Source organism: Oncorhynchus masou, chromosome 19 (genome assembly GCF_036934945.1).
Source record: "Oncorhynchus masou masou isolate Uvic2021 chromosome 19, UVic_Omas_1.1, whole genome shotgun sequence".
Classification (NCBI taxonomy): Eukaryota; Metazoa; Chordata; class Actinopteri; order Salmoniformes; family Salmonidae; genus Oncorhynchus; species Oncorhynchus masou.
The window spans coordinates 20,872,136-21,014,303 of NC_088230.1; the positions used below are offsets into that span (position 1 = coordinate 20,872,136).

At 42.5% G+C, this 142,168-nt stretch overlaps 9 protein-coding genes and 1 pseudogene across 17 annotated transcripts; 4 read left to right on the forward strand and 6 right to left on the reverse strand.

The window, feature by feature from the left end:
* The first annotated feature begins 733 nt into the window (after positions 1-733).
* On the forward strand, positions 734-3,956 carry fam89a (family with sequence similarity 89 member A). Its single transcript, XM_064925293.1, has 2 exons — positions 734-1,165; positions 1,788-3,956. Exons 1-2 carry the CDS (start codon positions 914-916, stop codon positions 2,046-2,048), a joined length of 513 nt encoding a protein of 170 aa, XP_064781365.1. The 5' UTR covers positions 734-913; the 3' UTR covers positions 2,049-3,956.
* Positions 3,957-7,000: 3,044 nt separating this feature from the next.
* LOC135505625 (protein ARV1-like) lies at positions 7,001-14,480 on the reverse strand (annotated as a pseudogene).
* Positions 14,481-14,629: 149 nt separating this feature from the next.
* ttc13 (tetratricopeptide repeat domain 13) lies at positions 14,630-34,446 on the forward strand. 5 transcript variants are annotated; one of them, XM_064925294.1, is made up of 23 exons: positions 14,630-14,810; positions 15,503-15,597; positions 15,746-15,821; positions 15,920-15,990; positions 16,230-16,295; positions 16,558-16,650; positions 17,001-17,117; positions 17,212-17,322; positions 17,435-17,517; positions 17,664-17,805; positions 22,109-22,283; positions 22,407-22,563; positions 22,752-22,882; positions 23,141-23,273; positions 23,445-23,537; positions 23,670-23,753; positions 23,828-23,912; positions 24,169-24,278; positions 25,905-26,040; positions 32,002-32,081; positions 32,261-32,339; positions 32,450-32,529; positions 32,625-34,446. In XM_064925294.1, exons 1-23 carry the CDS (start codon positions 14,630-14,632, stop codon positions 32,737-32,739), a joined length of 2,493 nt encoding a protein of 830 aa, XP_064781366.1. In that variant the 3' UTR covers positions 32,740-34,446. The 5 variants fall into 5 exon arrangements, 3 of the variants coding, with proteins under 3 accessions (XP_064781366.1, XP_064781367.1, XP_064781369.1); XM_064925295.1 differs by having other exon boundaries at positions 14,640-14,810; positions 24,172-24,278; XM_064925297.1 differs by having other exon boundaries at positions 14,640-14,810; positions 23,843-23,912.
* Positions 34,447-42,374: 7,928 nt separating this feature from the next.
* Positions 42,375-46,000, reverse strand: LOC135505984 (C-type lectin domain family 11 member A-like). Its single transcript, XM_064925298.1, has 4 exons — positions 45,701-46,000; positions 45,312-45,408; positions 45,023-45,214; positions 42,375-44,891 (listed from the first exon to the last, which is right to left on the reverse strand). Exons 1-4 carry the CDS (start codon positions 45,809-45,811, stop codon positions 44,491-44,493), a joined length of 801 nt encoding a protein of 266 aa, XP_064781370.1. The 5' UTR covers positions 45,812-46,000; the 3' UTR covers positions 42,375-44,490.
* A 550-nt stretch (positions 46,001-46,550) lies between these two features.
* On the reverse strand, positions 46,551-49,031 carry LOC135505985 (uncharacterized protein C1orf198 homolog). The gene is made up of 4 exons (XM_064925299.1): positions 48,545-49,031; positions 48,040-48,090; positions 47,256-47,924; positions 46,551-47,072 (listed from the first exon to the last, which is right to left on the reverse strand). Exons 1-4 carry the CDS (start codon positions 48,848-48,850, stop codon positions 47,016-47,018), a joined length of 1,083 nt encoding a protein of 360 aa, XP_064781371.1. The 5' UTR covers positions 48,851-49,031; the 3' UTR covers positions 46,551-47,015.
* Positions 49,032-50,856: 1,825 nt separating this feature from the next.
* LOC135505986 (cation-independent mannose-6-phosphate receptor-like) lies at positions 50,857-87,245 on the forward strand. Of its 3 annotated transcripts, none has more exons than XM_064925300.1 (48): positions 50,857-51,099; positions 51,730-51,869; positions 54,284-54,408; positions 54,904-55,002; positions 56,043-56,175; positions 58,148-58,259; positions 58,439-58,544; positions 58,750-58,909; positions 59,136-59,328; positions 59,460-59,563; positions 59,709-59,885; positions 62,463-62,609; positions 62,861-63,007; positions 63,877-64,014; positions 64,179-64,329; positions 64,572-64,749; positions 65,049-65,164; positions 65,352-65,511; positions 65,855-66,031; positions 66,124-66,225; positions 66,353-66,454; positions 70,431-70,605; positions 71,884-72,057; positions 72,212-72,361; positions 72,919-73,094; positions 73,278-73,365; positions 73,485-73,694; positions 73,804-73,934; positions 74,043-74,146; positions 74,277-74,407; positions 74,604-74,800; positions 74,967-75,093; positions 75,352-75,483; positions 76,328-76,596; positions 77,103-77,318; positions 78,040-78,189; positions 78,325-78,483; positions 78,641-78,845; positions 79,023-79,175; positions 79,286-79,520; positions 79,695-79,831; positions 80,018-80,135; positions 80,982-81,128; positions 83,528-83,712; positions 83,993-84,179; positions 84,448-84,609; positions 84,733-84,802; positions 84,973-87,245. In XM_064925300.1, the coding sequence occupies exons 1-48, from the start codon at positions 50,960-50,962 to the stop codon at positions 85,405-85,407; spliced, it is 7,530 nt and encodes a 2,509-aa protein (XP_064781372.1). In that variant the 5' UTR covers positions 50,857-50,959; the 3' UTR covers positions 85,408-87,245. The 3 variants fall into 3 exon arrangements, with proteins under 3 accessions (XP_064781372.1, XP_064781373.1, XP_064781374.1); XM_064925301.1 differs by having other exon boundaries at positions 76,334-76,596; XM_064925302.1 differs by lacking the exons at positions 50,857-51,099; positions 51,730-51,869; positions 54,284-54,408; positions 54,904-55,002; positions 56,043-56,175 and adding an exon at positions 57,587-57,678.
* Positions 87,246-96,932: 9,687 nt separating this feature from the next.
* LOC135505988 (solute carrier family 22 member 2-like) lies at positions 96,933-102,219 on the forward strand. The gene is made up of 11 exons (XM_064925307.1): positions 96,933-97,372; positions 97,855-97,958; positions 98,048-98,202; positions 98,918-99,086; positions 99,215-99,329; positions 99,418-99,518; positions 100,787-101,001; positions 101,107-101,215; positions 101,314-101,426; positions 101,534-101,633; positions 101,739-102,219. The coding sequence occupies exons 1-11, from the start codon at positions 96,956-96,958 to the stop codon at positions 101,824-101,826; spliced, it is 1,686 nt and encodes a 561-aa protein (XP_064781379.1). The 5' UTR covers positions 96,933-96,955; the 3' UTR covers positions 101,827-102,219.
* Positions 102,220-102,404: 185 nt separating this feature from the next.
* LOC135505987 (plasminogen-like) lies at positions 102,405-127,765 on the reverse strand. Of its 3 annotated transcripts, XM_064925303.1 has the most exons (20): positions 127,608-127,765; positions 126,776-126,911; positions 126,574-126,680; positions 125,989-126,103; positions 117,478-117,617; positions 117,123-117,243; positions 116,004-116,122; positions 115,601-115,763; positions 115,322-115,446; positions 114,945-115,104; positions 114,407-114,600; positions 111,488-111,636; positions 111,267-111,360; positions 107,725-107,839; positions 107,524-107,598; positions 105,208-105,348; positions 104,990-105,096; positions 104,683-104,828; positions 103,116-103,171; positions 102,827-102,971 (listed from the first exon to the last, which is right to left on the reverse strand). In XM_064925303.1, exons 1-20 carry the CDS (start codon positions 127,654-127,656, stop codon positions 102,842-102,844), a joined length of 2,442 nt encoding a protein of 813 aa, XP_064781375.1. In that variant the 5' UTR covers positions 127,657-127,765; the 3' UTR covers positions 102,827-102,841. The 3 variants fall into 3 exon arrangements, with proteins under 3 accessions (XP_064781377.1, XP_064781375.1, XP_064781378.1); XM_064925305.1 differs by lacking the exons at positions 102,827-102,971; positions 103,116-103,171 and adding an exon at positions 102,405-102,747 and having other exon boundaries at positions 127,608-127,764; XM_064925306.1 differs by lacking the exon at positions 102,827-102,971 and having other exon boundaries at positions 103,097-103,171.
* Positions 127,766-131,516: 3,751 nt separating this feature from the next.
* On the reverse strand, positions 131,517-134,314 carry LOC135505989 (12-(S)-hydroxy-5,8,10,14-eicosatetraenoic acid receptor-like). The gene has a single exon (XM_064925308.1). It carries the CDS (start codon positions 133,941-133,943, stop codon positions 132,969-132,971), a length of 975 nt encoding a protein of 324 aa, XP_064781380.1. The 5' UTR covers positions 133,944-134,314; the 3' UTR covers positions 131,517-132,968.
* Positions 134,315-139,356: 5,042 nt separating this feature from the next.
* Positions 139,357-141,618, reverse strand: LOC135505990 (12-(S)-hydroxy-5,8,10,14-eicosatetraenoic acid receptor-like). The gene has a single exon (XM_064925309.1). The coding sequence runs from the start codon at positions 141,418-141,420 to the stop codon at positions 140,407-140,409; it is 1,014 nt and encodes a 337-aa protein (XP_064781381.1). The 5' UTR covers positions 141,421-141,618; the 3' UTR covers positions 139,357-140,406.
* Positions 141,619-142,168: the final 550 nt, after the last annotated feature.

Here is a 142,168-nt window from a genome sequence, read left to right on the forward strand (position 1 = left end):
ATACATGCATTCTTTAGTTTTTCACATTTAAAATGACGCATGTCAGTTGTTGAGACCTTGCTTTTTCAATTACATCTGCCATTTTTTAGGTCCTATATGCCTCTGTGGGTTGGGCTTCATCTCTTTGTTGAGGGTCTGTTGTTAGTGAAGAAGGACCATGGATGGAAAGCCCACCATCTGTCCTTCATACTGACACCTTTGTTCTGCAGACACATACTTGTCATGATGACCTCACCCACACTCAGTAATGCCTGTTGTGCTATTCTCAGTCAATGGTATTCATGTTGCATATGTCAAGTTTGTTTCTTTTCCAAGTGTTCCTTTATCCTAAAGAAAATAAGCTTGAGAAAATTAATTTGATAAAATGTTGAATGATGGCTATTTGGTTCATTATAACTGTCTTCATAATAAATCATTCCACTTAATGTATAGCTGTTATTTACTTCAGGAAAAAATGCCGCGTTCGTGCTCTTGTCTGAACTAGGAATTTCGGACATTTCCGACTTGCTAACTGGTTGAATGCGGCACGTGTAACGACAGCAAGCTTGTAAATCGTTGTCTTCCAGGTTTCTTAGTTCCGACTAGTACTTGAACGCGGCATACACCGCATGGATTAGATAGGACCGTCACTCGAACGAACAAAAAACACTGGTATTAGGTTATGAATATTCAACCTCCCTTTCCTGTCCGTCACTGCGGGTAACGCCCAATCAGCCTCGAACTGTGTTAAAGGGACAGGAAGTGCGAGTTAGCCAGAGCTCAAAAGGATAACATTACTGCTGTCTGGTGTCAACGACTGGTGCATGTTGTTTTGTCGGAGATGTGCTTTTCATTCCCGAATGTGGTGATTTATAACGACTAAAACTGAAAGTACTATATTTGTTTGAGTGAGAGGGGGAAAAAAAGTTTAACGATGAACGGCAAATCTGCGAATGGCACAGCGGGCGGAACACTGGCCTCCATTGAGGGGCTACCCCCACTGCCAAAGAGCCTAAGCGGCTTGCTGAATTCAAGCGGCGGGTCTTGGAGAGAGATGGAGAGGATGTATGCAAAGAAAACCATGATCCAAGACGACCTTAGCCGTGGGCGAAACAATTCCGACAATCTGCTTGCAAATAAACCGGCCAATCTTGATGCGGCTTTAGCACTCCTCCGAAAAGAAATGGTAAGAAGTGAACAATATATGATCGCAAACAGAATCGTGGGGGGTTCCTTTTTATGAGGTGAAATGAGAGTAACAGCTGTTCTGACAGAATCAAGAAATCACTTCGTTACTGTTAATTACTTCATTGTCTAATTAGTATCCTAGCTCTTATGGTCGGCGTTAACACGTAAACCAACAATTTTACAATGGCAGTTGCCAATGTATGTGTTTTAACATTTGCAACGTTAGCTAGTAACGGTGCCACAACAATGAAACATTTATACATTGTTGCTTGTAGAATTTGATAGCCTACATTTATACCATGGCAGCTCTGCCAGTTTGGTTTCATTTGAAAGCCTACACAAGCTATACTCCATTGATTTGTGTGAAGAGGATTAGGAGTATCTCTTTGAAAGTTTACAAATCAAACTTTTTCAGCCTCACTGTAGGCCTATCCTCCGTTGGGATTAATATTTGAACCCATAAAATATTCTGCTTAATTGAGAGAGAAAAAATTCTAGTTAGAGGCATGAAGCACCTCTGCCAACGTTTGTCTAATTGCTAATGGTTAGGCGTAAGTATAGTATCAAGCACCTGTTTGGGAGATCTTAAAATAATTCTGGGGTCATTTTTATCTTTCCAGGTGGGATTGCGTCAGCAGGATATGTCTTTGCTGTGTCAGCTGTGGTCCCTCCATGAGTCAATCCAAGAGTACAAAGGCAGTTGCCAGGATCTCAGCGCCGGGCATGGGATAGAGAACGGCTACTTTGACGAAGATGATGAATACTACCAGGAGACCAGCACAACACCAACTGACCAACCGGAGGGAAGTGAGGCAACCTCTCCCAAAAATGGGTCAAGCAAGGATTCCTGGCTACAAGACTCTTTTCACATCACCATTTGAGTGACCCAAGAGCTGAGCTGTTTGCTCCTAAGCTTGACTCTACACATTTGAGGCAATACGCTTTTTATAAAGAGCTGTGCCATGCATTGAGTTTTGCTGGCTTATAGTCCGTTTTCAGCAGACTTTTTTTCATATAAATATATACAGAAATTAATTATTTATTATAAATGTTTTTCCCTTATTACTATGGACATTAAAAGTTTTCTATGATTGGGTTGTATGTACTTCCAAGCTCCTTGTCATCTTCACAATGTTTACGGGTTTGAAATCCCAGACACTGGGACAGTCTTGATAAACAAAATGGATGGAATTCCTGTCCCTGCAATCAGGGGAGGAAATCAACTTTTAGATGGCATGTAGTGGCAGCTGTGACTGGTTTGTGTTGTTGCATAGGCTGGAGAAAAGTATAAAATGCTGGAAATTGCTTACTTCTGGAAGGGTTTAAAAAAACAGGGGTAAGTAAAGCATGTGCTTCTCAGAAGCCCTGTTTATGGTGTGCAGACGCCAGACTGCTTCCTTTCATAATGTGCTGTGGCGCCATACCTTTTCAGTTAATAGTTATTCAATGAGACTGGGAAGTCTGCGTTGTTGAATTAAGTACAGTTGCTTCCATAAACCTTGTTTTCAATTAACTCAATACAGGGTACCCCTTACGAAGTCAAAGTATGTTGACCCCACTAGGACATGCATTTAGTGCATGTATGGCAATGTTGACTAGTCTCCCATAGCCAACTGACCCCTATCTTGAGTTTCTATGCGCATCAACATTTAATTGCATAGACCGTATCAAAATTATTTAAGCTAGAAATGCATTCTTTAACTTTGACAATTTTGTGTGTAAACTGGTCCACGATTCATGTGCTTCTGGTACGTAAAACCAAAGAGTATATTTGATGCTCGTTTGCTGAAATGTATTTGGTTTTAGGTAAGATACTGAAAAATGCAATGCTCTTCCTGATGCATCTAGTCCGTTTACTCTCCGAACAATATATCAAGAATGTTTTGTAATACAGGTGGTTGATCTGTTAAGTATGTTTTCGTCACTGATTTAATGCAATTGAACAATATACACATCAGAGGACGATTGGAGGTCATTAACAGCATGCTTTCAAAATGGGGAGTTGAAAGAATGTTCACGGTACCTTCTATGCCTCAATGTGAGTGATCATGTACTGAATTTTCTACCTCCAGCTTCACTGTAAATGTATATTACCGCCACCAGCCGCAAATTGAAAATCTGCATTTAAACAGAATACTTCAAATCTCCATTTAGTGCCTTTTTTGGTCTCAGACCTTGGTTATTGTTGTCTGTCCCTTCAACTCACAGCACTTTTCTCAGCCTGGTCATGTCTTTTTGACAGTCTCATGGCAAACATGTTGTGCACCGCATACTGTAACTCCAGTTACTAGTTCAATTCCCACCTAAAAGGAAACTTTATGTTCACCAGTGTCAATAATCCAAATATGAAATGTACATGAGCATCCTGATTAGTTCCTTTTTCATGTGGCAATATCCAGATGGATATTGTCTTGATTTCATCCAATCAGAAAACTGTGTTCTTGTACCACAGTTCATCTCAAGTTGTTGCCTCTGAATCCAAATCTACAGACCTAAAGGAGTCAATATAGGCCTCAAGCCAAGAAAATTAAACATTGATATCAGTCAAGTGGCAAGGTTAATGTAGATTAATCTGTCATCAAAGAAATAATATATGAATTTCATCTATGAATCTGTGGAGGATTTAAAAAATATATTGTGTTCCCTCAGATACAAAATTCGGTGTATTTTGTATCCATTCCTCATGTTTGTTATTTTTCAGCGAATGACCATACTACTGTTTTTGGAAGATTGTTATTATGCTCATGTGATAGCTATACTTATGGGTTTAATAAAATGACTTGATACTCCGATTTGTGTGTTATTCCTGCATGAAACTCATTCAATGAGGCAACTGAACACAATTGTCTACTGTGTAGACAAGCTTTGGCTTTACGGGTCAGCACTCACCACTTTTATAGTGTATTGATCAACCTTAGATCATTGCACTTCCTGAGAGTGAATTTAAATAGTTTAATTTTACAGCTGCTATAGAGACATCCTTTGTGTTTTGGAGAATTGTTCACTACAACCTATGCTGTTCATTTGAAAAATGAATCTCTTATTCAAAAGAGGCATCCCTGAAGTTGCTATATAATTTATATCTAAACTCGTGAAAAAAAAGAAGTGTCTCTTTTTCAGGACCCTGTCTTTTAAAGATCATTCGTAAAAATCCAAATAACTTCACAGATCTTCATTGTAAAGGGTTTAAACACTGTTTCCCATGTATGTTCAATGAACCATAAACAATTAATGAACATGCACCTGTGGAACGGTCGTTAAGACACTAACAGCTTACAGACAGTAGGCAATTAAGGTCACAGTTATGAAAACTTAGGACACTAAAGAGGCCTTTCTGCTGAGTCTGAATAATACCAAAGAAAGATGCCCAGGGTCCCTGATCATCTGCGTGAACGTGCCTTAGGCATGTTGCAAGGATGCATGAGGACTGCAGATGTGGCCAGGGCAATAAATAGCAATGTCCGTACTATGAGATCGGGAGACAGGACGTGACATGGACAGCTGATCGTCCTCGCAGTGGCAGACCACGTGTAACAACAACTGCACAGGATCGGTACATCCGAACAACAAATGCCCGAGTTACACCAGGAATGCATAATCCCTTCATCAGTGTTCAGACTGTCCGCAATAGGCTGAGAGAGGCTGGACTGAGGGCTTGTAGGCCTGTTGTAAGGCAGGTCCTCACCAGACATCACCGGCAACAACGTCGCCTATGGGCATAAGCCCACCATTGCTGGACCAGACAGGACTGGCAAAAAGTGCTCTTCACTGACAAGTCGCGGTTCTGTCTCACCAGGGGTGATGGTCGGATTCGCGTTTATCGTCGAAGGAATGAGCGTTACACCGAGGCCTGTACTCTGGAGCGGGATCGATTTGGAGGTGGAGGGTCCGTCATGGTCTGGAGAGGGTGTGTTACAGCATCATCGGTCTGAGCTTGTTGTCATTGCAGGCAATCTCAATGCTGTGCGTTACAGGGAAGACATCCTCCTCCCTCATGTGGTACCCTTCCTGCAGGCTCATCCTGACTGCTCCATACTGCTCGTTCTGTGCGTGATTTCATGCAAGACAGGAATGTCAGTGTTCTGCCATGGCCAGCGAAGAGCCCGGATATCAATCCCATTGAGCACATCTGGAACCTGTTGGATCAGAGTGTGAGGGCTAGGGCCATTCCCCCCAGAAATGTCCGGGAACTTGCAGGTGCCTTGGTGGAAGAGTGGGGTAACATCTCACAGCAAGAACTGGTAAATCTGGTGCAGTCCATGAGGAGATGCACTGCATTACTTAATGCAGCTGTTGGCCACACCAGTTACTGACTGTTACTTTTGATTTTCACTCCCCCTTTGTTCAGGGACACATTATTCAATTTTTGTTAGTCACATGTCTGTGGAACTTGTTCAGTTTATGCCTCAGTTGTTGAATCTTGTTATATTCATTCAAATATTTACACATGTTAAGTTTGCTGAAAATAAATGCAGTTGGCAGTGAGAGGATGTTTATTTTTTTGCTGAGTTTATATGTACAGCTGAAGGTAACGTTGTTATTGTCTCATACTGAAAACTAAGAAGCAAAGCTTCTGGAATTTGCAGTTTAGGTGAAGTAGAGAGCTATTGCACAATATGGCTATGTAAGTGTTTTCTTATCAGGTCAAGGCTCTGTAGACAAGTCATGTGATCAACACTGGTGGACCCTCAGATAGTTACCCTGTTTCTGTATCTTCTCACAGACAGAGACCAACGGTCAACCATCGTTATAAAGCAATCCAGCTGGGCAGCTAAAATTAAGGCAGATCTGAATGAATCCCCTCTTCACACACTCATACTTCATACACCAGCGTGTGTCCCTTACAGTACAATATGAGCTACTTGTATTCAAAGGAGAAGTAGGAGAAATATTGACTAGCATGAAGTGCCCTTTTGGCAGTGGTGGGAAAAGTACCCAGTTTTCCTACTTGAGTAAAAGTAAAGATACCCTAATTGAAAATGACTCATGTAAAAGTGAAAGTCACCCAGTAAAATCCTACTTGAGTAAAAGTTTTAAAGTATTTGGTTTTAAATATACTTAAGTATCAAAAGTAAATGTATTTGCTCAAATATACTTAAGTATCAAAAGTAAAAGTATAAATCATTTCAAATTCCTTATATTAAGTAAACCAGACAGCACCATTTCTTATTTTTTAAAGTTACGGATAGCCAGGGTCACGCTCCAACAGTCAGACATAATTTACAAACTAAGCATTTTTGTTAAGTGAGTCCGCCAGATCAGAGGCAGTAGGGATGACCAGGGATGTTCTCCTGATAAGTGTGTGAATTAAACAATTTTCCTGTCCTGCTAAGCATTCAAAATGTATCAAGTACTTTTGGGTTTCAGGAAAATGTATGGACTAGAAAGTAGGTAATTTTCTTTAGGAATGTAGTGAAGTGAAAGTAAAAGTTGTCAAAAATATAAATAGTTAAGTACAGATACCCCCCAAAAATGACTTAAGTAGTACTTTCAAGTATTTTTACGTAAGTACTTTACACCACTGCCTTTTGGAATGCAGCCTGTAGTGAACATGCCTCTGTGCTGGGCTGGGCTGAGCACCTGTTTAAGAGATTGTGGTAGATTAACATAATCTTGAATGAAAGCAAATCCAAGGTATGTGAATTCTGCCGCTGGGGTGGGACAGTTTACAACACAAGCAATGGGCTATGTACAACTGGGCTGTGCCAACATTCACAGACCACAAACACACTGCTCACCACAAAGCTTGAGCAATTACTGGGAAATAACACCAATAAATTCCCTTGGTTCTGCTAACGCCAGAAAACTAATACAGCTCAGGAATTTTCAGATGTATCCTTGAAGTTTCTTTTTATTCAGAAATATGATGAACACAAAACTAAAAACATCAAACAATTGTTGATGAACACTTACATTACTGGCAATCAAATATGGTGTGATTAGAAGCACATATGACCTTTATTGTGTCAACAGATGTGCTGTCTGAAACCTTGGTTAACTTGTCCAGAGGGTTTTGAAAAGCTGATTGAGAGTTTACAGCCTAGCTTTGGCACAGAACAGTCAGCCCTCCTTCAGGGATCCTGTCTGACTTTTACTCTCTGAGCCCTGGACCTGGCTGGCACTATCCTCATGAGCTTACACTGAGCTCTTCTTCATCTCCTTCACGGAGATAGAGAATTACAACTGCAAATTCTCTATTCTTCATGACATCGTTTGTCCCAATGACTCAAATGTTGTTTCCCTTTAACAGCACATTTATGCACTGGTCTCAACATTCTAATATCTCTGATGTGATTCTTGTTATACTAAACTGATTATCCAGGCTCATGATCTACCACTACACCAGGTTGAATAATGCTGCACTCACTACATGCTTGCTGGAACACTTTCAGCATGTGTGCTTAAAATAAAATCAAATGTATTTATATTGCCCTTCTTACATCAGCTGATATCTCAAAGTGCTGTACAGAAACCCAGCCTAAAACCCCAAACAGCAAGCAATGCAGGTGTAGAAGCACGGTGGCTAGGAAAACCTCCCTAGAAAGGCCAAAACCTAGGAAGAAACCAGGCTATGAGGGGTGGCCAGTCCTCTTCTGGCTGTGCCGGGTGGAGATTATAACAGAACATGGCCAAGATGTTCAAATGTTCATAAATGACCAGCATGGTCAAATAATAATAATCATAGTAGTTGTCGAGGGTGCAGCAAGTCAGCACCTCAGGAGTAAATGTCAGTTGGCTTTTCAAAGCCGATAATTTAGAGTATCTCTACCGCTCCTGCTGTCTCTAGAGAGATGAAAACAGCAGGTCTGGGACAGGTAGCACGTCCGGTGAACGGGTCAGGGTTCCATAGCCACAGGCAGAACAGTTGAAACTGGAGCAGCAGCACGGCCAGGTGGACTGGGGACAGGAAGGAGTCATCATGCCAGGTAGTCCTGAGGCATGGTCCTAGGGCTCAGGTCCTCCTACAGAGAGAAAGAAAGAGAGAATTAGAGAGAGCATACTTCAATTCACACAGGACACCGGATAAGACAGGAGAAGTACTCCAAATATAACAAACTAACCCTAGCACCCCCTGCCACATAAACTACTGCAGCATAAATACTGGAGGCTGAGACAGGAGGGGTCAGGAGACACTGTGGCCCCATCCGAAGATACCCACGGACAGGGCCAAACAGGAAGGATATAACCCCACCCACTTTGCGAAAGCACATCCCCCACACCACTAGAGGGATATCTTCAACCACCAACATACCATCCTGAGACAAGGCCGAGTAAAGCCCACAAAGATCTCTGCCACGGCACAACCCAAGGGGGGGCGCCAACCCAGACAGGAAGATCACGTCAGTGACTCAACCCACTCAAGTGAAGCACCCCTCCTAGGGACGGCATGAAAGAGCACCAGTAAGCCAATGACTCAGCCCCTGTAATAGGGTTAGAGGCAGAGAATCCCAGTGGAGAAGGGGGAACCGGCCAGGCAGAGACAGCTGCCTGTCTCCAAGGCTTACTACAGGGGTTGAAACCAGTTTGATTTCACAAGCAGTGGAATGTCTTTCAAAACATGGATCTACAATTACCCGCGACCACCTGAGGCCTTTCATAACACATTCCCCCTGTTTGAAGGCACCGGGCTGGGTCAGCACGTCAGGCATTAGAGATTATTTATTTGAGATGACACATTTCCCGTAAGTGACCGCCACTGCTCTTTAGAATACACATCGCCAATTTACTTGATACATTAGCGTACAGTTTGTGTCCGAGGAACATGTGGTGTTTAATCTCTGTTCTAGCATTGTTGTTTACATTTCCATCCACTTGACATGCCTTGTTGTTTGGATAAGGTACCGATTCTCACAATTCATTCAAGATACTCCTCTTACTATTTTCTCCCCTTATTCCACGTGCTTGCAAGGCAAGCAGTCTAAAAACAATGACTATTTGTCATCCTGGACCATCCACGGACAGATGCTCAGATCCACTTGAGGTATCCTTGTAAGGATACCAAACAAAACATTTCAAAGCATAGTTCACTCAACGATGTAAAGGCTTGTTACAACTTGTGAGCACAACATGAATCCTGAACCGAGTAATGGCAGGAATGACAAAAATTAAACATTAAACATTTGATCACTGTACAAAAAGGAGAAACAAAAGATAAGACCAGTTCAAAAAATCTCTAAGGACAAAACAGTGAGTAATCAAAAATATTATTTTATTCACACCGACTTCAGGCTCTGTCTGCATACAATAATAGCATTTTCGGAGGACATTAGTGTGCTTCATACAGTTAAGAAACACAAACAAAGCAACTGGCTTTGGTCCGAAATAATATAAAGGCTCTGTGTATGCACTACTTAACCAATAAGGTCTCAAGGGACCTTAGCATATACATTGCCTTCAGAAAGTATACCCCTTGACTTCTTCCATATTTTGTTGTGTTACAGCCAGTATTTTGTTTTTCATTCATTTACACACAATACACCATAATGACAAACTGAAAACAAGTTTTTAGAAATGTTTGCTAATTTATTGAAAATGAAATACAGAAATATTTAATTTACATAAGTATGCAAACCCCTTAATCAATACTCTGCAGAAGCACAACCATTCTCAGGTCTTGTCATAGATTTTCAAGCAGATTTAAGTCAAAACTGTAACTCGGCCACTCTGGAACATTCGCTGTCTTCTTGGTAAGCTATTCCAGTATAGTTTAGGCCATCTCCCAGTGTCTGGTGGAACGCAGACAGAACCAGGTTTTCCTCAAGGATTTGCCTGTGCTTAGCTCCATTCTATTTATTTTTTATACTGAAAAACTCCCCAATCCTTAACAATTACAAGCATACCCATAATCTGATGCAGCCACCACTATGCTTGAAAATATGGAGAGTGATACACTGTAATGCGTTGTATTGGATTTTTCCCAAACATAACACTTTTTATTCAGGACAAAAAGTGAATTGCTTTGCCACATTTTTTGCAGTATTACTTTAATGCCTTGTTGCAAACAGGATGCATGTCTTGGAATATTTGTATTCTGTTCAGGCTTCCTTTTTTTCACTCTGTCAATTAAGTTAGTATTGTGGAGTAGCTACAATTTTGTTGATCCATCCTCAGCTTTCTAATATCACAGCCATTAAACCCTGTCACAATTGGATTCATGGTGAAATCCCTGAGCCTTTTTTTTCTCTCCGGCAACTGAGTTAGGAAGGACGCTTGTAGTGACTGGGTGTATTGATACACTATCAAAAGTGTAATTAATAACTTCACCATGATCAAAGGGATATTCAATGTGTGCTTATGGGTACCCATCTACCAAAAGGCGCCTTTCTTTTGGAAAACCTCTCTGGTCTTTGAGGTTGAATCTGTGCTTGAAATTCTCTGCTCGACTGAGGGACCTTATAGATAATTGTATTTGTGGGGTACAGAGATGAGGTAGTCATTCAAAAATCATGTTTAACACTATTATTGAACACAGAGTCCTGAACTTATTTAGGCTTGCCATAACAAAGTGGTTGAATACTTACAAACTCTAGATATTCAGATTTTCATTTTTGATGAATTCCACTTTGACATTATGAGGTATTATGTGTAGGTCAGTGATAAAAATATCTTAATTTAATCAATTTTAAATTCAGGCTGTAACACAAGAAAATGTGGAAAAAGTCAAGGGGTGTGAATACTTTCTGAAGGCACTGTAAAGCCACCCTCTGTGAACATGTGTGTCAAATGCTTATTAATCCACAGCTCCTATACTTAATCATATAGGCTGCATCACCAAGAGAGCATTGCTCTCTTTTACTGTACAGCTTCAATGAAATAAAGCATTCAAGGCAATACGTTTCATTACTCACTGCTCTCTCTCTCTCTCTCTCTGTCTGTCTCTCTCTCTCTCTGTCTCTCTCTCTCTCTCTCTCTCTCTCTCTCTGTCTCTCTCTCTGTCTCTCTCTCTGTCTCTCTCTCTCACTCTCTCTCTCACTCTCTCTCTCAGACCAATCTTACATCTGTTCCATATCAAAATATTTGTTGGTTATACACAGCCTGTGGGTTTTGGCATCGCACAGATTAAATAATATGTTCAACATGTCCTTTCTAAGGTGGTAGGTATTTCACAAATAGCCTCAGGAATGCCCAGTATCCTTATTAACTCCAATACCAACAGAGAGGTTTTTGTCAGTGTTTGACTATATGACTAGGCACACTCCACACAGCACTGATAGTTCCCCTCACCGCTCTCTGGTCCCGGGTATAATAGGCGCCATTGTAACAGTGTGTTCTTTAGGACCGGCCTGATACAGGTCACTGGAACGGCAGGATGTCCGGTATGCTCCATGGAAGTGTCTGAAATGCCTGGGCTATGCACGTCTCCAATAGCAGACCCACACACACAGCCAGCGGGGAGAGCCTTCTGCTGCAGTATAGAATGACTGGAGAAGTGAGGAAATGATCAGAACACAAACATGACAATATGCAGGAAAAGTACTTGTTTTGAACAACTTCACATCATGTTAATCTCCTCCTTGCTGTAGAATTGAGAAATACTGCCATCAGTACAATAAACTATGAATTCTACAGAAATCCAATATCAATCAAATGTATTCATAAAGCCCTTTTTACATCAGCAGCTGTCACAACGTGCTTAAACAGAAACCCAGCCTAAAACCCAAAGAGCAAACAATGCAGATGTAGAAGCACAGTGGCTAGGAAAAACTCCCTAGAAAGACAGGAACCTAGGAAAAAACCTTGAGAGGATCCAGGCTCTGAGGGGTGGCCAGTCCTCTTCTGGTTGTGCCCGGTGGAGAATATAGTACATGGCTATTAAAGCCAGATCGTTCTTCAAGATGTTCAAACATTCATAGATGACCAACAGGGTCAAATAATAATCATGGCGGTTATAGAGGGTGCAACAGATCAGCACCTCATGAGTAAATGTCAGTTGGCTTTCCATAGCCGAGCATTTAGAGGTTGAGACAGTATGTGAAGTAGAGAGAGTGAGAGGGGGAGAGAGAGAGGGGGGTGGGGGGTGGAAACCGCAGGTCCAGAACAAGGTAGCACAACTGTCGAAGAGGTCAGGGTTCCATAGCCGCAGGCAGAAATGCAAAAACTGGACCAGCAGCACGACAAGGGCCATTACCCTGTGTATTATGAAAAACCACAGGGGCCACACAGAGACTAGTAGTGCTTGCTTTAGGGGCCTGATCGTTGGGTGAAAAAAAACATAAAGCATAAAGGTAATGCAGTTTTAGTGAATGACTTAATCGTTTTGGACAATTTTGGGACCATTTATAACTATTTAGTAACTCTAGAGAATAACAGAATTCATGTTCGAACATGGATTTTCAAGCTAGGAGTAAGAGCTGCCATCTGCTGGTGCACATCAATGCTCCTGCTCCTAATCATTACCCTGTGAGCTGATGGTTTCTATTTTAATAAAACATGACTGATGTGAAAAGTAGATAGATATGGGGCTCGATGTGTGAAGTAGGTTATTTACTAGTATCAATAATGAGTTATGAGAACTTTTCAATCCAATTCATTCGCTGAATTAACAGGAACAGAGATGGCGCTAAATGTGACTGACTCTAATGGGAGAATTGGTACACTGGGGGAGGAGTTGGCTAATGTACCTCTGATAGCCTGAGAGTTGGACGTGAGCACAAACAGTTTGATGAGGCTGAAACAGAGCAGGGAATAGTCATGCTCCCATATGACTATAGGGATGAGCAGAATGTTGCCATAGCTGGACAGCAGGATGGCTTTCAGCATTAAGCTCAGTTCAAAGTCCTAGCCAAGCAGCATCTAAACCAGTTAAAGGAAGGACAGCACTCCGACAGAGAACGCACCCAATTCTGTAGACAAATGAACATGAAATCAGTACCAACCAGCAGAAGACTGTCATTTGTATGGAATCATTGTGAAAAGAAAGCAGAATTTGTCACTTCAACCAGACTTGGAAACATTGTTATAACATTGATATTAACATTGTCATATGCATGTTTGTTGATGAGTGCATGAGTTGTTATAGTAATAATGTGCTTTTTTCCATGAGCAATACACCAAGAGCTGCCATCCCAAGCATTCCCATTCGTTGGTGTATCTAATGATGTCTGCAGGGTTATTGTTCTGTTCAAATCCCTGCATTTGTGACCACCTCAGGTAGGACTCACACAGCAGGCAAAACACACACAGCTTCTAGTGAATCTATAGAGAAAACCATCAATAAGACATACCATCATCTCTTGTGTCTCTCTGCAGAGAAAATGAAAATGCAACGCAACGTGCATCAAGTCTCATCCATTTTTGAAAGCATGCACTGTAATCGGACTCTGGTGAATCGTTATTTGAGTGTCTTACTGTACATACGTTCAATGTAATGTTGAACAGAATGTGTGTGAAGGCTTGAGTTTAGCATGAAATGGCACCAATCAGAATAATGACTGATCATATTCAATGTAATTGTCCACAGGCCTTTGGAAGGATTCCTGAAAGAAGTAGAGACATTTACCCATTTCAGACAGAAGATGTGGTATGTTACCTGTAAAAAAATATAAGGCAATATTTATATGACCCCTGTTCGAACAGTCCCTTATTTACCACTGAATTGCAGGTATAAATCCTTTTACATATCAGTGGGTACCTGGCAAATTGGGAGGGGTGTTGTTAAACCATGGGGGCTGTTTGCAGTTCAAATTTGGGAGGTGTTAAACAATGGAAGTGTTAATGAATTTACCTGCAAAAAGCAGAGAACCGTTCACACAGACCCGACACCTGTATTTCGTTTACATGGTATATCCAGGAATCATGTCAAGGTATTTTGGTGGCTTTTATTTTCCACGTTTTTTTACCCCGTAGCCCTTTCAGATATACGAAATGGCTGTTATAAAAATGCAGGCATGGTAAATTAGTGGGATTTTGGTCTGTGTATGAAAGAGATAAAACAGGCACTCCACACCAAGCATTTCTCTAGCTTCTATGGCTAAACTAGTTAGACAGTTTACTGTTTAATCTGTTATAAGGTTAGAGACCCAACCTCTAACCAGTAATGTCAGCTAATAACTTGAATAGAAAAACAAAACCCCAGCTAACTACACCGCTGGCAGTGACAGCTCCCTTCATTTCTAGCTAGCCTAGCATCATCAGTTATGTAATATCTAAACCAGGAAATGAATATGGGCCAGCTAGTTAACTCACACATATTATTCTCTTCAATATCCCATTACTGTAACCTTTGCGAAGCTCGTGCGCGTCCTTATTGCATTCAAAACATCTAAAGAACCCATTTGCCATTCTGTTTTATGTTGGCAACTTGGCAACGATAAGCAACCAGCTTGAGGAATCTGACTTCCTGGATTTATGCATGATTGGTCGGGAAATGTAGTCGTTTGCAGTTTGGCTAGCGGTTTGGGTCGAAAGGGGGCGTAGGTACCCGGGAACTACATTACCAATGCTCCCGCGCTCCTCATCTCACATGAAACACAACATGGCACCTGCTTGCCGGGGTGTTGTTGTGGTATGCCTCTCATTTCTGTATTTATCCCGTGCTATATTTTCCACTGAACACTTCTCTACACTTACTTTCTTTAATAGCGAACTGCATAAACATGGTTGCAGCTCCCCGTCAGAGTGGGAGGAATACGCAAGTGATTGCGGTAAGTTTTGCCACGTCCTCGTAACTCGCTGTGTAAATGTAGCTAGCTAGCAAAAACTCTCTTTTTCCGCACCCGTTGACAGGAGGTTGGCTACTGTACGAGCTAGCAAGCGAGGGATATTACCCGCTCTCTCGTAGAGGTTAGGGTTTTATGGTAAAGGTCAGGGTAGAATCAGAGGCTCCTCAACTGATATTTCAAGATTTAGTAGTACTAATAATACTTCGACAAGGTCCTCAGTTCCCCTAATAATACGGTGTTGTGATGTCCTCTCCTAAATACATTTTATACACAATGTCAGCGAGTACATGCTGCGCGTCTTTCCTGCGCGTGAACGTAACCCAGAGCGCAACTCAAAGCACGCGGTTGTCTTGCTTGCACAGGTTCTTTATTGGAATGTGCAATCAATGCATTCAAATAAAATCTAATTACATTGCAACTGTGACTGAATCAAAAGATCTAGGATAATGAATGAAATATGAATGACTTTCCCACTGAATAATCGCAAAGCTTGTAGTTAAGGCGTTTATGAATCAATCAACAATAAAATATTAGTATTTGATGTGACCAGTCCCTTCTTTGCAGATCAGGTAAGAAGCCTGCAAATATTTGTGATCCTTCTCTATCCCCATAATGACCAAGTTGGCAGCAGTTGGGTTGCTGTGTTGTGTCTGATGCTGTATATTTCCCCACAGAGTCCTCCATTCTACAGTTGGACAGCCCAGACTGTGAGGAAGGAAGCAACCCGCCATGCGAGTCTGTCTTCTCTCTCAACGCAGAGAAAATCCTGGTGAAATGCACAGAATTCACTAAGATCTCAATGCTTTTGCTTTGGCATTTTTGTTTGACTGACTCATCATTGTAGTGGAATATGACTCCTTTGTTTTCACAGTGGAGACTGAATGTGTACCTAACTACAATGATCTTCTTTCAATCAGAGCCAAGCCAAATTGTTCATAGAGCAGAAAAGATTCCCGTTTGCAGTGGACAACCACAACACAAATGAGGAGCTTGGTAAGTTAATCCTTTAAGAGTTTGGCACGTGGAGTGCATGCTATACATTTCTGCTATCAATGCCCTTTTGCTTGACTCTCATTTTCTTTTCATTGCAGCTATAGGATATGTTCTTATTGGCAATGGACTCTATGATGAGGCCATTAAGCACTTCTCCTTGTTACTACAGGTTGGTTAACATTCATAGATGCATGAATTAGAACACACATCTATAGATATGTCTTGGGCTGTCTTACTTGACAGTTTGAGTAATGCATATTATTTTATTTAGTCATATACATGAATAGTAGAGAGACAGACTTAATTTACATTACCTTTTCTCTTTCTCCATGCTTTGAATATGTTGTGTGGTTTGCATTTGCAATAAAGGGCACATTTCTTATCAGTGTTTGTTGTGCTCTGGTGTAGGGGGATCCAGAGGTGGTCAGCGCCATCTATGGGAGAGGGATAGCATACGGGAAAAAGAGTCTGCAGGCAAGTGATCACATTAGCATGATACTGGAGTTCACAGAATATTGATACCAGAAGTTCTATTCAGTTAGCCAATATTTTCATTGTGACACATAAAAATCTAATCTGTGCAGCCTTTTGGTTATGAGTGCCTCCTCTGGGGACCCTACTCAGCAGTTAGCATGTGTGCGTGTAAGTGGATGTGATTGATAAAGGCTGAGTGTGGTGCTTTTTTTGTCCTAGTGTGTCCAATGGGGGTGACACTGTCTCTTTTCTTCTATGGAAGGACATCAAGAATGCAGACTTGGCGCTGTTCGAGTTAAGCCGAGTTATCACTCTGGAGCCCAACCGTCCTGAGGTGTACGAACAGCGGGCAGAGGTGAGGATAATACTAAGCCTGTTATGGGTTAACCCTCTGTTGTGTTAGACCTTGTGTTAGGGTATTGGCTTTTTGGGGGGTTCACTATCATGCTTGAATTGTATTTCTCTTTGAATGGAGCAGGTTTCTATGTCACCACATGCAAAATTGTTACAAATGATTGAGAGCGGTGGTATTCATTCAAGCAGGCATTTAAAAAACTCTTGCACAGGAGGAAACCACTGTTGTATTAACAGTGTGCCTTGACGTAGCCTAGTTACTAGACCATTGAACCCCCCGACACAAGTAAAATGATGGGAAAGTATATTAACCTCTGACTTTCAAGTTTTACTTATATAATGTGCTTGCAGATTCTTTCTCCTCTTGGAAGGATCAGTGAGGCTCTGAGTGATCTCTCCAAAGCCATCCAGCTCCAGCCCTCCGCCCGCCTCTACAGACACAGAGGAACTCTGCTCTTCATTTCTGAGGTCAGACTGGCAATGTATTAAAGTTTCTGATGAGTGTTGATATAGAGTTCAGTTCACACAGTGGGTTTTATAGGCTTTTGTTTTCTCTAAATAGGATTATGTGGCAGCTATGGAGGATTTTCAACTGTCTTTGGATCTGAAGAAAAACCAGCCCATTGCCATGCTATACAGAGGTCTAACCTTCTTCCACAGAGGAATGCTCAAGGTATAGACATTTTTGTAGAAAATCATAGTTGCTCAACTTTGAGTACTGGCAATATAACCAGTTTTTGGTTATATCCCTGCACGTTTACGATACAGTTTTGTCTCCGATCCAGGAAGCCATTGAAACATTCAAGGAGGCCCTGAAATTAAAATCTGACTTCATAGATGCGTACAAAAGTCTCGGACAGGCCTACAGGTACAGTGGGGATGCTCTATGACTTGCTTTGGTTTCAACCAATGTGCCTCAAAGTTAGGGCCCTGAGTTCTTCCTAGTCAGGAAAAACTCAGGGCCTTTGCACTCATGGGCCAGTGCAGTAATTGATCCCTTTTGTGTGTCTGTAGGGAGCTGGGGGACTTTGAGGCAGCCATGGAGAGCTTCCAGAAAGCCCTGATGCTCAACCAGAACCACATCCAGTCTCTGCAGCTGAGAGGCATGATGCTATACCACCACGGCAGCCTCCAGGAGGCCATCGGCAACTTCAAGGTAATGGCCGTGTAACTCATAGCTTCTTTCTCCTGACACAATCAGTCGACCACACATTACAAGTGATAACTCAAAATATTTTTTATGTAGTTTAGTTTAGTCATTTTGACAAAAATATCAAAGTTTTAGTCACATTATTGTAATTTGAATAATTATTTAGTCTAGTTATTGTCAAAAGGACAAAGAGAGTGGGCCATTTTAGTCACATTTTAGTTACATCACATTTTTATTGCCTCATTAACCTATAGTAAACATAAATCACTGACTTCCATGTACACAAACATAGCCTTGTCCTACCAACATATTTTTCTGCATAACATCCTATCACATGATTCTCTTTGCAACAGCCCAATTGGCAGCAGAACACATTACTCAGCAGCAGATTAAAAATCACATCTCTTGACAGGGCTCCAGATTAGCATTTTCCTCTGGATGTGACTGGTGCCCCTAACTTTTTCAGTTGACTTGGTCGCACCAATTTTTTCCTGTGGCATCACACAATGGAACAAATTATGAATCACCTTATAAAGTCATTCACAGTGCTTTAGACGGTGTAATAGACTACTGAGATGATAGGCTATTCAATAACTTAAGTTGTTTCATCTAACATGTCCAAGCAGGAAGGCATGATTCAAGATATTTTGATGTGCAACCTAATCCAATAATTGTCATCAATTGTGGGTTGACAATTAGGCATTATATTTTACTGTTAAAATAGGGCTCCACAATATTTCTGAATTTTGAGGTTCAATATAGATGAATTTGCCTACATCTTTATGTGTACTAATATCATAGGCTAATTTATTTTGGGGATAATTCACCACACGAAGTGAACTCAAAACACACTACTAGTTGTCATGTACAATGGTGTAAAGCACTTACGTAAAAATACTTGAAATTATTACTTAAGTAGTTTTTTGGGGTATCTGTACTTTATATTTTTCTCAACTTTTACTTTTACTTCACTACATTCCTAAAGAAAATATTGTACTTTTTACTCCTTACATTTTCTTGACACCCAAAAGTACTCGTTACATTTTGAATGCTTAGCAGGACAGGAATGTGTGTTATGTAGGCCACACTCTGACTGTCATCACCTTCCATATCCCCTATCTGTCTCCATGATGTCCTATTTGCCTACTGTCCCATCGGCAGCCCCTCTGTGGTGACTCCGTAGGCCTCATGCATTGATGTGGCCTTACTTTGATGGCTAATACCAGGATGGCAGTTAGCTTAGCGGATAGGAGTGTTGGGCCAATTACCGAAAGGTCGCTGGTTTGAATCCTGAGCCGACGAGGTAAAAAATCTGCCGATATGCCATTGAGCAAGGTACTTAACCTTAATTCACCTTTTTTATAAAGGCTGACCATGCCGTGACCCCACTCTCCGAGGGTGTTTTGGGGAGTTGGGATATGCAAAAAACACCAATATAGGCAACCACCAAATGAATATTATTATTAACTCTAATTGCTCCTGTAAGTTGCTCTGGATAAGAGTGTCTGTTAAATGACACATGTATACACTACCGGTCAAATTTAGAACACCAACAGATTTTTCTTTATTTTTACTATTTTCTACATTTGTAGAATAATAGTGAAAACATAAACTATGAAATAACACATGGAAACATGTAGTAACCAAAAAAAGTGTTAAACAAATTAAAATATATTTTAGATTATTCAAAGTAGCCACCCTTTGCCTTGATGACAGCTTTGCACACTCTTGGCATTCTCTCAACCAGCTTCATGAGATAGTCACCTGGAATGCATTTCAATTAACAATTGTGCCTTTTTAAAAATTAATTTGTGGAAATTCTTTCCTTGTTAATGCATTTGAGTCAATCAGTTGTGTTGTGACAAGGTAGGGGTGGTATACAGAAGATAGCCCTATTTGTAAAATAAAATAAGCAAATAAGCAAAGGAAACAACAGTCCATCATTACTTTAACTTCTCTAGGGTAGGGGGCAGCATTCGTAATTTTGGATGAAAAGCATGCCCAAATTAAACGGCCTGCTACTCGGGCCCAGGAGATATGATATGTATATTGGATAGAAAACACTCTAAAGTTTCCAAACTGTTAAAATAGTGTCTGTGAGTATAACATAACTGATTTGGCAGGTGAAAACCTGAGCAAAATCCAATCAGGCAGTAGTTTCTTTTGGTTTTGTAGTTTTCTATTCAATGCCATTACAGTATCCATTGACTTAGGACTCAAATTGCAGTTCCTATGCCTTCCACTAGATGTCAACAGTCTTTAGAAATTGTTTCAGGCTTGTATTCTGATAAATGTGGGAGTGAGACCAGTCTGAATGAGTGGACCCTACCGTGTCACAGAGCATTTTCATGCGCAATCCCGAGAGAGTGCCTTTCTTGTTTACATTTTATATTGACAACGTTATTGTCCGGTTGAAATATTATATATAATTTAGGCTAAAAGCAACCCGAGGTTTGAATATAAAGATCGTTTGATATGTTTGTATGAACTTTACGGAGACAATTTGGATTTTTTTTGTCTGCCTGTTTTGACTGCTTTTGAGCCTGTGGATTACTGAAGAAAACGTGCTAAAGAGACTTTATCGAACAAAAGGAACATTTTTGAGTAAATAAGAATCTTCTGAGTGCCACCATATGAAGATCATCAAAGGTAAGGGATTCATTTTATCTCTATTTCTGACTTGTGTAACTTCTACTTGGCTGGTTACTGTTTGTAATGATTTGTCTGCTGGGCTATGTTCTCAAATAATCTTAAGGTATGCTTTTGCCGTAAAGCATTTTTAGAATTTGACACCGTAGTTGGATTCTCAAGAAGTTCATATTTTACATAGGTTTAAAGATTTTTTTTGTTTTCTGAATTTTTATAATTAGTATTTCTGTATTTGGCGCTCTGCAATCTCACTGGATGTTGGCCAGGTGGGACGCTAGCGTCCCACATACCCTAGAGAGGTTCATTTATCTATCAGTTATTTTACCAGGTAAGTTGACTGAGAACACGTTCTCATTTGCAGCAATGACCTGGGGAATAGTTACAGGGGAGTGGAGGGGGATGAATGAGCCAATTGTAAACTGGGGATTATTCGGTGACCGTGATGGTTTGAGGGCCAGATTGGGAATTTAGCCAGGACACCAGGGTTAACACCCCTACTCTTACAATAAGTGCCATGGGCTCTTTAATGACCTCAGAGTTTCAGGACACCCGTTTAACGTCCCATCCGTAAGACGGCACCCTACACAAGGCAGTGTCCCCAATCACTGCCCTGGGGCATTGGGATATTTATTTTAGACCAGAGGAAAGCGTGCCTCCTACTGGCCCTCCAACACCACTTCCAGCAGCATCTGGTCTCCCATCCAGGAACTGACCAGGACCAACCCTGCTTAGCTTCAGAAGCAAACCAGCAGTGGTATGCTGCTGGTTCTAAGACATGAAGCCAATACGGAACATTTCAAGAACTTTGAATGTTTCTTCAAGTGCAGTCGCAAAAACCATCAAGCGCTATGATGAAACTGGCTCTCATGAGGACTGCCACAGGAAGACCCAGAGTTACCTCTGCTGCAGAGGATAAGTTCATTATAGTTACCAGCCTCAGAAATTGCAGTCCAAATAAATGCCTCACAGAGTTCAAGTAGCACACATCTCAACAACTGTTCAGAGGAAACTGTGTGAATCAGGCCTTCATGGCCAAATTACTGCAAAGACACTGCTGACCCACTGGAATTGTGATACAGTGAAATAATCTGTAAACATTTAAAAAATGACTTGTGTCATGCACAAAGTAGATGTCATAACCGACTTGCCAAAACTAGTTTGTTAACAAGAAATGTGTTTGAAAAACGAGTTTTAATGACTCCAACCCAAGTGTATGTCAACTTTCGACTTCAAGTGTGTGTGTGATGAGGCGTCACTGCAGTACCTGATTCGAATCCAGGCTGTATTACATCCGGCCGTGATTGAGAGTCCCATATGGCGGCGCACAATTGGTCCGGGTTTGGCCGGGGTAGACCATCATTGTAAATAAGGATTTGTTCTTAACTGACCTGCCTAGTTAAATAAAACACATCAGCTAACGGGACCGTGTCACGTGCTTCCCACACTACCTGTGGAAAATGTGGTTTGGTGGGGTCATGATTAATCAGTCTAGAGCTGTCACCCGCAGGCCGTTCACACAGTCATCAGCGATCTGCAGTAATATCCACTTTGAGTCAGAATTGTATGTGTGAATTTGAGGTTCCCTCCCCTTTTTGTTATTACACTATGTGCGTCATTGGATTTGATGTGCAACACTTTCATGTTGAATTGTGTTTTGCAGAGATGTCTACAGCTGGAGCCCTACAACGAGGTATGTCAGTACATGAAGGGTCTGAGCCACGTGGCTATGGGGCAGTTCTATGAAGGCATCAAGGCTCAGACGAAAGTCATGTTGAACGACCCTCTGCTGGGCCAGAAAGCAAGCTCGGAGTATCTCAAAGTGAAATACCTCAGAGGTGAGTGCAGCATTCATGACCTCTCAACTAACATTTCAACCTGAAGCTGAATGTTTTATCTTTGATCGTTTCTTGCCTCTGGAGATTGATGGTTTGAATCTCTCATGCCCCTCCCCCCCACAGAATACTCTCGCTACTTGCACTCACATCTTGACATACCTGTGGCAGAATACAATGTTGATCAGGATCTTCCAGGAAACTTCAAAAACCACTGGGCAAAAAACCTCCCTTTTCTAATAGAAGACTATGAGGAGCAGCCAGGACTGCAGCCTCATATTAAGTGAGTTCTAATTGATATAAACCTGCTTCTGACTGAACACAGTTCTATATATTCTGCCAGCATTGTGGTATAGGCTAACTGATAAGTTATAGAGTAGAATCAGTTACTGTAGTTGACATGGACCTACTGAGTGTTTGTGCTATTCAACCCATTTGTAACTGATCTTGTTTCATGCCTTGTAATTGTAGGGATGTTCTACCTCAGAACTTTGAAAGCTACAACACTGAAGTTCAGAAGCTAATTTGCACAGCTGATCACCTTGGTGCCCTTATGCAATACAATACACCAGGATTTCTTCCAAATCGCAGAATACACAGAGGTGGGTGAGTCACCTAGACACATTAGAATTCATACTAAAATCTGTTGTCCTCTTGTGTACCTTCTAGGCTGAAATCAGATGAAGTAACTCAGCCCTGAACTTGTTAAAAAACCCTATGCATACTGGTATGAAAGTTGTTGTTTTTTCTTTCTGGAATACGTCATCTCTGATCCCATCCTATGTCTTAAGTCCGGTAGCTCCATAACAGTATATTTCAAAGTTCTGAAATGTAGCATGTTCTGTGTTTCACTTCAAAAGCTATGGGTCTGGCGACCCTAGAGGTCATGCAGGCTATGCAGCGCACCTGGAGCAACTCAAAGGTGCGAGTCAATGGCAAAACCAGGCAGATGCAGTGGAGAGACATGTTCGATATAGCTGTCAAATGGAGGAGGTGAGGTTTGGGTGTGAGACTGTTTGAGAAAGTTACTATACAATAACGTTATTACAACAATGCACATCTGCAGTATCGATCAACACCCTGTCTGCAGTTACTTTATTGTCAGTCTGTGAGGTTTGATACATGTTTCATGTCAAGTCATTTTGTTGTTCTGTCCCTGTGAAGGATCGCTGATCCAGACCAGCCTGTTCTTTGGCTGGACCAGATGCCTGCCAGAAGTCTCAGCCGAGGGTTCAATAACCATATCAACCTCATCAGGTAACCTAAAGGAAAATGACATATCATCTCAAAGATAGATTTACACAGAGACTAACAGATAACAAACTGTAGAGTCAAGTTGTATTTTTAGATATCCTTTTGATAATGTGGTTTTCTGTTTTTTTGTCTCAGAGGACAGATCATCAACATAAGATACTTGGCGTATTTTGAGAAAATACTCAACTTCATCAAAGATCGAATATTGGTTTACCATGGGTGGGTCTTTTAAAGAAAAAACAGATAGCTTTCTATTGGAGAAATATCTTGGCTTACTTATGCATTGTCCTCAGGGCATACAACCCAAGAGGCCTACTGGAAGTCAGACTAGCACTGGAAAATGTGGACAAGGTGGAAGACCTTCTCCCCATAATGAAGGTAGTAATAAGGAACAACACCCAGATAAGAAAATATTGACTCCTCAAAATAGTATGATATAGTGTTTTCAGATTCTGGACCCAGGGGGCATAGCTCTGAGGCCTGATATATTCATGGACATATAGGTCCTAGGAACGACTAAGTGGGGTGTGCTAGATACGATATAATGTGCTAAAAGGTCTATTGCAAAAACATCAAAATTGAGATATCAACTTGACATGAGTTTCACAACTGTCTTTTCATTTTTATCCTGAAGCAGTTTAACAGTAAAACAAGGGATGGCTTCACAGTGAACTCCAAGGTACCTAGTCTAAAAGATCCCGGGAAAGAATATGATGGTTTCACGATCACCATAACAGGAGACAGGTCAGTTTATTTCGTTCTAATAAATTAATAACGAACTCCTCTCTTGACATTATAGTTTCCATCAGTGGTTTGCCTAAGCTTTTCCAATCGTACAGAAATTTGAGACACATTTTCTCATCACTGAACATAATTTAACGTGGATAAACATCACGGTTTATTGTGTCAACTCAGCTCAGTTGAAAGCAATTAAGTACTTCAATGCATTGTATATTTTTGTTCATTCGAATTCAGAGCTGAGGGGTTTCTGTTTGGGAACTTCTATGGATTTCACATGACTGGGAATACAGATATGCATCTGTTGGTCACAGATACCTTAAAGAAAAGGTAGGGGCATAGATCAGAAAACCAGTCAGTATCTGGTGAGACCACCATTTGCCTCATGCAGAGCGACATTTCCTTTGCATAAAGTTGATTGTGGCCTGTGGAATGTTTTCTCACTACTCTTCAATGGCTGTGTAAAGTTGCTGGATATTGTCAGGAACCAGAACACGCTATCGTGCACGTCGATCCAGAGTATCCCAAACATGCTCAATGCGTGACATGTCTGGTAAGTATGTGGACCATGGAAGAACTGGGACATTTTCAGCTTCCAGGAATTGTGTACAGATACTTGCGACATGGGGCTGTGCATTATCATGCTGAAACATGAGGTGATGGAGCGGATGAATGGCACGACAATGGGCCTCAGGACCTCGTCACAGTATTTCTGTGCATTCAAATTGCCATCGCTAAAATGCAATTGTGCTCATTGTCCGTAGCTTATGCCTGCCCATACCATAACCCCACCGCCCCCATGGGGCACTCTGTTCACATCGTTGACATCAGCAAACCCACAGTTTCATCAGTTGTCTGGGTGGCTGGCCTCAGACGATCTCGAAGGTGAAGAAGCCGGATGTGGAGGTCCTGGGCTGGCGTGGTTACATGTGCTATGCGGTTGTGAGGCCGGTTGGACGTACTGCCGAATTGTCTGAAATGACATTGGAGGCGGCTTATGGCAGAGAAATTAACATTAAATTACCTGGCAACAGCTCTGGTAGACATTCATGCAGTCAGCATGCCAATTACACGCTCCCTTAACTTGAGACATCTGTGGCATTGTGTTTTGTAACACAACTTCACATTTTAGAGTGGCCTTTTATTGTCCCCAGCGCAAGGTGCACCTGTGTAATGATCATGCCATTTAATCCACTTCTTGATTTGCCACACCTGCTATGTGGATGGATTATTTTAGCAAAGGATAAATGCTCACTAACAGGGATGTGACATTTGTGCAGAAAATTTGAGAGAAATAAGCTTTTTGTTGAATGTAAAATTTCAGGATTTTTTTATTTCAGCTCATGAAACATGGGACTGACACTTTTTTCGTGTTGCGTTTTATATTTTTGATCAGTATTGAAACAGCCAATACCCTGTTTGAACCTATTGAATTCTTTGTCATTCAGTTCGGACTTTCAAAAAAAAAAAAAACTTGAAATATGATTCAGCTTGTTATTCTACCTCTAACCCTACAGCTTTCACCAAAGTGTGCCTTGTTATCTGTCCCATGATGAATGTTGATGTATGTACAGTTAATGTCCATAGAGACCAAGGTGTTTGTTCAGACGGTGTGTATTTGTGTTACCTTAGAGTGGGGAACATGCTGTTCTCAGTGGAGACCCAGACCACAGAGGAGCGCACTCAGCAGTACCAGTCTGAGATTGAGTCCATCTACAAAGACCTGACTGCCAAAGGCAAGGCTCTAATGCTGTCCACTGAACTTGGGGTATACTCTCTCTCTTCCCCTCTCTTCTTCACTATTCCCTCTGTTTTATTTTCTATGACTGTCAGTGTTGGCTTCCAGTTGTGCGATTTTTTTAAAATGCCATCTCAACAATCTGATCCATACTGTTGCTTTCCTATCTGATGTAACGCACGTTTTTCTATTTTCTATTGGCGTGTTGATAGATTTATTCTCTACCACTGAAAATGTGGAGCAGTTTGTTTCATATGATGCTACCTAACCTGTTAAAGGGAAAAATCCACTCAAAAACATATATAAACTCAGCAACAACAAAAAAACTTCCCTTTTTCAGGACCCAGTCTTTCAAAGACAATTCGTAAAAATCCAAATAACTTCACATATCTTCATTGTAAAGGGTTTAAACACTGTTTTCCCATGCTTGTTCAATGAACCATAAACAATTAATGACCTTTCTACTGACTCTGAAAAACACCAAAGGAAAGATGCCCAGATGCCCATCTGCGTGAACGTGCCTTAGGCATTTTTTTCCACTTTTATTTAACCAGGTAGGCTAGTTGAGAACAAGTTCTCATTTACAACTGCGACCTGGCAAAGATAAAGCAAAGCAGTGCAACACAAACAACACAGAGGTACACATGGGAGAAACAAACATACAGTAGAAAAAGTTTATATACAGTGTGAAAATGAGGTAGGATAACAGATGTAAGGCAATAAATAGGCCATAGTGGCAAAATAATTGTAAATCAAATCAAATTTTATTTGTCACATACACATGGTTAGCAGATGTTAATGCGAGTGTAGCGAAATGCTTGTGCTTCCAGTTCCGACAATGCAGTAATAACCAACAATTCCAAAACTAATATCTTATACACAGTGTAAGGGGATAAAGAATATGTACATAAAGATATGAATGAGTGATGGTGCAGAGCAGCATAGGCAAAATACAGTAGATGGTATCGAGTACAGTATATACATATGAGATGAGTATGTAAACAAAGTGGCATGTAGTAGTAGATGAGAGTACAGTATATACGTATACATATGAGATGAATGTAGGGTATGTAAACATTATATTAGGTAGCATTGTTTTAAAGTGGCTAGTGATATATTTTACATCCTTTCCCATCAATTCCCATTATTAAAGTGGCTGGAGTTGAGTCAGTGTGTTGGCAGCAGCCACTCAATGTTAGTGGTTGCTGTTTAACAGTCTGATGGCCTTGAGATAGAAGCTGTTTTTCAATCTCTCGGTCCCAGCTTTGATGCACCTGTACTGACCTCGCCTTCTGGATGATAGCGGGGTGAACAGGCAGTGGCTTGGGTGGGTGTTGTCCTTGATGATCTTTATGGCCTTCCTGTAACATCGGGTGGTGTAGGTGTCCTGGAGGGCAGGTAGTTTGCCCCCGGTGATACGTTGTGCAGACCTCACTACCCTCTGGAGAGCCTTACGGTTGTGGGCGGAGCAGTTGCCGTACCAGGTGGTGATACAGCCCGCCAGGATGCTCTCGATTGTGCATCTGTAGAAGTTTGTGAGTGTTTTTGGTGACAAGCCGAATTTCTTCAGCCTCCTGAGGTTGAAGAGGCGCTGCTGCGCCTTCTTCACGATGCTGTCTGTGTGGGTGGACCAATTTAGTTTGTCTGTGATGTGTATGCCGAGGAACTTAACTTACTACCCTCTCCACTACTGTTCCATCGATGTGGATAGGGGGGTGTTCCCTCTGCTGTTTCCTGAAGTCCACAATCATCTCCTTAGTTTTGTTGACGTTGAGTGTGAGGTTATTGTCCTGACACCACACTCCGAGGGCCCTCACCTCCTCCCTGTAGGCCGTCTCGTCGTTGTTGGTAATCAAGCCTACCACTGTTGTGTCGTCCGCAAACTTGATGATTGAGTTGGAGGCGTGCGTTGCCGCGCAGTCGTGGGTGAACAGGGAGTACAGGAGAGGGCTCAGAACGCACCCTTGTGGGGCCCCAGTGTTGAGGATCAGCGGGGTGGAGATGTTGTTGCCTACCCTCACCACCTGGGGGCGGCCCGTCAGGAAGTCCAGTACCCAGTTGCACAGGGCGGGGTCGAGACCCAGGGTCTCGAGCTTGATGACGAGCTTGGAGGGTACTATGGTGTTAAATTCCGAGCTGTAGTCGATGAACAGCATTCTCACATAGGTATTCCTCTTGTCCAGATGGGTTAGGGCAGTGTGGTTGAGATTGCGTCGTCTGTGGACCTATTTGGGCGGTAAGCAAATTGGAGTGGGTCTAGGGTGTCAGGTAGGGTGGAGGTGATATGGTCCTTGACTAGTCTCTCAAAGCACTTCATGATGACGGAAGTGAGTGCTACGGGGCGGTAGTCGTTTAGCTCAGTTACCTTAGCTTTCTTGGGAACAGGAACAATGGTGGCCCTCTTGAAGCATGTGGGAACAGCAGACTGGTATAGGGATTGATTGAATATGTCCGTAAACACACCAGCCAGCTGGTCTGCGCATGCTCTGAGGGCGCGGCTGGGGATGCCGTCTGGGCCTGCAGCCTTGCGAGGGTTAACACGTTTAAATGTTTTACTCACCTCGGCTGCAGTGAAGGAGAGACCGCATGTTTCCGTTGCAGGCCGTATCAGTGGCACTGTATTGTCCTCAAAGCGGGCAAAAAAGTTATTTAGTCTGCCTGGGAGCAAGACATCCTGGTCCGTGACTGAGCTGGATTTCATCTTGTAGTCCGTGATTGACTGTAGACCCTGCCACATACCTCTTGTGTCTGAGCCGTTGAATTGAGATTCTACTTTGTCTCTATACTGACGCTTAGCTTGTTTGATAGCCTTACGGAGGGAATAGCTGCACTGTTTGTATTCGGTCATGTTACCAGTCACCTTGCTCTGATTAAAAGCAGTGGTTCGCGCTTTCAGTTTCACGCGAATGCTGCCATCAATCCACGGTTTCTGGTTAGGGAATGTTTTAATCGTTGCTATGGGAATGACATCTTCAACGCACGTTCTAATGAACTCGCACACCGAATCAGCGTATTCGTCAATGTTGTTGCCTGACGCAATACGAAACATGTCCCAGTCCACGTGATGGAAGCAGTCTTGGAGTGTGGAATCAGCTTGGTCGGACCAGCGTTGGACAGACCTCAGCGTGGGAGCTTCTTGTTTTAGTTTCTGTCTGTAGGCAGGGATCAGCAAAATGGAGTCGTGGTCAGCTTTTCCGAAAGTGGGGCGGGGCAGGGCCTTATATGCGTCGCGGAAGTTAGAATAACAGTGATCCAAGGTTTTGCCAGCCCTGGTGGTGCAATCGATATGCTGATACATTTTAGGGAGTCTTGTTTTCAGATTAGCCTTGTTAAAATCCCCAGCAACAATGAATGCAGCCTCAGGATGTATCGATTCCAGTTTGCAAAGAGTCAAATAAAGTTCGTTCAGAGCCATCGATGTGTCTGCTTGGGGGGGAATATATACGGCTGTGATTATAATCGAAGAGAATTTTCTTGGTAGATAATGCGGTCTACATTTGATTGTGAGGAATTCTAAAATCAGGTGAACAGAAGGTTTTCAGTTCCTGTATGTTTCTGTGATCACATCACGTCTCGTTAGCCATAAGGCATACACCCCCACCACTCTTCTTACCAGAAAGGTGTTTGTTTCTGTCGGCGCGATGTGTGGAGAAACCCGCTGGCTGCACCGTATCCGAGAGCGTCTCTCCAGTGAGCCATGTTTCCGTGAAGCAAAGAACGTTAGTCTCTGATGTCCCTCTGGAATGCTACCCTTGCTCGGATTTCATCAACCTTGTTGTCAAGAGACTGGACATTGGCGAGAAGAATGCTAGGAAGTGGGGCACGATGTGCCCGTCTCCGTAGTCTGACCAGAAGACCGCCTCGTTTCCCTCTTTTACGAAGTCGTTTTTTGGGGTCGCCGGCTGGGATCCATTCCGTTGTCCTGGTTGAAAGGCAGAACACAGGATCCGCTTCGCGAAAGTCATATTCTTGGTCGTACTGATGGTGAGTTGACGCTGATCTTATATTCAGTAGTTCTTCTCGACTGTATGTAATGAAACCTAAGATGACCTGGGGTACTAATGTAAGAAATAACACGTAAAAAAACAAACTGCATAGTTTCCTAGGAACGCGAAGCGAGGCGGCCATCTCTGTCGGCGCCGGAAGTCCCAGCAATTAAACGCTGGAGTGATAGATATGCAGATGATGAGTGTACAAGTAGAGATACTGGGGTGCAAAGGAGGAAAAATAGATAACAGTATGGGGATGAGGTAGTTAGACTATGTATAGGTGCAGTAATCTGTGAGCTGCTCTGACAGCTGGTGCTTAAAGCTAGTGAGGGAGATATGAGTCTCCAACTTCAGTAAGTTTTGCAGTTCCTTCCAGTTATTGGCAGCAGAGAACTGGAAGGAAAGGTGGCCGATAGGAATTGGCTTTGGGGGTGACCACTGAAATATACCCGCTGGAGCGCGTGCTATGGGTGGGTGCTGCTATGGTGACCAGTGAGCTGAGATAAGGTGGGGCTTTACCTAGTAAAGACTTATAAATGACCTGGAGCCAGTGGGTTTGGCGACGAATATGAAGCGAGGGCCAGCCAACGAGAGCATATAGGTCGCAATGGTGGGTAGTATATGGGGCTTTGGTGACAAAACGGATGGCACTGTGATAGACTGCATCCAATTTGCTGAGTAGAGTTTGGAGGCTATTTTGTAAATGACATCGCCGAAGTCAAGGATCGGTAGGATAGCCTTGTAAAAAAAGGACTATGTTAGCAAGGAGGCATGAGGACTGCAGATGTGGCCAGCACAATAAATTGCAATGTCCGTACTGTGACACGCCTAAGACAGCGCTACAGGGAGACCGGATGAACAGCTGATCGTCCTCGCAGTGGCAGACCACGTGTAACAACACCTGCACAGGATCGGTACATCCGAACATCAAAACTGCGGGACAGGTACAGGATGGCAACAACAACTGCCCGAGTTACACCAGGAATGCACAATCCCTCCATCAGTGCTCATACTGTCCGCAATAGGCTGAGAGAGGCTGGTAGGCCTGTTGTAAGGCAGGTCCTCACCAGACTTCACCGGCAATAACGTTGCCTATGGGCACAAACCCACCATTGCTGGACCAGACAGGACTGGTAAAAAGTTATCTTCACTAACGAGACGCGTTTTTGTCTCACCAGGGGAGATGGTCGGATTCGCGTTCAGCGCGAAGTAATGAGTGTTAAACCGAGGCCTGTACTCTTGACTATCCTACCGATCAATTTGGAGGTGGAGGGACTGTCGTGGTCTGGGGCGGTGTGTCACAGCATCATCGGACTGAGCTCGTTGTCATTGCAGACAATCTCAACGCTGTGCGTTACAGGGAGTCTTTCCTCACGTTAAAAGAAGTCCTCCTCCCTCATGTGGTACCCTTCCTGCAGACTCATCCTGACATGACCCTCTAGTATGACAATGCCACCAGCCGTTCTGTGAGCGATTTCCTGCAAGACAGGAATGTCAGTGTTCTGCCATAGCCAGCGAAGAGCCCGCATCTCAATCCCATTGAGCACGTCTGGGACCTGGATCGGAGGGTGGAGGCTAGGGCCTTGCAGATGCCTTGGTGGAAGAATGGGGTAACATCTCGCTTCAAGAACTGGCAAATCTGGTTCATGCACTACGGTACTTAATGCAGCTGGTTGCCACACCAGATACTGACTGTTACTTTTGATTTTGACCCCCCTGTTCAGTTTGTCTCAGTTGAATCTTATGTACATAGAGATATTTACACATGCTAAGTTTGCTGAATATAAACGCAGTTGACAGTGAGAGGATGTTTATTTTTTTTGCTGAGTTTTATTTTTTTCTTGATAAAGTCCCAAAAGGTTTGGAAGTCAGCGGTCAAGCCTTCAAGATATTGGACTTTCAAGGAGCAATGTGTCACTGGCCACATCATCATTGTGTAATGATATTACCTCTAAGTGGACCCTGTAGCATGAATTGTGGTGTTTTTGTTTCTCTCTTTTAGGATGCAGATGCAGTGTGTAATTTAATCCTCTCCCTGGTTTACTATTTCTGTAACCTTATGCCCCTCTCCAGAGGGTCCAGGTAAGTTTTGTCCAAATCATATTTTCTGCTATAACCATCAATACATGTTAAGGCATGTGTTTTAGTTGGTCTTCTCTGATTGGTGATTTAATTTTGTGAAGCGGTTTTTAGTTATGAAATCAGTCCCATTTCCCCCCCTATTTTTTTGTTTGTTGTTGTCTCTATTTCCCTTTTTTCAGTGCTGTGGCATACTCTGTTGTCATGGGAGCACTGATGGCCAGTGGAAAGGAGGTGATAGGCAGAATCCCCAAAGGGAAGGTAATAGTGGCGTTTTGCTCTACTTTACACTACTTCATTCTAATACGTTACACTTCCCAGTGGTGGTATCAATGTGCCTGGTTTAAGTATTTTTCTTGTTTTTTTTTCAGTTGGTTGATTTTGAAGCCATGACAACACACAGTCCTGACAGCTTTAGTAAAACAGCTAAAAACTGGATGAATTTAAAGAGGTGAGTAGCTCGGTGTGCCCACTGTTATCAACTTTAACCACATCATAAGTTGGCCAATTATTGTGTTGATAACCTTTTTTTTTTTTTTACCTCAGCCTACCATTGTGGTACCAGAATCTTCCATCGGTGGCAGAAACGTTCCAGACGACTAGAACCATGATAGAGGTCCTCAACACGGACTCGACATCACACTGTCCAAAGAAGTCTTAACACCACTTCTTCTGATGAGAACAAGGGCCACTTTCCCTGTCCACTCTCTGCTCATAGTCTCTCCGGCCAAGCTCAACACCCAAAGCACAACGTCTGTCTAAACATGGTTTATTGGAACTCCATGTTGTTCAGATATGTATGCAATACCAGCAAAACCCTAGTAGGGTCTAGTATGTAAAAGCTAAGAAGCATAATTGATTTGAATGGGAGGTAATCTCGATTGTGATTGGCTCTAAAATTCAAACTATCTATAAGCAGAGAAAGTGGGGGAGGAGATACTAAGATATAAACTTTCCTTCAGGGCTATTCTATTCCACTTGGGATACTTGAACATTTTAGAAAACTCAAGCAATCTTTTTATTTAGTCTTGTTGATGGTGCGATTGTGGAGAATGTCACTCTTTGGCATTGCCTTTTTCAGTAATTTATTTTAACTTGACCAATAAAGGGCATGAGGCAGGGTTGGTTTTAGGTTAGGTCAAACTTGTTTGGGGGAAAGCACACACTAGTCCTCTGGTCTTATTTTGAGACATCTGTCTTGTTGCTGTTCTCTGTTTTATATTTGTTCCTTAAAATGTTTTTAAATAATTAATAATGGTCTTACCCACACACAACATTTGAACAAATGTTCATGGATACATTAAGGGGAGTTTGTTCAACTGCTCTGAAGAACCTCTTCATGTGAGGACAATCTTTGGTGTTCAGTTTGTACGTTCCCCACTTACCCTTAAAATTAAACCTCTTCAGGATCGGACCCTTTTTTCCCCAATTTTCGCCTGAAATGACATATCCAAATCTAACTGCCTGTAACTCAGGCCCTGAAGCAGGGATATGCATATTCTTGGTACCTTTTGAAAGGAAAAACTGACGTTTTTGAAAATGTGAAATGAATGTAGGAGAATATAACACAATAGATCTGATAAAAGATAATACAAAGACTGGTTGTTTTTTTCTTTTGTATTATTTGAAATGCAAGAGAAAGGCCATCATGTATTATTCCAGCCCAGCTGCAATGTAGATTTTGGCCCCTAGATGACAGCAGTGTATGTGCAAAGTTTTAGATTGATCCAATGAACCATTGCATTTCTGTTCATTTTTGTATCAAGACTGCCAAAATGTGCCTAATTGGTTTATTAATAACTTATGTTCAAAACTGTGCACTCTCCTCAAACAATAGCATGGTATTCTTTCACTGTAATATCTACGGTAAATTGGACAGTGCAGTTCGATTAACAAGAATTTAAGCTTTCTGACAATATCAGAATGTCTATGTTCTTGTTACTTACAACCTCATGCTAATTGCATTAGCCTACGTTAGCTCAATGTCTCGCAGGGGACCCACCAATCATGAAGAAGTTTGTGAATGACAGAATAAATTATGCATTGCCTGCCTGAGTCCTTACGTAATGAGCTCCAGAGGATCAAAAGAAATAACCAACAACAATTTTCAGTTCTCTGCTTAACTTTTTCATTTTTTGGCAGAACTGTTTTATCATAATGTTTCCAAATCAATGTTAGTGCTGAATGGCTGGGAGATTTGTTTTAATCTTCTTTTTTGCACTGGGTGAATTGGCTATGTTTATTGAAGCGCTAAGGTGGATTTTTAAGCATATGTCCCAGCTTGAAGTTTAAACTTGAAGGAAAGAAATCTATGGAGATTTTAGGGAATTGGGATGTTCAATGGTCAATACAATTGGTTGACAAATGAGTTGTTTGTTTCTTGTTATTTCAATTCAACCAGGAGTGCTACTGATAGCGTTATCTAAAGTTATACCAGATCACCCACTAAGACATTATTAATTCATGAGCTTTCTTGCTACCCCTTTCAAACACACCTTGCTTGTACATTCATTCAGGTCAGCAGATGTCGCACAAGTGCTCCTAAATACTGTAAACCACCATGACTTCAGCCAAATCATGTGATGTTTCTGATAAGCCGAATAGGATATGGTTTGCTTGCTAACAGTACAGTGGCAGCTAACACTACTGTTTCTGTTTTGCTGGAGGAGGCTGACAGTTCCCAGAGATGGCTGAAGATATCAGTGAGACAGGGGATACTCTTATTTATGGCTTAACAGGCTTGTATACTATGGGAAGAAATCTACTCGAAAATGGCAAGAAAGAAGCAGCGGTTACAGTATACTACTGATTTTCTGTAGCTATCTTCTGGCGCTAGCTACTGTCACATATAACCTATGCAGTAGTGATGGGTTGTTCTTGAACGAGTCGGCTCTAAGAGCTCACATATCAGGAGAGCCTAACTATAAAAATATACAAAAAATAATTTGAATAAGCAAAAGATTCAAATGAATATAATTAACTAATTTAAAGAACAAAAAAATAAAATATGCCTAAATGCTCAAGCGCACGCGCATTCGTTCTGACTGTCTGCCTCTCCTGTTGTTCCTGTCAATCAGACACGCAGTCTCAACCAATGAACCAAAGATGCGTGAGGGAGGGCTGAGCAAACTGTGGCAAGAAAGAAGCAGTGTTTACAGTATGCTACTGATATTTCTGTAGCTATCTTGGCTAAAATAATTGCCAGGCATTTTCGATTGTGGAGGACCGAGGTTTTAGAAATAATAGCAATAGTCTAAGTCCAATGTACACAATTCCAAGCAGGAAAACACTTTCAAAATCACTTATTCCACAACTGTACGAGAGCACACAGGCTTCAGTGCGGGAAAGAGTCCAAAAAGCTTCTACAGTTTGCCTTACCACTGACAGCTGGACATCAAGGGTAACCACTTCTTACATGTCGGTTACATGTCACTGCATTGAAGATCTTTCGATGTCAAGCTGTCTTCTGGACTGCTTTGAGTTCAGTGTCATGACATACAAGTCATGACAGGGAGTGTAACGGTTTTCTTGTGGTGAAGGAGAGGCGGACCAAAATGCAGCGTGGTTTCTATTCATGGTTCTTTAATGAAGAAAACTATACATGAATAGACTAACAAAACAATAAACGTGAGAAACCTAAACAGCCCTATCTGGTGCAACCACAGAGACAGGAACAATCACCCACAAAACCCAACACCAAACAGGCTACCTAAATATGGTTCCCAATCAGAGACAATGACTAACACCTGCCTCTGATTGAGAACCATATCAGGCCAAACATAAAAGACATGTAACATAGAATGCCCACTCAGATCACGCCCTGACCAAACAAAACATAGAAACATACAAAGCAAACTATGGTCAGGTTGTGACAGTATCCGCCCCCCCAAGGTGCGGACTCCGGCCGCAAAACCAGAACCTATTGGGGAGGGTCTGGGTGAGCATCTGTCCGCGGTGGCGACTCTGGTGCTGGACGTGGCCCCCACTTCACCATAGTCTTAGTCCACCACCTTGTCCGCTTCCGTGGCTTTCTAACCATGGCGACCCTTCTCAATGACCCCACTGGACAGAGGGGCAGCTTGGGACAGAGGGCCGGAAGCTCTGGACAGAGGGGCTGACTGGCGCCTCTGGGCTGAGGGGCTGACTGGCGCCTATGGGGTGAGGGGCTGACTGGCACCTATGGGGTGAGGGGCTGACTGGCGCCTCTGGCGGCCCCTGGCTGACTGGCGGCCCCTGGCTGACTGGCGGCACTGGCGGCCTCTGGCTGACTGACGGCCCCTGGCTGACTGGCGGCACTGGCGGCTCCTTGCAGACTGGCGGCACTGGCGGCTCTTTGCAGACTGGCGGCACTGGCGGCTCCTTGCAGACTGGCGGCACTGGCGGCGCTGGGCAGACTGGCGGCACTGGCGGAGCTGGGCAGACTGGCGGCACTGGCGGCGCTGAGCAGACGGGTGGCTCAGGCCGCGCTGGACAGACTGGAGACTCTGATGGCGCTGGGCAGACTGGTAGCTCAGATGGCGCTGGGCAGACGGGAAGCTCCGGCAACGCTGGAGAGGAAGGCTCTGGCAGCGCTGGACTGAGTAGCTCTGGCACCTCTGGAATGAGGTGCTCTAGCGCCTCTGGACTGAGGGGCGGGAGCTCTTGCAGCGCCGAACAGGCGGGAGACTCCGACAGCGCTGGAGAGGAGGAAGGCTCTAGCAGCGCCGAACAGGCGGGAGATGCCGGCAGCGCTGGAGAGGAAGGCTCCAGCAGCACTGGACAGGCGGGAGCCCTTGTAGGGATGAGACGGAGAGACAGCCTGGTGCGGGGGGCTGCCAATGGAGGGCTGGTGCGTGGAGGTGGTACCGGATAGACAGGACCGTGCAGGCGCACTGGAGCTCTTGAGCACCGAGCCTGCCCAACCTTACCCGGTTGAATGCTCCCGGTCGCCCTGCCAGTGCGGCAAGGTGGAATAGCCCGCACTGGGCTATGCAGGCGAACCGAGGACACCGTGCGCAAGGCTGGTGCCATGTAAGCCGGCCCAAGGAGACGCACTGGGGACCAGATGCGTAGAGCCGGCTTCATGGCACTTGGCTCGATGCTCACTCTAGCCCGGCCGATACGCGGAGCTGGTATGTACCTCACCGGGCTATGCACCCGCACTGGGGACACAGTGCGCTCCACCGCATAACACGGTGCCTGGCCGGTCTCTCTCGCCCCCCGGTAAGCACAGGAAGTTGGCGCAGGTCTCCTACCTGGCTTCGCCACACTTCCTGTGTGCCCCCCAAGAAATTTTTGGGGCTGACTCTCGGGCTTCCATCCACGCCGCGGTGCTGCCTCCTCATACCAGCGCCTCTCCGCCTCCAGCTCTTCTTTGGGGCGGCGATATTCTCCTGGCTGTGCCCAGGGTCCTTTTCCGTCGAGGACTTCTTCCCAAGTCCAGAAGTCCTTATTTCGCTGCTCCTGCTGCTGCCCGTTACCACGCCGCTTGGTCCTCTTGTGGTGGGTGATTCTGTAACGGTTTTCTTGTGGTGAAGGACAGGCGGACCAAAATGCAGCATGGTTTCTATTCATGGTTCTTTAATGAAGAAAACTATACATGAATAGACTAACAAAACAATAAACGTGAGAAAAGCTAAACAGCCCTATCTGGTGCAAACACAGAGACAGGAACAATCACCCACAAAACCCAACACCAAACAGGCTACCTAAATATGGTTCCCAATCAGAGACAATGACTAACACCTGCCTCTGATTGAGAACCATATCAGGCCAAACATAGAAATAGACAAACTAGACATGTAACATAGAATGCCCACTCAGATCACACCCTGACCAAACAAAACATAGAAACATACAAAGCAAACTATGGTCAAGGTGTGACAGGGAGACTCTACATAGTGGCCACATCCGTTCCCTCAGAGGGTCTTCTCGAAAACGGGACCAATAATTACTGGGAGAAGAAACTGCATCAGCCCCTTGAAAGTGACGTAGCTTGCATTTCTTAATAAAAGCAAAATATGGTCAGCATTGCTGTGTGCTGCTGGTTATAACATGGCAATAAAGAAGAGAGAGAAGATGAGGGACCAGTTTAATGTTTTAAGTGGGATGCTGCAGTTTTGCACATTGTTATTTATTTTTCTTTGATATGGTGCAATATTATATTATTATGTTGTTCAGATTGTATTTGTTTTGAATGGTTACATTTATATGCACTTTGTTTATATACATTAAAAAGTTATACTTTAAATGCAAATGTTTATTTAAATACATTGTGGTTAAGGTAGAGTATGATTTTATTTAATAATTTAATTAGAATTGTTTTAGCACCAATTCAAGTCAAATTATCGCAAACTGTTTGACTTGAAAAAATACAAAACTTTTTTTTTTGAAGAGCCGTTTTGGAGCTGAAAGAGCTGGCTCTTTTTGGTGAGCTGAGCGAAAGAGCCGGAATGCCCATCACTACTATGCAGAGTGAGCCAACAATAGCAATAGACAGGGAATAGCTATGAATATTAAAATAATATTGACTATGATCTGTAATCCCGAGAGTGAATTGCATTTGCTGTAGAATACAGCAGGTTTTTCAAACTGGGACGGAGATAGCCTACCTGTCACAACTTCTGCCGAAGTCGGTTCCTCTCCTTGTTCGGGCAGTGTTCGGAGGTCGACGTCACCGGTCTTCTAGACATCGCCGATCCACCTTTCATTTTCCATTTGTTTTGTCTTGTCTTCCTGCACACCTGGTTTACATCTCCTACTAATTTACATGTGTATTTAACCCTCTGTTCCCTTCATATCTGTGTGGGGTATTGTTTATTGTCAAGGTTGGCACTCTTCCGGCTGGTTTGCGCCGGGATTTGTTATACCCGTGCTTTGTGGCAGCCGGTACTTTGTACTTTTGTTGCCTCACTTGTTTTGTGGGCATTTGTTTTTGTGAAACGGTTGCGTTCTGTATTATGATTGCCTAAGTAAAGTGCGTTGTCCATTCATCTGTCCTATCCTGCCCCTGACTTCCATGCACCAGCTACTGGCGGGTGTGTTTACGGACATATTCAATCAATCCTTATTCCAGTCTGCTGTTCCCACATGCTTCAAGAGGGCCACCATTGTTCCTGTTCCCAAGAAAACTAAGGTAACTGAGCTAAATGACTACCGCCCCGTAGCACTCACTTCCGTCATCATGAAGTGCTTTGAGAGACTAGTCAAGGACCATATCACCTCCACCCTACCTGACACCCTAGACCCACTCCAATTTGCTTACCGCCCCAATAGGTCCACAGACGACACAATCGCAAACACACTGCACACTGCCCTAAACCCATCTGAACAAGAGGAATATATGTGATAATGCTACATTTAACACCATAGTACCCTCCAAAGTGCACTCCATAGTACCCCCCCTGGGTCTCGATCCCACCCTGTGCAACTGGGTACTGGACTACCTGACGGGCCGCCCACAGGTGGTGAGGGTAGGTAACAACATCTCCACCCCGCTGATCCTCAACACTGGGGCCCCACAAGGGTGCGTTCTGAGCCCTCTTCTGTACTCCCTGTTCACCCACGACTGCATGGCCATGCACTCCTCCAACTCAATCATCAAGTTTGCGGATGACACCACAGTGGTAGGCTTGATTACCAACAACGACGAGACGGCCTACAAGGAGGAGGTGAGGGCCCTCTGAGTGTGGTGTCAGGAAAATAACCTCACACTCAACGTCAACAAAACAAAGGAGATAATTGTGGACTTCAGGAAACATCAGAGGGAGCACACCCCTATCCACATCAACAGGACAGTAGTGGAGAGGGTGGTAAGTTTTAACTTCCTCGGCGTACACATCACGGACAAACTGAATTGGTCCACCCACACAGACAGCGTTGTGAAGAAGGCGCAGCAGCGCCTCTTCAACCTCAGGAGGCTGAAGAAATTTGGCTTGTCGCCAAAAGCACTCACAAACTTCTACAGATGCACAATCGAGAGCATCCTGTCGGGCTGTATCACCGCCTGGCAAGGCAACTGCTCCGCCCACACCTGTAAGGCTCTCCAGAGGCTCGTGAGGTCTGCACAACACATCACCGGGGGCAAATTACCAGCCCTCCAGGACACCTACACCACCCGGTGTCACAGGAAGGCCATAAAGATCATCAAGGACAACAACCACCCGAGCCACTGCCTGTTCACCCTGCTATCATCCAGAAGGCAAGGTCAGTACAGGTGCATCAAAGCAGGGACGAGAGACTGAAAAACAGCTTCTATCTCAAGGCCATCAGACTGTTAAACAGCCACCACTTATATTGAGTGGCTGCTGCCAACATACCTACTCAACTCTAGCCACTTTAATAATGGAAATTGTTGGAAAAAAATGTATCACTAGCCACTTTAAACAATGCCACTTAATATAATGTTTACATACCCTACATTACTCATCTCATATGTATATGTATATACTGTACTCTATATCATCTACTGCATCTTTATGTAATACATGTATCACTAGCCACTTTAAACTATGCCACTTTGTTTACATACCCTACATTACTCATCTCATATGTATATACTGTACTCTACCATCTACTGCATCTTGCCTATGCTGTTCTGTACCATCACTCATTCATTTATCTTTATGTACATATTCTTTATCCCTTTACACTTGTGTGTATAAGGTAGTAGTTGTGGAATTGTTAGGTTAGATTACTTGTTGGTTATTACTGCATTGTCGGAACTAGAAGCACAAGCATTTTGCTACACTCGCATTAACATCTGCTAACCATGTGTATGTGACAAATAAAATATGATTTGATTTGTTCTGGGATTGATTTGCACTTTTCGCACCAAAGTAAGTTCATCTCCAGGAGACAGAACACGTCTCCTTCCTGAGCGGTATGACGGCTGCATGGTCCCATGGTGTTTATACTTGCGTACTATTGTTTGTACAGATGAACATGGTACCTTCAAACGTTTGGAAATTGCTCCCAAGGATGAACCACACTTCTTCATTTGATTTTCCTATGATGTCAAGCATAGAGGCACTGAGTTTGAAGGTAGGCCTTAAAATACATCCACACCTCCAATTGACTCAAATGATGTGAATTATCAGAAGCTTCTAAAGCAATGACATCATTTTCTCTGATTTTCCAAGCTGTTTAAAGGCACAGTGAATTTATTGTATGGAAACTTCTGACCCACTGGAATTGTGATACAGTGAATTATAAGTTAAATAATCTGTCTGTAAACAATTGTTGAAAAAATGGCTTGTGTTATGCACAAAGTAGATGTCCTAACCGACTTGCCGAAACTATAGTTTGTTAACAAGAAATTTGTGGAGTGGTTGAAAAACTAATTTTAATGACTCCAACCTAAGTGTATGTAAACTTCTGACTTCAACTGTATATCGCCACCTGCAACAGAATATAATTTGTGTGTCTCTAGAGTTAGTGCAATGACTGGAAGTCTACTGGAACATTAGCATGCTAGCTGTTCCTCTTCATCTGACTCTGGGGAAGTAGATAAAAGGCTTCATTGCAAAATCTCAAACTATCCCTTTAATATAGTGTAAATTACAAGTTTTTTTTAGGCGTGCTGTCTGTCTCAGTGATAATTTTCCGGATGGAAAACTATTTCAGTGTCAATTTGAAGGAAAACAACCAAATAGAAGGCAGTAAAGATATTGAACTATATATATGTTTTATCATAATCTTTGAGAACTAACAATCAAATAAAAGCTAGACAGTCAGCAAGGTTCCCCCACCCAAAAAAAGAAACAGGCATTCAGGGCACATGCCATTGATTTTGTTAAAATGTTTGAGCAGAGGAACACATCATTAGCCATGGATAAAATGCATAAAATTGCAGGAAATTAGCTTTAAAACTGAATAAAATCTCACCTCAATGCCAAACTATGTAAAATTCATGGAAATGTGCTTCAAAAGTGCAACATTTTCTCTCAGCTCAAGAAAAAAAAAATATTGCAGAAAATTTGCTGTACAACAGCAATATACTTTTCTAGCTAATAGACTACAGTATGTTTGAGTTTATGCTTCCTCTTCCAATGAACTATGGGAAGATCAAAATAATGAAACTGTCCACCAAATCTATTAATTTTAAAATGTTGATTACTTCCACTTGCCATTATCAATCACCTTTTCTAACCTATGATGGGGATCCCTGGGTAGCCAGTTTTCCTGGGAAAGAAAAGTTTGAAAACCCCTGGCCTACAGAACATGTTCTAAAAGTACAACAATGTGATCAGGGATTAATCATTTAGCAATAGGGGATCTAAACTCTGTAATGCATTCGCCAGGACTGTCATTTGCACAATCAGCTACATTGTTTATTTGTTATTCTGCAGGTTCCATTGAAGATTTTGTCCGAAATAAAATTACAACTTTTATTTGGATTAATGACCTCCTACTTAAGATACAGTATACATTAAATACACAAAATAATATTTCCTCTTTCTATGAAGAAAATTATTTATACAATGCCCAATTATTTTGGGATAGGTTTGTATAATCCATGTCCTCATTATAATTCAGTTTTTGATGTGATTTCAGATGGGCGCTAACTTTGTCCTGAATGAAGACGGGAAAGTGATCCTCTCTCATCCCTGCAAGAATCCAATGGACAAGCCTGAAGTAACACAGATGGTGGCTACCATCTCGTCTGGTGGCCATCCTACTAGCTTATAATGTAGTAGTGACTCGCTCCATCTGAGTGGACATGGCACTGACCCCTCATTGGAAGGGCACCTCCTTGGCTTGTGTGGATGAAGACACGGCTCAAGCTTATGACCTCATGAAGAGCAGTGTCTGAATGGAACTCACAAGCCAAGAACAATCACCATTCCTGCTGCGGGATCAGTGCTGCGCTAGTGCTATTATTCCTGACTGAATTTTATATTTTTCAATTCTAATGTTCTAACTTTTTATTAAATTAATTCAGATCTCAAGGATTTTTGAAGGTCCATTGCAGCCATTTTTATCTGAATATTAAATCATTTCTGGGTAACAATTAAGTAATTTACTGTGATTATTTTTGACCATTTTAATTGAAAACAAAATAGCTTCTTAGCAAACTGCAATTTCTCAAGCAAGAATTTAGCTAGGACTGTCTGAGAGAGGGGCCTAATTGGAGGAGCCTAATGAGAGTTGTAAATAAGAATTTGTTCTTTACTGACTTGCATGATTAAAGGTTAAATAACATTTTCATTTTTTATTTTTTAAAGAACATTGCCAGCCAGTATGGCAATGGAACATTTAGAACGAACGACTGAGTTGCGTCCATAGATACAGAACAAAAGACTGAACGACTGGGTCGCATCTCTGGCAACCGAACCAATAGAACGAACGACCAACCAGCCGCTCGAAGCTGGTGTTTTGGATGATATATTGGCACGGTTCGTCTCAGGCCTGACAACACCCGTGCCATTATCACATTATCACGGGATTTATCACTTAATTAACTTATACCACCTGGTGATGTTACAATTTCAAAGTATTATTGCAACCTCATAGTATGGAAATATAAACTGAGTGTACAAAGCATTATGCTCTTTCCATGATAGACTGACCAGGTTAATTCAGGTGAAAGCTATGATCCCTTATTGATGTCACTTGTTAAATCCACTTCAATCAGTGTAGATGAAGGGGAGGAGAAAGGTTAAAGAATGATTTTTAAGCCTTGAGACAATTGAGTTTAACTCAATATTAGGACAGTGTTCTTAACGTTTTGTACACTGTGTAAAATAAACACTGGAAATCAAGTTTTTGACTGCACTGCCCCTTTAAGGATAATCACTGACTTTATGAGTAAAACAAATCCGATCATGATACTGTGACCGAGTATTTTCAAATATTTTATTGCCCAATATTTGTCCTGGAACTATGCTGTTTACATTAACTGGGAAAAAGTACAGTAATAACATGGTATGCTTTTAATCATGATAAACTGAATAAATATTTTGATAATCCAATTTTAGATTAAATATTCGATCCAAAGTATTCCGTATTCAGCTAAAGAGATTTGCATAGCTTAGAGTGAGTAATAAATTACGTATATATTTATTTTTTCAGTGTGGACTAAGATGAGCACTGTCTGTCTGTGCAGTATGTTAGGCCATGGGTTTGATACTGTTTTCTATTTTTTAACAGTATGTTAAATGTGTTATGGATTATTATTCAACACAAGCACCATCAGCTAGTAAACTAAAATGTTCTTGAGTATTGAACAGTATGATATATAGATTACAACCCACTTCTTTGTGGATCAATGACATCCCCTATTGCTTTTTAAACAAAAAAACAAAAGATTTTACTATATAACAAGATAGACAACTACTCATGATAGATTATCTACTAGGTACATTTTTGTCAAGCTTGGCTGGATTTGTGTTTCTGAAATGTCAGATACTTGTCAAAAGTTTGAAGAAAAGGATTAGGCATCAAACTCACAGAGGTAAGACATATTCCTGTCACAATAGTTGTCCCACCAGTCCCCATCATCTGACGCCATGGCCACACAGTTCTCCCGCTTGCCTCCGTCCGGCTGGCTGGAGAGGAAGTGCTTGCGCCACTGGAAGTAGGTGACACGTGTGTTGTCCTCAAACAGGTAGAGTCCCTCAGAGCGCAGGTCATTGATGCCCAGCCACACAGGCCAGTTCCCTGGCTGAAAGAAAGCCTTGACGTAGTCTGCCAGGGCTTCCTGTTCCTTCCTGTCTCGAGGCATGGCCATCCTTCCACCCCGCTCCAGGCACTTCTGGGCTGCCCCTGCATATGTCTCGTATGTGCGGTAGACCAGATAGCACTTATACCCCACCCGTCGGCCCTTCTGACATCCTAGAAAGAGGAGGAAACATTTCACCTTTAGTTTTTCATGATTTTATAATGGTTTGTCATCCTTCCATTTTAAAACATTTGAACTATTGAGAGTAAAAAGTTCAAGGGAGGTACGCAGAGTGCAGACATACCCTCCAAGCGGCCAATCTCCTTGCGGTTTTCTTTCGTGAGGAGCGATATCTGTTGCATGGTCTCCTCTACCTCCCCGAGGGTGCCGTCCAGCCGGGACACTCTGTCCAACAGTTGGGTCACCTTCACGTCCAGGGTGTATTGGCCGACATTCAGTCTGTGGATGGCCTGATCCATTGCTGCCAGCCTGGACACTGTTTAAGAGAAAACCTCAGAGGTTATGTATGTCAATTCAGCAATAATTTGCATAGTGTGTAGTGTATAACTTTTGTTGAGTCTGTGCAGACATACAAATATAGTTGTATGTGTTGTCAAAGTCTGAGACAGGACTGGGCTCTTGCTCCTCCGTTAAGTCTTCTCTTGCCTGTTTCCTCTGAGTCTCTGGGTTCTGAAGGGAACAGTGAGGGTAAAACATTTGCAACCAATACTCCAGCTCCTCCACTGATTTCCATTATAGTGTACTGTTACACTATAGTGTACTGTTATAGTGTAACTGTTAAACTGTTACACTGTTTCCATGCAATAAGTACAACATAATGAAAATGTTATAGTACTCTATTTGAGTTTATGTGCAGCTGGAGAATTCATTCCATTCTTACTCAGCTAGCAATGTGCCACTATACCGCCTTAACTGAATTTATGTCTTAGCTCAAAATCTTCAAGCGAGTACAAGTCCTCACCTCAGTTGGTGTTGCATCGAAAGGATCTCCATCTTTGGTGCCGCTGTCCAGATCAGTCAAGCTGAGTGAACACATACACAAGACGATGACTAGGATGGCTGCTATTCCCATTTTACCCTGTAATAACTTTGGTTGTTCTCTGTATCCCTCTGTCGTGCCCCCTCTCTCTCAATCTCACTCTCTCCTGTCGTTCTGACTCCCCAACAACAGGAAATCTGCTTTTCCTATCACCTCCCACTTCCACGCTTTGTGTTAACAGTGCACTTTTAGAGGCGGACCTTTGGTGGCACACATGTTCCTATTAATACAGTCCACTTTTATAACGGTGAACATGAGGATTTGCCAGTGTAAATAAATCACAGTAGTAGAGGCAATGATTGTGGTGAGTAAATTTGCAGGGGAAAGGAGAGAGTCAATGTATCCCTATGTGCTGAAGTCATGGCAGACAGGAGGAATGCCAGTTAAAATGCCACAAAAATCATACTTTCCATTCCACAGGACTTGGACATGAGCTAGCTAGGTCTGCTAGGATGTTTGGGTGTGGCTACTGCCAGACACTGAAAGGGATGAGTGTGAGGCAAAACTGAAATTTTCATACAGATTACTGAGGATAACTGTACAACGCAAAAATAGGATGTCCAGTATCCTCCATCAGCATGTTTTTACAGTACACTTGGAGTAACATATGTCTGATGCTTTGCTGGTTTTACCTTTCCATTTTATCAGGGTCCTCTCAGACAGTTCATTCTCTATTTGTGAGATGTTCTCAATTGAACCAAGATCTCTGCTGCCACATTGTGGACTGATATTGTCACTGAATCAAAAAAATGTACAATCTCAGAACAACGACTTCATTCTCTATAATTTATTTGCTTTGAATCCAGGTTTTCAAAATCTATGAGTGCAATATAGCATACAGTAAATATAATGTATATACAAAATTCTGTAAAATAGCACTCTTGTAATGTAAAATGGTTGTAGATCTATATTGCAAGTGGTATAAATCACTTAACATGCTGGCTTTCTAAACATACCGCTTTGAGTGCTTCTCATTAGTGTACACTACAGTAATGCTTAGCACTAGTACGAGGTCAGAGTAAAAAAGGTAAAGGTAACAGTTGGAGGGTGCAGGTTCTGGCAGTGGGGAATCAAAAGCACACGTAGTGAGATATGCCATAAAAAGCCATTTAGGATAAATAGACATCGTCAGTTCAACTGTTGGCTTTCCTTAATACATGTATTAAAATGGTCATCACAATGGTCCTTCTAGTGTTGAGTTGATCCAGTCACTCAATGTTGTTACTTGAAGCCGCTGTTACCAGTTGTCAAGAAAGTCAAATCCGGTCTTCAGGACGTTACTGCTGGTATTAAACTGGTAGGAGAAGAAAAAAGAACATTCAATTAGAACAGTACAGAACACAACTTGAAGTAAATGTACTATGTAGCAACATGTAATACAGAGTAATTAGACTGTTACTACACAGGTAAATGCTGTTGCCAATTTTTCTGGATCAAAATATCTTTGATCAGTATCAAACCACAACGGGTTGTTCACCTGAGTGAAGGTGGGACTGGTGGCCAGTTGCGACTCAGACTGAGCAGCAGCCTTCTCCTCTCTCTCTCTGGCAGTGTTGCCTGAGCGGGCAGGGGAATTGGTGGGCAGCCCCGGGGATTTCTTGGCCAGCCCTGGAGTGAAGACGTCCTCCACTGTGTTGCTGACTGAGGGAAGGGTGCTCTGAGCGTGCTCCCAGCCAGCCACAGTGGGCGACACACTGATAAGAGCAGGGGTAGGAGTCATGCTCATAGGGGTCACACTTATGGCTGCTGGGGGGGACACACCGATGGGCACAGGGGGGGGAGGTGCAGGCGGCCTGGGGGATCTCTGCGAGGTCACCCGTACCGGGGGTGGGCTCTCCTCTGCCTCCATGGGGGTGGGCTCTTGACGAAGGTAGGAGGGCAGTGGCTTCTCCCCCTTCTCCAGGGACTTGATTTGGCTGGGGGTTAGGGATTGGAAGTCTGCCTGTTCACCCTCCAGCCTGGATCTCTCAGCACTGATCTTCCAGAAGGAGGAGGACTCCTCTTTCCTGCCCAGGCCGAGGCTCTCGCCATTGGACACCTTGCTCAGCTGGCTGCTCTGGGTGACATTAGTTGGCTTGGAGTTAGTGATTGAAGAGGAGATGCCCTGCACAGATTCACCTGCTGTCAGGCTGATGTCCAACTGGCTCTGTAAAGAGAGACAAGATACTGTGTTGACCAAAAATAAAATGTGTACTGTAGCTACATCAACATAAGGTAATCTTGTGAATGGTAGAATAAAACATGGGCACAGTCATACACACCTTGGTCTCCCAGGAAAATGGGGCAGAGTGCTCATCTTGCCAAGTTATGTCCTGAAATTGAACACAAACAGATGTTTTCATCAAAGTGTGATGATTAGTGACAAACCACTACTCGCTTCACATGCGGAAACACTGCCAGTCAGGTTAATGGACTATAGGACTGCACTAGATGGCTGAGTGTTTTGATAATCCAGTGAATCAATTGACAGCAAAACAAAAATAGCTAGTTTCCCAGATTTTCCAAATCAGACAGAGCATGTTATCATACAAATGCCCATCCGTATATACCATGGGGAAGACCATGTTGAAAAGTGCCATCTGACCCATCTCGATCTCTTGCATTGTTTTGTTACTGGTATGATGTTTACCAGCCCAAATCTCAGTCGTGGCTAACCAAGTTCGTGTGTTAGCCAATTTAGCTAGCTGGAATCATGCGAGAAAACGTAGATCATTCTATAGGAAATAGATATGTGGCTACCAATGCAAATCGGGTAAAAGTCCATACCTCAACACCAAAATGAACAATTTTCTGTCCGGTCTGAATGAGCAATTTAGGATAACAAATTACTTCTTCTCGGTCAACCCTATGCATAGCATATCGAGCACGAATATGTGGGTCCATCATTCCATTGTCGATGGCGCTGTCTTGTTCATTCGGTGTCATTTTCTCCCAATCGGGTCCATGTCTCTCCTTGATGTTCTCCCTTTCTTGCATTATTTTCCTGGCCATGGAGTTGATGGAGGAGAAATACTCCAACTTTTTCTGCTCCATCCTATGGGCATCGGCCCCTGCCATAGTCACAGCAGCCATTTTCCGACCAGCTGTACAGCATTCCTAAGCGTTGAAAGGGAGCGGTCATTGATGACGTACGAATGCAACGATAATGAGCGCGTTCCACTGCCTTGCTGATGCATGACAAATATTACAACACCTGAATAGGTAGCTATTTTAAGAATCAGCTAACACCATCAAATGTTATAGCAACCTTGGTACTTTCAAGATAACGGAGAACTGACCGAAAAAGAGTGTGGTCAAATTATGACGTCAGTCATCTTCAGGTCGGAAAGTTGGAGCTCAAGAAAGATGCCCGAGTTTCCAACTTGGAATTCCCAGTTGGGTGGCCGTTAAAAATATTTTTTCCCAGTCGGAGCTAGTTTTTTTTTCCCGAGTTCCCATTTGTCTTGAACAAACTAAAGTCATACGTCCGAGATTTCAGAGTTCCCAAATGATTTGAACGCGGCAACTGTCAGTCTATGACACAGTCGACGATTTAGCCGTAATCATTGGTTGATGCAACAACGTCTGAGCAGGGGAACGCGACCACTCATTTGCAGCCATATCATTAGAATGGGCTACTATAATGTTCATGAACCTTCTTATGATGGGATAAAATTCAGACATTTTCGTCAGGGAGTTGGTCAAGCACAATGATTTATATAAACCTGGATTGTTGATGCTATGTATTGGCCACCGAGAGGCTTTGAAGCCACGGACTCACCACGTAAGCACTCCCTAGTATGAGCAGTCCTCCATATGAATTAATGGAAATCTACAGTATTTAAATGTATTTAGTATTTATTTAAATGTTTCAAGGACAAAATTCCATCTATTTAAGTATTTTTGTTGTAGTGGGGACAGTAACATTAGTACTCTCAAAAAATATACTTGAAAGAAAATGTTTTTTGTATATTTCTTAATTTTAAATGGGTTTAGCTAACATAATATCATGTAAAAGTATGCATTAAGTGTCTGTAAAAGAATAAACGTGTCAAAAACGAATGTAGACATTAATAAGAGCATGTTGGCTTCAATACAGCTCCCCCTCTTAGTCATCAAGGGTTTACACACACCACTGGTCAACCATGGTTTGCCAGTGCTATGATAAGATTACCCAAAGTCCCACAGATGGCGATATTGAGTTATTTCATTATACCGTCCAAATGGAATGTATGCAGCCGACACTACACCCCTATCATCTATTAAGGCTGCAAAGCAGTCGATTTAACTCGATTTAATGGCTCACCGTTGGGGGAAAAACAGGGAAAATGCTTACCTCTTAATAAAAACAAACATTTCCACCACCATTTTCTGACAACTTCCAGATGTTGCACACCGACAGTGTTTTGGTACACCAGAAGTACATTCATATATTGCGTTGCATAAATTGGATTTATCGTATGCAAACTGTATGCTTAGATGGCTTGACAGAAATGGTAGCAGAGGTAGACGCATATCCAGATAATGTTGTATACCATTCTGCGCTAAAACACTGTTGGTGTGCTCAAGGCGTAACCCTGACTGAAGTGCGCTACAACATCAGGTAGTAGCATTAGCCACCCTAGCATGGTGGTGGAAAAATCCAAGTGAACACTCCTCCAACTCATAAGTATGACTAGGAAACTCGGGTGTGATCTCTGGACCCTGATATTTCACACATTCTGAAATCTGACATCACCTACCAGGGCGGCAGGTAGCCCATCAAAGGAAAGGTCGCCAGTGAGCAAGGCACTTAAACCTAATTAATGTTGCAGTTGATAATGGCAAACCCTGGCCATGACCACACTATCTGAGGTGTCTCTGGGAGAGTGGGCTATGCAACAAAATCGATTTCCAATAGGAGAAATATAAGCACCCACCAAATTATTATTTGTCAGGATGGTTATTGCGTTCCATTCGTGCTCCGAGGCACTTGAACGCTCCAAGTCGTTCCTCTGAAGTAGACAAGTCGTTCGACCAATCACTCCGTCTAACGTGAACGCGTTGTTCACGATGACTCATGGAAGGTCATACCACGTGACGTCTTCTATCATGTGTTCAGTTTGTCATGTGATTCACCCAGTTCCTGCTGAAGACTACCAGCGGACTTTTGCTGTATCATGTCGGACATAATGCTCTAGTTTATAATACTGGATACAAAACATGCACTCGCTTTGCAATTGTAACAAGGCTGTGCCTTGGAAAATAGTAATGTTACTTGTTTCGATCACAACGGTCCTGGTTACATTTCCCTCCGGCACAGCGGGTTCTGATGTCAGCCTCTGGTACCAAGACCTCTGCAGGTGAAGTATGGAGGCACCGCTCACTCGCGCATTCTCATGACTGTAAAGAAGAGGGTATGAAGCTTCTTCAGAAATGAGAAGAGTATTTAGCAACCAACGCAGCTTATACAGTTCATTTAGAGTGGCACAGAACAATGATATACATATGAGGATGGAAACAAGTATTGTGTCTCCATTGTCAGATGCTCCTCATCTGGCGTAGCCCCTGAACCTGGTTTTACAAGGCAGTTGTTCGGATAGAAAGGTGGTGTGTAGTCAGTTGGCTGACCACGGTCTTTATTATGAGACTCTACTTGTGAGAACATACGGCTTAAAATAGAACTGGCATCTGGAAGAGGTCGGTGGATAGACAGAAGCGTCACGAGTTGTTTGGAAAGAAAATTGTAGGCTAATGTTATGTACTAGGTTAAAATAATAGCCATATATGGTGATTGATTTCTGAGTCATGAAAACGTTGCTTTGATCATTTTTTTTTGTATTTTTTTTTTTTTACTATGTTTTCTGAGGATGCATAGATAAAACATAAACAGTGTACTGTTTAGTTATGTTAACGTTGAGCTGGTGTGAATGATTGCAAATGTATTGCAACAACTATTATGATTTTTTTTTTTCTGTCTCCTTGTCCTACAGTTACAAATGGGAGGCTATAGACCAAGATAACAAAGTAAAATATACACTGAAGCTCTGTGACTCCTCACCTCACACCGGATGTGGGGCCGGCAGTGCTGTCTGTGCCAACAACCTCACCAGTCAAAATAACCAGTCAGTGGGTGAGTATAGTTAGGGATAAGTGTTTTCCCTGACAATGTGACCTGGTCAGTACCAGGTTGGCCCTTGTAACCTAATACAAGGCTCTGGAGTTTTTCCCGGTCTGGTAACTCATGCTCAGGGAAAACTATTGGCCCTAATTCCAGCACAGGGCCCTGCCGCTGTTAGGAGGATGTGCTAAGGGTTCATTAAGTGAGGTTGGCATCTGATGATCTGGCCTGCTGATTAGGCAGAATGTTTTGCTGCTGTAGAATAGATCACTGTAGTATATGCTGCTGCCAGGACACAGTGGAAGTCAGCAATAACACCATGAGCACCCCGAAGTAAGGATGGGCCTGAAAGGATTCCAGTCAGATGCCAGTCAAGTCAATGTCCATTGATTCAGTTGATTTATTTCAGTGAGGTGTTGGTTTAATGCAGTTTCGTGAAGAGACACAATTTGTTATGAAATACAAAGTTTGCATTATGATTTGGTGAAAGGTCAATGATTAGGGTCTGTTCAATCAAAACAAAACTTAAAAGGTAGGCAAACTTTTACTGGGAGTTTATCTTATCAAACTGTTCCTCAATGATGACACATTTTCCAGTCATTAAAATCCCCCAACTGAAAAAACGGGAGCCTTATCCTCAGCTTTTGCTGTAAACAGAGGAAGCACTGATATCAAACTAATTGAATCACACTTTGTAAGTCGCTCTGGATAAGAGCGTCTGCTAAATGACTTAAATGTAAATGTAAATGTAATACTTGGCTTTGCTTCACTTTAGTGCTGACGTAGCTAAGCATTTCAAAAAAGTGGTTTTCCTTGACAAATATACGCTAGCTGTTTTGGCTATACATGTTTTGTGGTTTACCTGGACTTACTCATCATTTTTTCAGTTCAAATTAATGTGCTCAAATAAATCTACGTTGTAAGGAGGCCATGTCAGAGAACAGGGTTACTGGACTAGACTATTCCATAACATGATCATCACAACAAGTCCCTGCCTGGGACACTTGACCATGACCTTCACTCATTGCCTAATCTGTGTTTGGTTGCGCTCAGGGTGAAACAAAGTCGGGTCATGATTAAAGTCTACATGAGAGAAATGCCTGCAGCTGGTATTACACCCTGGGCTCAACTCAACAAGCTCTTGAGTGTCAGAGTAGGATAGGAAGGGGCTCTTGTGACGGACCTAATGCTGATAACGAATGACTAACCTATGTCTTTTGTGTTGGAATAATCAAAGGAGGTTAAAGGTGAACCAGAGGAGCTGCCTGTTCACATGACTGTGCCTTTACGCCATGATAAGCATGGAACAGACCATTTGCAAGCATATATTTGCTCACACAGCGTTCCTCTAAATTCAACCAGGCTGCTTGCATGCAGGCAATTGACCTTGCATAATATGCAATTGACTCTTCCAGGTCACCTCTATTGATTAGTAACTTATGTTACTGGGTCCGCAGAGTAGCAATATATCAGCTCCAGGTTCTGCTGAATAGCTTTCATTTAGGCCATATATATGTATATATATTATATGCACCATTTAGCAGATGCTTTTATCCAAAGCGACTTAGTCATGCATGCATACTGATGATATAAGAGCGATAAAGCATGGTGCATGAAAGGAATTAAAATAGGACTTGTAAGTGTGACAGTGTTCACTAACACAGCAGTGGATTCAGTCTCTGTGGTCAAAATACAGTAAAATCAACGAAAGCTAATAGCAGTGTCTGTTTAGACAGTGCTATCTGGACAAGCGATATTAAAATATAAATGCCCTACTTATCATTACATAAAGCTTTGCTGTTGGTGTTGCACCCTAAACCGTTTTGCCTCACTCTGAGAAGGTGTTTTCTGCTGTGCAAAGCAGTTAGTCCTTGCTGGATTCTGCCCCTTCAAAACACAATAACAGAAACCCCAGCCAATGTGGTTAGAGGGGAAAATACAGTGTCTTTGAGGTAATAACTGGTCAAAAAGTTTGTTCTCACTCTCTCTGGTTGAGTGTAGCTGTAACTGTAAGTATGGAGCCTGCCCAGGCGCCAGGCTGTTGGCAGACAGAGACGGGCAGTGTTGTCCAGTAGGTCATGCTCCCATGCTGTTTATCTGTCTGAACTGTACATGGCCAGACAGCTCAGCAGAAAAATGGCCTCAACTACTAACCCTTCCAGACCCTGTGGTGTAATGCTTTGACCCCACCGCTGTAGGGACTGGGAGAATTGTTGGAGGCTTCAGATTCAGTTGAAACCTGTATTAATCATCCACAAGAAACCACTGGGAAAGTTTAAGGTTTTAATTAATTGTTGAGTTTGTTTTGCAGGGAGTACATGGTTCAGCACAGCGTACTGAAACAAATTCTTAAACAATTCTATTACTTGTCTCAGCATTTGCATGTTTAGGAGGCATACTTCTCACTTTTCCACTTCTATTTCCAGGTGATCTGTCCTTAAAGAAGGTGACTGGGAGCAGCGTGATAGATTTCAACAGCACTGAGAAGTGCCCAGGCAGTAGCGATACTAATGTCCAGAGCAGCATCAGTTTCCAGTGTGGAAAAACTATGGTTAGTCACCAGTAGCACCTGTCATTACAAATGAAGTGTAGTCATGGGGAAATATACATATATTGGAAGCCTGATTATGAATTTCCTGTCAAACCACACTTGTGGGTTTTAGTTAGAGAATAATTTCATCACTAAGCATTGTTCTTTGTCAGTCTGGTGGTGTAATGAAACTGCAACCACTCTGTGGTGTTTTCTTTATTTGACCATTTGAAGTTCTATTGAGAAACATATTAACTATCATACAGTGCTCTCCTATCTGTAATTAAAAAAACAATAACAGGCCTGCTTGTTAAGTGTGACCATGTGATTGCAGGAGCTTTGCTGCTGAACAAACACAGTAATCATGCTGCCAGTCCAGTTCCTCAAGTAGTGACTTCCTTGTAGGCTGTCAAAGCCACGTCTACTGTAGCAGTTCCAAGATTGAGTAAACGATTGAGTAAACGGTCAGGTCATACAGTATGTCAACTTGAACTTTATTTGTGCTCTTACCCCCAGGGAACACCAGAGTTTGTCACTGTGGCCCAGTGTGTTCATTATTTTGAATGGAGAACATATGCAGCCTGCAAAAAGGATAAATACAAGCCCAATAAAGAGGTATGTCTGAATTGTGGTCTGCAGCTGTCAGGGCAGGATGTGTGTATGTCACCCATTTGTGATGTGTGTGCAGACGCGTGTGACTCAGTGGCAGTGTGTAAGGCATCGGTGATCCCACTGTGTGTGGGGGGAGGTGAGTATGTGATGAGCACATTCACACTGTGGAAAATCACGAATTCTCAGCAAGTCCTTTGCGGTCTCTTGTTTAAAGAAAAAAAAATGAATAGAATAAAGGAAATGTTTAATTTAAATGTAAAGTCATTCCAATATTACACTGAGTAAAGAAAACAAAACATGCCCTTTCCATGACAACCCTAATGTCAATTGGTAAATCCACTTCAAATCATTGTAGATGAAAGGGAGGACACAGGTTAAAGAAGGATCTTTAAGACTTCAGACAATTGAGACATGGATTGTGTATGTGTGCTATTTGAGTGTGAATAGACAAAATGTTTAAGTGCCTTTGAACGGGGTATGGTAGTAGGTGCAAGGGGCACCGGTTTGTGTCAAGAACTGCAACACATCTGGATTTTTCACCCTCAACGGTTTCCTGTGTGTATCAAGAATGGTCCACCACCCAAAGGACATCCAATTTGACACAACAGTGGGAAGCATTTTAGTCAACATTAGCCAGCATCCCTAGGGCGGCAGAGAGCCTAGCATTGGACCAGTAACTTAATGATCGCTGGTTCGAATCCCCGAGCCAACTAGTTGAACAATTGGTCAATGTGCCCTTGAGCAAGGCACTTAACTTTAATTGGTCCTCTAAGTTGCTCTGGATAAGAGTCTGCTAAATAACTAAATGGAAAATGGAAATGAAGGCTTTCGACACCATGTAGAGTCCATGCTCTGATGAATTGAGGCTTTTCTGAGGACAAAAGGGGGGTGCAATTCAATATTAGGAAGGTGTTCCTAATGTTTGGTATACTCAGTGTATATTGGCTTTCAGTTACAGTAGGTACCAGTCCAGAACAAACTGAAAATAGAAGACGATCAATCCTGGGATTTTGTAATTCTTTACTCTTTCACTCTGTGTCTAGGTCCCTTGCTATGTCTTTGACACAGATGGGAAAAAGCATGACCTGAACCCACTCATCAAACTCACAGATGGTTACCTGGTGGATGACTCGGATGATGAAGTTGACTTTTATATTAACATATGCAGAAGCCTAAGTGAGTTTCTTTACTGTGCTCAATTGTTTTATGATTAAGAAATTATACTGTATCAGTTCAGTGATACTGTTTACTCTTCTGTGAAAGTAGGGTAAAACAATTTCAATCATGAATCTATATTAGTGGCCTTTAGCGTGTGTGTGTGTGTATATATATATATATATATATATATATATATATATATATATATATATATTTATTTATTTATTTCACTTTCTTAAAATAAAGAATGTGTGTGTGTATATATAGACAGACAGACACAGTTGAAGTCAGAAGTTTACATACACCTTAGCCAAATACATCTAAACTCAGTTTTTCACAATTCCTGACATTTAATCCAAGTAAAAATTCCCTGTCTTAGGTCAGTTAGGACCACCACTTTATTTTAAGAATGTGAAATGTCAGAATAATAGTAGAGAGAATGATTTATTTCAGCTTTAATTTCTTTCATCACATTCCCAGTGGGTCAGAAGTTTACATACACTCAATTAGTATTTGCTAGCATTGCCTTTAAATTGTTTAACTTGGGTCAAACGTTTTGGGTAGCCTTTCACAAGCTTCCCACAATAAGTTGGGTGAATTTGGCCCATTCCTCCTGACAGAGCTGGTGTAACTGAGTCAGGTTTGGAGGCCTCCTTGCTCGCACACGCTTTTTCAGTTCTGCCCACACATTTTCTATAGGATTGAGGTCAGGGCTTTGTGATGGCCACTCCAATACCTTGACTTTGTTGTCCTTAAGCCATTTTGCCACAATTTTGGAAGTATGCTTGGGGTCATTGTCCATTTGGAAGATCCATTTGCGACCAAGCTTTAACTTCCTGACTAATGTCTGGAGATGTTGCTTCAATATATTCACGTAATTTCCTTCCCTCATGATGCCATCTATTTTGTGAAGTGCACCAGTCCCTCCTGCAGCAAAGCACCCCCCACAACATGATGCTGCCATCCCCGTGCTTCACGGTTGGGATGGTGTTCTTCGGCTTGCAAGCCTCCCCCTTTTTCCTCCAAACATAACGATGGTCATTATGGCCAAATAGTTATATTTTTGTTAGATCAGACCAGAGGACAATGTTTGTCCAAAAAGTACAATGTTTGTCCCCATGTGCGGTTGCAAACCGTAGTCTGGCTTTTTTATGGCGGTTTTGGAGCAGTGGCTCGATATAGGACTCGTTTTACTGTGGATATAGATACTTTTTTACCTATTTCCTCCAGCATCTTCACAAGGTCCTTTCCTGCTGTTCTGGGATTGACTTACACTTTTCGCACCAAAGTACGTTAATTTCTAGGAGACAGAACGCGTCGCCTTCCTGAGCGGTATGACGGCTGCATGGTCCCATGGTGTTTATACTTGCGCACTATTGTTTGTACAGATGAACGTGGTACCTTCAGGCGTTTGGAAATTGCTGCTATGGATGAACCAGACTTGTGGAGGTCCACAATTGTTTTGGCTGATTTTCTTTTGATTTTCCCATGATGTCAAACAAAGAGAGACTGCGTTTGAAGGTAGGCCTTGAAATACATCCACAGGTACACCTCCAATAGGCTAATTTACATAATTCTAGTCAATCAGAAGCTTCTAAAGCCATGACATCATTTTCTGGAATTTCCCAAGCTGTTTAAAGGCACAGTCAACTTAGTGTATGTAAACTTCTGACCCACTGAAATTGTGATACAGTGAATTAGAAGTGAAGTAATCTGTCTGTAAACAATTGTTGGGAAAATGACTTGCATCATGCACAAAGTAGATGTCCTAACCGACTTGCCAAAACTATAGTTTGTTAACAAGAAATTTGTGGAGTGGTTGAAAAACGAGTTTTAATGATTCCAACCTAAGTGTTCGTAATTGCTCAAGGGCACATCGACAAATTTTTCACCTTGTTAACTCAGGGAATCGAACCAGAAACCTTTTCGGTTACTGGCACAACACACTTAATCCCGAGGCTAATTCATCTCACCTCTGCCACCTCTACAGACCGACCGGAGAGCCCCTGCCCCGCAGGCTCGGCTGCCTGCTTGACCACCAGCAATGGCTCCTTCAGCATGGGCCTACCAACTACCCAGCTAGAGCTGATCTTCAAGGACCGGTACAGCCACGCTAAAGCCATACATAAACACAGGAAATGCTAATTGCTAACTAGCAGCCTCTGTCTCTAGTCTGCCTCAGTCTTAGTATTTGCTTAATTTTGACCTCTTGGCTATCGACCAGCTCCAGAGCTGCGTTGCCTTACTGAGCTGCTGACTTCTCTCTTTCTTACTGTGTCAGATTGAGGCTGCGATATGAGGGAGCCTCAGTCAGCCCGCCGGACTTCTGCAGTGGTCATAACCCTGCTGTCACCATCACTTTTATCTGCCCCTCACGCAGGCAGGAGGTAAGACGGAAGCCTGGGTGTCTGTCCCGTGGATCTCCTATTGGTCACACTTCATCATACTACAGAAAGTATTAATACATAGCATAGTGTATTTCATAAAATAGAGGTATGCTTCACGTGTCAACCTAAATTTAAACAACACGATCTCCCTTAGGCAGTTAGATGTCATTTTAGTCATGTGTGACCTTTGACCTTGCCATTACAGGGTAGTGACCCCAAGATGACAGCCAAGTCCAACTGCAGGTATGAGGTAGAGTGGGTGACGGAGTATGCCTGCCACAGAGACTACCTGGAGAGTCACAACTGCACCCTGACCAGCAAGCAGCACGACATCAACATAGACCTCACCCACCTCACCCTCGGCCGTGAGTCTGCCATTCCCAGAGCATGCCAGGCTTTGAGAAACATTGGGCAATGGATATTTTTTTTTTGCGTAATAAAAGGAAGTAATGCTATGAATACTCATATGACTGTCCAAATTCCCCACTGACTCGGGCTAATTTTATTCACAGTTTATGATAGTTCCTCTAACAGTGAATGACGTGTTGAAATATATCACCAATATCACTGTCACATTCTGTGTGTGTGTAGCTACAGACGACCCCTATATGGCTGAGGACAAGAGCAGCGATGGGAAGGACAACTATTTCTACTACCTGAATGTGTGTGGGGAGACCAAGGCAGGAGAGTGTGGTGACGACCAGCACTATGTGTCCACCTGCCAAGTCAAAGCAACGGGAGATGTCAAAAAGATTGCCGGGAGATACATGAATCAAACACTGAGGTTTTTAAAATATTAATAAACATCTTTTCTTGCCAGATGTCTTGTCTTCATATTTCTCCATCTCAGCTTCTCTCTCCTTCTTTTCCCCTTATTTGTAACAATTGTCCCTTTTTTATTGTTCTCTATTCCAGGTACTCTGATGGAGATCTGACTCTGATCTATCCAGATGGGAGCAGGTGTAGCTCGGGCTTTCAGCGCATGACCATCATCAACTTTGAGTGCAACAAAACAGCAGGTGAGCATAACCCATAGCATGTCCAAGGAGAAAGCAAGGACCTTTTTAATGAACAATGTTTTCTGCTATAGAGGACTCTCCCCAATGACAGGTTAGAGTATTTTCCATTACATTCCAGCTTATACCTTATTTGTGTGTTTCTCAGGAAACGGTGGCCGTGGCTCGCCTGTGTTTGCTGGTGAGACAGACTGCACCTACTACTTTGGCTGGCAGACGGCTTACGCCTGTGTCAAGGAGACGGAGGATCTACTCTGCATGGTCACAGACAACAAGACTATACACTATAAGCATTATGACCTGTCCACCTTAACACGTTTCCCTGGTAAGATGGAGTTCTGGATCATCTCCAGTTGCAGAGAGCTTGAATACTGCGTTCAGCTTCCATCCCAGTTGACGATCAGCATGTATCAATGTAAATGACCAGCCCCTTGACTTCTAGTTTTATACTTTAAGTAAAAGGGATCAGAAAGATGAGTATGAGCCCTAATACCTTTTATATGTACAAGGTTTGGCGGGTCATGTTTCGGAGGACGCATAACTCGACCATCGTCTCTCCCAAACCTGTTGGGGAGTTGCAGCAATGAGACAAGTTTGTAATTAGATCGCAATTGGATATCACAAAATTGGGGCGAAAAGGGACATAAAATGCACACACACAAAAATATATATATATATATATATATATATACACACACAGCTCAAAAAAATAAAGGGAACACTTAAACAACACAATGTAACTCCAAGTCAATCACACTTCTGTGAAATCAAACTGTCCACTTGGGAAGCAACACTGATTGACAATAAATTTCACATGCTGTTGTGCAAATGGAATAGACAACCGGTGGAAATTATAGGCATTTAGCAAGACACCCCCAATAAAGGAGTGGTTCTGCAGGTGGGGACCACAGACCACTTCTCAGTTCCTATGCTTCCTGGCTGATGTTTTGGTCACTTTTGAATGCTGGCGGTGCTTTCACTCTAGTGGTAGCATGAGATGGAGTCTACAACCCGCACACGTGGCTCAGGTAGTGCGGCTCATCCAGGATGGCACATCAATGCGAGCTGTGGCAAGACGGTTTGCTGTGTCTGTCAGCGTAGTGTCCAGAGCATGGAGGCGCTACCAGGACACAGGCCAGTACATCAGGAGACGTGGAGGAGGCCGTTGGGCAACAACCCAGCAGCATGACCGCTACCTCCGGTTGGGGGTTGTGCTTACAGCCCAACACCGTGCAGGGCGTTTGGCATTTGCCAGAGAACACCAAGATTGGCAAATTCGCCACTGGCACCCTGTGCTCTTCACAGATAAAAGCAGGTTCTCACTGAGCACATGTTTATTTTATTTTACCTTTATTTAACTAGGCAAGTCAGTTAAGAACAAATTCTTATTTTCAATGACAGCCTAGGAACAGTGGGTTAACTGCCTGTTCGGAGGCAGAACGACAGATTTGTACCTTGTCAGCTAGGGGATTTGAATTTTCAACCTTCCGGTTATTTGTCCAACGCTCTAACCACTAGGCTACCCTGCCGCCCCATGTGACAGACGTGACAGTCTGGAGACGCCGTGGAGAACATTCTGCTGCCTGCAACATCCTCCAGCATGACCGGTTTGGCGGTGGGTCAGTCATGGTGTGGGGTGGCATTTCTTTGGGGGCCCGCACAGCCCTCCATGTGCTCACCAGAGGTAGCCTGACTGCCATTAGGTACCGAGATGAGATCCTCAGACCCCTTGTGAGACCATATGCTGGTGCGGTTGGCCCTGGGTTGCTCCTAATGCAAGACAATGTTGGACCTCATGTGGTTGGAGTGTGTCAGCAGTTCCTGCAAGAGGAAGGCATTGATGCTATGGACTGGCCTGCCCGTTCCCCAGACCTGAATCCAATTGAGCACATCTGGGACATCATGTCTCGCTCCATCCACCAACGCCACGTTGCACCACAGACTGTCCAGGAGTTGGCGGATACTTTAGTCCAGGTCTGGGAGGAGATCCCTCAGGAGACCATCCGCCACCTCATCAGGAGCATGCCCAGGCTTTGTAGGGAGGTCATACAGGCACGTGGAGGCCACATACACTACTGAGCCTCATTTTGACTTGTTTTAAGGACATTGCATCAAAGTTGGATCAGCCTGTAGTGTGGTTTTCCACTTTAATTTTGAGTGTGACTCCATCATCCAGACCTCCATGGGTTGATAAATTTGATATCATTGATAATATTTGTGTGATTTTGTTGTCAGCACATTCAACTATGTAAAGAAAAAAGTATTTAATAAGATTATTTCATTCATTCAGATCTAGGATATGTTATTTTAGTGTTCCCTTTATTTTTTTGAGCAGTGTATATACTGTACACTGAGTATACAAAACATTAGGAACACCTTCCTAATATTGAGTTGCACCCCACTCTTTTGCCCTCAGAACAGCCTCAATTCATCGGAGCATGGACTCTACGAAGTGTCGAAAGCATTCCACAGGGTTGCTGGCCCATGTTGACTCCAATGTTTCCCACAGTCGTGTCAAGTTGGCTGGATGTCCTTTTGGTGGTGGACCATTCTTGAGACATATGGGAAACTGTTGAGCGTGAAAAACCCAGCAGCATTGCAGTTCTTGACACAAACCGGTGTACCTGGCACTGACCTTACCCTGTTTAAAGGATCTTAAATCTTTTGTCTTGTCCATTCACCCTCTGAATGGCACACATACACAATCCATGTCTCAAGGGTTCAAGATCCTTCTTTAACCTGTCTCCTCTTCATCTACACTGATTTGAAGTGGATTTAACAAGTGACATCAATAAGGGATCATAGTTTTCATCTTGATTCACCTGGTCAGTCCCATGGAAAGAGCATGTTTTGTATAGTCAGTGTATATGCTAAACCACATAACTTGTCTTGTGCCTTTCAGAGTCTGAGTCGGCCCAGAACTGGGAGGCTGTGGATGCCAATGCCCCCAAGTCAGACAGGATGCGCTACTACGTCAATGTGTGTCACAAAGTCCTCCAGCAGGGGGCCACCAGCACCTGCCCCGAGGACGCTGCCATCTGTGCAGTGGGTACGTCTGGAGAAGATCTGGGCTTGTTTTCATAAAGCGTCTGAGTAGTGCTGTTCTAGGATCAGGTCCCCCATGTTCATTATGATCGAAAATGCACAACTGAGTCTAGACCTACTCTGAGACGCTTTCTGAATACAGGCCCTGACTCTTATCTGTACACGGACAACATGCTGTCAAATCTGAGAGACCAAGATGGCTTATAGTTTGTAGCTTGTTTGTTGCCTTTCAAAAATGTCCATCCTCTCCTTTAGGAAAGGAAAAAGTCATCAGCTTGGGCAAATTTCTCACCTCCCCTACCAAGACTGACAGCAACGACATACAGCTGGTATACACTGAGGGAGGAGAATGCAGGAAGCACACAAAAATCAAGACCATCGTGATTCTGAAGTGCAAGCCAGGTGAGAGTGTTAGAAATAGTTAGTTGCAGAGTCCAAGGTGAACAACTGTTCACCTGAAAGTGGTGTTGCATTTTATACCAAAACGTTGTTCCTTTTTCATAATTGAACATGAGAAACGGTTTGATAATAGAATTTTTGTTACTTTCGGTACTTCTGTCAAATGTCTCACGTCGTCTACTGATTTGATAGAGGATCAAGTCTGTATCAGTGCTGCCAATGTCCCCTTTTAGCATGAGAGTACCGTGCCTGCTCCATGCCTGCTCCACTTCCTCATTGCTAGCTCTAGCCTGTCCTGAGAAACCACTGCACTCACTGGGAGCCTGGGCTGCATCATCACTTATGCTGTACAGAAGTTAAAACACTTGAATGATCCAACACGGCACATAAAATGTTGAAACGGTAAATTACTGTTTGCAAAACAATGTCCATTACAGGCTAAAATACTTTCCAATGTAGCCTAGGAAGCCAATAGTGGGTGTTAGATCTGCGATATCATCTAAGCTTGATGTGCCCAGCCAGTAATACACTTGTGGATTTTTTTTTTTACCAACATCAAATTGATTGTATAATTGATTCATTTAATATATACATTAAAAAATCCCAAATCTGTAACGATATTGAACTCAAAAGATCTGTCTGGAACAAGTGCCATTCTGTGACTATGGCTGATGTGCCGCGGTATCGTTTTCATATCGTTTTCATATCTAGCATCGTGATACTAAACCTAGTATCGAAGTCAACATTTTTGTATCGTGGCAAGACTACCTGAAAGTGGAGCTAGCTAGCATTTAGTCCTACCTTGATGTTGTCTTTAAAGTCTAGCTGTTCAACTCCTCCTGACTTTCTGTGTGTCCCCCTGTCCTACCCAGGTGACCTAGAGAGTGCCCCCATCATGCGCAGTGTGTCCAGTGACGGCTGTGTGTATGAGTTTGAGTGGTACACGGCTGCAGCCTGCGTCATGTCCAGGACAGAGGGGGACAACTGCAAGGTGGAAGACCCTCAAGCTGGTAGGTCACATGGAACCAGATGCCTACCAGAAATTTGTGTCCATGTGTCCAGAACTTTAATATTGTTTCATATGGAAGCAGGAAGACAAGGACAGGAGGTTTAGATTATGGAGATATAGCTGTTTGATGCGTTACTATAATTTTCTCTTGTCTTCTCTCTCCAGGGTTCTCATTTGATCTGTCCCCCCTGTCTAAACCTGGAGGAGGCTTCTACAACATGTCCAATGGAGATTATAACTACTTCATTAACGTCTGTGGCTCTGTCACTGCAGCCAAATGCCCTCTGAAGGCTGGGGCCTGCCAAGTGGACCAAAGGCATGTATTAACCATTTAAATCAACCCTTCTTGTCATACTTAATCCCTGTGGATATACAATAGGTGGGAGTACCCTATTACAGTAGTAGGAAAATAGGATCAAGCTTATACCTGGGGTCCGTACATGTGCTTTAGAGTTCAGAGGTTAGAGGAGGACTGAATGGACTGACTGTTTAGTCTGAAGTAATGGATGGATATACTGTAGCTTCTGTTCTTCTGTTTGGTGTGTCTGTCTGCTACAGTGGCTCTAATTCATGGAGCCTGGGGGAGTTTAACTCTCAGCTGTCCTACTATGACGGGATGATCAAGCTGTCCTACAATAACGGCTCTCAGTACAACAACATGCAGCACACCCTTCGCTCCACTATGATCTCCTTCCTCTGTGACCGAGAGGCCGGCGCTGGAAAGCCAGAGTTTCAGGTACTGACTGGGTCCTAGAGGCAAAAGTAATGCATACCTATTTAGGTGAGGTGCTGGCTAGTGGAGTGGAACAGTTAAAAAATAAAGGAGAGCCGCCCACTCTAGGAGTTCAGATGCAAAAATATTTATGTCCAACGTTTCGACAGACAAGCTGTCTTGATCAGGGTATATGTCCTGCTGACAGCTCTCATCCAATCTCTAATATGTAGTTCCTCATATGGTTCACGTATGCACTGTTTCCACCTGTAGTATTTATACCATGAACGTACCATTATTCATAACCATGTTGATCCTCACAGGTAGAAGACAAGTACACCTATAACTTCAGGTGGTATACGTCCTATGCCTGTCCAGAGAGGCCACAGGAGTGTGTGGTAACAGACCCCAACAGTCTGGACCAGTACGACCTCTCCAGGTGAGAATTCCCTGCACAAGGTTATGTTATGACTAGGGCAAAGGAGTTTTCCCAGGCCACAAAGCTTCCTTTGTCCTGGTCAGGTCATGGGGTCAAGAAAATTTATTTGTCCTAGTCCAATGAAGGCAGACAAGAAACATTTGAAGAATAATGTGTGTAACCCTCCGCTCTCTGTCCTCTCTCGCAGTCTTTCCCGGTCTAGTGGAGGGAGGAACTGGCAGGCCATGGACCTGTCTGACCCTAACAACCTGAGGAAGTACTACATCAATGTGTGTCGTCCTCTGAATGCCGTGCAGGGCTGTGACCGCCAGGCCTCTGTCTGCCAGATGAAATACGAGCCTCAGCAGGTTAGTGTAAAAGCTCCAGGATGACCTACAGGAGGAGGTTTACACACTATGATGTGTGTTAAACACTGTTTGGGTCATGGAACTTACACTTCAGTTTCCTTCTATCACCAGAGTACAGTATTTATCCAATGGCATTATCTGGAAAACAGCGCATTAAACAGCATTAAAAAGTTGAGACTTTTCTACAAATTATATTACTCTTTTTTTTTTTGTTATTGATATCAATTGAAGGTAAGACTGTTAGTATCCCTCTTCTGGTCCTGGTAGCCATCCCTGTGGGTCTGTCTTAGTACTGAACTGTAGCCCGATGCGATTCTGGTCTTTCTCTGTGTGTTGTCTTCAGGGCATTCTGTCTGAAACAGTGTCTGTCAGTAACATGGGCCTGGCTAAGAGAGGTCCAGTGATCGAGGAGAAGGACCGCTTGCTGCTGGAGTACACGGGCGGCTCCAAGTGCATCTCAGATGGACTGAAACTCCCCTACACTACACGTATCCACCTGGTCTGCTCCAGAGGGTCTGTGGTAAGTGAAATGGCATATTTATAGAGCACTGTGTCAAAAATCTGTCTAGGATTTTAAGAGTGAGATGGGCCTGTATTTATCTGTATCTACAGTCATCCGGCCCTCGTTTCCTTAGTTATGGAAACTGCACTGCCAACTTCATGTGGGAGACCTGGGCAGCTTGTGCCATCAGTACTGCTGATGACAAGAACAAGGTGAATTTTTGCGTTCCACATCAACTTGAAGCGAATGTTTATCTCTAAAGTCTTTAGATCTTCTGTTCTAGATTTGGTGAGGTGTCGTCAATGATTTGAAATGTTTCTTTGTTCTTTTCTATGGCAGACCTGCTCTGTGAGGGATCCCAACACCGGCTTTGAGTTCAATCTGCATCCTCTGTCCTCCAAGACTGGCTACAAGGCTGAGGGGAATGGAAAAACGTTTATGGTAAGACACTAAGGATGTTCACCTGTCCCTTTCAAGATGATTCGATATGTATCTAGATGCATGGGCTCAGATACGATACGTTTTAGTTTGAAACTATTCGGTTTGATTAGAAGTACATATCAATGAGATACGATTTGATGCATTTGTTATATAAACGCATTAATTTTCCATTCTAAATTCGGTCTTTGTGATGACCTCTCTCTCTGTGTGGTTGTGATGAAACTGGGCATCTATCAACCCAAAATCACCATCACCAACGAAATCATTTTTGCAGATTAAAAGGGTTTAAGCTAGTAATGTATCATTATGTATCTTTACAAATTAGCTATGGCATGGCCAATGAATATATAGCACAACTTTGGGTTTCGCCCCCGTTTCAAAATCAAATTTTCTTTTCACCGCATGGACCACGCAGTGCGTGTAGAAAAAGTGATGTCCTCGTTATGAAATTATCAACTTTACCCTGTATGTCTAAAATGGACCATGTACAGTACCAGTCAAAAGGTTGGACACGCCTACTAATTCCAGGGTTTTTCTTTATTTTTTACTATGTTCTACGTTGTTGAGTAATAGTGAAGACATAAACTATGAAATAACACATATGGAATCATGTAGTAATCACCTTTTTTTTTTAACAAATCTAAATATATTTGAGATTCTCCAAAGTAGCCACCCTTTGCCTTGATGACAGCTTTGCACACTCTTGGTATTCTCTCAACCAGCTTCATGAGGTAGTCACCTGAAATGCATTTCAACTAACAGGTGTCCCTTGTTAATTTGTGGAATTTCTTTCCTTCTTAATGCGTTTGAGCCAATCAGTTGTGTTGTGACAAGCTAGGGTTGGTATACAGAAGATAGCTCTATTTGGTAAAAGACCAAGTCCATATTATGACAAGAACAACTCAAATAAGCAAAGGGAAATGACAAAGGACAAGAAGGTCAGTCAATGCGGAACATTTCAAGAAGTTTTAAAGTTTCTTCAAGTGCAGCTGCAAAAACCATCAAGCTCTATGATGAAACTGGCTCTCGTGAGGATTGCCACAGGAATGGAAGACAGAGTTACCTCTGCTGCAGAGGATAAGTTCATTAGAGTTAACTTCACTTCAGATTGCAGCCCAAAATACTTGAGAGTTAAATTAACAGACACATCTCAACATCAACTATTCAGAGGAGTCTGTGTGAATCAGGCCTTCATGGTTGAATTGCTGTCAAGAAACCACTACTTAAGAACACCAATAAGAAGAAGAGACTTGCTTGAGCCAAGAAACACAAGCTGTCTTTTGGTCTGATGAGTCCAAATGTTTGATTTTTGTTTCCGAACGCCGTATCTTTTTGAGACGCAGAGTAAGTGAATGGATGATCTCCACATGTGTGGTTTCCACCGTGAAGCACGGAGGAGGTGGTGTAATGGTGTGGGGGTGCTTTGCTGGTGATACTGTCAGTGATTTATTTAGAATTCAAAGCACACTTAACCAGCATGGCTACCACAGCATTCTGCAGCGATACACCACCCCATCTGGTTTGCTCTTAGTGGGACTATAATTCGTTTTTCAACAGGACAATGACCCAACACACTTCCAGGCTGTGTAAGGGCTATTTGACCAAGAAAGAGAGTGATGGAGTGCTGCATCAGATGACCTGGCCTCCACAATCATTTACATTACATTTACATTTAAGTCATTTGGCAGACGCTCTTATCCAGAGCGACTTACAAATTGGTGAATTCACCTTATGACATCCAGTGGAACAGCCACTTTACAATATTGCATCTAAATCATTTAAGGGGGGGTGAGAAGGATTACTTTACCCTATCCTAGGTATTCCTTAGAGAGGTGGGGTTTCAGGTGTCTCCGGAAGGTGGTGATTGACTCCGCTGTCCTGGCGTCGTGAGGGAGTTTGTTCCACCATTGGGGGGCCAGAGCAGCGAACAGTTTTGACTGGGCTGAGCGGGAACTGTACTTCACCCAAACTCAACTCAATTGAGGTGGTTTTGGATGAGTTGGACCACAGAGTGAAGGAAAAGCAGCCACCAAGTGCTCAGCATATGTGGGAACTCCTTCAAGACAGTTGAAAAAGCATTCCAGGTGAAGCTGGTTGAGAGAATGCCAAGAGTGTGCAAAGTGGTCATCAAGGCAAAGTGTGGCAACTTTGAAGAATCTCAAATATAAAATATATATTGATTTGTTTAAAAAGAAAAGGTGGTTACTACATGATTCCATGTTATTTCATAGTTTTGATGTCTTCATTATTATTCTGCGATGTAGAAAATAGTAAAAATAAAGAAAAACACTTATAAACTTTTGACTGGAACTGTACACGTATTGTGGATCGGACCCATTTTTTTTTTGTCTAAAATGACAACCAAATCTAACTGCCTGTAGTTCAAGACCTGAAGCAAGGATATGCATATTATTGATACAATTTGAAAGGAAACACTTTGAAGTTTGTGGATATGTTAAATTACCGTAGGAGAATATAACACATTAGATCTGGTATAAGATAATATAGTTTTATTTTTGTTCCATCTTTGAAATGCAAGAGAAAAGCCACAATGTATTATTCCAGTTTAGGCACAATTTCAATTTTGGCCACTAGATGGCAGCAGTGCACATGCAACTTTTTAGATTGATCCAGTGAAACATTGCATTTCTGTTCAAAATGTTGTATCAAGTCTGCCCAAATATGCCTAATAGGTTTATTAATACATTTTCATGTTCAAAACTGTGCACTCTCTTCAATCAATAGCATGGTATTCTTTCACTGTAATAGCTACTGTAAATTGGACAGTGCAGTTAGATTAATAAGAATTTAAACTTTCTTCCCATATCAGATATGTCTATGTCCTGGGAAATGTTATTTTTACTTACAACCTTATGCTAATCACATTAGCTCAACCGTCCTGCGGGGGGACACCGATCCTGTAGAGGTTATTAAAGCAAAAATGATTGCTGATGGTGAACCCGAACAATCAAAATATAATCTAATTTAGCCTAAGCCCCGATCAGCAGGAAGCCTACAATATATAGCCAGATAAATCAATCAGCAGGTATGCCATATGTCACTCATTCCACGGAGGGCCGAGTGTCTGCGGGTTTTCACTCCTCCCTTGTATTTGATTGATTTATTAACGTCACGAATTATACACCACACCTGGTTGTCTATGGCTTAATAGAAAGAAAGAAAAAACCTGTAGACTCTTGGCCCTCCATGGAATAAGTTTGACACCCCTGAGGTAGTTGAAATAGCCAGAAGAGTCGTGTCTCCGGCACTTGCTTAGGCTACTTTAGTCTGGTAAAAACAGTTTTCAACAATGTAATTGATAACAATAACCTAGCAAATAACATTGGTTGTCACTCAACGAATAAAACCTAAAATTGCGCCATTTTACAAACATTTGAATGCTGAAGGTGACTTGCGACCTACCTCTCGTTTGTGAGTGCGTGAAACAGTGCGCAGTTTGACGAGGCTACTGATATTGCCTGTGTTGTTTGGCATGCAAATTGACTTGTATATCAATGACTGTCAACACAGTTACATGCTTAGTTCAACACTGAAGGAGAGGACATATCATTTGTCACAAAAACAGTGTATTTTCGGGATGTAGAAAGAAAGTAATATGAGCTAAAAAAAAGTGAAACACCAATTCGTAACGTTTGAACCGATTTTTTGACAGATTTGGATCGGTTTGGGGTCCGCGTCAAAGTGCCCAAGGGATCGATGTATATCCAAGCAGTTTTAGTCCTGTTTCCTTTTACCTTCTCCACGCAGTGGCAGGTTGTAGCCTCTGGCCTGCATAGCAGAAATGGCACATTCCCAGAAATGTTGACGACTGTCCATCGTCCCTGTCAAATACATGTAATAAAATCAACTAAAGTGAATCCATTTCCCAGACGAGACTTCTGTTGCAATGAAATGTACACATAGTTTGTGTAGCAGTGTTTTGGGGCACTGTGCCTGACTATATGACCCCCCCCAGGTGAATATCTGTGACGAGGTGGCAGAGTGTAGTAAGGACCAGGGGAAGCCTGTAGCTGGCTGTGAGCTGGACCATGGCCTGGTTGTTGGTCCTGTGGGAGTGGAGAGATCTCTACAGTACTCTACTGACGGCCTGCTCACACTCACATACAAAGGAGACCTGGACAGGCCTACAGGTACAGTCAATGGACCCAGCTATCTTCAATCATCACAGCTGCTCCCTTCGACATAAATGCATCACTGGCAAAAAAAAAAAAGGAACACAGTCTTATATAATAGAGTTGCACATTACAGATCTCAAGTTGGGATACACACTATGGCAATATTAGCATGGCTGCCTAAGAAATGGAATCCACATTTTTTTGCATGCTATATCCTGCATTTCTCAAACCTTTTTGACTTAGAGATTTGCCAGAAGTTTTGTGTAATTTCCCCCAGTAGTTTTGAAAGTAGCGCTCATGAGCCAAAACAGGCCAAAATGGTGTACAATTGTGTACAACGTCATTGTTCTCGAGCCTCTGTAACATGTACCCAAAGAGAGTAAAAAAACAATGTGGTGTTGAGCTCACCCTGCAACCTCAATGGAAAATACTGGGCCGACCTGAACCCTCCTCCCATTTTAATCCTTGCAACCTCATTGGACATCATTCCACCTGCCAATCAACATTGTCCATCACGTTTGGGATTGTTTGACAATTATCTTTTAAATGTATTTGTGTGGCTACAATTCCATTCCAAACACAATTGAATATTTTACATCATATTAGCGTCAAGATACATTGTTTAATTCAATTTCACATCATTGATTCGTATTTCATATTTGTAACATGTAATCTTTTGGTTCAACCTTAATGTATAATGAGCGTCATCAACAGGGGGAACATTATTAGGCGTTCGCTAATAAGCTGTAGCAAGACTATATCTATTTATAAGACTTATTTTTAAAAGAAAGATTTGTTCATAAGAGTCTGAGATCAAAGTCAATTTTCAGACCAATACGGGTTAATGTTTTTCGATAGGATATCCAGTAAGCCTCCTTTTGTAGTAGTAGGATCTCAATGTCTTCTTGTGAATTCTATGGTTTTTACTAGATTACTTGTAGTTTTTCGTCTGTAATTTTTGTAATGACTTGGTGCTGCCTATCTTGGCGCATGTAACCACTCATCCCACTTGCTTCAGAGCGCATGTTCATTACATGACAGGAACGAGCATGTAGATCTCCTGCACTAAATGAGGTTAGAATGTAAGAATTCTGTGCCTTTTCCGCTGGGAGAGGACTGTATATCGCTTATTATGCATGTATGAGCTACACATTGACGTGTTGAGTCCAAAACAAGAGGTAAAAAAAAGAAGAAGAAAATAGACATTTCAATCCCCTGGAAAATCCCTTTTTAATGAGTCAGTTCATAAACATTTGGTCTGATAACTGTCCTGATTCCTCCCTTCTCCCCCAGGCACCAGGGACACCTTCACCATTAGTTTTGTGTGTGACCAGGACGCCCACCCTGGCTCTCTGAAACTGGTCCGAGAAGAGCTCAGCTCGTCTACACACGTCACCCATGATGTCCTCTTTGAGTTCTCCACAGCCCTGGCATGCATCCCTGCCCCTGTGGACTGTCAAATCACTGGTAGGAACAACACTGTCAATGTCTTCAAAACAGTGTGGATGTCTTCAGTACGTCTCTAACAAGGCATATATCACTTTATCCACCTTAACAAACTCTGGTCATAGAAATGGGTATTTTCATTAATTGAAAGATGTTGTTTGTCCTTCCATTTTAGATTCCCATGGTAATGAGTATGACCTGAGTCATCTGAGCAGGGACAGTGAAGACAGTCCCTGGGTGGCCATCGACACGGCTGAACAGGCTAAGAAACGCAGCTTCTTCATCAACGTGTGTAAACCTCTGCCTCCTGTCCAGGGCTGCCCGGGTGAGTCACACGCCATGTTGATACGCTAGCTAATGACGAGGAATACTTCTGTGCTGTACCATCAGTTTAGCGTTACTCTTTTTTTATTTTATAAAAAAAAAAAAATATATATATATATATTCTCCCCAATTTTGTGGTATCCAATTGTTGTTAGTAATTACTATCTTGTCTCATCGCGACAACTCCCGTATGGGCTCGGGAGAGACGAGGGTTGAAAGCCATGCGTCCTCCGAAACACAACCCAACCAAGTCTCACTGCTTCTTATCACAGCGCGCTTCCAACCCGGAAGCCAGCCGCACCAATGTGTTGGAGGAAACACCCTGTACCTGGCTACCTTGGTTAGCGCGCACTGCGCCCGGCCCGCCACAGGAGTCGCTGGTGCGCGATGAGACAAGGATATCCCTACCGGCCAAACCCGGAAGACGCCAGGCCAATTGTGCGATGCAGTGCCATAGACCACTGCGCCACCCGGGAGGCCCTCAGTTTAGCATTACTCTTGACAATTTTTAGCTTTGTGTTTTAACTACTGTACATGCATCTATGTGTGCATCTGCAGTGGGCCTCTTGGGTGCATGTGGCACCATGGAGGGTAAAGGTGTGAACCTGGGCTACGTCCAGTCCAGCCCCCAGGTGGCCTCTGACGGCTCCATCAGCATCGTCTACCTCAACGGGGACCGCTGTGACACAGACCACTACTCCACACGTATCATCTTCCAGTGTGACGACAACCCTGTGAGTAAAATACACGCATCTTGTTCTCTATGGGAATGCTCTTCTATGTTATGGCCATATAGTTGGTGTACATATCAGTGGCAGGAATCTGTGAAATTTTACTTATTGATGTTACTGATCCTAATATCATATATTTTCCCTCCTAATACCTCTATTTTTCTGGGTTGGTTCCTTTACTAATAGGGTTCTCCTATATTTGACCGCCAAGACGGCTGTGAATATGTATTCATCTGGAGAACCTCCGAGGCGTGCCCTCTCACCAGCGCTCAGGGTAGGCTTGAAAGAGGAGGCTGCCATGTTCAATGTTGTGGCTCTGACTAAGACTGTTACTTCTCTCCACTAGTGTCATCATCATGCTCAAGTTAACTCTCCTCTCCCTGACTCCTGCAGGTGAAAACTGTAAAGTCAAGGACCCCAGAAGTGGCTACATATTTGACATGAGTTCCCTGTCAGGGAAGGACTACATGGTGAAGAGTGGCCAGTACCAGTACCACTTCTCTGTCTGTGGGGGGCTTCAGCGAGGGATCTGCACACACAAAGACACAGGCAGTGACCAGGTGTCAGTCTGTCAGGTGGAAGGCAGCACCCACAGAATTGCCGGTATGTAAACCTGTATAAAATATTTGGTCTTTAAGAAAGCCTTGATTTTGGTTTGTTAGTAACTGATCAAAAACCTCAGGCATGTTGATTTTGTTTTATAATGTATTAGGCATGGCCTCACAGACTCTGAGCTATGTTGGAGAACAGCTGGTACTCAACTACACTGGTGGGGAGACCTGTCATAGGATCTATCAGAGATCCACAGCGATCTACTTCTCCTGTCATCCTAAAATGAACCCTGTGAGTCTGAGCGAAGCGAAAGCGTGAACCTCTAATGCAACTTCTCTGCTTGTCCCAATGTGTGCTTGGATGTGGTAGTTACTGTGGTTGTGTTGTTTCTGCCTATAGGGGGTGCCAGAATTTATCAAGGAGACTGCAGAGTGTACCTACCTCTTTACCTGGCGAACAGCTCTCGCCTGTATCCCCGTGAAAACTACCAGCTGCTCATACCAGTATGCATAGTCATATTTTATTATATTCTGGGAGCCCTCTTCCAACCACAACCATCTTTCTCCCAGACAATGACTGATTTCCCCTTTTGTCTCCTATCTTTCTGACTACTTTTTATTCTTCCTCTCACAGAGATTCTAATGGAAACTCGTACGACCTCTCCTCTCTGGCCCTGAACTCCAGAAACTGGGTGGTGGAACCCAGCACTGGGAAGCAGGAGCGCTACTACATCAATGTTTGCAAGTCTCTGGTGCAACAGGGGGGTAAGTGCCTATCCTCAACACCAGCATCCTTTAAGTGAAGGACACTGGTGGCGCCTATATCCTTATTTATTTCCCCATTTGTGTGAACAAATATCAACATTCTCATAAAGTCTTCATTCACAGTTTGAATGTGGTGCAATTATGCTCACCTTCTGAACCATGGGAAACATATTTCTTTCCTCTCTGCGTGTTGTAGGCTCCTGGAAGTGTCCGTCCAACGCAGCGTCCTGTCTGAAGAGTGGGGAGCATTATGTGAGTCTGGGAGAGGCCGAGTCGGCCCCACAGTGGGACCAGAACATCCTTGTACTCAAATACACCAACGGAGAGATGTGTTCCGGTGGACAAAGGAATAAGAGCACCATCATACGCTTCAAATGTGACCCGGACAAAGTGGTAAGGGATTATAGAGCATGGCGTTTGCAACGCCAGGGTTGTGGGTTCGATTCTCACGGGGGACCAGTATGAAAATGAATGCACTTACTACTGTAAGTCCCTCTGGATAAGAGTGTCTGCTAAATGACTCAAATGTAACTGAGTAGACGGACTGTTTCTGCCCCAGGACTCAAGACCAACCCTGATCATGGCCATAGAGGACTGTGTCTATACCTTTGTGTGGTTCACAGCAGCCGCCTGCCCCCTCAACAGCAGCCAGCATGGCGACTGCAGAGTCACCAATCCTGTCACCGGTGAGTGCCATTCCCACGCACAGCCACTGAACTGAAAGACCGCTGCCTGTACTGGACCAAATAAAAAAATCTGAGAAAGTATTTGCAGTTAGTATGATTATCAGTGAAAAATACCATCATTCTCATAGAATATCCGTGCAGTAGTTAAGCACACGACTGCAAAGAGTTACTGAGAAACTCCTCCATGTGCTATAGTTAAAAAAAAAAATAATAATTGGACACGTGTATGTATGTACTGTGTTGCCCTCCTGAACCCAGGCCACCTCTTTGACCTGAATGGACTAAGCCAGGAGGGAGGCTACACTGTGTATGACAACCTGGACCCTAGGAAGATGTTCCGGCTCAACGTGTGTGAGGAAGTGGCCAACGCAGGTTGTGGACCAGACACAGGTAAGACCATATTCTATCTCACAAGCTCTGGGTTGGCTGGGAAAGCTCTAATACTGGTTAAAGCCACATCCCCTCAGGAATCAATCAACAGGCCTGCCATCCAGCAGTGATCAGCTTACTGAGCCATGGACCAGACCGGGGTCCCAAGACAACTGTGTAGAAATTAAGCAGACTCTTCTAGACAATGTTGGTTTGTTCAATGGTTTAGACTTAGGACTGTGAGGCTGGTTCTCCAGTATGTTACCTTCCTGGATGAAGAGAACTCGATGTTCAAAGACATTCAAGCATTTATATGAGACGTTTTGTAATGAAAAAAGCTAACAAAAAATGTGGCGCAGCGGTTTAAGGCACTGCATCACGTGCTTTAGACCCGGACATCACTACAGACCCGGGTTCGATCCCGGGCTGTATCGGGAGTCCCATAGGGCGCAGAGCACAATTGGCCCAGCGTCGCCTGGGTTAGGGGGGGGTTTGGCCAGGGGGGGGTTGGCTGGGGGGGTTCATGGCGCTCTAGCGACTCTGGCGGTGCGACTGCAGGTTGACCTCGGTCGTCAGTTGAACGGTGTTTCCTCCTCTGGCTCCCGGGTTAAGGGTGTTAAGAAGCGCGGTTTGGCGGGTTATGTTTAAGAGGACGTATTACTCGACCTTCGCCTCCCGAGCCTGTCGGAGTTGCAGTGATGAGACAAGATCGAAAGTAGGGCGAAAAAGGGGGTGAAATACAAAATAAACATATTAAAAAAAACTGAATCCTGAATTTCTAGAAATGGAGTGCTTAGACTTGAGATTGATCAACGTAAACAGTCTGCTCAGTTGCTTATGGTAATGTAGTTGTTTGTGCATGAAGGTGCAGGTGTGTGTATCAAGGAGACCAAGAGTGCTCTGAGTGGCGGGCGGGCCAGCAGGAAGCTGTCATACCTGGACCAAGTGGTGGAACTGGCCTATGAGGGCGGGGCTGTGTGTGCAGCCAACCCCGCCATCACACACAAAAGCATCATCAGCTTTGTATGCAAGGCCCACGCAGAGGCCAGCACGGGGCCAGTACTGGTGTACTCAGACAAGAACACGTGCACACACTTCTTCTCCTGGCACACGCCCCTGGTGTGCGAACAGCAGGTAATTACAAGTGTTTTTTTCCTAATTCCAAAACAACCCGTAGCCTCATACTGAGTATAACTGAAAAGTTTAGATAGACGTAAGTAATATGTCAACTTGCATTACCGAGCCCCTGATTGATAGGTGGAATTCCTTCAATAGTGCTTACCAGTCATGCCATACATATCTGGCAACCAGTGAGCTCTTGATGTAAATTCATTTCAAACAAGTCAATGTACTGGTCATCTATTGTTACTGATGTTAACTGACTGTCTGTGTTGAATAACCAAACTACATGCATGTGTTGCTTTACACAGGTGACTGAAAGATTTTCTTAATACATAACGTTTAGTCTGCTGAATTACCTCGACTGACATCCTATTGAGGTGTTCAGATATCAACCAACAGCTGTCAAATTTCTATTCACATTTGGTGTACTGTATTGGGTGTATTATATCTAATAGGCCATTTAATATGTAAACATCTGTGCTAGCCGCCATCATCTCTCTGTCATGATGTTTCCGTAGGTGAAGTGTTCAGTCCTGAACGGCTCTACCCTCATCGACCTGACTCCTCTGATCCACGTGACGGGCTACTACATGGCCACAGACGAGGACCTGGTGGACAAGGACCAGTCCCCCGACTTCTACATCAACATCTGCCAGCCCCTCAACCCCATCCCTGGGGTCACCTGTCCCCCAGGGGCCGCTGTCTGCATGGACCCTGACGATGGGCCCCCTGTCGTGAGTCACACGCAGAGAAACGCATGTGCACCACAACACACAGACACAGACACACACACACAGAAGAAATGAAGACTCTTTAATAGTATTCCCTCTGTGTTTATGTTAAAGGAATTTGATTCCTATTTATTCATCAACCAATGAAATGAAAACACTGCCCATTTCTAAGAATTTGTAAGATACTTATTTGCATAAAATGGACAGAGACCAGTCTCAAAATCAATCAATAGCTTTTATTCTCGGGAGTACTGATTTTAGTACAATTTACGTCAGGTTATATACTAAAAATGACGCCATAGGTTTTATTCTGTCCTTCCTCCATTCCGATACAATGGCAGTATAGTTCATAAGCCTTCCCACATTGTCCACCACCTGTTAAATAATCTACTACTAGCACAAGGCATCTCCTCTCCCTGTGTAGAGACAGGATGTCCTGTAAGGAACACAGCGTTCTAGCTGGTCTGACGATAACCTCATTAGTTTCTAACAAGGAACAGACAATCCTCGTTCTACTTCTTGATTAAAATTACACACATTACATTCATATTATGATTATAATAAGATACATACATCCATACAGTAACATAATAGTATTCTGTTTAGTCATAATTCTGATTGAAATGTATACATAATTTTAGTCATTATTCATAAAAATCCCTTAACAGTTTACAAACCAGCATGCTCAAGGAATTCTCTCTCTGTGTCTCTCTCCTGCTAACAGGACATTGGTCGAATCACTTCCACCCCGGAGTTCAACAGCATGACCAATGAGGTGTCAATCACATTCAACAGCACCACCACCTGCCCCTCTGACTCCACCCAGAACTACACTTCCACCATCCTGTTCACCTGCCAGAGAGGCCTAGAGCTGGTCAGTACCACACGTTTCACAGATGGAGTGTCTATATATTAGAGACCTTTTCTCACTGATGGTTCTTGTGTTGAAAGATGGCACAAATATAAGTAATGTCTTTGCAGAATGAAAGCCTCTTTCCTGTCCCCCCAGGGCTCGCCCCAGATGATCAGGAAGCAGGACTGTATGTATGTGTTTGAGTGGGCCACTCCACTGGTCTGTCCTGATGCCACTCAGACCAGTGTCTGTAACCTAACTGACTCACAGCTGCAGTTCACCTTTGACCTCTCACCCCTCTCTGGGGAGATCCAGGTGGGTTGACCTTACAGACGTGGCCTCTTACCTTCGATATACCTACTTCTATTATAGCTACTTAGCTATATTTCTTATTTATGCATTAACACACGGTTGTCCATTTATTAGGTGGACAGGGCTTTCTTTCTAAGTAGTTACTGTCTTTCTCTTCCAGGTGCCCGGCGTCGGTTCAGAGACCTATAAGATCAATGTGTGTGGGGCGGTGACGGACCCCAAATGTAAGAACAGTGCCGTGTGTGTGCAGTCGCCAGGCGGATCAGCATTCTCCTATGGCATCAGCCAGGCCATGACTATGGACTACAAACACGAGGAGCAGGCTGTCATCATGCAGTACGGAGGAGGAGACATCTGCCCAGCAGGTTAGACTGTTCTCAGTCAGTCCTGCCTCTGAGTGTATCACCAAGTCGCTAATGACATATATATATATATGGTGTTATTTAAGATGCGATCTATGATGTAGTGTTGTATCCCAAAGTGATACATTTGAGACAAATATAGTGCTGTTTTTTTATTGCTGTACATGTTTTCCTTTTCAGTGACTGAGAATGAGGAGGTGTGCGTGTTTCCCTTCAACTTCCTGAAGAAGTCGTACACAACGTGTACAACCGAGGGCAGGATGGATGGGAGACTCTGGTGTGCCACCACCAGCGACTTTAACAAGGACAGGAAATGGGGATTCTGCGCTAATGGTAATTACTGGTCAAAGCAATGCTTTTAGGCGATCTTGTTTAGTGTGGAACAGAGTTGGCTCTGGGCTTAACTGTGCTCAATACTGCTGTGTGTGTCGTCTCCCTCTCAGTTACAGGGAAGAGGCAGTCGTCCATCCTGTTCACCTGTGACCAGTCAGCCGGCCATGGCACCCCAGAGCTTCTCAGTGAGACAGGAGGCTGTGCTGCCACCTTCCAGTGGAGAACCATGACTGTATGCCCACCCAAGAAGATGGAGTGTAAGCTGGTGAACCAGCACCAAACTTACGACCTGCGCACCCTCTCCTCTCTCACAGAGCCCTGGAAGTTCAGCCACAACAAAATGGCGTATGTTTAGCTTTTCCCTACTCCTTCTCTGTATCTACCTCTCTCCCTCCTACTCCTCTCCCATTCTGTCTTTCTTTCCCTCTGTACAACTTGATGATGAGTGAAAATGCACAGTAGTGGCAAGCTGTTAGAAAAAAAACTATTTGAACTTTAGCTTGGCTGTGCTGTCTCCAGGTACTATATCAACCTGTGCCAGGGGATCCATGGGGGCTTGCCAGACTGCCCCGAGGGAGCCACGGTGTGCCGGAGGACCAGCGAGGGGAAGACCCAGACCCTGGGCCGTGTCTACACCCAGAAGATGGCCGTCTCTGGTGGGTCTTACAGCTCCCTCACACCCACACCTTAGCAGGACTGGAGGAAACTCTTTCAAAATTGGAATGTCATGTGTTACGTTTCACATTGTTCTTGGGCTTGTGTGTTTGTGTCCCAACCCACTAAAATAAGCTGTGATAGATGTATTGCCTCAAACTAGCCTGAACCAACCCTCCCTCTCCCAGATAAGAAGATCCTAGTGAGCTACACCATGGGAGACACTGTGTGTGGAAACGGCCTCAAGGCCAAGACAGTGGTCCAGCTGACCTGTGGTCCTAATATAGGCCGGCCCAAGCTGCTGAGGTGAGTGGGCTGTAAGCAGTTAGTTTGGGAGAGCCTCCTTGCCTGTAGCCTTGTCCCAGATCTGTTTGTGACATTTTTATTTGTATTTTTTTATTTCACCTTTATTTAACCAGGTAGGCTAGTTGAGAACAAGTTCTCATTTGCAACTGCGACCTGGTCAAGATAAAGCATAGCAGTGTGAACAGACAACACAGAGTTACACATGGAGTAAACAATTAACAAGTCAATAACACAGTAGAAAAAAAGGGAGTCTATATACATTGTGTGCAAAAGGCATGAGGAGGTAGGCGAATAATTACAATTTTGCAGATTAACACTGGAGTGATAAATGATCAGATGGTCATGTACAGGTAGAGATACTGGTGTGCAAAAGAGCAGAAAAGTAAATAAATAAAAACAGTATGGGGATGAGGTAGGTGAAAAAGGGTGGGCAATTTACCAATAGACTATGTACAGCTGCAGCGACATATAAGCAACTGCTATGGTTGTTGACTATACAGCACAAACAGATCTTGGACCTGGCCTTCTCTCCTACAGAGGAAAGCCAGCTGGCCTCCAGTCAGCAACTACTATGTGGACCTGTGGGCAAAACAAACTTTTTCAACTCAACAACACTAGGAAAAGTTACTGAATGATCAAGTTGAAGAGGCACTTTAACCTCCTTCGTAGTTGAAAATTGACCATTGAAAAGTACATTTAAAAGTCTTGAACGTCATGTTTATTTTTCTAGTTAAACTTTTCAATCGCTCAGTTTCATTTGTCGCTCTTTCAAGGATTCCTGGTAACGCTCACACAGCCACATACTGTACACACACTCTCTGACTAAATGTCTGTGTCTCTGCTTAGCGTGGATGAAGCCTTGTGTGAGTTTGTGCTGGGCTGGGAGACTCGTGCTGCATGCGCTGCTCAACAACGTGAGGTGGTGATGGTCAACGGAACCATCAATGTCCCCGATACAGGTGCCAACTTCAGCCTGGGGGCCCTCTACTACAGGTGACACCTCTCACCACCAACACAGTTCAATCAACCAACTTTATTGTCACAACAACTCAGGCCACCTCTCCATTCTAGTCCCGTGTAGCTCGGTTGGTGCAGCATGGTGCTTGCAACGCCAAGGTTGTAGGTTTGATTCCCATGGGGGACCAGTGTAGAAAAAACATCTGCAATCTTTTTTTGTAACGATCAAACAGCAAGAGTTAAACAATCAACCCTGACAATATTATATTGAAACCTGTTATGAGTCAAGTTCATGTGCTGAGCTGAAAACATGTATTATTTTTTACATTTAAAAAATAAATAAATTACATGTTATCTTCCAGATCATTGAGATCATAGGTCAAAGCATAGAATTAGGAATTAGAATACTAGAATGGAGATGAACCTTATGATGGTCCAAAGATCAGCCATGTTTGTCAGGGAGCTGGTGAACTGGTTTTGCCAGTGCTGTGATAAGATATTGTGTGAATAATTTATTTTCACAGTATGTGTATTAACTAGCTAGCTAGCCAGCCAACCTGTTTTAGAGGAATGATTCTGTAAATGTTTCAAATTTAACTCTCAATAAGCCAACATTCCATTCAAACAATGCAGTCAATTCCCAGCTATACACTGGCTCAAATCAGTTGATGATAAGAATTTGACAAGTTGTAAATGTAACAAATAATCATAATAGCACTCACGACTTTCTAAGAAAACAAAATCTGTGATATTTATGGTCTGTTTACATATATTCTAGAAACTAGTTATACAAAAATTGTGAATAAAACCTGTATTAACTACACTGCTCAAAAAAATAAAGGGAACACTTCTCAGTTCCTATGCTTCCTGGCTGATGTTTTGGTCACTTTTGAATGCTGGTGGTGCTTTCACTCTAGTGGTAGCATGAGACGGAGTCTACAACCCACACAAGTGGCTCAGGTAGTGCAGCTCATCCAGGATGGCACATCAATGCGAGATGTGGCAAGAAGGTTTGCTGTGTCTGTCAGCGTAGTGTCCAGAGCATAGAGGCGCTACCAGGAGAAAGGCCAGTACATCAGGAGACGTGGAAGAGGCCGAAGGAGGGCAACAACCCAGCAGCAGGACCGCTACCTCCGCCTTTGCAAGGAGGAGCACTGTCAGAGCCCTGCAAGATGACCTCCAGCAGGCCACAAATGTGCATGTGTCTGCTCAAACGGTCAGAAACAGACTCCATGAGTGTGGTGTGAGGGCCCGACGTCCACAGGTGGGGATTGTGCTTACAGCCCAACACCGTGCAGGACGTTTGGCATTTGCCAGAGAACTTTTCACAGATGAAAGCAGGTTCACACTGAGCACGTGACAGAGTCTGGAGACGCCGTGGAGAACGTTCTGCTGCCTGCAACATCCTCCAGCATGACTGGTTTGGTGGTGGGTCAGTCATGGTGTGGGGTGGCATTTCTTTGGGGGGTCGCACAGCACTCATGTGCTCGCCAGAGGTAGCCTGACTGCCATTAGGTACCGAGATGAGATCCTCAGACCCCTTGTGAGACCATATGCTGGTGCGGTTGGCCCTGGGTTCCTCCTAATGCAAGACAATGCTTGACCTCATGTGGCTGGAGTGTGTCAGCAGTTCCTGCAAGAGGAAGGCATTGATGCTATGGACTGGCCCGCCCATTCCCCAGACTTGAATCCAATTGAGCACATCTGGGACATCATGTCTCGCTCCATCCACCAACGCCACGTTGCACCACAGACTGTCCAGGAGTTGGTGGATGCTTTAGTCCAGGTCTGGGAGGAGATCCCTCTGGAGACCATCCGCCACCTTATCAGTAGCATGCCCAGGCGTTGTAGGGAGGTCATACAGGCACGTGGAGGCCACACACACTACTGAGCCCCATTTTGACTTGTTTTAAGGACATTACATCAAAGTTGGATTCATTCAGATCTAGGATGTTATTTTAGTGTTCTCTTTATTTTTTTGAGCAGTGTATATTTATAATTCCATTACACAATTTCTGATACATCACATGCCTTACTTTTATTTTCCTGCATAAGTAAAAGCAGGAAATGCATCACCTATGCCTCCACTGTCATTCATTCCAATTAGACTGGTTTTGGATATCTCCCTGACTAAGATGGCTGCCATTTTGGCCTCATTGTGGAACTTTGAGGGTTTATGACAACCCCTCAAGTAAGTTAATATGATCTCTATGGGTCAAAGCCTCTTATGTCATAAACGGTCAAATGTTGCTCTGGCCTCTTAACTGCCTGAATGCCTATTACAACACCAGTGGGCCTCTAATGCAATTGAACCTCTCTACAGTTGCAGCAGAGAACATAAACCAAATGTTTAGAAATGTAGTAGAGGGAAGATAAAATAAGCCTTTTATGAATGTACTCAGGCCAGGTTTTTTGTCCGTCTGTCCACTCTGTAGGCTCCACCAGGCCTCTGGGGACATTCGCTCCAATGGGGACAAGTACATCTATGACATTCAGCTGTCGGGCATCACCGACAGCTCCTTCTCCATGTGTCTCGGGGCCAACATCTGCCAGGTGAAGATCAACGGAGACTACAGTAGAAAGATCGGCTCCTCCAGCAAGGCCAAGTACTACATCAAAGGTAAGACGCAAGCAAGACACAGGTTTACTCCAAAGTGGTCTGGGCCTTTGGAGAATAGAGTATGGGTGGGTTTGGATTGTGGTGTTGAACATCCTCAGTGCCTCACCTTGCAAACATCCTCAGTGCCTCACCTTGTACTCATTAAAGATGAGACGGATGTCAAAATCACTCACAAGATACAGTAATTGGTAATAAAGTATTACTTACATTGACGTCAATGACTCAACGAGCTCACTCCATTAAGCTGCTTGTGATTGACGAATGGACTCTTTCTCCTCAGGTGGTAACCTGGACGTGCTGGTCCCATCAGAGTCTGTGTGTATGCGGGACAATTCCAATACGGTGTCGTCGGCCATCTTGTTCCAATGTAACCCCTCGGCCGGGGAGGGCATCCCAGAGTTTCTGTTGGAGACGGACGGATGCCAGTACCTCTTCATCTGGCACACCTCCACTGTCTGTGGCCTAGTGTGAGTGAACAACTCGACACACAGACATCAGGATAGTGTTCAGTTGTTTCAAAAAAGGAGACAATGCTTTGAAAAAGGAAGTACTACCTGAAGTTGGCCTATAAAAAGGCTTTTCAGCTTTAAAGCACATTCTTCCATTTGAGTCTATTGAAAGCGACCCAGAGCTGTTAATTCTATTACCAGTCCATACATTGAATTGGACTTTGAATTTGAATGAAAGATGCTGTATAAAGTAGAAGTGTGACATTTTGTCTGGTGTGCCGTACAGAACTGTGGATACCTCCGAGTCCAAGCAGATTGATGATGACGGAGGGGAGGACCATATGGCCTTGTCTGGGAGGAGCCAGGCTGTGGGAGCGGTCCTGAGTGTGCTATTGGTTGTGCTGACCATCTGTCTGCTGGTTCTGCTACTGCACAAACGAGAGAGGAGGTAGAGACATCTCGCTTAGGGGCTATAGATACCAATTTGTGAATACAGCTTCAGTGTGTTTTGGTCATATGGTACATGCATCCTATTTCTTTTCATCTTTTCCTAAATATTTTCTATTTCCAGGGAGCTGGTTATACAGAAAGTGATTGGATGTTGCAGGAGAGGAAACCCTGTTTCTTATAAATACTCCAAGGTATCCACACCAATAAACCCTATACTACAGTACAGATCAAACCAACCAGCTACAGTATATAGTCTCTTTAATTCTGCTTATATTTTAAAGTAATTGATTCCATGTCAATGATGGTGTGGTGAGTTCCCAATGCTGAATCTTCTCCCCTGTCTGTCTGTTTGTCCCTGCAGGTGACCATGGATGATGAGGGAGGGGAAGATGAAATGGAGTGGCTGATGGAGGAGATGGAGGCCCCAGCCATGTCCTCTCGCCTCGGAAAGGAGGGCCAGGAGAACGGCCACATCACCACCAAGCCCGTCAACGGCGACGCCCTGCGCTCCTTCTCCCTGGACGAGCAGGAGGACAGTGAGGATGAGGTCCTATCTGTCCCCGGGGTGCGTGTCCATGGTGGTCGGACCACTCTACGGCCCTCGAGCTCCAGGACCCGCACTTCAGGACCCCTCCGCAGCGCCCTGCTGGAGGAGGAGAGTGATGAGGACCTGGTGGGGCTCCTGGAGGACAGGGGGAGGAGGGGAAGGGCCAAGCCTCACCGTGACGACAGACCCCCCCACAGGAAACAACAAGAGCCCCAGGATGACAGCGATGAGGACCTGCTGAGAGTGTGAGGGACTCCCCATTCTCCCGTCCACCTGAACTAATATCTCTCTTTCTCTCTCTTTCTCTGAATGTCTCCGCACAACGACGACAACGCAAGAAAGCAGAAACCCTTAGAGGCGTTTTGTTTCTTTTGTAAAGGGAACGATGCAGAATGTCTGTTGGCTGTTTACAGTTTTAAAGAGCAGATTTTTTTGGGGGGCCTCTTGAAAAGAATGTTGATGCCTTCTTGATGAGTGTTTTCATCAATTGTTTTTTTGTACTGTTTGATTTTGATTTAATTGAATTTATGTACATAGGTAATGGAGTTCTATTTTGTCACTTGCATCTTCCTGAGAATTGCTTATTCAAGTTTTTTATTATTTAATTTTGTGGACTGATTTGCTCTGTAAAACTCTATACTGTCAACCTTGCCAGGATTGGACATGATTGGCCTCTGTGTGAATGGATTGTTGTGAAAATGCAAAATAAGTTATTGGGAAAACAGGGACTTGAAACTGTGTTGCTCTAACCATGACTTATTGGTACATGAGATTCTTAGGTTGTATTTTTTTTTAGTTAAGTTCCCTATGTCGTATTTATTCAACAACAGTATATCAAATCATCATGTGGTTTTGTACTTGCACTCCATATGTATCACAGGCACAGCTAGTTGCCGTATCTGTTAAATGCTATAAATTAACTCTGCTTCTAGATGTTGCCTTGTCAAAGTCATGACCTAAGTTTATTTGAAAATGGATGTTTTCTGTAGAGCTGAAACTCACTTTTTGCCAAATTGCATGTGCTATCCCTCATAAACGGAAGTCATGAAAGTTGTAGCTAGTGCCATTAAAGATGCAATGTATTTGTGAGCTTGAGATCCCCTTTTCGGTCTTACTCAGCCATATCTATCCCTTGTATTACCTTTCTGGGAAAATATGGATTACTTGAAAGTCATTTAGCATTTATCAGTTGGCACACACAAGTACACAAACACCAGTACACAAATCACATGTACACAGGCAATCACGTATTCCACTCTCATGTATCTGCAGTTGGGACAATGCCTCATATTAATGTCAGTGGTACAGAACAGTAATTAGAAAAAGCTTTTGAAGTGGAACTTGCCTCACTAACCAGTCTGGCTACAGGATTCTTGTTACCGTTGTCTCTCTTCAGACTTCAAATTGGAGAGTTTCTTTGTTATGCCAGTGTTTATCACCAGTGTTGAAGCTAATGTTCACACACTTAGCAAGCCGCTAGCCATAGTGACCTTATCCAAAAAATAAAGGTTCACCTTTCAGGGTATTTATTAAGGTTTGTAGCTGCACATGTTATTAATAGGAGAAAAGTTTTGGAAAAACAGCAGAAAAAAACTTCACAATGTTGTGCAAGGTTACAAAATATCTAATTTTGCATTTATGGCCAATATTTAAAACAGACATTACTGTAGAAGTCAGATGAAAAGAAAAAAAAACTAAGACTGCAAACCATTGCAAGGCATTGAGTTTGGTCCCTGAGAAAAAATGAGATGTCTTCAGGTACTTTGATATGGGGAAAGAGCACTTGCTATCTTTCTTCAGGAGCGATGGAAAGTAATCCTGCGTGGTAGTAATTTGAAGGAAATCGTATAATGTCTAGGTCTGCTGTAAGCACCAAAGCACGTCTGCTTGGTTCATCTGTGTGGGTATGAATCGTGGGATAAGGAGCTCCATTCTGATGAGTTGGTACTTTTGGAGGTGATTTGGTTCTTGTATGTTATTTTCTCAAACATGTTTCACTGCTTTTTGTCTGTTTTCATGTTTAAATTTTGATGTAAAAATGTTGCATTATTTGAATAAAAAAAAGAGCTCAGCTGTCCGTCACTGTTTCTATTAAAGAGTAACGTCATTTAGTCAAATCTCCTCAAACCTAGAAGTGCTAAGGTTCCTCTGAAAGGTCAACAGGTTGATGCATTTATTGAACAGAACCTCCGAAGTCTCAGTACTGTATGTTTCCCTAGTCATAAATCACTGAGGCTTCAAAAAGAAAAATATGAGGTAGACCGACATTTCTGTAAGATCAGTCATTCTTTCGACCGTGTTGACTTTCCACTAAACTTTTTAAAAAGTGACAAAAACACAGTTGAGATGTATTCTGTTTTTACAATACAGTAAATATTGACCGAAAGGAAATGGACATAGTGGCATGATTAAATAACATGTAATTGTGTGAGCAATGCATCTAGAACTAACCAAGATCAGGTAAAATCATGATAAATATTCATACAGTATACACTAATGTATACTGTAACAATGAACATTTTGTGGTTTGTGATGGACCATCAATGAATGTGCTATTGGATTTGACCTTTCATCAAACCAAACAGATTATTAAAGAATTCTGTAGCGTTCAATTGCAAGATCCCCATGACGTCTGAAGCCTGCTCTCGTGAACGTGTCTAAATGCATCGTCAGTCACTGATAGGTCGAAGGTCAACCTCTGTTGGACCTTTAATTGTTTTCACACCGTTGAAAATCCATGGTCAGGTCTTTCTGCAGTCACAAATGTCTTAGTGCCTGAAAACTGCAACCATGTACTTGTACACTTTTGATGACAACCTAGAGGAGGCGATCCCAGAAGTGAATCATTTTCCTGCTCTGCATTGTCTCCATGCCATGAGTCTACATAGGCATTATGTTCCAGGGGTTCACCCAAGAGCATTGGTGCCGGGACTCAGTGGTGAGTCAGATCCGGCAGAGCTGTGGCTGGAACCTGATGTATGCCAGAAAGATCACCGTCCCTCTGGTCAACACCTCAGGAGTGCTGGTCCACAGTCAGTGTGAGCAGTATGACCTGGACTGGAACAATACAGGTCTGACCTGTGACAACCCAGAGTCTGACCTCACCGACGCCCATCGCAGCAAAGCTCCCATGACCTCCTGCAAGGAAGGCTGGAAGTATGACTACGAAGGCAGGCAGTCCTTTGTGACTGAGGTGAGAACTTTATGAAATATTAATTAAATATATGTTCAATTTTAATTGAATGTCAGAACAAAGAACCGATTAAAATGTCAATGAATTTTTTTTTACCTTTATTTAACTAGTCAGGCAAGAACAAATTCTTATTTTCAATGACAGCCTAGGAACAGTGGGTTAACTGCCTGTTCAGGGGCAGAACGACAGATTTGTACCTTGTCAGCTCAGGGGTTTGAACTTGCAACCTTCCGGTTACTAGTCCAACACTAGGCTACCCTGCCACCCTGGTATTTATGAATTTCAGTTTGACCAGGGGGGGCACAGAAAACAACAATATAGAAATAAATAGCACCACATGGTTGCATCACACAACATTGACAATCGGCATAACAAGTTCAGTTTAAAGCTAAAATTCCAGACAGTGATAGTATTGTTTCTCTCCTACGGAACATGGATATATCACTGTGCTCCACTCTGTGTGACATCGGATGCATTGTGGCCACATTCATTCTCTACAGGCTGGCTGTCATCTGGCTGGAGCTGCCACTCATCATATTCGGTACCTAATTGCAATGTTAGAACATGATTATACACAAGCATTATTAACTTGTAACACATCAATGCTGTATGAAGATGGAATCTTACTGTACCAGTATCTGGATATCTTGAGTTTGAAACTACTCCCAGTTTAACCCACTAAAATCTAGCATAATTTGGTCAGATGCTTGATTAAGATGCTACCAATTACCAAAGACATTGATAGTCTATCCACAAGAGATTAGCTTGAAACTAATACTTTTGGCTGACCAATTTACTTTTGGCTGACCAATTGTACCCCATTTTCTCACCCAATTTCGTGGTATCCAATTGGTAGTTACAGCCTTGTCTCATCGCTGCAACTCCCGAAGGTCGAGAGCCATGCGTCCTCCGAAATACGACCCAACCAAGCCACACTGCTTCCTGACACAATGCCCGCTTAACCCGGAAGCCAGCCACACGAATGTCAAACACCGTACAACTGACATCCATGTGCACAGCCCACCATAGGACTCGCTAGAGCGCGATGGGACAAGGACATCCCTGCCGGCCAAACCCTCCCCTAACCCAGACGACACTGGGACACTGGTGCAGTTGCCGTACCAGGTGTTGATACAGCCCGACAGGATGCCCTCAATTGTGCATCTGTAAATGTTTGTCAAGGTTTTAGGTGACAAGCCAAAATTCTTCAGCCTCCTGAGGTTGAAGAGGTGCTGTTGCACCTTCTTCACCACACTGTTGATGTGGTTGGACCATTTCAGTTTATCTGTGATGTGTTCGCCGAGGAACTTAAAACTTTCCACCTTCTCCACTATTGTCCCTTCGATGTGGATAAGGGGGTGCTCCCTCTGCTGTTTCCTGAAGTCCACTATCATCTCCTTTGTTTTGTTGACGTTGAGTGAGAGGTTGTTTTCCTGACACCACACTCCGAGTGCCCTCAACTCCTCCCTGTAGGCTGTCTCATCGTTGTTGGTAATCAAGCCCACTACTGTTGTGTCTTCTGCAAACTTGATGATTGAGTTGGAGGCGTGCATGGCCACGCAGTCACGGGTGAAGAGGGAGTACAGGAGGGGACTGAGCATGTAGCCTTGTGGGGCCCCAGTGTTGAGGGTCAGCGAAGTGGAGATGTTGTTTCCTGCCTTCACCACCTGGGGGCGGCCCATCAGAAATTCCAGAACCCAATTGTACAAGGCGGGGTTGAGACCCAGGGCCTCCAGCTTAATGATGAGCTTGGATGGTATTATGGTGTTGAATGACGAGCTGCAGTCAATGAACGGCATACTTACATAGGTATTCCTCTTGTCCAGATGGGATAGGGCAGCGTGCAGTGTGACAGTGATTACATCGTCTGTGGACCTGTTGGGGCGGTATGCAAACTAAAGTGGGTCTAGGGTGGCAGGTAAGTTGGAGGTGATATGATCCTTGACTACTCTCTCAAAGCACGTCATGATGAGGGAAGTGAGTGATACAGGGCGATAATCATTTAGTTCAGTTATCTTTGCCTTCTTGGGTACAGGAATAATGGTGGCCATCTTGAAGCATGTGGGGACAGCAGACTGGGATAGGGAGCAATTGAATATGTCTGTAAACACACCAGCCAGCTGGTCTGCGCATGCTCTGGGGATGCGGCTAGGGATGCCGTCTGGACCAGCAGCCTTGCGAGGGTTAACACGTTTAAATGTCTTTCTCACATCTGCCACGGAGAAGTAGAGGGGGCACGCAGTCCTTGTTAGTGGGCCGCGTCGGTGGCACTGTATTATCCTCAAAGCGGGCAAAGAATTTGTTTAGTTTGTCTGGAAGCAATACGTTGGTGTCCGTGACGTGGCTGGAATTATTTTTGTAGTCCGTAATTGCCTGTAGACCCTGCCACATATGTCTTGTGTCTGAGCTGTTGAACTGTGACTCCACTTTGTCAATATATTTACATTTCACTTGTTTGATTTCCTTGCTGAGGGAATAACCACATGGTTTATATTTGGCCATATTCCCAGTCATCCCTCCATGGTTAAATGTGGTTGTTCACACTTTCAGTTTTGGTTTCTGGTTTGGGTAGGTTTTAATAGTCACAGTGGGTACAACATCTCCAATGCATTTCCTTAGAAACTCACTCACCATGTCAGCGTATAGATCAATGTTATTCTCTAAGGCTGCCCGGGACCTTTCCCAGTATGCGTGATCGAAACAATCTTGAAGCGTGGATTGGTCAGACCAGCGTTGAATGGTTTTCGTCACGGGTACATCCTTTTTGAGTTTCTGCCTATAGGACGGTAGGAGCAAGATGGAGACGTGGTCGGAAGTAGGGCCTTGTATGCATCACGGAAGTTAGAGTAGCAGTGGTCCAGTGTATTGCCTGCGCGAGTGCTGCAATCAATATGCTGATAGAATTTAGGTAGCCTTGTTCTCATATTTGCTTTGTAAAATCCCCAGCTACAATAAATGCAGCCTCAGGATATATGGTTTCCAGTTTACATAGAGTCCAGTGAAGTTCCTTGAGGGTTGTCGCAGTATCTGCTTGAGGGGGTATATACACAGCTGTGACAAGAACTGACGAGAATTCTCTTGGGAGATAATATGGTCGGTATTTGATTGTAAGGAATTCTAGGTCAGGTGAACAGAAGGGCTTGAGTTCCTGTAGGTTGTTATGGTTACACCATGAGTGGTTAATCATGAAGCATACACTCCCACCCTTCTTCTTCCCAGAGTAATGTTTATTTCTGTCGGCGCGATGCATGAAGGAACCCGGTGGCTGTACCGACTCCGACAACATATCCCGAGAGAGCCATGTTTCCATGAAACAGAGAATGTCTGATGTCTCTCAGAAAGGAAAATCAAATCAAATCAAATTTATTTATAGAGCCCTTCGTACATCAGCTGATATCTCAAAGTGCTGTACAAAAACCCAGCCTAAAACCCCAAACAGCAAGCAATGCAGGTGTAGAAGCATGGTGGCTAGGAAAAACTCCCAAGAAAGGCCAAAACCTAGGAAGAAACCTAGAGAGGAACCAGGCTATGTGGGGTGGCCAGTCCTCTTCTGGCTGTGCCGGGTGGAGATTATAACAGAACATGGCCAAGATGTTTAAATGTTCATAAATGACCAGCATGGTCAAATAATAATAATCACAGGCAGAACAGTTGAAACTGGAGCAGCAGCACGGCCAGGTGGACTGGGGACAGCAAGGAGTCATCATGCCAGGTAGTCCTGAGGCATTGTCCTAGGGCTCAGGTTCTCCGAGAGAGACAGAGAAAGAAAGAGAGAATTAGAGAGAGCATACTTAAATTCACACAGGACCCCGGATAGGACAGGAGAGGTACTCCAGATATAACAAACTGACCCTAGCCCCCCCGACACATAAACTACTGCAGCATAAATACTGGAGGCTGAGACAGGAGGGGTCAGGAGACACTGTGGTCCATTCTAATAATAGCCCTGGACAGGGCCAAACAGGAAGGATATAACCCCACCCACAGCCCCCACACTACTAGAGGGATATCTTCAACCACCAACTTACCATCCTGAGACAAGGCCGAGTATAGCCCACAAATATCTCCACCACGGCACATCCCAAGGGGGGGGCGCCAACCCAGACAGGAACATCACACCAGTGACTCAACCCACTCAAGTGACGCTCCCCTCCTAGGGACGGTATGAAAGAGCCCTAGTAAGCCAGTGACTGTAATAGGGTTAGAGGCAGAGAATCCCAATGGAAAGAGGGGAACCGGCCAGGCAGAGACAGCAAGGGCGGTTCGTTGCTCCAGAGCCTTTCCGTTCACCTTCACACTCCTGGGCCAGACTTCACTCAATCATATGACCCACTGAAGAGATGAGTCTTCAGTAAAGACTGAAAGGTTGAGACCGAGTTTGCGTCTCTCACATGGGTAGGCAGACCATTCCATAAAAATGGAGTTCTATAGGAGAAAGCCCTGCCTCCAGCTGTTTGCTTAGAAATTTTAGGGACAATTAGGTGGCCTGCATCTTGTGACCGTAGCGTACGTGTAGGTATGTACGGCAGGACCAAATCAGAGAGATAGGTAGGAGCAAGCCCATGTAATGATTTGTCGGTTAGCAGTAAAACCTTGAAATCAGCCCTTGCCTTGACAGGAAGCCAGTGTAGGGAGGCTATCACTAGAGTAATATGATAAAAAAAATGTTGGTTCTAGTCAGGATTCTAGCATCCGTATTTAGCACTAACTGAAGTGTATTTAGTGCTTTATCCGGGTAGCCGGAAAGTAGAGCATTGCAGGTGTCTAACCTAGAAGTGACAAAAGCATGGATTAATTTTTCTGCATCATTTTTGGCCAGAAAGTTTCTGATTTTTGCAATGTTACGTAGATGGAAAATAGCTGCAATTTTGGGGCTTCACCATGTTTCATTGAAATGTACAGCTGTGTGTCATCCGCATAGCAGTGGAAGTTAACATTATGTTTTCGAATGACATCCCCAGGAGGTAAAATATATAGTGAAAACAATAGTGGTCCTAAAACGGAACCTTGAGGAACACCAACATGTACAGTTGATTTGTCAGAGGACAAACCATTCACAGAGACAAACTGATATCTTTCTGACAGATAAGATCTAAACCAGGCCAGAACTTGTCCGTGTAGACCAATTTGGGTTTCCAATCTTTCCAAAAGAATGTGGTGATCGATGGTATCAAAAGCAGCACTAAGGTCTAGGAGCACAAGGACAGATGCAGAGCCTCGGTCTGATGCCATTAAAAGGTCATTTACCAACTTCACAAGTGCAGTCTCAGTGCTATGATAGGGTCTAAAACCAGACTGAAGCATTTCGTATACATTGTTTGTCTTCAGGAAGGCAGTGAGTTGCTGCGCATCAGCCTTTTATAAAATGTTTGAGAGGAATGGAAGATTCGATAGTTTTTTATATTTTCTGGGTCAAGGTTTGGCTTTTTCAAGAGAGGCTTTATTACTGCCACTTTTAGTGAGTTTGGTACACATCCAGTGGATAGAGAGCCGTTTATTATGTTCAACATAGGAGGGCCAAGCACAGGAAGCAGCTCTTTCAGTAGTTTAGTTGGAGCAGGGTCCAGTATGCAGCTTGAAGGTTTAGAGGCCATGATTATTTTCATCATTGTGTCAAGAGATATAGTACTAAAACACTTGAGTGTCTCTCTTGATCCTAGGTCCTGGTAGAGTTGTGCAGACTCAGGACAACTGAGCTTTGAAGGAATATGCAGATTTAAAGATGAGTCTGTAATTTGCTTTCTAATAATCATGATATTTCCTCAAAGAAGTTCATGAATTTATTACTGCTGAAGTGAAAGCCATCCTCTCTTGGGGAATGTTGCTTTTTAGTTAGCTTTGCGACAGTATCAAAAAGGAATTTCGGATTGTTCTTATTTTCCTTAATTAAGTTGGAAAAATAGGATGATCGAGCAGCAGTAAGGGCTCTTCGATACTGCACGGTACTGTCTTTCCAAACTAGACGGAAGACTTCCAGTTTGGTGTGGCGCCATTTCCGTTCCAATTTTCTGGAAGCTTGCTTCAGAGCTCGGGTATTTTCTGTATACCAGGGGGCCAGTTTCTTATGAGAAATGTTTTTAGTTTTTAGGGGTGCAACTGCATCTAGTGTATTGCACAAGGTTAAATTGAGTTCCTCGGTTAGGTGGTTAAATGATTTTTGTCCTCTGCTTCCTTGGGTAGACAGAAGGAGTCTGGAAGGACATCAAGGAATCTTTGTGTTGTCTGTGAATTTATAGAACGACTTTTGATGTTCCTTGGTTGGGGTCTGAGCAGATTATTTGTTGCAATTGCAAACGTAATAAAATGGTGGTCCGATAGTCCAGGATTATGAGGAAAAACATTAAGATCCACAACATTTATTCCATGGGACAAAACTAGGTCCAGAGTATGACTGTGACAGTGAGTAGGTCCAGAGACATGTTGGACAAAACCCACTGAGTCGATGATGGCTCCGAAAGCCTTTTGGAGTGGGTCTGTGGACTTTTCCATGTGAATATTAAAGTCACCAAAGATTTATTATCTGCTATGACTACAAGGTCCAATAGGAATTCAGGGAACTCAATGAGGAACGCTGTATATGGCCCAGGAGGCCTGTAAACAGTAGCTATAAAAAGTGATTGAGTAGGCTGCATAGATTTCATGACTAGAAGCTCAAAAGACGAAAACTGCATTTATTTTTTAATAAATTGAAATTCGCTATCGTAAATGTTAGCAACACCTCCGCCTTTGCGGGATGCACAGGGGATATGGCCACTAGTGTAGCCAGGAGGTGAGGCCTCATTTAACACAGTAAATTCATCAGGCTTAAGCCATGTTTCAGTCAGGCCAATCACATCAAGATTATGATCAGTGATTAGTTCATTGACTATAATTGCCTTTGAAGTAAGGGATCTAATGTTAAGTAGCCCTATTTTGAGATGTGAGGTATCATGATCTCTTTCAATAATGGCAGAATTGGAGGAGGTCTTTATCCTAGTGAGATTGCTAAGGCGAACACCGCCATGTTTAGTTTTGCCCAACCTAGGTCGAGGCACAGACACGGTCTCAATGGGGATAGCTGAGCTGATTACACTGACTGTGTTAGTGGCAGACTCCACTATGCTGGCAGGCTGGCTAACAGCCTACTGCCTGGCCTGCACCCTTGCCCTAATTCCGTCCACCTTGTTGTCTAGAGACTGGACATTGGAGAGTAGTATACTTGGAAGCGGTGGGCAGCATGCACGCCTTTGAAGCCTGACCAGGAGGCCACTCGGTCTACCTCTTCTGCGTTGACACTGTTTTGGGTTGCCTACTGGGATCCGATCCATTGTCCTGGGTTTTCGGACCGAACAAATGATCCGCTTCGGGAAAGTCGTATTCCTGGTTGTAATGTTGTTAAGTTGACGTTTCTCTTATATCCGATGGTTCTTCTCGGCTGTATGTAATAACACTTATGATTTTCTGGGCTTACAATGTAAGAAATAATGCATTAAAAGTTAAAAGTTTCCTAAGGACTCGAAGTGAGGCGACCATCTCTGCCGGTACCATCTTGCCCCTCTTGCCATCTCAGATGCAAAGAACAGGCTCTGAGGAGTATGTACTGTAGCTGAAGAGGAAACAGATAAGTCTCTTGCTCACCATCATCGACGTGACGACCAACAAAGAACCTGAGACTGTCTGATTCCGTCCTGGACCTCCTAGATAAAAGTATGAGAGGGTGGTGAAGAGCAGTATTTGTTATTTCATGTTAACATTACCTGTCTGTTTAATTTGTTTTCTCTAATACAATAAGGATTGTTTGTATTGGTGTTTGCAAAGTTTAATGTTTGATGTTCACTGTATTTATATTGAATATCCTGTATGTTGACTATGTTGACTGTGTGTCTGTATTCTGTTTGTACATTGTCTGTTGCTGGCAGCACTTATTCACTAAGTCAAATTCTGGGTATGTGTATGTTTAATTGGGGAATAAAGTGATTCTGAAGTGATTCGGAAGATATTTTAAATTCTTTCTTCTCTACCATGTGTGCATCGGTTACAGTAAGATCTCCCTCTCAGATTATATGCTTTGTGTCATGTTTATTTTTTCATTATGTGTTTGAAGTAATTTACTGAAATAGTTTGTTGTTGCCCTAGCTTTGTTATTATAAGTGTTTGACAGTTACTTACCTGCCATTGTTGAGAAGTGGATGGATTGTGTTGTTTCTGTGAATTGACAATATGCCGTGCGAGCAGAAAATATGTGAGAGAACATGTCTATGGTTATACAACCCTACTCCTGCAAGCACACAAACTTGTAATAAATGTAACATTAAACTACAATTATAATTATGTGAGTATCATGCAGGAGTATACAATTATGTAATTATCTTCCAGGTGTATAGCAAAAAAAAATCCACATGGTCTAATTTGCCTAATACGCATAATACACAGTGGAATTGCACTCTGTACAGCCAGCACTATTAAAAAGTAACATGCTGCCTCTGTTGGCGAGTCAACACTGTAGGTCAAGGGTCAACCTCACTATTGGACTTTTGATCTGCTCTTTGCTTTTAAAACCCCTGCACAAATCCCACTGCAGTCTCACATATAGTATCTCTGCTTCTGACACCCAACTCTGCAACCATGACCACTTTTGATGAAATCCTAGAGGAGTCAGGGAATTTTGGTCGTTGCCAAAAGCGCATTTTTGCTCTGCTATGTATGGTGTCGTTGCCTTTTTCTGGGGTCTATGTGGGCATTGTGTTCCAGGGGTTCACCCCAGAGCATTGGTGCCGGGACTCAGTGGTGAGTCAGATCCGGCAGAGCTGTGGCTGGAACCTGATGGATGCCAGAAAGATCACCGTCCCTCTGGTCAACACCTCAGGAGTGCTGGTCCACAGTCAGTGTGAGCAGTATGACCTGGACTGGAACAATACAGGTCTGACCTGTGACAACCCAGAGTCTGACCTCACCGACGCCCATCGCAGCAAAGCTCCCATGACCTCCTGCAAGGAAGGCTGGGAGTATGACTACGAAGGCAGGCAGTCCTTTGTGACCGAGGTGAGAACGTTCTCTTTTTTTATTAGACAATAACTTGTATTGTTATGTAACACTAAACAAGTTCACGTTTTAAGACATTAAAGGGATACTTTGAGATTTTGTCAAAGAGCCCCTTTATTTACTTCCCCAGAGTCAGATTAACTTGTGCATATCATTTTTAATGTCTCTGCGTGCAGTTTGAAGGAAGTTGCTAACAAGCACTAGCACAATTGATAACTAGCTTTAGCGCAATACCTGGAAGTCTATGGGTATCTACTAGCGGGTTTCTGCTAGCACGCTAGCAGATACCCATATATTTTCAGTCATTGGGCTAATTTGCTCGCAAAACTACCTCTAACTTCATTCTTACTGGATACAGAGACATAAAAATAGTATTCACAAGTTTATCTGACTCTGGGGAAGTAGATCAAGGTCCTCATTGCCAAAATCCCAAAGTATCCCTATAATATGGCAGTGAATTATGAGGTATTTCTCAATTTCAGTTTGACTTGGTATGTAATGATGCCTGGGTGGTGGACATGTACCAGGCTACACTGAATGTGGGCTTCCTTGTTGGAAGCATAACTTTTGGATACCTGGCTGACAGGTAAGTTTACTCAGCAAACACAGATGAAAGATTCTCTTTTCAATATTAGATGCTGTTTTTACATTCTCTTTCTTTCTTCTTGTTTGAAGGTTTGGCAGAAAAATGAGCTTCTTGATGTCCAACCTCTTGAATGGGGTTGCTGGAATACTTGTAGCAGTGGCTCCAAACTATATATCCATGCTTGTATTTCGTACAATCTTTGGCTTTGCTGTTAAAGGAGGCTGGATGTCTGTATATGTGCTTAGTATGAAAAAACATCCCTTGTCCCACAAAAGTTGATATATTAACTACATGATCATTTGCAGCAAATTAGTCTATGGTTTAGCAAATAGGAAGTTAGTTTATTTCCTATGCAACTTTCAACTGAGGAGGATGGTCAAATTATGTTTCAGTAATAACTCTTGCTTTACTTAAGGTTACATGCTTTATTGTACAGTATGTCTTACCTGCAGTGTTAGGGAAGCTAGTCTGAAAATATAATTGACCAAGCTACTGGAAGAAATTAAGAAGAAATTAAGCCGCAATAGCTACCTTTAAGAAACATATAGTTGACTTAACTAAAGTTACTTTGAAAAAGTAGTTCACTACATCCAAACTACTTTGTGATATATTATATGTAAATTTGAAATGTCATAGACTACAAATTGCAAGAACAGATCACTCTGGAGTCAGATTTTTACAGAAGGTGTAATTTAGTCTATTTAACACAACAACTGTTTCAAGTGGGAATTAGGCAGGTCTAATGCCTGAAAATGTCATTTTTGCCTACCAATATTTTATTTTTGCACAAAATGTAGTGTAGTTCCAGCAGTTACCTTTGCCATGTAGTGGTGTAGCTAACTACTGAAAACACTACCTAGATTTCAAACTACCACCAAGCTACTGCAAAACGTAGTTAAATTACTAGTTGAACTACATGTAGTTCACTACTCCCTAACACTGCTGACCTGTCTCCTCAGTCACCGAGCTAGTGGGAGTTGAGTACAGGAGGATGGTGGGCGTGCTTTTACAGATGTTCTTCAGTGTAGGCATTCTCATTTTGACCCTCATTGCCTACCTCATCACTGACTGGCGCTGGCTGCAGGTGACCTTCGCTGTTCCTTACTTCATATTTCTAACCTACTTCTGGTAAGACCCGTGATCACCTCAGATATTGTACAGGCATGTTGTAGGATCACCGTGTCCAATGCCCTTCTACACTGCATGTCTGCAGGGTTCTAAAAACCTGATGTTGCGTCTCACATTTTGGCTTCCAGGTTGGTCCCAGAGTCTCCAAGATGGCTTCTTTCTCAGAACAACTCAACCAAAGCTAAGGAGATCATTGAGGCAATAGCGAAGGAAAACAAGAAAACCCTCTACAAAAACATTGAGGTAAGAAATGTTTCAGGACATACATCATTAAAAAGGCACTACTAAACTGGATTTGATGATAGCTTCCATAGCCTAACCTGTCTTACAGACGCTGAGAGACGACAATGCACAGACCTCAACTGCCTCATTCCTGGATCTGGTCAGAACTCCAAACATGAGAAAACACACCTTCATCCTCATGTTCAACTGGTAAAACCCATGCTGCAAACAATAGCTAGACATCTATTGACCAATGTTTTAAGCTAAAATTACAACAGCACAAAAGCTATATGTAACGTGGGAGATTATACCATAAATACTCTTTCCTGTAGCTGATACTACTCCACCTTTTTTATACGTGAGGTCCTCGGGACTAAACTAAACATACAGGTTCTTTAACAGCAGGGGTGGAGCATTTGAATAAACAGGCCAGGTAGAATGCAACATTAGATGTTCACAATAAGACCAACAGAAAGCTTAGACTGGGACATCTTCAGTGCCTAGCATTCTCTGTGCAGAATCTGCTGACCAACAAATCATTTAGTCACTGTATATCATCATCTCAATGATCATCATCACCAGTATTCAATAATCAAGGTTTCGCTTCAGAATGTTCTGTTTAACTCTGGGCAACATACAATACATCATACATACCAACAAGCCTGGAGAACATGCCAAGGGGGAAGGAGAGTGGCACCAATGGAAACAGGCACTCTTGCCATAGAACCTTTACTCCCGATTAAACTTGTCTTCCAACGGAATGCCAGACTTTACCATTTTTTGTCGATCCCCTGAAACATCTTCTTCGGTGGAGTTTAATGGCTGTTGGCATCCAATATGTTGCATTACCGCCCCCAATTCAACTATAGCATAAATCCATTACATTTTGTGATACAAAATGAGATAAGGGGGAAATAAAATAAAGATACAAATATATTTTGAATTACCCTACCAACTAACCCTATACTCATTCAAACCAATCACCTTATTCCACTACTTTAACCCTCTCTGATCTTACTCCAGGCCAATGGCCAGATAGGACAGGACACGACCACTCAACACACCCTGTAACACTTCTGAAGTCAAATCTTGTAGCCCCAAGTACTTCTCTGCACCTGCGACCACATCTATTTTCTGTGACTTACGTTTCATCTCTGCTGTTTAGTTGATAAGCATGGCTATGACCGCTAAGAAGCCAACCTTACTGAAACATATATCAATCATTGGCCTACCCTCTGTTCTGGCACATATTTACTATTCACAGAGATTCTCAGAATATCCCCTGAAACAAGGGAAAAGCTCAGCTTTCATACAAAAAAGCCACACCCTTAATTAGAAGGAGGTGCGCCTGTGATTGGCAGAGACGAGAGGGTGTGTTCAAGAACCACAAATAACTTCAACCCGTTACATATACATTTATGACAGGGTCCCTTTCTGTTTTCCTGGCCTAATTGGATGTTGTATCATCATCTTCACAGGTTCACTAGTGCTATTGTCTACCAGGGTCTCATCATGCGTGTAGGAATCGCAGGAGGAAACGTGTACATTGACTTCCTGATCTCTGGACTGGTAGAGTTCCCTGCTGCCTTCCTAATCCTCTTCACCATCGATCGTATTGGACGTCGTCTTCCCTTTGCCACGGCCAACATTGTAGCTGGAGTATCCTGTTTCATCACTGCTATGATCCCAGATAGTACGTGTGCAATATCTGAAAGAAAACTTGTTAGAAAATGGTAGTATCCCGTCTTATTTAATGTGCATAGTACATACAGTACAGTAATGTCTCTCTCTCCTGCAGGTCACTTCTGGGTCAAAACAGTTGTGGCCTGCATTGGCCGGTTGGGCATCACCATGGCATTTGAGATGGTGGTGTTTGTGAACACTGAATTATACCCCACCTTTGTCAGGTAAAGTTTACCAGGGGGGAACATCTCAAAATTGAGAACTAATAACAAAGCAGGGGGGGAAATTATGGAAAAAATACTACAACTGTTTTTTCCCTCAGGAACCTAGGTGTGTCAGTCTGCTCTACTCTGTGTGACATCGGAGGCATCGTGGCCCCGTTCCTGCTCTACAGACTGGCTACCATCTGGCTGGAGCTGCCACTCATCATATTTGGTACATGATGATTAAAACACTAATTAACCTGTTATAATATGCTTATACACAGGAGTCCATTTCTGTCTGACACTCAATGTGGTAATATGTTTTGTCGTACCCCACAGGGGCGATAGCGTGCATAGCTGGAGGTTTAGTCTTGCTGTTGCCTGAGACCAGAGGTGTAAGACTTCCTGAGACCATTGATGACATTGAGTTCCCAAACAGGTATGATTTTATTTATCACTTCAAACTAAACTAAATTGCACTGTATTGTGTTAGAGGATTTGTTTGGGGAATATGGATTTATTGTACAAATTCCGTTGGAAACAGACACAAAGAAAACCATCCGAAGAGTCAACAGCTGACAAATCTCTTGCCCACTGACATGACGACCAACAAAGAAGCTACAATCGTCTGATCGATCTTGCTCCGCCTCTTCACAAGATTGACAGCATACTGAACTCACAAATTTATGTAGCTTAGCCTATATGTTTTTTTTGCATTTGTTGTTTCCCAACACTAGCTGATGTGAATCTTTTCATGTTTTTGAGGTGCTGCTATTTATATGTATTACTGTACAGGACATCATTTTAGATCATAATAAGTATCATAATAATAATTTAGCTGTTAAAATACCCAATGGGGATTTCTATTATTGAAAACAAATATTTCAGTTGGAAATCCCCAAATAATATCCCTTATCATTCCTCCACTAGTTTTATGGTAGAAATTGCCAGAAATGTCATCTTCTCTAGTGTGCTTTGAGAAGTTTCTTATTCTAAACTGTCTGTAGTTATCCCAAATGTTAATATACCCCAGTCATGTTAAATATTATATACATTTATTTTTGACTGACCTGACCGAAATTAATAAAAAGGTTTACCAGCAAAGAACCTGATGACACTAGCTCTTACAAAATGTCAGCCTTTGTTCCCTTTTTTTAACATGTGGTCAAACACCATGGATGTGTACCAGGCTAGAACATAATTGGATTGCTTATCAATAGAATTATTTTATTTTATTTTCTAAACAAAAACAATGAACCTTGCAATTTCGGAAGAAATCACTGACGACAGGTATTTAATTTGTACGTTCAAGTCTTACAAGTCTTAATAAAACTACATTTAGGGCTCAAATGATCCATTCCTCGAGATTATGGATGTATAGTAGAGGGTTAAGAATTCATCTTTATCTGACTGTTAATCCAATCCGTAAACTTCGATACTCTGACGTACACTCCTGGCTTCATGGCGTTAGCACATCCCAGACCCCAAGATGTCACTCCCTGGAGAACAAAGGTGTTCTGAGCATGGCACACCAAAGGGCCACCACTGTCACCCTGGAAGAGGTCAAAAACATCATCACCAACATTATCATCATCACTCCAATGCAGTCAACTTAAACTCATTGTGGAAACTGCAGTATACAACCAATCACACAGTCCTTACTGAAATCAAATGATTACTAGTTGTTGCTGAGCATGTACTATAGGTCAAAAGTTTTAGAACACCCCCCATTTTTCCAGTTGATTTGTTTTTAAGCAGTTCAAGTCCAGTGAATAACCTGAAATGGTACAAAAGGTAAGCGGTAAACTGCCAGAGGTTAAAAATAAAAGTTTCAGTTACCAAAAACTGAAAAAGTATGTACATTTCAGAATTGAAAAAAAAAGGCATTTCTCAGGGAACAAGTAATGGGTTAACAACTTACAGCTGTTCTGCAGCAATGGAAGTCATTTCAGCCTTGAAAGTTGATGCTAACAATTCCTATAGGTGTCACAACTTTTGCTGATTAATTACAATCCTTCTGTCTGTATAAAAGCAGTGTTGGAACAGACTGTTACTACACCCTCTTAAGCATTATTTGGACAGTATTTTACTGCAGGAAGTAGTACAGTGGGGCAAAAAAAGTATTTAGTCAGCCACCAATTGTGCAAGTTCTCCCACTTAAAAAGATGAGAGAGGCCTGTAATTTTCATCATATGTACACTTCAACTATGACAGACAAAAGGAGGGAAAAAAATCCAGAAAATCACATTGTGAGAGCCAGAAATCTTGCTTGTTTGTAGGTGACCAAATACTTATTTTCCACCATAATTTGCAAATAAATTAATTAAAAATCCTACAATGTGATTTTCTGGATGTTTTTTCTCATTTTGTCTGTCATAGTTGAAGTGATGAAAATTACAGGCCTCTCTCATCTTTTTAATTGGGAGAACTTACACAATTGGTGGCTGACTAAATACTTTTTTTGCCCCACTGTATATTGCTATCATAATGGTGAGAAAAAGGCAATTAAAGGAAGACAGATGACTATAACCCTTAAAAGTGTAAGTCTTTCTTTAGAGAAATTGCAACGAAAGCCAAGTTGTCAATGAGTACAGTTTCCTACACCATCAAAAGGCACTTGGAAACTGGCAGGAAGAGGTCTGGCAGACAAAGCCACAGCAGAATCAGAAGACAAGCTTCTGAGAGAAAAGCTTGCGCGTGAGGCAGCTCACAAGACAACAGCTTCAAGCACAGCATAACACTGGTCGAAGCAAGTCTTAGTTTCAACTGTGAAGCGAAGACTTCGAGCTACAGGTTTGACAGGTCGAGTGGCAGTAAGAAAGCCATTGCTAAGATGGCAAAATAAGAAAAAGAGGCTTGCCTGGGCCATGAAGCATTGCCAGTGGACTACTGAAGACTGGAAGAAGGTCTTATTGTAACTATCATGTTTTAAGGTATGACCCAGGTGCAGACAGTGTTGAAGAAACAAACGTTTATTCCTCAATCAGGGGCAGGCAAACGACAGGTCAAAGCAAGCAGGGGTCAATAATCCAGAGAGGGTGTAAGGTACAGGACAGCAGGCAGGCTCAGGGTCAGGTCAGGCAGAGGTCGGTAATCCAGAGTAGTGGGGAAAAAGTACAGGACAACAGGCAGGTAGAACGGTCAGAACCGGGAAACTAGAAAACAGGAGCAAGGAACAGGCGGGAGCAGGGAAACAAAATGCTGGTAGGTTCTACGAACAAAACGAACTGGCAACAGACAAACAGAGAACACAGGTATAAATACACAGGGGATAATGGGGAAGATGAGTGATACCTGTAGGGGGGTGTGAACAAAAGACAGGTGAAACACAAAGACAGGTGAAACCGATCAGGGCGTAACAGTAAAGGCCTTGAGACGACAGACGCTGGGAATTGGGGAGCAAGTGCAGGGTGAGGGTTTAATAAAAATAAACATGAAACTAAACAAAAACAGCGTCTGGACAAGAGAAACACAACATCAATGCATACCTGGCAACTGTCTGCTCCCCCTTCAATGTTCCCAGCACACATCTCATGGTCCTTGATTCTGTTGTTCAGGTAAGCTGGACGATTACACACTTTATTTTCTATAACAGGGAAACCCGTCTCCTTGAGGAGCCCTTCTCCACCAGTTCCTACAAACACAAAGATCAATGTTTCATGTCGGAAAATATAAAAACATTATTGGTATATTTGCATCAACAAAGTAATGGAGTCCTGGACAGAAGAATAACTTAATTTTGTATCATTTTATGAGAGCAACCATGAGGGGAAAAAACATGCATGAGTCTTGAACCTTGTGTCTCTCCCCATCCTGTCACGTAGCACTCTGTTCCAGGTGGTACCACATAATCCTTCTCAGGTAAGCATGCTGGTAAAACCTTGTCATTTATGATTGCAGGGCTGCAAATCAATCACACAAGTCTTTTTACAGCTTCGGACCTCCAAACAGCAAGAAACATATAAAACATTATATTGTGTTTTTATTAAAGACAATGACATGGCCTCACTCACCTCTCCAGCTTCAGAAGTGCAATGTCTGTTTCGCTAGGTCCCAGGATCAGTTTCTCCAGTTTACGCTCCTGCTTGGATGGTTCATTTGCTCCCTCTGTATGCGTTCCCAATACCACCATGTAGGCAGATGGCCTCTTTGAGCTGATTTACACACACACACACACACACACAGACAGATGTACTTGTATGTAATCCATAATTAGGCCTCGCAGTAAACATGACTAAACAGTAATGTTGTTTTTCTTCTGTGTAGGAGGCTAACACTCACACAATATTGGCCACTTTCAATGTAACATACCGGAACAAAATGAACTATGCAAACAAACTGTGTAATATATTTTATCGTAGGCAAAGCATTGGCATAGGATTCTATTGCACTGACATGTACGACTCAAAGCCAATTTATGCTTGATCTGACAATGTGGTCGGAGGCTCCATATGGATGGTGTGACGCAATAGCGGAGCCTCCTGAGGCACGCAGATGCCAAATGTATTTTTATGTATTTAACCTTTATTTAACTAGGCAAGTCTGTTAGGACAAATTCGTATTTACAATGGCGGCCTACCCCGGAAAAACCCTAACCCGGACGATGCTGGGCCCATTGTGCGCATCCCTATGGGACTCCCAATTACGTCCGGTTGTGATATAGCCTGGAATCAAACCAGGGTATGTAGTGACGCCTCTAGCACTGAGATGCAGTGCCTTAGACCGCTACGCCACTCGGGAGCCCTTGATCTCTGTACCACATTGCAGTGGGGCTCCATATAGCTCCACATTGACATTATTGGTTGACAGTACTGTAGGTGAGGGTGGGAGGTCCTGCATAAACACAAACTCACTTCCTTGACAACTTCTTTCACAACAGCTCTGGACTGTTCGGCAAAGGGCAAGAAGTATAAATGACCTGACTTCTGCTGAGGCAATATCACCGTAAATACTGTATGGCCAATGCAGACATTGGATTGACCATGCAACACCTGTCAGACCCATACTATAGTCTACACAGACCGGTACACCTGTCACGCCCTGGTCTTAGTATTTTGTGTTTTCGTTATTATTTTGGTCAGGCCAGAGTGTGACATGGGTTTATTGTGGTGTGTTTTGTCTTGGGGTTTTGTTAGGTATTGGGTTTGTGGCTTAGTGGGGGTGTCTAGCATAGTCTATGGCTGTCTGGAGTGGTTCTCAATCAGAGGCAGGTGTTTATCGTTGTCTCTGATTGGGAACCATATTTAGGCAGCCATATTCTTTGAGTGTTTCGTGGGTGATTGTTTCTGTCTCTGTGTTTGTTGTCACCAGATAGGCTGTTTAGGTTTTCACGTTACGTTTGTTGTTTTGTATTGTTCGTGTTTATTCGTTCATTAAACATGTATGAAAATTACCACGCCGCATTTTGGTCCGATCCTTGCTACACCTCTTCGTCAGAGGAGGAATTAGAAGAAACCCGTAACAACACCATAACCAATCAGATCTGCAGGAGGCCTTTATGCAGGAGGCCTTTATGCAAATAGCCATGGCCATATATGGATCGGTGCCATTCCCTTTGAATTGGACAGCATGAGCTGTCATGAGCTGTCACTTGTTCTGAGATCAAGCGAGAGCTATATGTAGCCACCTGTACACATTTGTTCATACTATTTGCTAGTTAGTGAGTTGTTACGCCGGATAAAGCTAATTTCTTGTCAACAATGGGGGATTGGTTGCTTCCTACAAGAGCACAAAATGTGTGCATTTCTAGACATCTTTGAAAAGCAAGTCAGGTAAAGAGATTGTTTTATGTCTTAAAGGGGCAGTGTTGTATTTTCAGACAGACTTGAATAAGATAAGTAGCCAATAGGCAGAGGGTGGCATCATTTGTCTGATTCTCTGTAATAATGGTATGGGAATAATACAAATTTAAAAAATTGTAAAGTGGTTTCGTGCATCAAACAACACAACATTTTCAGTCACCTTATTGTCTGAATGACAAGTGAAGAAACAGGTTAATGTCAAGCCCTTCATGTTTTTGTTCTCCCAAAAGTCTGATGAAATGTAGGCCTACATTGAACACCACACGTAGGCTGAACGATAGAACAACTATTTCCATCTTAAAACGTTATGTGATGCATTTTTCGCCATTGTTTTTGATGGTAGGCCACTCTGGTAGGTCTACATTATAATCAAATAGCCACAGTAGTCTACTTGGCCACAGTTAAAACTGTAACTTAAAGCAGTTGCAGCGTCAGTGTCAGCACAGTATGTATAACTGCCCTTCTGGTTGGTATAGGTTTAGTGAGTAGTAAGCCTCATACGGGCACTGATGAGGGCTGCTCTCTCACCTCTCCAGGCAGTGGACAGCAGTGAGGACCCACTGAGGGGCAATCAGAGTTCCTCCACAGAAATGGACGCCAGTGCTGCAGAGGGACAGACAGAAGGGTAAGTGAGTAAGTTCTCTGTGAGATATTGTTTTGTCTTATTGTATGTAATTATCAATATGTTAATGAGATTCATGAAAGGGAATGGGATGCTATCCTCCATACTTAGTCCTGAGGCTGATCTGCCAGGGCCATGAGTGGGGTTTGGATACACAACCTCCAACGATGCGACCGAAACACCTCCTGGGCTTTGTAACAGGCTGCCCACATGTCAAGCCAGCTGGAGACCAAAAATACACTTTTATTTGTGAATTCTACAATGTAGACCAGATAGAATGCAGGCAGATATACATACAGTGACCACATACAGTACATCTGGTTAAAGCAACTGTGTTAAAACAACAGCCATTTGTATAATTATTAACAGAAACTATCACTCACAATCAGAGTGTGAATTACACCGTGACATTCGGGTAGGGGGGTTATTGGGTGCACAATATTTTTTTATGGGTCTATAATAAAGAAGTAATTTAAGGTACAAATGTATTAGCTTTTAATGTGGCATGAACACAACCATTAATGATGCTTTAATCTGATTGTCAAACAAATCACTTCAAAAAGATGGCTACCTGTGCATGTTCCTCCACTCCAAAATAATAGAAATGGAAATACACATCTGTTTACAAAACACCAAAAGTTGTGCCTAATGACATTCAGTGATTGCCATTGAGTAGAGGCCTACATTAATTGAACGGCTTGCTGGCAAATGTACTTTTTGTAGCCTGAAAAGTCGGGACTCCTGAAATGGGGCTGAAACTGTCCCAGGAAAAACTGGATGGTCACCCTAACACACAGGGTCAATTTACTAGACGAGGCTACAATGTGTAGGCCGAGTACTATGCACTTCAAATAGGCCTTTCTGTAGCCAGTGGTGTAGTGGTAAAAAAATATACTTGGTGGGTAAACTCTGATTTCCAGTCACGTGAAAAAAATAACGCTCCCTATACTTTCACTGCATTTTTCTGAAAAAGGTGGTTAAACTGCATTTAGCTGCACATACATTCCACTAGGCCTCTACACCACTGCTGGTAGCCTGCCCTCTCAGCCGAGGCAATTTTACACACATGAACACGAGAGTTTTAGTTCATGACCTGGTCATAATTCACGAGTTGAATGCTTGGAGTCTTCATAGACCGTGTGACATAAAACACTACATGTCTTTCCTTTCATGAATGACATTTATGACAGTGTTATTTGCAACTATTAAGCATTTAACAATTGAATTAGAACATTGAACTTAAATCCAGTACGATTCCTGGATCTTGGAGATCTCGGAAAATTCACTGTAAGTATAACTATGCCTACGTAAAATGTAATTATGTTTTGCCATGAAAACCGTTCTCATGAGCACACAATTCCAAAATAATGCAGGCCTATGTCATTGCAAAATGTAATGCTTCTAACCAAAAGAATCAACTATAGGTCTACTGTCATTAATGTTGGATGGGTTGGATGCAGATTGGTGTCTAGCTGTAGGCTAGTTGTCTAGTAATATTGGCAACCATCAGCTGATCCAGGAAAGAAAACAAATATTGATAGAAAAGAATAAAGCTAAATAAATGGTCTACTTCTTCTGGCCAGGACGGCTCAGAGAACACCGCAATGAGTGCTCTAAACAGCTGACTGACAAAACCAAACGATAAATCAACAGATAAATCTAATGCATTGGAATAAAGGCATATGCTCTTTTTTATCAAGGGCGCATGGCAAACAAATGGCCAAAATGAGCAAGTGCAAAGGAAAATCTATGCTTTTAAAAGGAGCTCAGCAATGGCCAAAATTCAGCACTACTGAGTGAACAGTGCTGTGGACAGGGAGGTTTGTGCACATAGAAATAAATGGTTTAAACCATGACAGAGAGGTGGGGGTGTTTGTTTCATTTGAAAGCTTTTATTTTCATATTTACCACTGTAAAACATACACTGCTCAAAAAAATAAAGGGAACACTAAAATAACACATCCTAGATCTGAATGAATGAAATATTCTTATTAAATACTTTTTTCTTTACATAGTTGAATGTGCTGACAACAAAATCACACAAAAATGATCAATGGAAATCAAATTTATCAGCCCATGGAGGTCTGGATTTGGAGTGACACCCAAAATTAAAGTGGAAAACCACACTACAGCCTGATCCAACTTTGATGTAATGCCATTAAAACAAGTCAAAATGAGGCTCAGTAGTGTGTGTGGCCTCCACGTGCCTGTATGACCTCCCTACAACGCCTGGGCATGCTCCTGATGAGGTGGCGGATGGTCTCCTGAGGGATCTCCTCCCAGACCTGGACTAAAGCATCCACCAACTCCTGGACAGTCTGTGGTGCAACGTGGCGTTGGTGGATGGAGTGAGACATGATGTCCCAGATGTGCTCAATTGGATTCAGGTCTGGGAAACGGGCGGGCCAGTCCATAGCATCAATGCCTTCCTCTTGCAGGGACTGCTGACACACTCCAGCCACATGAGGTCTAGCATTGTCTTGCATTAGGAGGAACCCAAAGCCAACCGCACCAGCATATGGTCTCACAAGAGGTCTGAGGATCTCATCTCGGTACCTAATGGCAGTCAGGCTACCTTTGGCGAGCACATGGAGGGCTGTGCGGCCCCCCAAAGAAATGCCACCCACCGCCAAACCGGTCATGCTGGAGGATGTTGCAGGCAGCAGAATGTTCTCCATGGCATCTCCAGACTCTGTCATGTCTGTCACGTGCTCAGTGTGAACCTGCTTTCATCTGTGAAGAGCACAGGGCACCAGTGGCGAATTTGCCAATCTTGGTGTTCTCTGGCAAATGCCAAACGTCCTGCACTGTATTGGGCTGTAAGCACAACCCCCACCTGTGGACGTCAGGCCCTCATACCACCCTCATGGAGTCTGTTTCTGACCGTTTGAGCAGACACATGCACATTTGCGGCCTGCTGGAGGTCATTTTGCATTGCTCTGGCAGTGCTCCTCCTGCTCTTTCTTGCACATAGGCGGAGGTAGCGGTCCTGCTGCTGGGTTGTTGCCCTCCTACGGCCTCCTCCACGTCTCCTGATGTACTGGCCTTTCTCCTGGTAGCGCCTCCATGCTCTGGACACTACGCTGACAGACACAGCAAACCTTCTTGCCACATCTTGCATTGATGTGCCATCCTGAATGAGCTGCACTACCTGAGCCACTTGTGTGAGTTGTAGACTCCGTCTCATGCTACCACTAGAGTGAAAGCCCCGCCAGCATTCAAAAGTGACCAAAACATCAGCCAGGAAGCATAGGAACCGAGAAGTGGTCTGTGGTTACCACCTGCAGAACCACTCCTTTATTGGAGGTGTCTTGCTAATTGCCTATAATTTCCACCTGTTGTCTATTCCATTTGCACAACAGCATGTGAAATTTATTGTCAATCAGTGTTGCTTCCTAAGTGGACAGTTTGATTTCACAGAAGTGTGATTGACTTGGAGTTACATTGTGTTGTTTAAGTGTTCCCTTTATTTTTTTGAGCAGTGTATTTACCACTGCATTTAAAAAAGGAGAATGGTTAAATTAGCATTATTTAGACACCCCCCAAATATTGACTTTTGTTGTATTTAGTAGAGCTAATGTCTCATTCAGGGAGCTGAGCCCCCCTGGCTCCCCAACAATTTGCACCCTGGTCACAGTAGTCCACATACCGCAATCTGGGATTTGGCAGTAGTCCCATTTCTGGTTTCTGTCTGTGGTGTAGCACCATGGTCCATTCACATCATTGTCAGGGTTTCTACAATTCTAAAAGTGAAAAGGGGCGCTGAATAAATGTAAGTACATCTTCCCAAATGTCTGTCATATGCAATACTTCTGCAGTATCATCTGACATGATTAAAATATGTCTTATAAGAAGACTCCTTGAACTTACATTGGACTCCATGCCTTTGTCAGGGTGGGATTCAGGGGTGAAGCTGGCGTGCTGATGGGGGCTCTGGGCGCTCCAACTCTGACAGGTGACACCCAACATGGTCATGGAAGTAGGACCCCTGTATGTCCCCCCGTTGCCCACCTTGCAATCTGAAAGCCAGTTAACAGAAAACAATATCAGGGATAACATTTCTTCCCTCAACATTGACAATGTAGGGTGAATGAATGAATGTTGAACTGAATTCTAATCTAGGTAGTGTTTTCAGTAATTAATTACTATATTTTTATGTAGAGGTGTAGCTAACTACTGGAACTACACACACTTATTTTTTGTCTAAAATAAAATTTGGGTAAAGTAAGCAATACTTTCCATTCTTTTTTGGCATCAGCCCTAATTCTCACTTGAAACATAGTTTTTGTGTTAAATAGGCTAAATTACACATTCTGGTAGCAAATGAACCTAAAGTGAATTGTAGTCTATGGCATTTCAGATTTGCAGTGCCTTCATAAAGTATTCATACCCCTTGACTTCTTCCACATTTTGTTGTGTTACAGCCTGTATTCAAAATGAATATGTTTTTAGACATTGAAAATATGTTTTTAGACATTTTAGACATTTTTGCAAATGTATTGAAAATTAAATACGGAAATATCTCGTCTCCATAAGTATTCACACACCTGAGTTAATACATGTTAGAATCACCTTTGCCAGCAATTACAGCTGTGAGTCTTTCAGGGTAAATCTCTAAGAGCTTTGCACCCCTGGGTTGTACAATATTTGCTCATTATTATTTTCAAAATGATCTGTCAAATTGGTTGTTGATCATTGCTAGACAACAATTTTCAAGTCTTACCATAGATTTTCAAGCAGCTTTAAGTCTAAACCTTAACTTGGCCACTCAGGAACATTTACTGTCTTTTTGGTTACCAACTCCAGTGTAGAATTGTCCTCCTGTTTTAGGTTATTGTCCTGCTGAAAGGTGAATTCATCTCCCAGTGTCTGGTAAAAAGCAGACTGAACCAAGTTTTCCACTAGGATTTTGCCTGTGCTTAGCTCCATTCTGTAATTGTTTTTTATCCCCAGTCCTTAACAATTACAAGCACACCCATAACATGATGCAGCCACCACTATGCTTGAAAATATGGAGAGTGGTACTCAGTAATGTATTCTATTTGATTTGCCCCAAACATAACACTTTGTATTCAGGACAAAAAGTGAATTGCCTTGCCAAATATTTTGCAGTATTACTTTAGTGCCTTGTTGCAAACAGGATGCATGTTTTGGAATATTTTTCTTCTGTACAGACCTTCTTTTCACTGTCAATTAGGTTAGTTTTGTGGAGAAACAACAATGTTGTTGATCCATCCTCAGTTTTCTCTTATCACAGCCATTAAACTCTGTAACTGTTTTAAAGTCATGGTGAAATCGCTGAGTATTGATACACCATCTAAAGTGTAACTTCACCATGCTCAAAGGGGTATTCATTGTCTGCTTTTTATATTTTTACCCATGTACCAATAGGTGACCTTTGCGAGGCATTGGAAGACCTCCCTGGTCTTTGTGGTTGAATCTGTGTTTGAAATTCACTGCTCGACTGAGGGACCAAACAGGTTATTGTATGTGTGTGGTACAGAGATGAGGTAGTCATTCAAAAATCATGTTAAACACTATTATTGCACACAGAGTGAGTCCAAGCAACTTATTATGAGACTTGTTAAAGATGCACTATGCAGAAATTGCACCAGCATTTCCTGGTTGCTAAAATTCTAATAGTTAAGCCTAATTTTAGTTGATTTGACAAAATAAGCAAGTATAGTGTAAATAATCATTGTACCATCTAAACTGCTGTGAAATATATTTTCCAAAAGCAAACATATTATATTGTTCAGCTGTTTGAAGCTGGTGTACAAAACCGAAAGTAAAAGAAGCAAAAACTAAATGTAAGAACGGGAAGCATAGAAATAGCACACAAAGAACATATATACCGCTTCTTAGACTTGCTTTCAATGACATTGACAGATCTATAACACATATTTGTTTTGAATTTGTTTCGATCGCCCAAAAAGTTACATATTGCAGCTTTAAGCACATTGTTACTTCTGAACTGATTTAGGCTTGCCATAACAAAGGGGTTGAATACTTATTGACTCAAGACGTTTAAACTTTTTCTTGTTAATTAATTAATGTGGATGCTACTATGATTATGGATAATGCTGAATGAATCGTGAATAATGATGAGTGAGAAGGTTACAGATGTATAAATATCATACCCCCCCAAAAAATGCTTACCTCTTCTGTTATCATAATGGTGAGAGGTTAGCATGTCTTGGTGGCAAGATTCTTGTCTAACTTTCTCGCTCATCATTATTCATGATTCATTCAGGATGATCTTTTATAATGGTAGTATCCACATTAATGTAGAAGTGTTTAGAAACATATTCTATTCGTATTTACAATAAAAGTGACTTCAAAATGACACAATATTTTTTACCATTAATTAATATTGGGCACAAAATAATCGTAATTACAACCAAAATAAACAGCAAATGCATCTAACAAGTTTGTATAGTCACAAGCTTAATGTAATCATTGCATGCTAGGAATACGGGACCAAATACTTGACATTTTACTACTTTAATACACACATAAGTGAATACTTTTGGTCCCCAAAAATGGGGGGACTATGTACAAAAAGTGCTGTAATTTTTAAACGGTTCACCAAATATGGATGAAAATACCCTCAAATCAAAGCTGACAGTCTGCACTTTAACCTCATAATCATTGTATCATTTCAAATCCAAATTGCTGGAGTACAGAGCCAAAACAACAAAATATGTGTCACCGACGCAATACTTTTGGAGATCACTGTATATTTTCAAAATAGCTTCCCAAGCACTGATGAAAGGATGGATAGATTACCTCTGCTGTCGTCTGAGGGTGCCTGGGAGGGTTTTGGTTCGGGCTGGTCATGTTTGTCAGGTTTAGGAGTAGGCTTGGGAGCAGTTGGGCATCTATTCACACTGCAGAACTCCCAACGAACAGAGGGGTCAGTGGTGTAGCACCATGGTGCACGGTCGCCATCAGGGTTCCTACACATGTTTCTTCTCAAATCGCTGTGAAGCACATATAAAAGACATAATGTCCTCAGACACTGAAGATGACATATTACATTGTTTGGCTTTTAATGACTAGATAGTAGAAGACAGAGATAAAGCTAGAGATATACATTACCCACTTGACACACACATCAGTTCAACAACTAGTTTTGATTTACATTTGATTTACACAATTTCTAAATGCCCTTACGTTGATGACTTTTTGCAAATCTAATCCGTTTTCCACATTGATTCAGTGTCATCACATAGATTTTGTAGTTTGAAATTACGTGGAAACAACGTAGATTCAACCAGTTTTTGCCCAGTGGTTAGAGATTATTTGACTATGCTCTCGGCCTCACGCTTTAGGGAAGACCTGCGGTGTCTTATTGTGACTGTGAGGTGTCATCGAGCTCCAGGACTGGCATCTCTTCCCACTGATGGTCTCTGTCACCATACCACGATAGTCTGTCCCGTCGCCCACATAGCAGTCTTCCTCAGCTGGAGGGGGAGCTGCGTAATCTGAGGTTTAAAAACAATATGAGCCACATCAACCAAATTAAATATGAATTTTGGTGAAAAATGTAGGCTATATGGATTGCTAGTGGATGACGTGAGTTTCGCTATGTAGTTAGTATATAGCGATTTTAGCATTTGAGAAAGCTATATAAATCCAATGCAGTAACATCATCAATGTAATCTTCATTATCATCATCATCATGATGCAGTGTCAAGTGACCTGGTCCAGGAACATCTCCACAGCTAGGCACCTTGCAGTACTCCCAACGCGTCTCTGGGTCTGTAGTAAAGCACCAGGGCATCTTCTCATGGTCTGGGTTCCTGCAGTAGTTCAGTTCCAGGCCTCTGACAGGAACACAAACAACCACACATATTGGTTAAATCACAGTCAGCCGGTATCTATAAGACATTAAAACACTGATCTACTACACTGACAAACGCAAAGTTCGGTTCTTGCTTGAGTAAAAGCAATTTGCCCAATCTCGTGGGTCTATCTTACTTGCATGGGTAGTTGTCTGGAGTTCTGTTGTGCTGTTGGGGCGTCTGAGATGCCCAGACCTGACAGGCTTTCCCAGATGCTGTCACTCCGATAGTTCCCCTGTAGGCACTGCCGTCGCCTGTGGCACAGGTGAGCTCCTCCACCACCCTGGGAGGCTCAGAGGCTAGGGGAGAGGGAAAGAGTGAGGAAAACTCCCTGGGAGTTAGTAAACTCATGTTTTAATTAAATTGTTTATATTTATGTGAAAGAGCAGGGGAAACAGGGGTCATGGGAGACAAAAGAGATACAAGATGAAAATAATAAATGGGGTGACAGAGTCGCTAGTAGGGAGTAGAAAGGGTCCAGGTTTCGCAAGCCATAGACAATATACTAGTAATAGTGTTGTATATCTATGATAGCTCACTGCAGCGAGGGATTGAGCAGAAGTCCCAGCGTTTGGAGGGGCTGGTGGTGAAACACCAGGGTCTGGGGTCTCCGTCTGGGTTCCTACAGTAATTTTCCTCCAGGTACTTCTCAAGAAGACTGGAGAGACAGGGAGGGTGGGGGTGGGGGAGAGAATGAGATGAAGGAGCACATGGTTAGACATATACAGTGAGCCCAAAAGTATTGGGACCGTGACACATTTTTTGTTTTTTGTACTCCGGCACTTTGGATTTGAAATTATGAGGTTCAAGTGCAGATTATAAACTTACATTTGAGGGTATTTTCATCCTTAACGGGTGAAATTAAAGTAGTTTAGAAATGAAAGCAGTTTTTGTACATTTTTATTTTACTAGGCAAGTCAGTAAAGAACAAATTCTTATTTTCAATGACGGCCTAGGAGAAAGTTACACCCGCACAAATATCATACCCCCAAGACATGCTAATATTTATGCATCTGTAACTTTGCTCACTTATTATTATTCACAATTCATTCAGGATTATCCATAATTATAATAGCATCCACATGAATGAATAAGTGTTTAGAAACATTATATTCTTATTTACAATACAAGTGACTCCAAAATGACACAATACATTATTTAGCATTCTTTTCAATTAGACACAAAATAATCTGAAACACAACCAAAACAAATGGCAAATGCATCCAACAAATTTGTAAAGTCACAAGATTGATTTAGTCATTGCATGGTATGAATATAAGACCAAAGACTTTTGACTACTTTAATACACAATATTTTTGGTCCCCTAAAATGGGGGACTATGTACAAAAAGTGCTGTAATTTCTAAAGGGTTCAGCCAATATGGATGGAAATACACTCAAATTAAATTAACCTCATAGTCGTTGTATAATTTCAAAATCGATAGAGCTGGAGTACAAAACAATACAAAATGTGTCACTGTCCCACTACGTTTGGAGCTCACAGTCAAAGTTATTACGCAGATATTACCGAGAGAGAGAGAGAGAAGAGTGAGTGAGTGAGTGAGTGAGTGAGTGAGTGAGTGAGTGAGTGAGTGAGTGAGTGAGTGAGTGAGTGAGTGAGTGAGTGAGTGAGTGAGAGAGAGAGAGAGAGCCTATTACGCGCTGGGAATGTAGCCATGGTTGTGAGGTTTCTGGGCGTTCCAGTGCTGGCAGGTGTAGCCATTCTCAGTGGTGGAGATCTTTCCCCTGTAGTTCTTACCACTGCAGTGCATGCATTCCTCTATGGACCAAACCACAACACTTTAGAAATAAAACACTTCCAAATTACATCACCAAATTACCCACAACATTTTTTTTAATTGAACTGTCAGGATGAGCGAGTGACTAAAAAAAGTAGTCAACTCTTTGTTAAATATAGATAGTAATTTAGTGGTTTTGAAATCTTAACTTTTGTGCCAAGATGACACCAGCTGTTTCATTAGCTTATTGGGACATAACAAGATATTGAGGGTACCGCTGCAGTTCTGGACATTGCATGTCTCCCATCTGATGTCAGGGTCTGTTGTGTAGCACCATGGACCTTTGCTGTCCCCATCAGGGTTTCTGCAGAAGTTGGACTCCAGGTCGGCTTTGGGGTGTGTTGATGGAGTCATGCTGTAAGAGGCATTCACAAAGATAACGTGGATTTAATTTAGGTGTTAAGAAATCTAGCGTCACAAGTTACTTAAGAGATTGAACAGGATCTTAAGCACTTACAAACTCATAACATATTGTATGAATTCGATTTTTTTGTTCTTGCAGGATGTGGTTGATTTTATTTGGTCCTCCAAGTTTTCTGAGCAAAATATTTTTTTCTATTGTTGGACATAAAAGACTAAAAAACACCAGCAAATAAGCTCCAAGGGATTTTAATTTTGGAAATCTGTTCTACAGTATTCTCGTGGATAGTAGAGCGATATATGTAGGGTTGCAAGGCTATCGGTAATTTACCAAAGTTAACTGGAATCTTCAGTCGTTTTGGTAATTAACAGAAAATAAATGGCAAACTATCATAACTTTGGTAATTTATACTTGAGTAACTTCAAAAATGTGTATTTATATAGAGTATTCATTTTTTTTTTTTTACATCTGTGTATAATTAATTAATTAATGGAACAAAACATCTAATCAACAATGCCATTATTTTCAATGTTCAATTACCTCTTCCAACGATTTACTGCCACCAGTTTGACTACAAAACATTGACAACAAATACATGTTGACATAGTAAAATAAATCAAAGAGTGTTAAGGGTATTTAATGCTGAAACCCTCATATTAAACACAAATTATATTCACTAAGTTGGTTTATATGTAAGATAATGTTTTACAGCTTTGTCATTCTATATACAATAAAAGTTTGGACACACCTACTAATTCAAGGGTTTTTCTTCATTTTTACTATTCCAAGTAACCACCCTTTGCCTTGATGAAAGCTTTGCACACTCTTGGCATTCTCTCAACCAGTGTCACCTGGAATGCTTTTCCAACAGTCTTCAAGGAGTTCCCACATATGCTGAGTACTTGTTGGCTGCATTTCCTTCACTCTGCAGTCCAACTCATCCCAAACCATCTCAATTGGGTTGAGGTTGAGTGATTGTGGAGGCCAGGTCATCTGAAGCAGCACTCCATCACTCTCTGTCTTGGTCAAATAGCCCTTACACAGCCTGGGGGTGTGTTGGGTCATTGTCCTGTTGAAAAACAAATGATTGTCCCAAACCAGATGGGAAGGCGTATCGCTGCAGAATGCTGTGGTAGCCATGCTTGTTAAGTGTGCCTTTAATTCTAAATAAATCACTGACAGTTTCACCAGCAAAACACCCCCACACCATCACACCTCCTCCTTCATGCTTCACGGTGGGAACCACACATGTGGAGATCATCCATTCACCTATTCTGCATCTCATAAAGACACTTCAGTTGGAACCAAAAATCGCAAATTTGGAATCATCAGACCAAAGGACAGACTTCAACCAGTCTAATGTACATTGCCCGTGTTTCTTTGCCCAAGTAAGTCTCTTCTTATTATTGGTCTCCTTTAGTAGTGGTTTCTTTGCAGCAATTCGACCATGAAGGCCTTATTCATGCAGTCTCCTCTGAATAGTTGATGTTGAGATGTGTATATTACTTGAACTCTGTGAAGCATTTATTTGGGCTGCAATTTCTTAGGCTGGTAACTGTAATGAACTTATCCTCTGCAGCAGAGGTAACTCTGGGTCCTCCTTTCTTGTGGCAGTCCTCATGAGAGCCTCATGAGACTGCACTTGATGAAACATTCAACGTTCTTGTAATTTTCAGGATTGACTGACCTTTATGTCTTCAAGTAACATTGGATTGTTGTTTCTCTTTGCTTATTTGAGCTGTTCTTGCCATAATATGGATTTGGTATTTTACCAAATAGGGATATCTTCTGTATACCACCCCTACCATGTCACAACATAACTGATTGGCTCAAATGCATTAAGAAGGAAAGAAATTCCACAAATTAACTTTTAACAAGGCACACCTGTTAATTGAAATGCATTCCAGGTGACTACCTCATGAAGCTGGTTGAGAGAATGCCAAGAGTGTGCAAAGCTGCCATCAAGGCAAAGGTGGCAACATTGAAGAATCTCAAATCTCAAATATATTTTGATTTGTTTAACACTTTTTTGGCTAGTACATGATTCCATAAATGTTATTTAATAGTGTTGATGTCTTCACTATAATTCTACAATGTAGGTAATAGTAAAAATAAAGAAAAACCCTTGAATGGGCAGGTGTGTCCAAACTTTGACTGGTACTGTATATATATATATTTTGTATGTTATTTAATTATTTCATATATTTTACATGTGACAAGGCCACAAGATGTCTTGTGAAAGATTCAAATGATTGGACATGATTTGGAAAGTCACACACTCGTCTATATAAGGTCCTACAGTTGACAGTACATGTCAGAGCAAAAACCAAGCCATGAGGTCAAAGGAATTGTCCGTAGAGCTCTCAGACAGGATTGTGTCGAGGCTAAGATCTGGGGAAGGGTACCAAAACATTTATTCAGCACTGAAGGTCCCCACGAACAGGGTGGCCTCCATCATTCTTAAATGGAAGAAGTCTGGAACCACCAAGACTCGTCCTAGAACTGCCCCCCCCCCCCCAAACTGAGCAATTGGGGGAGAAGGGTCTTGGTCAGGAACCCGACCAAGAACCCGATGGTCACTCTGACAGAGCTCTAGAGTTCCTCTTTGGAGATGGGATAATCTTACAGAAGGACAACCATCTCTGCAGCACTCAACAATCAGGCCTTTTTAGCGGCAGGGACTGAGATACTAGTCAGAATCGAGGCAAAGATGAACGGAGAAAAGTACAGATAGATCCTTGATGAAAACCTGCTCCAGAGCGCTCAGGACCTCAGACTGGGGAAAAGGTTCACTTTCCAACAGGACAACGACCCTAAGCACACAGCCAAGACAATGTAGGAGTGGCTTCAGGACAGGTCTCTGGGTGTCCTTGAGTGGCCCAGCCAGAGCCCAGACTAAAACCCGATCTCTGAAGAGACCTGAAAATAGCTGTGCAGTAATTCTCCCCATCCAACCGAACAGAGCTTGAGGGGATCTGCAGAGAAGAATGGGGGAAGCTCACCAAATACAGGTGTGCCAAACTTGTAGTGTCATACCCAAGAAGACTCAAGGCTGTAATCGCTGCCAAAGGTGCTTCAACAAATTACTGAGTAAAGGGTCTGAATATGTATGTAAATGTGATATTTACGTTTTTTATAAACTTGCAAAAATGTAATTTGTTATTATGGGGTATTCTGTGTAGATTGATGAGGAATAAATACAATTTAATCAATTTTAGAATAAGGCATTATCCTAACAAAATTTTGAAAAAGTCAAGGGGTCTGAATACTTTCCGAAGGTATACAAATGTAAGCAAGGTTTGATAGCAAGGTTTGAAATTATTTAGTTAAGTATTATATCTGTTTGAGGTTCTTGCGGTCAAGTTGCAGTCTAAAAATTATTTGTAATTATGTTCCACTACTTTCAAAACTGTAGGCAAAAAATTATACAAAACGTTTACAACTCTTTTTTTATTTTTATCTTCGGGTTGTCCATATTTTGGAAATAAAATACTTAATAGGAATATGAGAAATATTGTCAGGGACAGCTATGGGTGGCCTGGCCCAATCTAACGTACCCCCTTGCCCGTCCAAATAAAAATATTAAATTAAAATGTTGAAATATTGATAATTTATTTGACCGAAACGCGCCCCAACAGGAAGACTCATCAATCTCAGTTAAAGCATCCGAGCGAGCGAAACAGCGCCCCTCTGTCGAAGTATGTGTTGACCATTCATCCGATGCTGTCTGGATTATGTCAACCCCCCGCACCTCTCTGATTCAGAGGGGTTGGGTTAAATACGGAAGACACATTTCAGTTGAATGCAATTCAGTAGTACAACTGACTAGGTATCCCCCTTTCCCATTGTTAGGGTGGAGACATGGCTCTCAAGAGAAGACAGGCTATGTGCTCACTGCCCACAAAATGAGGTGGAAACTGAGCTGCACTTCCTAACCTCCTGCCCAATGTATGACCATATTAGAGAGACATATTTCCCTCAGATTACACAGATCCACAAAGAATTCGAAAACAAATCCAATTTTGAAAAACTCCCATATCTACTGGGTGAAATTCCACAGTGTGCCATCAGAGCAGCAAGATTTGTGACCTGTTGCCACGAGAAAAGGGCAACCAGTGAAGAACACGCACCATTGTAAATACAACACATATCTATGCTTATTTATTTTATCTTGTGTCCTTTACCATTTGCACATTGTAAAAACACTGTATATATATATATATAATATGACATTTGTAATGTCTTTATTGTTTTGAAACGTCTGTATGTGTGATGTCTACTGTTAATTTTTATTGTTTATTTCACTTTATATATTATATACCTTACTTGCTTTGGCAATGTTAACACATGTTTCCCATGCCAATAAAGCCCCTTGAATTGAATTGAATTGAATTGACATGATTATCTCGTCATTATATAGAACTCTCTGGTTTCAGTATTTTGTGACTTGGAAACAGTGTTGCCATGTTTGCGTTTTTTTAACCTAATTGGGCTACTTTGAAAACGATGTTGCAGGTTTTTGGGCTATTTCTAAATTGCACCGCGCCCGCCAAGGCATTTCTCTTAAATTTATATATATTTCGACCGCGACCGGGAGACCCATGAGGCGGCGCACAATTAGCCCAGCGTCGTCCGGGTCGGGGAGGGTTTGACCGGTAGTGCTTTATGCATGCTCAGTCTTTGGTCTCGGGGGCTCCCCGATTGGAAATTTGAAATGGAAGTTATGGAACTCCCTCTTGTGGTTATTTTTTTATAGGAAAAAGACCCCATTGAAACTGACATTAGGCCAGATGTGGAGAATTATACATTTGCCTCTGTTGCCCATCAAGTAGCCTATTAATGTATATGTCACTGTAGGCTACCATTTGATACAATATATATGTTGAAATGATGATATCACTGGAGTCATTGCAAATCAATGTGTGCCACTTATGTAGCCGACCTGGAGCTGACAAACCAATTTATTAAATAGCCTATACCTTCAGTTTATTGATGTTGTAGCCTTGTGTTATTATCAACGCATTAGATTGACGGTAAACCAATTCAAAAAAATAAACACTGGCTGTTGTTAACAAACAAATTCAGTTCATATACATATTATACATTTTTAATTCAGAAATTGAAATTATGACCCCATCCTCAGTATCATATTCCAGCAGGCTACTAGGGAAACAAGCACTTCTTATTGAGAAATCGCCTCGCTATTTATGTTGAATAAATTAGTCAGTTTGAACTAAGCAAGCGGCTAGATTGTTCAGTTTACATCTTGTCTACATCTTGTCTAGGCTACTGAAGACTATCTGAAATGAGATATAGGTCTATCAGGGGCTATAGGCTACCTGCCTTTATTTTAGCAAACTATGGCAAAAAATTATTCGATTTTAGTCTGTAGCTCATACCCATGGGCGCTGCCAGGGATTTTGTGCGCTATGAAAATATATCACATTAGGAAACACCACCACAGGCCCCACCAACCCTGCAGCTACACCAATTGCTGCTGTAAGAACACACTTCCAGAACCCAATCAACCCATTCAAAGCTTTAAATAACTCTACCTTTGCAGGCTTGGAACTCTCTTGTAGTCCAATATTTACTGTAGGATATTTACTGACAGTGAGCTGTGATAATATAACACTGTGCAGACATGCATGCAACATTCTGCATACAGTGGAATTCACTATTTGATGCAAAACTGATACCCTCTATAAGAAATGTGCTAAAGGCCATCTTTTACAGTCTAAATGTGATTTTAATGGTCAAATTCTTGAATAGAAAATTCTCTTAACATTAATGAATAACTTAAAATAAATATAACTTAAATGTACCTCTTCAATTAAAATGAATTAACATTATCATCTATAGAATGATATAACAAACAATATAATAAAATCAGCAGCAGATTTTTTAACTAAGTATAAGTACATACCAAATAGAAAATAAGCAGCTGTAAAAGTGGAAATGGAAAACAAAATGGAAATGGAAACGAAAAGGCCTGATAGTGGCGCGAGAGGAAAGGTCAAGTCGTCATCAAATCAATAGGTTTCTTCCACTTGGGGTCTTGATTGTGCACACATTTTATGGCAATCCAGCCATTACTTTGAGATATATCTTGTTCTCAGTCTGTTCTCAGCAATACAGAGGCTCTCTGGATGTTTAATTTTGCCATCAAATGTTTTTTTTTTTAAATAAACCGTTAGTTTTATTAGTACATTGTAAATCAAATGTTATATTAATGATGATAGGTTGATCATTTAATTTTTTTTTATTTTATTTTTTTTACATACGGCGCCCCTGCCTATACCTATTGAAATGACAAGTCATTCTTGCAAATGGGCCATTTATAAGAGCCAGAAAATAGCTTAACATTTCGTTTTTTTTATTCATCCAAGATTTTCTTGATCAGAGATTTCGAGATCCTCTGTCCAACTTTCATCACTCAAACTCTCCTGTCAGATTTATCTATAATCATGCACATGCGCAAAGGGATTTATTTACAATTATAAACCTGGTTCAAGCCCTGAATGCTGATTAGTTGAAGGCCGTGGTATATCAGACCATATACCACATGTATGAAATACATAACTTTTTACTGTTCTAATTACATTGGTAACCAGTTTATAATAGCAATATGTCACCCTGGGGGTTTGTGGTATATGGCCAATATATCAAGGCACTCTGTGTTGCGTCGTGTTAAGATCAGCCCTTAACCGTGGTGTATTGGCCATATACTATACTCCCTTCCCTTTAAATCGACATCCATTGATGGAAAACGATCTGGCGAGTTTATTAAGGGCGAATCATCTTTTCTCTTGTCACATATTAAAATTCCTAAATTAAGTCATGTCATAGCTTGCAATAATTATAATTTTGAGGAAACCGGAATTTTGTTTCTAACATTACAAGTTACTATGATATTCCTTCTTAATTGTCTCGATAACGTTATGTAAAATGGGTTTATTGTGTAGATATGGCAACTACTCTCTTGCTGTAAAATGTTTTCAGGCCTTTTTAGCAAGTTATGAGTTGTCATTGTTTTAGAAATTTGAACTTGACCTGGCAACCCTGGTTGGAAACCAAAGTCGACGGGTGCACAGTGCTCTGTTAGGATGATAGGTTGCAGGGTTGCCCGAAAGTAAATGGATGTTTCGCTTAAATTATATAATTACTCATCTCTAAATAAAATAACTCAAAATACTTCACCAGGGAGCCAGAGTTTCGTTATCTTATTTAAACATTTGGGAAGCCGGTAATTTGGGTAGTGGGCATGGCAATAGATCAAGCTGATTGAGTTGCGGCTGTCAGTGAAACGCGTCTAAAATATGTTTTAACATCATTTGCTTTGAGTATAATTTAAAATGTTGCATCAAGAGAAGGAGAAGGTGGTGTGGCGAAGATATGTTGCGTCTCTCTCCAGAATGCATGAATATGTAGGAAAGTGCCCATTTGACAATGTCTGATTTCTGATTGACTTAACTCACCACATACACCACCATTTTTTTCTTCGCCTCACGCAACTCAACGAAGTCTGTTTTTTCTATATCAATCAACAAGCCTTGGTGTGAAAGAGCAAAATATATCCCATGTATCCAGAGTAAACGTCATTAAAAACAGCTTTCTGTCCCGAACTCACTGGCCCAGGAAACTCCGAGGGCCCGGAATAGGCTAGTTGATATATACAATGTTGCAAGTTCGCTAGCGAAAGCTCCGGGACGGACCAAGTGATGGTTTAATACATTGTTGCACTTCACTAGCAATAGCTCAAGACAGATAGAAAATGAGGTAGGCAGGCAGATTAGAGAGATGAATATGATTGAAAGAACCGGAATTTTTATCAGGATATTTTCTACTGTTTTCATCTGTTGGCTTTAGGCCTATTTATTTTACTTGGTTGACGATGGAAGTTCAAGGTCTACTGCTGCATCTCTGAGTTCTATGCTCTTGTTTCTTTAGCCGCCAATGGATCACAGAGTATCAATGTGTCGAAATGGCAGAGGCTAGTGCTCTCGCCATAATTGAATTTGAACTTTTAGATTTTTAGGATTTTACTTAATATTTTTATGATTAACCACGTGACAATGATTCTGAGAAAGTAAAACGTTATTATTGAAATGAAACGGTTCCACGAAAATGCGCATATATACATATACATTACTGGCACGCAGATTGGTAGAAATTGTAGGATAAGTTGTAAATTTCCCCAAACTTTAAACTCACGAGTTGCCTGTGGTCGTTACTATTACTGCAATTAAAAACAATTGTGAACGCGCAAGTCCCGTTTAAAAACGTGCCAGCTCATTGAAATCAAAGGCCTATCCAATTGATTCGTTCTGGCGCCAGATCTGGTGCAAATTGTGGCAGAGCATACTTAGGCTTGTGTGGATATTTCGATGCCCATCTCTGGCAAGTCTTCCCTGAGTTTGTTTTGGACTTTGTTCCTCTGTAGTCCATACCGATTCCATTTACACACTCCATCAAGTACTCTGTAAAGACAGAGAATAAGATGTCTCAACAGTAGTAGGTGGGTTGATTGGTTATTAATCTTTGACTTTTTATTGAGCAAGTTCAGCAGTGTACCAATTTCCCCCTTGGTTAATTACAAAGCATCATCAGGCTTTTACTATCTGAGATGTTGTCATATATGGTCAGTATGGAATTTTATATAACCTATGTGCCTCCCACTGAAGGACTGATTGGACTCTCTTGTTTAGATAATCTGCTTCAACTCTTAGGTTTGTTTACTGACACAGTCCAAACCTCTTTCTGGACATTCCACAAAAGGTAGCTAAATATTAACCAAAAATAATGTTGACCAATACAGTCGCATGAAACTCATTTGTATTCTAATATTTGTAATACATGAATGGACATTTTTGTATGGGTTGATACATTTTTAACAAGGGAAAATCTGTAGCTACATATCAAGAAAAATTAGAAAAACATTAGGACTTGCCTTTCTTTTCATATAGAGAAGTGCTGGTTCTTCTCAGAACAGACTCTATTTTGCCATTTGCTGGTATTGTCAAACATTCTTGGTCCTTTTCAATGTACATGAAGGACCTACCAAGAAACATTTCAGAATTAATTTTGACTATGAAATCATTTCCCCAAAATGAATTCATTATTACTATTAATGACCATAAGCATAATGATACCTGCAAGTGAAAGCTGTTTCAATGTTACACTTGATAGCACATTCTAGGACTGTGCCTACTGAATACTCCCTCTTCACCAAAGAGAGAATCCAAGCGCCCTCTGTTTTTGCATATTCGTCCAGGACAACCGCACTGACTAAAAGGACAAACAGATAACAAATACTGAGTATGACTGAAAAAATGACCGGGCCCTGTTTGCCTACACTTTCTCTGTGATGCAATGCTTAAACCCAATGGTTCCAGGTATAAACTGCTGTTACAGACCACTAACATAGAGGTTACAACATGAAGGTCTATTGACAGATGAGTCATTTCTGGAGTGGACATACATTACAGAAAAAAAAACAAGTTATTTCAAAACAATTTACAAGTAAGAAAAATACATAGAAGCGTTAATGTGATAAACAGTGTTTCAACACTTTACATTGTTCTTATTACTGTGTACCGTGTAACAAGTATTGTAGTTACTCATTCTTCCACTGTAGTGTACATCCACTACAGCAGTAAACCTAGCCCTAAATAAAGGCAAATAGATAAGTAATTGCAATACACTGTAATACATTGTAACTAAGAACAATACATCCAATGTAATTAAACTAACTGCTTCAGTTATAAGGTTCGACAGAAGATAATCTTACAAAATGATTATGTTGAAGAACTAAGCACACATGAAGTAACTTCGTAGACACAGGTACCTAGCAAAGAACTTAAGGGAACAGATAGAAGGACTAATTTGTGAATAAATGTTTAATTTGCAAGTATAAACACTGTGTGGGAATCCTTCAGTTCACTTCAACTTCCAACACGTGAAATGATGCCAGCTATATCTTACCTGCAGTTAAAAGAGTGCCTAGCAAGAACGTTGTTTTGTACAGGTCCATGATGAGCACTGTCAAGCAGCGTATACAAACTCACCAGTTCGATACGTTTTGTGTCTTTTTAGCCATGTCAGTAAGACAAATAGATTTCACTCGTCAGTCAATCATTGGCCTAACAAGGACATGGAGCAGAGGTCAGGCTGTGTATGTCAATGGAATTTTAGTACATTCACATACATAGTTATTTCTTGATGTATTGTACAGTAGGCTACAGCTCCTCCCCACCGCACTCACCTGGTGGTAGAATCTTTCATCCATAACTCCTTTTTATACTGTATGAGGCATTTGTATTCTAATCAATAATGTTTTGTGATGTCACATCACTCTGTATGCATAAACAGACACATCTTAAAAACCTTACTAGAAATTAAAGGCAGAGACAGAAGTGTTGAGTAACATGTTTATGCAATAAATAAAAGTAGATGAAAATGTTTCAGATTTTTTGTCTCAGAGCATTTTTATGACAAATGATCTGTGCGATGTAGCGCTGTCTAAAATCGATATTAGTGGTTAATTATCAGCTAATAGAGACCCATGTCCTCTTTTGCAAACTTTACAAAACTACCTACTTTTGTTGTAGAGCAATTCACTAAATCATCTATTTTCAGTTACTTACAATTTACTTTTGCAAGAATTACAGCAATGGCTCCTACACTCGTTCATTTTGCCTCAGATATGATTGACAGGTAAGGTGTTCTGAGAGGGGAAATTACAAGATTAGGTTACCTAGTGCATGACAGATAAACTCGGCAAAAGTTTATTTTCAGCAAACTTAACATGTGTAAATATTTGTATGAACATAACAAGATTCAACAACTGAGACAGAAACTAAACAAGTTCCACAGACATGTGACTAACAGAAATGGAATAATGTGTCCCTGATCAAAGGGGGGGTCAAAATCGAAAGTAACAGTCAGTATCTGGTGTGGCCACCAGCTGCATTAAGTACTGCAGTGCATCTCCTCCTCATGGACTGCACAAGATTAGCCAGTTCTTGCTGTGAGATGTTACCCCACTCTTCCACCAAGGCACCTGCAAGTTCCTGGACATTCCTGGTGGGAATAGCCCTAGTCCTAGCCCTTACCCTCCGATCCAACAGGTCCTAGACGTACTCAATGGGATTGAGATCCTGGCTCTTCTCTGGTCATGGCAGAACACTGACATTCCTGTCTTGCAGGAAATCACGCACAGAACGAGCAGTATGGCTGGTGGCATTGTCATGCTGGAGGGTCATGTCAGGATGATCCTACAGGATGGGTAACACATGAGGGAGGAGGAAGTCTTCCCTGTAACGCACAGCGTCGAGATTGCCTGCGATTTGATTGCCTGCAATGACAACAAGCTCAGTCCAATGATGCTGTGACACACCGCCCTAGACCATGACGGACCCTCCACCTCCAAATCGATCCCGCTCCAGAGTACAGGCCTCGATGTAACGCTCATCCGACCATCACCCCTGGTGAGACAAAACCATGACTTGTCAGTGAAGAGCACTTTTTTCTAGTCCTGTCTGGTCCAGCGATGGTTGGTTTGTGCCCATAGGCGACGTCGTTGCCGGTGATGTCTGGTGAGGACCTGCCTTACAACAGGCCTACAAGCCCTCAGTCCAGCCTCTCTCAGCCTATTGCGGACAGTCTGAGCACTGATGGAGTGATTATGCGTTCCTGGTGTAACTCGGGCAGTTGTTGTGGCAATCCTGTACCTGTCCCGAGGTGTGATGTTCGGATCAGCTGTTCGTCCTGTCTCCCTGTAGCACTGTTTTAGGCGTCTCACAGTACAGACATTGCAATATATTGCAGTCCTCATGCCTCCTTGCAGCATGCCTAAGGCACGTTCATGCAGATCAAATCAAATCAAATTTGATTTGCCACATACACATGGTTAGCAGATGTTAATGCGGGTGTAGCGAAATGCTTGTGCTTCTAGTTCCGACAATGCAGTAATATCCAACGAGTAATCTAACCCAACAATTTCACAACAATTACCTTATTCACACAAGTGTAAAGGAATGACTAAGAATATGTACATAAAAAAATATATGAATGAGTGATGGCCGAATGGCATAGGCAAGATGCAGTGGATGGTATAGAGTACAGTATATACATATGAGATGAGTAATGTAGGGTATGTAAACATATATAAGTGGCATCGTTAAAAGTGGCTAGTGATACATTACATCAAGATGGCAAGATGCAGTAGATGGTATAGAGTACAGTATATACATACGAGATGAGTAATGTAGGCTATGTAAACATTATATGAAGTGGCATTGTTTAAAGTGCCTAGTGATACATTTATTACATCAATCTTTCCATTATTAAAGTGTCTGGAGTTGAGTCAGTATGTTGGCAGCAGCCACTCAATGTTATTGATGGCTGTTTAACAGTCTGATGGCCTTGAGATAGAAGCTATTTTTCAGTCTCTCGGTCCCAGCATTGATGCACCTGTACTGACCTCGCCTTCTGGATGATAGGGGGTGAACAGGCAGTGGCTCGAGTGGTTGTTGTCCTTGATGAACGTTTTGGCCTTCCTGTGACATCGAGTGGTGTAGGTGTCCTGGAGGGCAGGTAGTTTGCCCCCGGTGATGCGTTGTGCAGACCTCACTACCCTCTGGAGAGCCTTGCGGTTATGGGCAGAACAGTTGCCGTACCAGGCGGTGATATAGCCCGACAGGATGCTCTCAATTGTGCACCTGTAAAAGTTTGTGAGTGTTTATGGTGTCAAGCCAAATTTCTTCTGCCTCCTGAGGTTGAAGAGGCGCTACTGCGCCTTCTTCACCACGCTGTCTGTGTGGTTGGATCATTTAAGTTTGTCCATGATGTGTACGCAGAGGAACTTAAAACTTTCTGCCCTCTCCACTACTGTCCCGTCGATGTGGATAGGGTGGTGCTCCCTCTGCTTTTTCCTGAAGTCCACGATCATCTCTTTTGTTTTGTTGACATTGAGTGTGAGGTTATTTTCCTGACACCACACTCCGAGGGCCCTCACCTCCTCCCTGTAGGTCGCCTCGTTGTTGTTGGTAATCAAGCCTACCACTGTAGTGTCTGCAAACTGGATGATTGAGTTGGAGGGGTGCATGGCCACACAGTCGTGGGTGAACAGGGAGCAGGAGAGGGCTGAGAACGCACCCTTGTGGGGCCCCAGTGTTGAGGATCAGCAGGGTGGAGATGTTGTTACCTACCCTCAACACCTGGGGGCGGCCCGTCAGGAAGTCCAGGACCCAGTTGCACAGGGCGGGGTCGAGACCCAGGGTGGATGACGAGTTTGGAGGGTACTATGGTGTTAAATGCTGAGCTGTAGTCGATGAACAGCATTCTCACGTAGGTATTCCTCTTGTCCAGATGGGTTAGGGCAGTGTGATTGTGATTGCATCATCTGTGGACCTATTGGGGCGGTAGACTACGCAATCTTAATCACACTGAGCAGGAACCCTGGGCATCTTTCTTTTGGTGTTTTTCAGAGTCAGTAGAAAGGCCTCTTTAGTGTCCTAAGTTTTCATAACTGTGACCTTAATTGCCTACCATCTGTAAGCTGTGAGTGTCTTAATATACAAATATTTACACATGTTAAGTTTGCTGAAAATAAACACAGTTAATAGTGAGAGGATGTTTCTTTTTTTGCCCAGTTTTTACTGCAGCTAAGAAAGTAATACTAAGTGCATGTTGTGTAGTAAGCTTGGTGTATGTTGTGTAGGTCGCTCATTGAAAACCAGCCATGTCCTGGACACCAACGTCTCGCTACCCGGACAAGTTAACCACCTTCTTCTCCTGCTTTGAGGATAACCCAGTGCCACTGACACGGCCCGCTCCCAAGGACTGTGGGCAGTAGTGGTAGTAGAACTAATAAGAACAATAGCAACACACTTTTTATGGATCATAAGAGTAATATTTATTTGACCCAGACAATTAGTAACAACAGAGTCATTATGAGCATTTTAACATGAAGGATGACATCACAGGTGAAAGAAACCAGATGACTGATGATAACAGAAACAAGTAGTGAATCACAGTCTGGCTTGGCAAACTAACATGAATGTCTCATCATGAGAACAAATAGTCATAATGCAGTAATAAAACATGTCCTCTATTTGAGAAAAGCAGTCTACTATGCTACACTGTCATAGAAAACGGTACATTTCCCTTTAACATATATGTCACAGTGTGTTAAAGACTTGGTAACTGTCTGTAGTACTCAATCAATAAATAACATGAAACCTCTACCTTCAAGAAGATTTCCTAATAAACACTTTTGGCTCTGTCTGGTGGCCGATTGGCGCTGAAAATAGTGGTTAACACGGAAGGTTTGCTCCCCCCAGAGTCCAGAAACGCCTGAGTAAATGTTCTAAAAATAATATACATTTTGTGCGTAAGTTTAGTAACTTGAAATGTTCTAGTGATATGCGACATCGGGCATTAAAAGTGATGCAAACCACACATTTTATAATGCTTTTTATATCAATTTATTGTTTTATTTTTTTTTTGAAATAGTTAATTTGGGGTCTCTCGGGGCAGTCCTAATCACGGCTTAATTTTCATGCAAGGAAAGCTGGGTCCGGGTATTACTGCAGCATACTGTAAATTATGGTGAATTGTTGGAAAGTGTTCTGGGCAGGGAAAGAATTGCTGTATTTCAAATGGTACTGTAATTACACCCCACTGAACACAGTACCATACCATATCTTTGAGTGCCAAAAACCTTTTGACCACTAGTTGCTGCATGGTATTGTTGTTAAATAAAAACATTTAATTAAGAAAAACATGTTTTGAGGCTGCCTTGTAAGAGGCTATATTTGTTGCACCTGTGAGTGAGAACGCTGTATCAATTTAACTCCTATGTGGTTATGTTGCCCCATCACATTTAAAACAGATTGGAGTGGCAGCAGGCATTTTGCCATGTCCTTTTGGTCTGTTTTGTCCTGTAGTCACTGCCAGTTTGGAAGCTTTTGTTAAGTGTAAGTGATATAAAGCACCAAATATTCATTACAATGCTGTAATGTGTAAACAATTTTTGCCTAGCAGCCAACCTGCTTGCACCAATCCCTTGTAAATACAGTACAATCCTGTGAAATACAAACCCATCCCCTCATTGAATTTCATGAATTAATTCTGATTACGGTAGCATTTACTTTTTTACAGTAGAATACAGTCAATTTTACGGTATTGTACTGTGTGTCATAACACAGCACTTGCTTTGATACCACATTTATATTACATTGGGTTAACTGTATTATGAAATACAGAATTTTACTTTCCACTGAGCTTCCTGTAAGTTACTGTCAAATTCAGGGCAACCCCTTTGTTATTGCATTTTTAATTTTAGTTGTTTCCTGTCAAGTTAGGGCTTTCAGCTGATTCTGCATCTTTGTTCAGTAGACAGCGGCAATACGTTGTCAGGTAGAGGCTTTTGAACTTAGTGCTGCTTAAGCAGTACACAATTGGGTCCACTAAACAATCCAAGTAGGACAAAACCATGAGTCCGTCATAGAGCTGAACAGCTATATTCTCAGCATCCTGTAGATCCTTGATTCTGAAAATCAACAGAACCATTCTAGCTATGGTACAAGGCAAGAAAAAGAAAGAAAATACCAGCATTACTGAGGTGACCAGAAACACTGCTCGACGCAGCTTGGTACTATCCCCTACGGTCTTCTTTTTTAGTCTGTTAACAATGCAGACCGTGCAGTAGACCAACACAAAGAAAGGGATGAGAATCTGGGTGAAAAACACAACCTCTCTCAGAGTGTCAGTGACATCCTCGACTAGAGTGTCATCTTCACGCCCATAACTATTACAGCACTCAAAGGACTTCAGCATGGTGGGGATAGTCAGGGGGAGCAGCAGTAGCCAGATGAGGAAAGAGATATGAGGAGACCTTTTAAAAGCCTTGGCAAAGTTCTTTTTCCCAGGATGAACCACATTGAAATAGCGATCAACTGAAATCACAGTCAGGAAGGCGATACTGGCACCTCGGTTCAGAAACAGCATGAAGAGCATGGCTTTGCAGATCCCTCCCTCTGTACTCCGTCTATTCCCATTAAGAAATTGATATGCCTTTACTGGCAAACATATAAGCAGAAGAACGTCAGCCAAGACGAGATTGAACAGGAAAATGTTGTTGGTTTTAGATTTCCAGAACTTCAGCTTGAAGATGAATAGATAAAGCACTGAGAGGTTGAGCGGCAGAGCCAGGGTGAATTCCATGATCATCACAGAGGCGTAAAATTTGTACAGTGGCAGATTCTCTGCTGTGCAGTTATCACTTGGATGGCCGTTCTCCATTGTTTTCATCATCGAAAGCTGTCCCCTTTACAGTCAGAAAAAGTAAGGCAGATCTTATCAGAATCCTTAACAAGAAGTAAAAACAGTCCTCTAAAGTGCTCAACTCCAAAATAGTTCCTCACTTTACAAAACAAGTGAGTCTGTTTAAGGGAAGCGAAGCAAGCTCCTAATCCGTGTGTAGACTTGGTGAAACTGAAGGACTGCACTTCAGTCTCTGGAAGTAATTCTCCCCAGCACGCAGGCAGCATACAGTTGTAAATTGTTCAGACTTGTTGGTTGAGCTCCACCTCCCAAGCCTGAATAGGCAAGTCACCACAGAACGAATAAATAAGCAGCTGGTCACACGAGAGAATGAGGACATAGTGGAAAACATTGCATTGACTCAGACAATAACAACCTTTCTCATATTTGTCAACTGTTTATGAGAAGTGACCTCTTTTCTTTGCTAAACACTTCCTTGTAGCTTCTTGTGGAATTCCTATATGGGAGCAAGTAAGTGCATAGTCATGCTTCCAGTTGCACAACATCCATGGAAATGAAAATGTAGTTGAGGTTGTCATAAAAAACACATTTGACTGATTAAACAGACAAAGAGCAACAATGTGAAGGAACAGGCAGTTAGTTCCTAGCTGAAAATATCTCAGATGAGCAGGAATGTTAACAATGCTACAAAATGGTTGTGATGTTTTCAAGAAGAGGAGTGTATCCTAGGGAATTGGATAGATTTACTAGCAGATTAACTTGCTTTTACCACATGGAAATTGGTGTCCTGAGGGACGCCAGTTTTTTGGGGTGTATACCCAACATGATTTAAACCCATGGTAGTAGTAGCCAGTTCATAGAAGTCTGAGATGACGGACACATTTTTCAGGGTATTTTTTTCAAAACCATATGAAGAAGGGTAAGTGTACCTACCTATTAAGCCCACATACCTATTAAGCCCACATACCTATTAAGCCCACATACCTATTAAGCCCACTGTCATCTTTGGGTTCAAATAAAAAATAAAAATATAAAACATTTCTGCTATTTTATGTTTAAACCAGTTATTGTGGTTGTTGGTATCTATACCGTTTTTTATGGATACAAGCCAAACATATGTTTTATTCATGTTATTGACAGCTTTGTGTAAATTCCTGCTAGTGGACAATTTCAAAGCTGCAAAAAAACTTTCAGATAAACACATTTTTCAGATATGTTTTAATGCCTTGTCAGATAAGTGAACACACATCATGTAAAATGAAGAGATGAATGTGTCTATATATGTCCATGATAGCTACATGTGTGTTCATAAATAGTTTTTAATTCTAGCAGTTGTACCACGTCACAGTCAATACAGTAACAACATACCTTGTTGCACCACAACAATGTCTTATTTTACTGTTAAATTAACCTTGTATGGTTATACAGTACATAGATGCCTTTTTGTAGATTTGACATGTATCTCAGGTGGAGGTAAAGGGTACAATAGCACAAAAAGCACCCGCTCTATACAGAATGTAAATGGCTATAAATACATTTTGTTCAATATGATCACTACTAACTTTGGGCAGTCTCCACCGATTTCTCCTCGGTTGAGACTGCCCTCTCTTCAAGGACCTGGGGAGGCACGCATGGGAGGTAGGAAGAAAAGGAAAAAGGATGGTGGCCTGTGCAACCCAACCCCCACCATGAGAGGTGTCCATTGGGCCTGAGTCGGACCCGGAGGAGGGAGACGACCCCACTCTGGCAAGCGAGCCACCGTGCGAGGAAGACAGGCTCCCCTTTATGGAGGTGGAGGCCCTAGACGGACCTCCCGACACGGGAATCCTCACGGGTCAGTTCGGGACGGCCCAGTTAGAACACCCCAATCTCCAGAATAATAGGGGCCAGGTGATTGTGGTGGATGGCGTACTGGAGTAAGTGATTGACACTACCCCCACTTCGCATTCAAGCATAATTTATTGTATCAGGTAGTAAAGCATAATGGGGCGACAAAAGACTTGTTCCTCATACCCAGACAGTATGTTAGGACTGTGTTGCAGCTTGCCTATACCCACCTGCTTGTGGCACACCTGGGAATGGAGAACTAGGGAGCGGATTGAGAACCGGTTCCACTGGCCCGGAGTCTAGCGCTGTCACGTAGAGTAGGCCAGAAAGCTATACTGGAAAACCTAACCTCTATCAAAAGTTCTTCTGTGCAAGGGTGCTTATTTACAAAGTGATTCCGGAACAAAACCAGCAGTACTGCCATCAAACATATACCTTATGGGACAAGCTAAAAACAATACTGCCCCATTCACAGCTCAATCCAAAATGCCTCTCCATGAACTAAAAGAGAGGCTCCTTTTGTAGGGCTAGCCCCTCCCCTCAGAACAATTAACACCAATTAATTAAGCAATTACTTCGTCAAACCTACATTTTCCATTAACTAAACATACTAAAGGATATACATTGCACCACGTTTTTAAAACATTATCACAACATAACATTTACAAAATTACATTACTACTGACAGTGTCTTTCAATATGCACATTTACATTAATTAATGAGCCTTTTGGGACAGGCAATACAAAGTCAGCCCAATTCCCTTTGCTCGGGTCCTTATTCAGCATACAGCATACCCGGAAGCTACAGAGATGGGGAGAGAGAGGAACAGAACAAACAAACACGCTCATCCATAACATCGATAAGTAAAGTACATATTGCTTATATTAAATATGATCATTGACATAAGTGTAAAATGTATGTACTAAGACAGAGAAATGAACTTGTGTGTCGACCCACATTGTTACCTTATCTGATAATGGAGCAGGGAGGAGTGATGAATGTGTGCGTGCGTTAAAGAACCAAATGCTGCCCGCAGCCAGTGACGGACTTCTACGTCACACATGCTGTGGAGGGCTACTGCCGTAGTTGCCCGGAATGCCATATCACAGCTCTGAGGGTGCACTATAGAAACCCTTTGGTTCCCTTGCCCATTATAGGAGTGCCATTTGAGCGGGTGGCAATGGATCTGGTGGGTCCGTTGGTGAAGACCGCGAGGGGACACCAATACATCCTGGTAATCGTGGTCATCCCGGTCGAAGTTTCAACCTCAGCCTGACCCAATGACAAGAGCTCAGAGAGTTGGTCCAGCGGAATACGGCCGTGTTCTCCGAGGTGCCGGGGCGCACGGATCTCGTGGAACATCATATCCACAAATGTCCGGGAGAAAAAGTGCGCAAATGGCCATACCGGATACCAGAAGCCCGAACGGTGGCGGTCCAGCGGGAAGTGACGACAATGCTAGAAATGGGGGTATTGGAGGAGTCACACAGTGAGTGGTCTAGCCCCGTAGTACTGGTTCCCGAAACTGGACAGAACCGTGTGCTTCTGTAATGACTTCCAGGGCCTGAACGAGGTCTGTAAGTTTGATGCCTACCCCATGCCCCGGGTGGACGAACTGATCGACCGGCTTGGGGATGGCAAGATACGTCAGCACCTTGGACCTGACAAAGGGGTACTGGCAGGTGCCACTGATAGCGGCCTCCCGGGAGAAGACTGCCTTCTCCACCCCGGGGGCTATACCACAACCGGGTTCTGCCTTTCAGGCTCCACGGGGCACCAGCGACCTTTCAGTGGCTCATGGAGCGCGTCCTGCGGCTTCACAGTGAGTACGCAGCTGCTTATCTGGATATGACATAATTGTGGACAGTGATAGTTGGGAGTCACATCTTTGTAGGTTACAGGCAGTGGTTGATGCGCTAAGGGATGCAGGTCTGACCGCAAACCCCAACAAGTGCAAGCTAGGCTACTCCGAGGTGGAGTACCTGGGATATCAGATCAGGAGGGAAAATGTGAAACCCCAAGAAAAATAACACTGCCATTAGGGGATGGCCCGAACCAGGAGGCAGGTGAAGTCATTCCTGAGGTTTGCAGGGTACTACAGTAGATTGTACCTAACTTTGCTGCAATAGCTTCTCCCCTCACAGACTTAACGAAGGCACGACTACCCCAGACGGTGCAATGGATGGAGGACACAGAGGCGGCGTTCCAGGCCCTGAAGGATGCACTATGTTCGTACCCGGTACTCGTCACCCCGGTCTTCTCAGTACTCAGTTATGCAATATTTGATCGTGTACATTTTTGTGAAACTTTTCAATGTTTGTACTTAACATTTTTGTGTGCTTGAAATGCTACATTTATGTAGATTTGAAATGAATAACTGACTTACAGTATGTTGGGTCTGTCTTCACATGCTTCACAGCATATCCCCCTTAGTGTAAGGTTATTTTTACATTATGGCATTCAGTCACAACACAGTGCTTTTTCTGGCATGCTGGTAAGTAGCTTGCTAGCGAACAGTCACACCACAGATGAACCACAGATGAAAGGTTACCAGTATCTTTGGTCATACATTCTGCTTGAGCTAGCTACAAACTAAAACCATTCCTCTTAACTCCCAGGTGTTTTCCAGGGTCCAGATTCAGCTATGATAATATATTTGTTCAGGACATAAAAACATACTCCAATGCTCTGTTGCTGATGACTGGAATGAATACAGGAGCAGATTTCAAGAGCAGGACGAGCCCCCCTCTGTTTGACTGATGACTGACATAAGGGCATATACGTGACAGGCCAGATATATGATAATGACTGTCATAATGCTTCTTGACTGTGTCATAAAGTGCATGTTCTTAGACCAAGTAAAGTGACACAGGATGGTCATAATGCTTCATGACAGTGTCATGAAGTCTATTTTCTACAAGTTATTTAAAATATTATGAAAAAATTAACATGACTGTATATACAATTCATTACAATCAGGTAAGTGCACAGATAAGGCTCTACCTGTGCCCCTTTGCCCTTCCAGACTCCAAAGTGCCCTTTTCAAAAAGTTGTGTGTCTTGATTGTTGACCATCAGCATTGGTGAGCAAAGGTGGGCCCACATATTCCGATTAGTGACTTGTTTCAGTTTGGCCTGGTAAAAAGTTTATCACCCATATAAAATATAATTTTGCAATCTACTGAATCATCTTTGCCAGAACATTAGGCTACCTGGCGATTTGATGATTTTCATATTTCAGATAGGTCTAGTTTGGGTGGCTACTGGCTATATGCCTAAAATAGGCAGATGTAATATTATGGGATGAAGATGTAACATATTCTGGGGAATTTATTATGATGTTTGTGAGGAAGAACAGGGCTACTTGGCTGGCAATGAGCACTCTAGAGGCCGGCTGCCCTCCAATGTGATGACGCAGTGCAGACATAACATGCTTTCCATCCGCTCCTTCAACTTCTGCTACAAGTAGGCTGTATGATTTTGCTTGCTCTGGGCAACAGAGAAGTGACATGATCAAATCAAATTGTATTTGTCACATGCACAGAATACAACAGGTGTAGACATTACTGTGAAATGCTTACATACAAGCTCTTAACCAACAATGCAGTTCAAGAAGTGGAGTTAATAAAATATTTACTAAATAAACAAAGTTTTTTAAAAATCAAATCAATGAAGTGAATTACAAGAAATGTACATAACAATAACATACATAGCAAGAAATGTACATAACAATAAATGTACATAGCTATATACAGATATATCCATAGTTGATATTGGCCACTAACATGAAAGTCTTTCAGCTCCAAATGCAAGTGTAAAACGTAGTTTATTTCTGTAGCATATCTTGAGTTTTGAAAATGCATCACCGTGTGCACATGCACATTTGAGTGAACAGGGTTTCCTGTTTTCTACCACTCTGTTTTGGAGATTGCAGGTCAAAAAGTTTGAAAACCACTTGGATACATGATAATGGCAACAAAAGGATTTGGGTTGGGTATAGTAATGGTAGGCTACAGAATGTCTTACAATCTATTTTGACTGGAATTGTGTTGATCATTGTTAATAAGTGCAGCATTTATTCCAGTTCAAAATAGTTTTGCCAAATACTCATCAGATTGGTCGGTTTTCTTCTGCTCTTGTAATAATTGCTCAATGATTCTTGTGGTTGCCCTTTTTTTACCGTGGTAAGTTTTGTGCATTTTGACACCCTCATATAGATTTCATAACCAGCCATAAAATAACGCAATATATTTGACAACAGGTGTAAATATATTGGTCATGACAGTGTTATGACCCTATTAGGACAATTTATGACAAGTTATGTCAGCTGTTATGACATATTATGACATGGTTAAGACTGTGCCATTACGTGTTATGACGCTGGGTATCAAGTGAAGTGTTTACCTGAAATGTCTTGAGTCAATAAGTATTCAACCCCTGACATAATAAGGTAAATGGACAAATGGCCAGAGAGACAGCTATAAAAACAACAGCAACGACACATCTTTGTTATTTGACCCAGACAATTAGGAACAACACAGTCATTATGAGCTGTTTAACATGCTGATGGTAACAAACACGTCTGGTTTGGCAAACTAACATGAGTGTCTTACCATGAGAACAGTCATAAAGTCAGTAATAAAACAGTCATTTTCATGTCCTCTTTTTACCTACTATGCAACAATATATTGTTGTTGCGTTTTGGGCTTGAGTTGTTTCCTTTTGAGATTGTGCTCTCAGCTATTTCTGCATTTTCGCTCAGTAGACAGCGGCAATACGTTGTCAGGTAGAGACTTTTGAACTTAGTGCTGCTTAAGCAGTACACAATTGGGTCCACTAAACAATCCAAGTAGGACAAAACCATGAGACCGTCAAAGACTTGAACAACTATAGCTTCTGCTCCGGGTAAATTCTCAACTCTCACAATCAACAGAACCATTCTAGCTATGGTACAAGGCAGGAAACAGAAAGAAAAGACCAGCATTACTGAGGTGACCAGAAACACTGCTCGACGCAGCTTGGTACTATCCCCTACGGTCTTCTTTTTTAGTCTGTTAACAATGCGGACCGTGCAGTAGACCAACACAAAGAAAGGGATGAGAATCTGGGTGAAAAACACAACCTCTCTCAGAGTGTCAGTGACATCCTCGACTAGAGTGTCATCTTCACGCCCATAACTATTACAGCACTCAAAGGACTTCAGCATGGTGGGGATAGTCAGGGGGAGCAGCAGTAGCCAGATGAGGAAAGAGATATGAGGAGACCTTTTAAAAGCCTTGGCAAAGTTCTTTTTCCCAGGATGAACCACATTGAAATAGCGATCAACTGAAATCACAGTCAGGAAGGCGATACTGGCACCTCGGTTCAGAAACAGCATGAAGAGCATGGCTTTGCAGATCCCTCCCTCTGTACTCCGCCGATTCCCATTAAGAAATTGATATGCCTTTACTGGCAAACATATAAGCAGAAGAACGTCAGCCAAGACGAGATTGAACAGGAAAATGTTGTTGGTTTTAGATTTCCAGAACTTCAGCTTGAAGATGAATAGATAAAGCACTGAGAGGTTGAGCGGCAGAGCCAGGGTGAATTCCATGATCATCACAGAGGCGTAAAATTTGTACAGTGGCAGATTCTCTGCTGTGCAGTTATCACTTGGATGGCCGTTCTCCATTGTTTTCATTATCAAAAGCTTTCCTCTGTACAGTCAGACTCTGTCCGAATCCTTAATGAGAAAGACAAACAGTCCTCAAAAGTACTCAGCTCCTAAGATTTCCTCACTTTACATGAAAAGCAGGTCTGTTTGATGGTAGTCAAGCAAGGTCCTAGTCCGTATGCAGACTTGGTGAAACTGAAGGACTGCATTTCAGTCTGGAAGTAATTCCCCCCGGCACGCAGACAGCATAGCACTCAGTTCAGACTTGTCAGTTAAGCACCTCCCATGCCTGAGTAGACAAGTCACCATGGGTCAAATAAATAAGCAGCTAAATCCCACGAGAGATTCTGTACATAGTCGAAAACATTGCATTGTGAAGAAGAGGCCCGAGTGCTTCTCACATTAAATCTTCTTCTTGAAAAGGCAGGAGATTTCATGAAAACGTTGTTTTTTATTATAATAAATAGAGAATGTTAAACAGGCACATAATGAACGGAGTAAAAGAGGATCAAGTTAAACACCAGGAGCAAGCCAATGTTCAAACTGCTCCTAGTTACCTCTTCCTCTGATCAACTAACACTAGACTTTAAAGTAACTGTCCAGTGTTTCCAGAGGTCTATGAAATGTGACCTATAATTAAGTACTATCTGAGTGGAATAGTTTTCCTTCCAAAAAATTGAAATTTAGTATGTTAAAAAGCAGCTTTTCTGTGGTTTGAATGGTGTGTGTAATGTGTACGCTGGGAGTAGGGAAGCAGGTTCAGGGAGTGAAATAA

Excerpts from the sequence above, each read along its gene's own strand:
- fam89a (XM_064925293.1), top strand. The coding sequence starts at position 914 with ATGAACGGCAAATCTGCGAATGGCACAGCGGGCGGAACACTGGCCTCC. Across the intron at positions 1,166-1,787 it reads CACTCCTCCGAAAAGAAATG|GTGGGATTGCGTCAGCAGGA; the intron begins GTAAGAAGTGAA and ends TTATCTTTCCAG.
- ttc13 (XM_064925294.1), top strand. The coding sequence starts at position 14,630 with ATGAAACACAACATGGCACCTGCTTGCCGGGGTGTTGTTGTGGTATGC. Across the intron at positions 16,296-16,557 it reads ACGGGAAAAAGAGTCTGCAG|GACATCAAGAATGCAGACTT; the intron begins GCAAGTGATCAC and ends CTTCTATGGAAG. Across the intron at positions 23,274-23,444 it reads ATAGCTGTCAAATGGAGGAG|GATCGCTGATCCAGACCAGC; the intron begins GTGAGGTTTGGG and ends GTCCCTGTGAAG.
- LOC135505984 (XM_064925298.1), bottom strand. The coding sequence starts at position 45,811 with ATGGGAATAGCAGCCATCCTAGTCATCGTCTTGTGTATGTGTTCACTC. Across the intron at positions 45,409-45,700 it reads TCGATGCAACACCAACTGAG|AACCCAGAGACTCAGAGGAA; the intron begins GTGAGGACTTGT and ends TGTTCCCTTCAG. Across the intron at positions 45,215-45,311 it reads CAACACATACAACTATATTT|TGTCCAGGCTGGCAGCAATG; the intron begins GTATGTCTGCAC and ends TCTCTTAAACAG.
- LOC135505985 (XM_064925299.1), bottom strand. The coding sequence starts at position 48,850 with ATGGCTGCTGTGACTATGGCAGGGGCCGATGCCCATAGGATGGAGCAG. Across the intron at positions 48,091-48,544 it reads TTGTTCATTTTGGTGTTGAG|GACATAACTTGGCAAGATGA; the intron begins GTATGGACTTTT and ends GTTCAATTTCAG. Across the intron at positions 47,925-48,039 it reads CATTTTCCTGGGAGACCAAG|AGCCAGTTGGACATCAGCCT; the intron begins GTGTGTATGACT and ends CTCTCTTTACAG.
- LOC135505986 (XM_064925300.1), top strand. The coding sequence starts at position 50,960 with ATGCACTCGCTTTGCAATTGTAACAAGGCTGTGCCTTGGAAAATAGTA. Across the intron at positions 58,545-58,749 it reads GCCCCTCACGCAGGCAGGAG|GGTAGTGACCCCAAGATGAC; the intron begins GTAAGACGGAAG and ends TTGCCATTACAG. Across the intron at positions 84,803-84,972 it reads TTTCTTATAAATACTCCAAG|GTGACCATGGATGATGAGGG; the intron begins GTATCCACACCA and ends TTGTCCCTGCAG.
- LOC135505988 (XM_064925307.1), top strand. The coding sequence starts at position 96,956 with ATGACCACTTTTGATGAAATCCTAGAGGAGTCAGGGAATTTTGGTCGT. Across the intron at positions 99,087-99,214 it reads ATATTTCTAACCTACTTCTG|GTTGGTCCCAGAGTCTCCAA; the intron begins GTAAGACCCGTG and ends TTTGGCTTCCAG. Across the intron at positions 101,216-101,313 it reads TTATACCCCACCTTTGTCAG|GAACCTAGGTGTGTCAGTCT; the intron begins GTAAAGTTTACC and ends TTTTTCCCTCAG.
- LOC135505987 (XM_064925303.1), bottom strand. The coding sequence starts at position 127,656 with ATGGACCTGTACAAAACAACGTTCTTGCTAGGCACTCTTTTAACTGCA. Across the intron at positions 115,764-116,003 it reads CTGCTCAATCCCTCGCTGCA|CCTCTGAGCCTCCCAGGGTG; the intron begins GTGAGCTATCAT and ends CCTCTCCCCTAG. Across the intron at positions 104,829-104,989 it reads AGGATGGGGAGAGACACAAG|GAACTGGTGGAGAAGGGCTC; the intron begins GTTCAAGACTCA and ends TTGTGTTTGTAG.
- LOC135505989 (XM_064925308.1), bottom strand. The coding sequence starts at position 133,943 with ATGATGAAAACAATGGAGAACGGCCATCCAAGTGATAACTGCACAGCA.
- LOC135505990 (XM_064925309.1), bottom strand. The coding sequence starts at position 141,420 with ATGAAAACAATGGAGAACGGCCATCCAAGTGATAACTGCACAGCAGAG.